The 144,179-nt window shown below is 38.1% G+C and overlaps 1 protein-coding gene across 5 annotated transcripts; it reads right to left on the bottom strand.

Annotated features, from left to right (window-relative positions):
• Window positions 1–47,292: 47,292 nt before the first annotated feature.
• HEPH (hephaestin) lies at window positions 47,293–126,948 on the bottom strand. 5 transcript variants are annotated; one of them, XM_035008877.1, is made up of 20 exons: window positions 126,773–126,948; window positions 124,682–124,926; window positions 122,909–123,121; window positions 121,833–122,015; window positions 120,457–120,711; window positions 118,298–118,466; window positions 116,417–116,553; window positions 105,121–105,246; window positions 99,067–99,278; window positions 97,949–98,099; window positions 95,342–95,554; window positions 89,947–90,160; window positions 87,850–87,989; window positions 86,829–86,960; window positions 57,884–57,990; window positions 56,689–56,914; window positions 53,954–54,093; window positions 52,919–53,081; window positions 49,918–49,962; window positions 47,293–47,525 (listed from the first exon to the last, which is right to left on the bottom strand). In XM_035008877.1, the coding sequence occupies exons 1-20, from the start codon at window positions 126,946–126,948 to the stop codon at window positions 47,293–47,295; spliced, it is 3,480 nt and encodes a 1,159-aa protein (XP_034864768.1). The 5 variants fall into 5 exon arrangements, with proteins under 5 accessions (XP_034864768.1, XP_034864843.1, XP_034864930.1 ...); XM_035008952.1 differs by lacking the exon at window positions 95,342–95,554 and having other exon boundaries at window positions 105,121–105,252; XM_035009039.1 differs by lacking the exons at window positions 56,689–56,914; window positions 57,884–57,990 and having other exon boundaries at window positions 105,121–105,252.
• Between the last annotated feature and the right edge of the window lie 17,231 nt (window positions 126,949–144,179).

Below are 144,179 nucleotides of genomic sequence, written 5' to 3'. Positions count from 1 at the left end.
CTGTGTTCTTCTTATGTGGGATAGGACTGCTGGGCTGGTTCACAAGCTGTCTTGCCCTTGTAAAGATGCCCCTCTCAGGCACAGGGGGACAGGGTTTAGTGTAGAGGACTCCAGCCTCCACTGGAGGTGCTGTGTTTCTCTCTGAAGTCAGACTGTGCTAATAGTTGGGTGAGGGAGGGGTGGTGGAGGAGGAAGAATATGGCATACCCCCTCCCTCTTGTTCCCAGTGAAGGGAACTCTTGGCCACTGCTGTTCAGGAGGTCCTCACAGAAAAGCAAACAATCTCCTATATCCTGGGTTTTAGTTCCCTTCCCTTAACCTGTATGTTCCTGGGCTGTTGGTGCACCCAGCACCACAGATCTTCTATATTTTATCTCTGGCCCATGGCTGGGATTCAAAACTCCAAGTTTTAAAGGGCCTGTCAAGTTGTGGACCCATTCCCCTGCCCCCAGAAGAGAGGCTCACAGTGCACCCAGCACCATCTTGTCCTAGAAAAGAAGTCACAGTTTGCACACAGAGGCTAGAGTTTATTGTAATGCTCAGTGAAAAGCAGGAATCAGCAACTCAGTCCCCTACTCCATTCTGTCCAGAAAAGCAGTTGCACAGAGGTTTGAATCTATTGTGGCAAACAGTGACAAGCAGTGGCCAGGTTATCTGCAGTCTTCTTACATTTCTGCTCTCTGCTCAGTTCTGTCCCAGAAAAGCAGCCACTTGGTGGGTACACAGGGGTTTAAGCCTATTGTGGCTCACACTGAAAAGCTGTTAAGAGGTTATCTGACCTCTGTACACAGTTCTGTCCCTGCTGTTGAGTGCTGCTCAATGGCTCCCAGCTGGCCTTTTGTCCTTGGAGAGGCAAAATAATGCTATTCCAAATGTGCTCTGAGAAGGGTAGCAATCTCCCCCAGTGAGACCCAGGGGATCTCCTCACCATGGCTTATTGTGAAATCCTTACCTGCTGTGCTCTCTCTTCTGCTCTCTCCCTCTTCCTGGCTTTGCTCTGCAAAAAGGGTTTCCTCCCCTTGGCAGCCCTGTGGCTTTTCTCTCCCCCAATTCATGGCTCTGAACCCTGCATCTGCCATGTTCTCTCCCTCCAACTCTGCAGGTTGTTTTCTTAATTCTCAGCTTATATTCCTAGTTGTTCAAAATAGTTGGTTGTTGCTTTAGCTGTGTTTGAGGGACAAGGCAAGCTCAGGGTCCCGCTACTACTCCACCATCTTCTGTAGAAAGCTCATATGTATAATTTAAGAAACAAAACACATGAGCAAAGGGAAAAAAAGAGAGATTGGCAAACCAAGAAACAGACTCTTAACTATAGAGAACAAACTGGTGGTTAACAGAATGGAGGTGAAGGGGGTGGGAGGGATGGGGTGGCTGGGTGGTGGACATTGGGGAGGGTGTGTGCTATGGTGAGTGCTATGAATTGTGTAAGACTGGTGAATCACAGACCTGTACCCCTGAAACAAATAATACATTATATGTTAATAAAAACAATTAAAAAATAAAATCCTCATTAAAAAAAAAGAATGGATGTGGGGGGGATGGGTTAAATAGGTCATGGTCATTAAGGAGTACACTTTTTGTGATGAGCACTAGGTGTTGTATGGAAGTGTTGAATCACTACATTGTGCACCTGAAACTATTACACTGTATGTTAACTTACTGGAATTTAAATTTTAAAAAACTTTAAAAAAAACCCGTAAAAATGTAAAACTTTTGTGCTTCAAAGGACATCAATAGCATGTAAAGACATCCTACAGAATGGTAAATAATTTTTGCAAGTCATGTCTCTGATATGGGACTTGTGGCATGAATACACAAAGATTTCTTACAACTAAACAATTCAAGTATAAATAGCCCAATATAAATATGGACAAAAGACTTACATAGAGATTTCTGTAAAGATATACAAATACTCAGTAAGAACAAAAAGATACTCAAAATCATTAGTCATTAGGAAAATGTAAATCAAAATCATACTGTAATACCACTTAATGATCTCTAAAATAAGTAATAATAAGAGAACAGACATTAACAAATGTTGGTGAGGATATAGATAAATCACAACCCTTATACATTGCTCATAATATTTTATAATGGGATTTATACTTTACAAAAGAGTCTGGAAGTTTCACAAAAGATTGAACACAGAGTTACCATATGACTTAGCAAGTCCATTGCTAGGCATGTATCCAAGTGAATTAATGACATATGTCCACACAAAAATCCCACACTAATGTTAATAACAGTATTATTCATAATAACCAAAAAGTGTAAGTCACTCAGATAACCATCAGTCAGTGAGTGGATAAATAAAATGTAGTTTATTCATGCAATGAAATATTATTTGACAATATAGCAAATGAAGTCCTAATAAATGCTACAACATGGCTGAACCTTGAAAATGTTATATTAGTAAAAAAGAAATTAATCATGAACGACTACATATTGTCTAATTCCATTTATATGAGATGCTAAAATAGATAAATCCATAGAAAAAAGAAGGAAAAAATATTGTTGGTTGCCTATGGCTGAAAGAATGAGGAGAAAATAGAGAGTAACTGCTAATGAATGCAGTGGTATCTTTCAAGATGATAAAACTGTTTCAAAATTGATTGTGATGGGGGCTCCTGGGTGGCTCAGTCAGTTAAACACTGGACTCTTGATTTCAGATCAGGCATGATCTCAGGGTTGTGAGATTGAGCTCTGTGTGGGGCTCTGTGCTCAGTGAAGAGTCTGCTTGAGATTCTCTCTCTCCCTCTCCCTCTGCCCCTCCCCTGCTTGCTCTTTCTCACTCTCTAAAATAAAATAAAATAAAATAAAATAAAATAAATTGATCATGATGATTGCAAAACTGTGAATATATTAAAATCTATTTGATCATGGACTTTAAATGGGTGAATTACATAAATTTTAATCCTATAAATCTGTTATTAAATATAGGATAAAAAGAATAAAAAGCATAATAATAGAATCAAAAAAAGCACAAAACTTGTACACTGAAAACTGTAAAACATTTTTTTAAAGAAAGAAAAGAAAAAAACTAAATAAAAGGAAATACAGCATATGTTCATGGATTGGAAAATGATCTCATTAAAAAGGCAATACTTCCCCAAATTGATCTGCATATTCATTGAAATTTTTATCAAAATTCCAGCTTGATTCTTTTTTTTGCAGAAATTTATAAGATCTAAGTTCATATGAGAATGCAAGGGAGTCAAAATAATCTTGAAAAAGTAGAGACATGTTGGAATATTCATTTTTTCCAATCTCAAGATTAAGTATAAAACTATAATAGTTAAGACAATGTGATAATGACAAAAGGATAGACATATAAATCAATAGAATGGAATTTAGAATCAAGAAACTTACCCTCACAGTTATGGTCAATTGGTTTTCAACACTGGTGCCAAGACAACTCAAAGGAGAAAGAATAGTCTTTTCAACAAATGATTCTGGAACAACTGGTAATCCACTTGTGCAACAATGAGGTCTGACCCCAAGCTCACACCATACAGAAAAATTAACTAAAAATGAATCATAGACCTAAATGTAAGAGCCAAAACCATAAAACTCTTAAAAGAAACCAGCAATAAATTTTTATGACTTTTGTTAGACAAATACTTCTTAATTATGACACCAAAAGCACAAATTACAAAAGAAATACGGATAAATTGGATTTCTTCAAAATTAAAATACTGTGTGCTTCAAATAACACCTTCTCTACATGAAGGATGGAACCAGGGATCGGTGTTAGTCAGTTTGGGCTGCTATAACAAAATGCACATACAGGGTGTCCTTAACAATAGCTATTTATTTCTTCTAGTTCTGAGGCTAGGAAGTCCAAGATCAAGGTGCTAGCAGATTTAGATCTTGTTGAGGGACATTTTCCTGGTTTGTAGACAGCCCCCTTGTTGCTATATGCTTGCATGACTTTTCCTCAGTGCATATGCATGGAAAGAAAAAAAGAGAGCTCTTCTGTCTGTTTCTCTTATAAAGGTACTATTTCCATCATGACGGTACCACCCCAATGACCTCATCTAAATTTACTTTTCAAATGCTCAACTTCTAAATACCATCAAAAAGAGGGTTAAGGCTTCAACATGTGGAGTTTGAGGGGGAGAAAAACATGTAGTCCATAACATTATCCTCAGAATGTTAGAGGAGGATGGGCTTTTACAGACCCTATAGTCAAATATCTGCACTGAACAAATGAGGGTACTGAGGCCTATAGAGGGAAAAAGACTCATCCAAGGTTACAAAATAGAGACTAGATTCCAGGTGTTTTGATACTCATTCCATATTCATTAAACACACCCCTTTTGGAAGTGTGTTGATCCCAGTGTATATCTTTGCTTTTAATATGCAATTACTCATTAAATTAAAAAAAATCATTTGTACTAGTTCACACAAATTATTATTTTATTGGTATCTCATCCATAGCAGTTTCAACTTCTAGATAAAGCTTCTCAGAAATGTCACAGGCAGTTGGAATGGTGGTCTTTCTTTTGAGAGTATGTGATATCCCAAGTTCCCCTTTGAACATTCCCTTCTCTTTAAAACCAAAAACCAAAAGACACTAAATCCCACCCTCCTAGTTACTCATGGACATTTATCCAGCAATTATCCCTCTCTTTCATTGCCCACATTCCCTTCTCTGCTGCATCATTTTCATCAGTATATCATTGACATATACATGTATGTGTATATACATAAATATGTACATAAAATTAATATATGTATATATGTATTTAAATTCATGTTTATGTATATGTAAATATATACACACATATATACAAAATATGTATAGTAAAAGATATTACATATACATACCGTGCACTATACTCCCACATTTTATCTCCAGCCAGAACCCTTCCTACGAACTATGTAGCAATATCCAACTGTATACTCTAAATCTCCTTTTGGATGTCTAGTAGACATCTCATACTTATCATATCAAAGAATAATATCTTCATATACCCTAATATTCCCTCCAGTTTCCTCACCTTATTTAATGCCAATCTTAGCCTTTTAGTTGTTTAGGTCAAAAAGCTTAGTGTCATCTCTGACTTGTGTCTTTCTCACTTCTTACAGTCAATACATCAAAAATCAATAAATTCTGTCTTCTCTGCCTTCAAAATATCTCCCAAATCCCATGACTTCCCACCACCTTTATCACTATCACTCTGGTCTAAGATATCATCAGTTTTCTCTGGACTATTACAGTACCCACTTTATTGATCTCTTTGCTTTGATACCTAAATATTCCTCCTCCTCATTCACAGTGCTATTCTCTCATTTTCTTCCTTATATGCTTAATGTTGCCTTATAAGAAAGGACTTCCATAAAAGCCCAATATCAAATGATATCTTTCAGCCACTCACTATCTATTCACATTACTCTGTGTTGCTCTATAGAACTTAAAATCACCTGACATAGTATATTTAGCAGAATATAAGCTCCATGAGGGCAGGAACTTTGTTTCATTCACATCCGGAATCCCAAGAGTCTAGAACAGTGCCTAACTCAGAGTGTTACCTACTTAGCTAGGTGCTTCATCTCCAGTTGTGGGCAGGAGATGGAGGAATTGCATTTTTCATAGCAACCTAGGAGAGAGGGATTCTTTAACTTAATGTGTCTGACTGGCATATTGCTATGTTGTTTTCATTTTCCTTATTTATACATTAGAGCCTTTTCAATTCCCACCCTCACTTGCATTGAAGTAAGTCAAATGACTAGTTCCCATGTCTAGGTGGAATCTAGGTGGAAGCAATATAAGGTGTTTCTAGACCAATACCCAATGAGATCCTTCTCATCTTTCTCTCTTCCAACTGTGCAACTAGAATCAAAGGACTCTGAGATAATAAAGCTACACAATGAAAGGAACTTTGATTTCTTGGTTGCCATATGGAAAAGAGCATCTCAAGAGAACCATTGAATGGAGTCTAGTGTGAATGAAAATAAACTTTTTTATTTTTCTAAACCATTGAGATGTGGACTCATTTGTTATGGTAGCTAGCGTTAGCCAATTTTTTTCAAGTAATTATTGAAGTCCTCTCCTTTCCTGGTGTCAGTGCAAATAAACTAAAACAGCTGGAATTGAATTCTCCAAGAGCTCTGTCCAATTGTTTATATAGCATTCTGAACACACACAAATTCAACCTGAGATGTAAGATTTATTTGGATCTCCACAAGCAGAAAAATTACTACTTTTTGCAAGGTAGAAGGTGCAGAACCTTGAATCTTTGGGGGAAATATCAGAAGATAAATGGAGGGGGGAGGGAGCCTCCATAAGCCGGCCAACTAGAAAGTGATATAACACCAGAGCAAAAAATTGGGACCCGTGGAAATCTGCTCTAGTGAGAGGCACCCCCTTCTGAAAAGGGCACATGAGATGAATAGGGCAGAATTCTAGGTGGATCATTGTGGTCTCAGGATGCCAGGAACTGATATAGTGCCCAAGCAGTGGAGCAGGGAGACTGGTTATGGTCAGCGAGCCCAGAAGGGACTCTCAGCTCTGGTCACCTTAAACCATGAGCCAAGCCAGTAGAGAGACCACCCACTGCTGGACACCCTGAAAAAGACTAGAAGGTGCAGGCTTTTTAACATCCTAGGGGAGATATAAAATGGCTTGCATGCATGACAAGGCAACAGCTCTCAGGGTGGTGTGGCCCACAAAAAGACCCTGGGGCAGCTCCCAGTGTGACAAGGGAGCTGCAGAAGAGGGTTCATATGTAAGCCCACAGCCACTAGCAGTTGCAGAGTCACAAAGTGCAGAGACACTCGAGGGTAACTCAACCAGGAGAAGTGCAGCCAGTGCAAGCTGTGGGATTCAGCAGTTTGGCACACAAAGAGGCCACACCCATGACTGTACAACAGCTTTCAGGGTGGTGTAACCCCTGAAGGGACACTGGGGCAGCACCCAGCATGACCTGGGAGCTGCAGGAGAGGGTGCATGTGCAAGCCCACAGCTGCTAGCAATTGCAGTCACAAAGCACAGAGATGCTCAGTGGGTCCTGGTGACTCCCCTGGGAGAGATGCAGTGGGCATGAATTGCATATCTCTGGAGTTTGGTATGCACAGAGGTGGAGAAGTTTTGACCTGGAGGATTTGTTGAGGGGAGGGACTATGACATTGTGGTGCTGGACTGGAGATTCCTACACGGCCATATTTGCTCTGACCCTCCAAAGAGAAGCTGAAAGATGCCAGGGAATAAAAACCACACAGACAATCAGCTCACATAAAGCCCATCCCCCTGACAAGGGGTAGGGCAACTCCACCTAGGCAAAGATGCCTGAGAAGCCCAGCAGCAGGCCCCTCCTCCAGAAGACAGACTGGAAGAACATGTGAATGATGAGCTTATTTCCCACAGAACTATAAAACTCCAGCACCAGGGGAAAATAATATAGGGAGCTCCAGGTGTTCCCTCACAGCTCATATATACTTCCAGCTAAAATTTTACATTTCTTTTTTAGTTTATTTTCTTATTGTTTTTTTTTTCTACCCTATTCCCATTTCAAATAGATTATTTCCTAACCTATGATTTTAACTTTTATTTTTTTCACATATATGTTTTATAGATTTATGCCCCATACTATCCCATTTTTCACTCTATTCAATTTTATCTATCTATCTATCTATCTATCTATCTATCTATCTATCATCTATCTATCTATCTATCTATCTATCTATCTATCTATCTATCTATCTATATGTTATGATTTCTGTGCAATTTTGGGATATTGTGTCTTCTAACACACAGACCAAAAATCTATCAGGAACAGGGAGATCACCCTGCTTTGTCCGGCCTGAGAGATTATAATCTCTCTCCCCACCACCCCTTTTTTTTATTTCTTTTTTACTGTTTTGGATCATCTTGGCTTTGGTTGCGAATCTGTGGTACCTTTTGACCACTTCGGATTTTTTCCTAGATGCATTTTCTTGGGTTGTTGTTGGTATTTCAGACTCTGTTCATTTGCTCAACCATCCCTCGACAGAATGACTAGGAGGAGGAACTCCCAACAAAGAAAAGAACCAGACACAATGTTCTCATCCACAGATCTAATGGATATGGATATAAACAAGATGTCAGAGATAGACTTCAATATAGCAATCATGAAGTTAATAGCTAGGCTTGAAAAAAAACATCAGAGCCAATATAGAATCTCTAAGGGCAGAAATGAGATCTAATCAGGCCAAACTTAAAAATGCTATGAATGAGATGCAGTCTAAACTGGATACTCTAACAGCCAGGGTAAATGAGGCAGAAGAACAAATTAGTGATTTAGAAGATAAGCTGATAGAAAGGAAGGAAGTCAAAGAAGATAGGGGTAAGCAGCTAGAAGCTCATGAGAATGGACTTAGAGAGATCATGAAGACATGAAACATTCCAGTGTCAGAATTGTCAGGATCCCTGAGGGGTTGGAGAGAGAACCAGAAGGCATATTTGAGTAAATCACAGCTAAGAACTTCCTTAATCTGAAGAAGGAAACAAGAATTTGTGTCCAGGGCGCCTGGGTGGCTCAGTTGGTTAAGCGACTGCCTTTGGCTCAGGTCATGATCCTGGAGTCCTGGGATCGAGTCCCACATCGGGCTTCCTGCTCAGCAGGGAGTCTTCTTCTCCCTCTGACCCTCCTCCCTCTCATGCTCTCTGTCTCTCATTGTCTCTCTCGCAAATAAATAAAACCTTAAAAAAAATTAAAAAAAAAAAAAAAGAATTTGTGTCCAAGAGGCAGAGAGAAATCCTCCCAAAATTAATAAAAATAGATCAACTCCCTGACATGTAATAGTGAAGCGTGCAAATCTTAGAGTCAAGGAAGCTATCCTGAGAGCAGCTAGAGGGAAGATTATTCATGTATGGAAGGAGGAACGTTAGAATAACATCAGACCTATCAACAGAGACTTGGCAAGACAGAAAGGGATGGCAAGACATATTCAGGGTACTAAATGAGAAGAACATACACCCAAAAATACTTTATCCAGCAAAGCTGTCATTCAGAATGGGTGGAAAGATAAAGAGCTTCCAGGACTGGCAGAAAGTGAAAGAATATGTGACCACCAAGCCAGCCCTGCAAGAAATATTAAGGGGGATTCTATAGAAGAAGAAAGACCTCAAGAGTAATATAGACCAGATATTTACAGAGACAATCTACAGAAATAGACTTTATAGGTAATATGATGACACTAAATTCATATATTTCAATATTTACTCTCAAAGTGAAGGGGCTGAATGCTCCCATCAAAAGGCACAGGGCTTTAGACTGGAAAAAAAAAAAAAGCAGGAACATCCATATGCTGTCTACAAGAGACTCATTTTGAACCTAAAGACACCTCCAGATTGAAAGTGAGAGGATAGAGAATGATTTATCATGCCAACAGATCTCAAAAGAAAGCTGTGGTAGCAATTTTCATACCAGACAAATTAGATTTTAAATCAAGACTGTAGTAAGAGATGTAGAGGTACACTATATCATACTTAAAGTGTCTATCCAACAAGAAAAATACAATTGTAAATATCTATGCCCCCAACATGGGAGGAGCCAACTATATGAACCAACTAATAACCAAAATAAAGAATCATATTGATAATAATACATTAATAGTAGGAGACTTCAACACTTCACTCACAGCAATATACAGATCATCTAAGCAGAAGATCAACAAAGAAACAAGGGCTTTGAAGGAATCATTGGACCAGATGGACTTTATAGATATATAAAGAACATTCCATCTTAAAACAACAGAATAGTCATTCTTCTCTAATGCACATGGAACTTTCTCCAGAAATAGATCACATACTGGGTCAAAAATCAGGTCTCAGCCAATACCAAAAGATTGAGATTATTCACTGCATATTTTCAGAACACAATGCATTGAAACTGGAACTCCACCACAAGGAAAAATTTGGAAGGAATGCAAACACTTGGAGGTTAAAAAACATCCTGCAAAAAGGATGACTGGGTCAACCAGGACTTAAAGAGGAACTTAACCAGTTCATACAAACCAATGAAAATGAAAATACATTGGGTCAGAACCCATGGGATACTGCAAAGATGGTCCTTAGAGGGAAGTACATAGCCATCCAAGCCTCTCTCAAAAGATTAGAAAAATCCCAAATGAACAAGCTAAACTTATAGCTAATGGACCTGGAGAAAGCATAAACCAAGCAGGAGAAAAGAAATAATAATGATTAGAGCAGAAATCAGTCAAATAGAAACTAGAACAGTAGAACAGATCAATGAAACTAGAAGCTGGTTCTTTGAAAGAATTAATAAGATGGATAAACCTCTGGCCAGACTTATCCAAAAGAAAAGAGAAAGGACCCAAATTAGTAAAATCATGAATGGAAGGGGAGAAATCATGAGCAATACCAAGGAAATAGAGGCAATTATTAGAACTTATCAGCAGCTATATGCCAACAAACTAGGCAATCTAGAAGAAATGGATGCATTCTTGGACTCTTATAAACTACGAAGGCTGAAACAGGAAGAAATAGACAATCTGAACAGACCAATAGCCAGCAAGGAAATTGAAACAGTAATCAAAAGCCACCCAAAAAAGAAGAGTCCAGGGCCAGCTGGCTTCCCAGGGGAACTCTACCAAACATCTAAAGAAGAAATCAGACCTATTCTACTGAAGCTGTTCCAAAAAAAGGGAAATAGAAGGAAGACTTCCAAACTCGTTCTATGAGGCCAGCATTACCCTGATCCCAAAACCAGACAGAGAATCCATCAAAAAGAGAATTACAGACCACTATCCATGATGAACATGGATGCCAATATACTCAACAAGATCCTTGCCAATAAGATCCAACAGTACATTGAAAGGATTATTCACTATGACCAGGTGGGGTTTATTCCTGGGATGCAATGGTGGATCAACATTTGCAAATTAATCAATGTGATAGACCACATTGACAAAAGAAGAGACAGGAACCATATGATCCTCTCAATTGATGCAGAAAAGTCATTTGACAAAATACAGCATCCTGTCCTGATTAAAACTCTTCAAATGTAGGGGTAGAGGCAACATACCTCAAATATCATAAAAGTCATCTGTGAAAAGCCCACAGTGAATATTCTCAATGGGGAAAAACTGAGAGCTTTTCCCTTAAGGTCAGGAACACAGTAGGGATTCCCACTCTCACCACTTTTGTTCAACATAGTACTGGAAGTCCTAGCCTCAGGCAACAGACAACAAAAAGAAATAAAAGGCATTCAAATTGACATAGAAGAAGTCAAACTCTCTCTCTTTACAGATGGTATGGTACTTTATGTGGAAAACCCAAAAGACTCCACCCCCAAATTATTAGAACTTCTACAGCAATTCAGCAACATTTCAGGATACAAAATCAATGCACAGAAATCAGTTACATTTCTATACACTAACAGTGTGACTGAAGAAAGAGAAATTAAGGAAAGGATTTCATTTACAGTAGCACCAAACACCATAAGATACCTAGGAATAAACTTAACCCAAAAGGTAAAGGATCTATACTCTAGAAATGACAGAACACTTATGAAAGAAATTGAAGAAGACACAAAGATATGGAACAACATTCTATGATCATGGGTTGGAGGAATAAATATTGTTAAATCGTCTATGCTGTCCAGAGTAATCTACACTTTCAATGCAATCCCTGTCAAAACACTGTTGACATTTTTCACAGAACTGGAACAAACAATTCTAAAATTTGTATGGAACCAGAAAAATCCCAGAATCACCAGGGAATTGTTTAAAAAGAAAACCAAAGCTGGGGGCATCACAATGTTTGACTTCAACCTCTATTACAAAGCTGTGATCATCAAGACAGCATGGTATTGGCGGAAAAACAAACATATAGATCAATGGAACAGAACAGAGAACACAGAAATGGACCCTCAACTCTATGGTCAAAGAGAATCTCTTAAATAAATGGTGCTGTGAAAATTAGACTGCCACATGTAAAATAATTAAGCTGGATCATTCTCTTACACCATACACAAAGATATACTCAAAATGGATGAAAGGCCTCAATGTGAGACAGGAATCCATTAAATCCTAGGGAAGAACATAGGCAGTAACCTCTTCAACATTGGCCACAGCGACTTCCTTCAAGACATGTCTCTAAAGGAAAGGGAAACAAAAGCAAAAATGAACTTTTGGGACTTCATCAAGATAAAATCTTCTGCACAGCAAAAGAATCAGTCAACAAAACTAAGGCACAACCCATGGAATCAGAGAAGATATTTGCAAATGACACTACAGACAAAGGGCTGGTATCCAAGATCTATAAAGAACTTCTCAAACTCAACACCCAAAAAACAAATAATCAAGTCAAAAAATGGTCAGAAGACATGAAAAGACACTTCTCTGAAGAAGACATACAAATGGCTAACAGACACATGAAAATATGTTCATCATCATTAGCCATCAGGGAAATTCAAATCAAAACCACACTGAGATACCACCTTACACCAGCTAGAATGGCAAAAATTAAGAAAACAGGAAACAACAAATGTTGGCGAAGATGTGGAGAAAGGGGAAACTTCTTACACTATTGGTGGGAAAGCAAGCTGGTATAGCCACTCCGGAAAACAGTATGGAGGTTCCTCAAGATGTTAAAAATAGAGCTACCATATGACCCAGCAATTGCACTACTAAGTGTTTACCCCAAAGATACAGATGTAGTGAAAAGAAGGGCACATGCACCCCAATGTTCATAGCAGCAATGTCCACAGTAGCCAAACTATGGAAGGAGCTGAGGTGCCCTTCATCCAATGAATGGATAAAGAAGATGTGGTCCATATATACAACGGAATGTTACTCAGTCATCAGAAAGAATGAATACTTACCATTTGCATCTACACGGATGGAACTGGAGGGGATTATGCTAAGTGAAGTAAGTGAAGCAGAGAAAGATAATTATCATATGCTTTCACTCGTATGTGGAATATAAGGAATAGGGCAGAGGACCACAGGGGAAGGGTGGGAAAACTGAATGGGAAGAAATCAGAGAGGGAGACAAACCATGAGAGACTCTGGAGTCCAGGAAACTGAGAGTTAGAGAAGGGAGGGCAATGGGGGATGGGGTAACAGGGTGATGGGTATTAAGGAGGGCATGTGTGGTGATTTGCACTGGGTGTTATATGCAATGAATAAATCGTTGAACACTACATCAAAAACTAATGATGTATTATATGTTGGCTAATTGAGCATAAGAAAAAAAATCATATGACTGATATCTCATGGTATTTGTCTTTTTCTAACTGATTTTTTTTTGCTTAGTATTGTATTCTCTTGCTCTATCCACGTTTTCCACATGGCATGATCCATTCTTTTTTATGGTTGAATAATATTCCATGCTATTTATATAGCACATCTTCTTTACACATTCATCTATTGATGGACACTTGGGCTGCTACCATCATTTGGCTATGGTAAATAATGCTGCTATAAACATAAAGGGTGAACTTACCTTTTTGAACTACTGTTTCTGCATATTTGGGGTAGATACCCAGTAGTGCAATTACTGGATCATAGCGTCATTCTATTTTTAACTTTTTGAGGAACCTCCATACTATTTTCCACAGTGGCTGTGCCAGTTTGCTTCTGACCAACAGTGCACAAGTGTTCCTTTTTCTTCATATCCTGGCCAACACCTGTTGTTTCTTGTGTTTTTGATTTTAGTCATTCTGACAGTTTTAAGGTGATATCTCATTGTAGTTTTCATTTGCATTTCCCTGATGATAAGTGATAATGAGCATTTTTTCCTGTGTCTGTTAGCCATCTGTATGTCTTCCTTGAAGAAATGTCTGTTCATTTCTTCTGCCCATTTTTAATTTGGATTATTTGATTTTTGAATGTTGAGTTGTGTCTGTTCTTTATATATTTTGGATACTGTCCCTTCATCAGATATGTCATTTGCAAAATCCTCTACCATTCCACAGGTTAACTTTTAGTTGTGTTGATTGTTTCCTTTGCTGTGCTTTTTATTTTGGTGTGGTCCCAGTAGTTTATTTTTGCTTTTATCTCCCTTACCTCAGGAGACATATCTAGAAAAAAATGTTACTACAGTCGATGTCAGAGTCATAACTGCCTATGCTCTCCTCAAGGATTTTTATTGCTTTAGGTCTCACATTTAGGTCTTCATTGCATTTTCTCTTAATTTTTGTGTATGGTGTAAGAAAGTGGTCCATTTTCATTCTGTTGTGTTTAGCTGACTGGTTTTCCCAACACCATTTGTTGAGGAGACTTGTCTTTTTCCTATTGCATATTCTTTTGTGCTTTGTCAAAGCACAAATTAAATGGCCATATAATTTTGGGTTCATTTCTGGGTTTTTTAGTCTGTTCTATTGGTCTATGTGTCTATTTTTACGGCAGTATCATACTGTTTTGATTACTATAGCTTTGTAATATAAAGTCTAGTATTTTGATACCTACAGCCTTTCTTTTCTTTTTCAAAACTGCTTTGGCTATTCAGGTCCTTTGTAGTTTCATATTAATTTTAGGATTTTTTGGTTCCAGTTCTGTGAAAAATGCTGTTGGTATTTTGACAGGGATTGCATTAAATATATCAATTGCTTTGGATAGTGTGGACATTTTAACAATTTTTGTTTTTCCAATCCATAAGTATGGATTATCTTTTGGTTTCTTTGTGTCATCTTTAATTTCTTTCATCAGTGTTTTATAGTTTTCTGAGTACAGGTCTTTCACATACTTGGTGCAATTGTAAATGGGATTGATTTCTTAATTTCTCTTCTACTGCTTCATTATTAGTGTATAGAAGTGCAACAGATTTCTACACATTGATTTTGTATCCTGTGAATTTACTGAATTCATTTATCAGTTTTATAGTTTTTTGGTGGAGTCATTGGGTTTTCTTTTTTAAAATATTTTATTTATTTAGCAGAAAGAGAGACAGCACAAGTAGGCAGAGCAGCAGACAGAGGGAGAGGGAGAAGCAGGCTCCCCACTGAGCAGATCGCCCAATATGGGGCCAGATATGGGGATATAGGTCTTGATCCCAGGACCCTGGGATCATGACCTGAACCAAAGGCAGATAAGCATCCAACTGAGCCACCCAGGTAGCCCAAGTCTTTGGGTTTTTAAAGTATAATATTATGTCATCTGGAAATAGTGAAAGTTCACTTTTTCCTTACCAGTTTAGGTGCCTTTGTTGTTGTTGTAGTTTTTGTTGTTGTTGTTGTTGTTGTTGTTGTATGATTGCTGTAGCTAGGATTCCAGTACTATGTTGAATAAAAGTGATGAGAGTGGACATCTGTGAATTGTTCTTGACTTTAGGGGGAAAGCTCTCAGTTTTTCCTGTGTTATGTTCCCTTTTGTTAGACATTAGATATTCATATATGGCCTTTATTATGTTGAGGTATGTTCAGCCTAAACCTACTTTGTTGAGGGTTTTAACATGAATGGATATAGCGTGTCAAATGCTTTTCTGCATCTACTGGAATGATTTTATGATTTTTATCCTTTCTCCATTGATGTGATATATCATGTTGGTTGATTTGTGAATATTGATCTATCCTTGTATCCAGTGAATAAATCCTACTTGATAGTGCTGAATGATTATTTTTTTTTAAAGATTTTATTTATTTATTTGAGAGAGAATGAGAGAGAGCACATGAGAGGGGGGAGGGTCAAAGGGAGAAGCAGACTCCCTGCCGAGCAGGGAGCCCGATCCGGGACTCGATCCAGGGACTCCAGGATCATGACCTGAGCCGAAGGCAGTCGCTCAACCAACTGAGCCACCCAGGCGCCCTGAATGATTATTTTAATTTATTGTTGGATTAGGTTTGCTAGTATTTGGTTGAGGATTTTTGCATCTATGTTCATCAGAGATATTGTCTTGTAGTTCGCTTTTTTTGTGGCGTCTTTACCTGGTTTGGTATCAGGGTGATCCTGTCCTCATAGAATGAATTTGGAAGTTTTTCATCTTCTACTTTTTGGAATAATTTGAGAAGAATATGTATTAATTCTATAAGTTGGTGTCTCATCCTGGACTTTTGTTTGTTGGGAGTTTTTTTTATTACTGCTTCAATTTCATTGTATATAATTGGTGTGTCAAAGTTTCTATTTCTTCCTTCTCCAGTTTTGTTAGGTTATACCTTTCTAGGTGTTTAACCATTTATTCTAAGTTGTCCAATTTGTGGGCATAAAGATTTTCATAATATTCTATCTCAGTTGTTTTTATTTCTGTGGTGTTGGTTGTTATTTCTCCTCTTTCATTTGTGACTTTGTTTATTTGAGTTCTTTCCATTTTTTGTTTTGTTTAGTTTTGATAGCTATAGCTTTATCAATTTTGTTGAACTTTATAAAGTACTAGCTACTGGTTTCATTGATCTGGTTTTGTTGTTGTTGTTGTTTAGTTTGTAAATCATTTACTTTTGCTCTAATCCTTATTATTTCCTTCCTTCTGATGGTTTCGGGTTTTGTTTATTCTTATTTTTCTAGCTCCTTAGGTGCAAGTTTAAGGTTTTTGTATGAGAATTTTCTTGCTTCTTGAAGTAGACCAGTATTACTATAAACTTTCCTTATAGAATCATTTTTACTGCATCCCAAATGTTTGTAACCAGAGTGTTTTCACTTTCATTTTTCTGCAAATGTTTTTTTTTTTTTTTTTCATTTCTTCTTTTATTTTTTTGTTGTCCTATTCATTGTTTAGTAGCATGTTATTAAACCTCCATGTATTTTTGGTCTTTCCAAATGTGTGTGTGTGTGTGTGTGTAGTTGATTTCTAGTTTCATAACTTTGTTCTCAGAAAAAATGCATAGAATAACATCAGTCTTCTTGAATTTGTTGAGGTTGTTTTGTGGCCCTATATGTGATATACCTGGAGAATGTTCCCTGCAAACTTTAAAAGATTGTGTACTGTGCTGTTTTTTGGATGTAAGGTCCTGAATTTGTTAAATCCATCTGTTTCTATGTGTCATTCAAAGCTACTGTTTCCTTGTTGGTTTTTTCTTTGACTGATATATCTAATGATATAAGCAGGTTGTTAAAGTCCCCTACTATATTGTATTGCTAGCAATTAGTTCTTTTATGTTTATTATTAACAGTTTTATGTATTGAGTTGCTCTCATTTGGTTGCATAAATATTTGCAATTGTTATATCTTCTTGTTGGATTGTCCCCTTTATTATTATGTACTGTCCTCCCTTCCCTATTGTTACAGTCTTTGTTGTAGAGTCTATTTTGTCCAATGTAAGTATTGCTACTCCAGCTATATTATGACATCCATTTGTGTGATAAATATTTCTCCATCCCCTCATGTTCAATCTGCAGATATCTTTCAATCTGAAATGAGTCTCTTATAGGCAGCATATAGATGTGTCTTGCATTTAATCTCTGTCAACCTATGTCTTTTGATTGGAGGGCTTAGTCCATTTAGATTCAAAGTAATTATTGATAGATACGTTTTTATTGTCATTTTTACTTGTTTTGTGGTAGTTTTTATAGTTTTTCTCTGATCCCTTCTTCTCTTTCTCTCTTTCATGGTTTGCTGGTTTTATTTTGGACTCTTTTCTCTTTATCCTTTGTGGTTTTTGATTTATGATTACCATTAGGTGTGTATATAGCATCTTCTGCATATAGCAGTCTATATTATTGATGGTCATTTAAGTTCAAACTCATTCTTTATCCCTCTACCCCTCACATTTTAGGTATATGGTACCATATTTTACATCCTTTTATTTTGTGAATTCCCTTGACTGTTTTTTTACAGAAATATTATTTTCACTGCTTTTGTGCTTCCTGCTTTTCATATTCTCACATATGATCTTTCCTTTCAACTCAAATTGTTCCCTTTAATATATCTTGTAGGGCTGGTTTTGAGATCATTAACTCCTTTAGTTTTTGTTTGTCTGAGAAACTCTTTATCTCTCCTTTTCTGAATGATAGCTTTGCTGGATAGAGTGAGTATTCTTGGCTGCAGATTTTTCTCTTTCAGGGCTTTGAATATATCATGCCTCTCACTTCTAGCTTGTAAAGATTCTGCTGAAACACCCACTGAATGCCTTATGTGGTTTCCTTTCTATGTAACTGTCTTCTTTTGTCTTGCTGCTTTAATTTTTTTTTCTTTATCACTACTTTTTGCCATTTTGATTACCATGTGTCTTAGTGTGGACCTCTATTTGTTGATTTTGATGGGTGATCTCTGTGCCTCCTGGATTTGGGCATCTGTTTCCTTCTCCATATTAAGGATGTTTTCACTTATTATTTCTTCAAATAAATTTTCTGCCCCACTTTCTCCTGCTAGGATCACTAAAATGTGAATATCATTACACTTGATTCGAGTCACTGAATTCCCTAAGTCTATTCTCATTTTCCACAATTCTTTTCTCTCTCTTTTGTTCAGATTGATTACTTTCAATTACTCAGTCTTCTAGTTCATTAATTCATAACTCTGCTATTTATTCCATCAAGTATATATATATATATATATATATATATATATATATATATATATATATATATATATATTTAAATTCAATTAGCCTACTTATAGTACATCATTAGTTGCTGATGTAGTGTTCAATAATTTATCAGTTTCATATAACACCCAGTGCTCATCACATCATGCGCCCTCCTTAATGCCCATTGCCCAATTACCCCATCCCCACCACCACCTCTCCTCCAGAAACCCTCAGTTTGTTTCCTATAGTTAAGAGTCTCTCATGTTTTTTCTCCCTCTCTAATGACTTCCCATTCTGTTTTACCTCCCTTCCCCTACAGTCCTCTGTCCTGTTTCTTATGTTCCACATATGAGTGAAACCATGTAATTTTCTTTCTCTGATTGACTTATTTTGCTCAGCATAATATCCTCCAGTTCCATCCACATTGATGAAAATAGCAAGTATTCATCTTTTCTGATGGCTGAATAATATCCCAGTGTGTGTGTGTGTGTGTGTGTGTGTGTGTGTGTGTGACATCTTCTTTATCCATTCATCTATCAATGAACATCTTGGCTCTTTGCACAGTTTGGTTGTTGAGAACATTGCTGTTCTGAACATTGGGGTGCAGGTGCCCCTTCAGATCACTACATTTGTATCTTTGAGGTAAATACCTAATAGTGCAATTGCTGTGTTGTAGGGTCGCTCTATTTTTAACTTCTTGAGGAACCTCCATACTGTTTTCCAGAGTGGCTCAAGTGTATTTTCAATTTAATTTATTTTGTTCTTCATCTCCAATTGTTTTTTTATGTTTTTTTTCTTTTTCATTTTTTTTCTTTTTTTTAAATTATATTATGTTAATCACCATACATTACATCTTTAGTTTTTGATGTAGTGTTCCATGATTCATTGTTTGCGTAGAACACCCAGTGCTCTATGAAGTACATGCCCTCTTTAGTACCCATCACCAGGCTAACCCATCCCCCCCACCTCTAGAACCCTCAGTTTGTTTCTCTGAGTCCATAGTCTCTCATGGTTTTTTTATGTTTTTATCTCTTTAAGGGTCTCACTCATGTCCTGCTCTTTTTTTCTCAAGCCCAGTGAGTATCTTTATGATAATTACTTTAAATCAAGTAATGTTATCAAGCCTGTAACTTATATCCATTTCACTTGGGTCTCTTGCTGTGGTTTTGTTCCATTCTTTTGTTTGTGACATATTCTGTCTCCTCATTTTGCCTAATTCTTTGTGTCTTTTCATGTGTATTAGGAAAGTCAATTATGTCTCTTGCTCTTGAAAGTAGTGGGAAGGACATGCACTTTTAACTAGGCAGTGCTTATCCTCAACAGTAGACACATAGCCATCATGTACATCTGAGCCAGTTGGGGTTGCTCCACAAAGCATAAAAATGTGGGTGGGGGCTTGCTGCTGCAAGCTGTGGGCACCTGTCCTCCTCCACAGGGGACATGCAGCTGCTGGAGAGAGTGGGACCAGCCAGGGCTGTTCCATAAAGCTCATGCATGCAAGGGGTGCAGTTTTAACAAGGTGCACATATCCTCCAGTGGAGGTTGTGAGATGCAGTGTTGGCAAGGTTTGTGTGGGTCTTCTAAGGGAGGGGATCCATGGCACCAGGACTGATGCAGACCTGGCTGATGGGAGCAAGACATGGTGTAACCAAATTAGATAGTGAGTGCAGGCACTGTGCTGGTTCCTGCAGGTGGCTCTGCGTTTATGATGAGGGGTGGTGGAGGAAAATGACACCTGCCAGCTCTTTTGTTTCTGGAGAAGTCCCTCTGAATTCTGAGATTAGTAACTAACCATACCTATATTCTGAGATTAGTAACTAACGCTACTTTCCAGAAGCCCCAGGCACCTTTCAAACTGCTGCTTTCAAGTTGTAACTTGACAGGCTGTTTTCTGTGCTGTCTCTTTAAGGGCAGGGGTTCAGTTTCTTATCACCCTCTGGACTTTCTCAGAGCTGAGCCCACTAATTTTTAAAGTCCCAAGTTTATGTCCTGCTGGTGGCAAGCACTCACTGTTGTGCTAGTCAGTTTCTTGTCCTTCTCTGCACCTGGAGCTACCATAGAATTTAGGTTCCCCCTGAGTCCTTGCCCTTCCTAACCTCTTTGACATGGTCTCTTCTCTACAGTTAGTTGTAGAGTTTGTTCCACCAGACTTTCATTCCTTTTCTGGGTTGTTTACTCTGATGCAAGTGCTATCTAGTTGTACCCATGGGATGAGCAGAGTTTAGGGTCTTCCTACTCTGTCATCTTCCCCAGAAGTGTAACAGTTTTTCATTTAGTCTATTTTATCTCATATTAGTACACACATATCTGCTCTCTTTTGGTTATTGCTTGCATAGAATAAATTTTTCAATCTTTACACTTTCATTCTATGTGTATCCTTAGATCTACAATAAGTTTCTTGTACATGGCATATAATTGGGTTGTGCTTTTGTACACTCAGCCAATCGGTCTTTAAGTTGGGGAGTTTAATTATTTACATTTGATGTAATTACAAATTAGGAAAACCATTGGCATTTTATTATTTGTTTTCTACTTACAGCATTCCTGTCCCTCATTTATTCCTTTACTGCCTTCCTTTGGTTTTATTTATGTATTCTTGTAGTGATGATGTTATAAGCTAAATTGTGTCCTCCCCAAAATTCATATGTTGGTGCCCTAACTCTTAGTACCTAGATGTGACTGTATTTTGAGACTGTCTTTAAAAAGACAGTTAATTAAAATGAGGTCATTAGGGTGGGTGCTAATTCAATATGATTGGTGTCCTTATAGAAAAGGAGATTAAGACACATGCAGAGAGGAAAAAAGATGTGAAGACATAGGGAAAAGACAAAGAAACAGGCATCAGAGTAAACCAACCCTGCTCAAATTTTGATCATGGACTTCTACTTCCAGAAAGATGAGAAAGTAAATTCCTTTTGTTTAAGCCACCCATTCCGTGATACTTTGTTATGGGAACCATGCCAAACTAATATGAATTAAGTTTGATTCCCTTCTCCATTCCATTTGTGTATATTATATAATTTATTTGTGGTTGCCATAGGAATTACATAAAATGTCCTAAAATTATAACATTCTACTTTAAACTTATGTCAACTTAACTTCAATTACACACAAAAATTCTACTCCTTTACATCTCTGTCCCACTCCTATTTTATATTTCTGATGTCACAATTAATTTTTTATGTATTGTGTACAAATTAAAATAGATTTATAACTATTTTATGCTTTTGTTTTTTAAATCATTTAAAAAATAAAAGGTGGAGATGTGAACCAAAATTATAATACTGATTTTTATATTTGTCCATGCATTTACTTTTACTGGAGTACTTTATATATTTGTATGACTTCAAGTTACTGTCTCACATCTTTCATTTCAATTTGAAAGACACCTTTAGCATTTATTCTAGGGCAAATCTAGTGGTAATTAACTCCCTCAGCTTTTCTTTATCTGAGAATATCTTAATTTCTCTTGCATTTTTGTAGGACTGTTTTACTGGACATAAAACTATCAGTTGAGGGGTCCCTGTGCGGTCAGTCAGTTAAGCATCTGACTCTTGGTTTCAGCTCAGGTCATGATAATTATAGGTCATGGAATCGAGTCCCACATTGGCCTCTGTGATCAGCAGGGAGTCTGCTTGAAGATTCTCTCCCTCTGCACCTCCCCCCGTGCACACACATTCTCTCTCTGAAATAAATAAATAAATAAATAAATAAATAAATAAATAAATATTTTTTAAATTTATCAGTTTTTTTTTTTTTTTTTTTCTGTCAGTACATTAAATGTGCCATCCCAATGTCTTTTGGCCTGCAAAGTTTCTCCTGAGAAAACCACTGATAATATGACTGGGGATTTCTGGTACGTTATGAATCACCTTTTTCTTTTTAAAGATTTTATTTGGCTTTGGCTTTTAAGAGTTTGATTATAATATTTCTTAGCATGGATCCCTTCAGGCTTTTCTTACCAGGAGTTTATTGTATATATCCATATCTTTTCTCAAATTTCAGAAATTTTTAGTCATTATTTCAGTTACACTCTCTGCACATTTATCTTTCTTTCCTACTTGTGAGATTCTCATAATGCATATATGGCCCACTTGTTGGTGTCCTATAAGTACCTCAAGCTATGTTTACATTTTTTCATTCTTTTTTTTTTTTTTTTGGTTCTTAGACCCATTAATTTCAAATGACTTGACCTCAGATTTGCTGATTTTTCTTCTGCCTGTTTGTATCTGCTATTAATCTCCAGTGAACTTTTGAATTCTGAATTTTGAGCTTTGAATTTGAATTTTGAACTTTTGAATTTTGAATTATTGTATTTTTCAGCTCCAAAATTTGTTTGGTTGTTTTATAAAAAATAACTTGTTAATCTTTTAAAAAATAGTCTCATTTTCTTCATATGGAATTTTCCTGATTTCCTTTAGTTTTTGCCTGGGTTTTCCTTGAGCTCCTTGAGTATATTTAAGACATAGTTCTAAAATCTTTGTCTAGTAAGTCAAAAGACTGTGTTTCCTTAGTATTGCTTACTAAAGTTTTTTTTTTTTTTTTCCATTGAATGAGCCATGTTTCATTGTTTCTTTGTATGCCTTGTGATCTTTTGTTGAAAATTTAATATTTGAAAAAAGGAACCTTTCTCATTCTTTGCAGACTGGGTCCATGCATAGGAAGACCTTAACAAAATCAGACTGGTGTGAAGAATTAAGGTGTTCTTGGACTTTTTCTGGCTATGCTTTTTCTCTGAGCCCACCCATGCACTTTTTTTTTTTTTTTGAGAAAGAGAAAGAGAGAGAAAGAATGTGAGTGTTGGGGAGATGGGTAGAGGGAGAGAGATGATCTTAAGCAGACTCCACGCTCAGCATGGAACTTGACATGGGGTTTGATCTCACAACACTGAGATCATGAGATCATGACCTGAGCTGAAATCAAGAGTCAGATTTTTAACCAAATGAACAACCCAGGCACCCGACCCATCCCATGTACATTTTATCTCTGATTCCCCATACGCACAACTGCCTATAATTGTCTTAATTTTCTTAAGACTTCCAGTTGTGCATCTTCTTGGGGACCTCAGATATCCTATTGCATTATGTGACTTATAGTCATTTGTTGGCTGTTGTCTGCAGGTCTGAATTTCCTGCAGATTTCGCAGACTTGGTGACCATCACTGCTTTCAATACTCTTCATCCTTATATGTAAACTATGCCATATATTTTTTTAAGTTTTTATTTTAATTACAGTTAGTTAACATACAGGGTTATATTAGTTTTAAGTGAACAATATAGTAATTCAACACTTCCATACATCACCCTGTGCTCATCGCACTCCTTAGTTCCCATCACCTATTTAAACCATCCCTCCACCTTCCCCTCTGATAACCATCAGTCTGTTCTTTATAAGTAAACGTGTTTCTTGATTTATCTCACTCTCTTTTATGTTTTCCCTTTGATTGTGTATTTTGTTTCTTAAATTCCACACATGAAAGAAGTAAGATGGTATTTCTCTTTCTCTGACTGACTTATTTCAAGTAGCATCATACACTCTACCTCCAAACATGTCCTTGTAAATAACAAGATTTCATTATGTTATGCCTCAACAATATTACATTGTATGCATATAACACATTTTCTTTATCTATTAATCAATAGATGGACACTTGGGTTGCTTCCATATCTTGGTTACTGTAAATAATGCTGTGATAAATATAGGAGTGGTTGTAACGCTTTGAATTAGTGTTCTTATATTCTTTGGATAAATACTCAGTAGTCAAAGACTGGATCATATGGTAGTTCTATTTTTAACATTTCTAGGGAACTCCATACTGTTTTCCACAGTGGCTGCACCAGTTTGAATTCCCAAAAAGAGTGCACAATTTTCCTTTTTCTCCATGTCCTCACCAAAGCCTGTTGTGTTCTTGATTTCAGCCATTCTGACAGGTGTGAGGTGATATTTCATTGTAGTTTTGATCTGCATTTCCCTGATGATAAGTGATGATGAGCATCTTCTCATGTGTCTGTTGGCCATCTGTATGTCTTCTTTGGAGAAATATCTTTTCATGTCTTCTGCCCATTTCTAATTGGATTATTTGTGTTTTGGGTGTTAAGTTTTTTAAGTTCTTTATTTATTTTGAATATTAACCTTTTATCAAATATGTCATTTCCAAATATCTTCTCCCATTCAATAGGTTGCCTTTTAGTTCTGTGTATGGTTTCTCTCATTGTGCAGAAACTTTATTTTTATGTAGTTCCAGTATTTTATTTTTGCTTTTGATTGCCTCTGGAGACATATCTAGAAAGAAGTTGCTTCAGCTGCCAAAGAGGTTACTGCCTGTATTCTTCTCTAGGATTGTAATCGTCTCCTGTCTTACATTTAGGTCTTTAATCCATTTTGAATATATTTTTGTGTTTGGTGTAAGAAAGTGGTCATGTTTCTTTTTCTTTTTTTTCTTTCTTTTTTTTTTTTTTTTGCATGTTGCCATCCAGTTTGCCCAACACCATTTGTTGAAGAGACTGTCTTTTCCATCGGATATTATTTTCTACTTTGTCAAAGATTAATTGACCATATAATTATGGATTCATTTCCGGGTTTTCTATTCTGTTCTGTTGATCTATGTGTCTATTTTTCTGCCAGTATGATACTGTGCTGAATTGACTACCATTTTCTTCCCTTTATTTTCCTTCCCTTTCTTCCCTTTATTTATTTATCTGAGAGAGAGAAAGAGCACAGGCAGGTGGAGGAGCAGAGGGAGAAGGAGAAGCAGACTCCCCGCTGAGCAGGGAGCCTGACGTGGGGCTTGATCCCAGGACCCTGAGATCATGACCTGGGCTGAAGGCAGACACTTAACCAACTGAGCCACCTAGGCAGCCTGATGACTAACACTTTCAAATATAATTTAATGTCTGTAATTCTGAAGCGTCCAGCTTTGCTTTTCCCTTTCATGTTTGCTTTGGCTATTCAGGGTCTTTTGTGTTTCCATACAAATATTAGGACTCACTGTGATAGCTCCTTGAAGAATACTGTTGGTGTTTTGATAGGGTTGCATTAAATGTGTGGAATGCTTTGGTTACTGTAGATATTTTAACAATATTTGTTCTTCAAATTCATGAACATGGAATGTTTTTCCACTCCTTGTGTCATCTTCAGTTCTTTCATCAGTGTTTTATAGTTTTCAGAGTACAGACCTTTTACCTTTTCAGTTAGGTTTATTCCTAGGTGTCTTATTTTTGGTGCAGTTGTAAATGGAATCAATTCCTTGATTTCTCTTTCTGCTGCTTCATTATTGGTGTATAGAAATGCAACAGATTTCTGTATGTAGATTTTATATCCTGCAACCTTCTTGAATTCATGTATTAGTTCTAGCAGTTTTGGGTGGGGTCTTTTGGGTTTTCTACATAGAGTATCATGTCATCTACAAATAGTAAACATTTGACTTCTTCCTTGCCAATTCTGATGCCTTTTATTTCTTTTTATTGTCTGATTGCTGAGGATAGGACTTCCAGTAATATGTTAAATGGCAATGGTGAGGGTGGACATCACTGTCTTTTTCCTGACTGTAGAGAAAAAGCTCTCAGTTTTACCTATGGATGCTTCAGTTTTAGTGGAAGTAGCAACAGGTCTCATTTAACAAGCACAGCAGAGCACACCTAGTTAAAACTTGTCACACTCTGGCCAAGGTCCAAACACTGCCCACTGCAGGTAAGTAAAACCTCTGCAGACAACTGACCTGAGGGACAGAGCACCCAAAACACAGTAGGAGAAGGCATGCAATATGCACCAGAGACACTTCCTGAAGTGTCAGTCCCTAGACAGTGTATGACCTCTTCTTCATAAAGCCATTACTTTCAGGAGGAGGAAACAACAGGATTTGCTAAAGCAGAGAAGACAGTGACCAAGCAATACATCAAGATGGAGGAATTCATACCAAATGAAACAACAAGAAAAGGTCATGGTAGGAGATCTGATCGAAACAGTAATATGCCTAAATTGTCCTAAATTGATATGCATCAAAAACAATAAGATATCTAGAAATAAACCTAACCAAAGGGGAAAAGATTTGTACTCTGAAAACTATAACACTGATGAAAGAAATTGAAGACTACAAAAAGAAATGGAGACATTCCATGCTCATGAATTGGAAGAAGAAATATTGTTAAAATGTATATATTACCCAAAGCAATCTACATGGTTAATGCAATCCCTATCAAAATACTATTTGTATGGATCCACAGCAATCCCCAAAGAGTCAAAGCAATCTTGAAAAAGAAAAGCAAAGCTGGAAGCATCACAATTCTGGACTTCATGTTATATTACAAAGCTGGAGTGATCAAGAGAGTATGGTTCTAGCACAAAAATAGACACATAGATCAATGAAACAGAATAGAAAACCCAGAAATGGACCCAAAACTATAAGGTCAACTAATTTTTGACAAAGCAAGAAAGAATATTCAATAGATAAAAGACAGTTTCTTCAACTAATGGTGTTTGAAAACTGGTCAGCAAGATGCAAAACAATGAAACTGGACCATTTTCTTAAACCATACCCCAAAATAAATTCAAAATGGATGAAAGACCTAAATGTGTGAGGAAACTGTCAAAATCCTAGATGAGAACACGGACAGTAACTTCTATGACAATAGTTATAGAAACTTCTTATTAGATGTGTCTCCTGAAGCAAGAGAAAAAAAAAAAACAAAAATAAACTATCAGGACTTCAAGATAAACAGCTTTTGTGCAGCAAAGGAAACAATCAACAGAAATAAAAGGCAACCTATGGAATGAGAGAAGATATTTGCAAATGACATAACAGATAAAGGGTTAGTATCCAAAATCTATAAAGAACTTATCAAACACAAATCTCAAAAAATAAAAAAAAAATCCAGTCAAAAAATAAGCAGAAGACATGAATAGACGTTTCTCCAAAGAAGACGTACATATGGCTAACAGACACATGAAAAAATACTCAATATCACTCAGCACCAGGGAAATACAAATCAAAACCACAATGAGATACCACCTCACATCCGTCAGAATCACTAAAATTAACAACTCAGGAAACAACAGATGTTGGCAAGGATGCAGAGATAGGGGAACCCTCTTACACTGTTGGTGAGAATGGAAACCAGTGCAACCACTCTGGAAAACAGTATGGAGGTTCCTCAGAAAGTTAAAAATATAACTACCCTACACCTCAGCAATTGCATTTCTAGGCATTTGTCCAAAGGATACAAAAGTAGTGATTTGATGGGGCACATGTACCCCAATATTTATAGCAGCAATGTCTACAGTTGCCAAAATATGGAAAGAGCCCAGATGTCCATTGACAGATCAATGGATAAAGAGGAGGTGGTATGTGTATATATATACATATATATGCTATATGCATATACTAGAATATTACTCAGCCATCAAAATAATGAAATATTGCCATTTACAATGAAATGGATGGAACTAGAGTGTATTATGCTAAGCTAAATAAGTCGGTCAGTGAAAGACAAATACCATATGATTTCACTCATACATGGAATTTAAGAAACAAAGCAAAATAATATAAGGGAAAGGAAGGAAACATAAGATAAAAACAGAGTGGGAGGCAAACTGTAAGAGACTCTTAACTATAAGGAACAAACTGAGGGTTGCTGGAAGGGGTCTGGGTGGGGGATGGGGTAATTGGGTGATGGGCATTAAGGAGGACACTTGATGTAATGAGCACAGGGTGTTATATGCAACTGATGAATCACTAAATTCCACCCCTGATACTAAAAAATAAAACAAAACAAACAAAAAACAACATGGAAAAATACAATACTGTTTCTTCTTTTTTCTTCCTGCCTTAAATATAGTTATGGTGGCTGGAATAATAGTAACCATTTTTTTTTTTATTGTGAGAAAAAACTCAAGAGTATCTCAGTGACTTCGCCCTAATGTCACTTGGTTACTAAACCACTAGCAACCACTTTATGGTTTTTGTTAATGTGGAAAAAAAATTTGTTTAAGCCACTATAAATGGATTTTCTCTTACAGTCTAAGGCAACTGTAATTGAAACTGCTAGTTAGTGTGGGGTAAGAATTCATTACAGGTCTGACTGAATATAAAGTTTATTTTCTTGATCAGTATTTATACCACATACCATAATTAGACACAATTTATAAGTAGCATAAAATACTGTAGATTAAGTGCTAAGTGACATGGTACAGATTCTTTGTGGTATGCAACAGAAACGTAAATTCTGGTATAGTCAGGAAAGGCCTCTTCCAAGGATGGAGTAGTGTTGATAGACAGAATGATGACAAGAGAGCATTTCATGTCATAGTGCATTAAAAAAACAAAAACAAAAACAAAAACAACTGGTCATTACTTTTGCTCTAGCAATGATTTGCTCCCATCCTCAGGTTCCTTCATGGGTCCCACTCACTTCCCAAAGGAGCCCTTATCCCTTGGTTCCATGAAATCAGGCATCTGAATTACCTCACGACTTAATAACAGCCTATAGTAAGCCTTGTATGTTCCATAGAGCAGAGGGCAATGGAGGTTGTGTTAACCTCATCTGCTTTGTTGAAATTCTCCTGGGTAGGGATCAAAATGTTGTATAAAGGAAAAGTCCATAAAGAGCTCAGGGATTTCTGTGGAATGGGTGTGTAGGGTCTCTCCAAAAACCTTCCAAATTGTCCTGGGACCAGCATTCCTCAAAACCCCTACCTGGCCTGTACTCCAATTAAGTCATTAGGCCTGGCCTTGCTTCTTTATGATTATCAGCCTCAGTTCCACAGTATCAACCCCAAAACTTCATGTCACTGTAGCTCAATAGCAGCTCTTAGATTCATACTAAGATACTAGCCCCCTACTCCAGGATTTAGCAGGGATGTGTGTATGGGGGTAAGGGTAAAAAAGTAGGAAATTACCAAATTTTCTGTGCACTTGCCTGTCATTTTAAATGTTTCGTTCTTTATGTGATATCATCATTACACCAAGCCTTTCAAAGCCTTACACCTTTCAAAATGGAAAGTATTTCTTTTTTTCAGCTTTATGAAGGAATAATTAACACATACATTTGTATACATTTAAAGTGCACAATGTGATGATTTGATATACATGCATACTGTGAAATGATTACTGTGACGAATTTCATTAACACATCCATTGTCTCACATAGTTAATTATTTTTCCTCTTTTTGTGGTGAGAATGCTTATAATTTACTCTCAACAAAGTTTAAGTATACAATACTGTATAATTAACTAATTAATCATGATAGACATTAGATACTCAGAGCTTATTCATCATATAACTAAAAGTTTATACCCTTTAACTTACATCTCCCTGTTTCCCACATCTTCCAGCCTCTGACAATCACCACCATTCTACTCTATGTTCCCATGAGATAGTTTTTTTTTTTTTTTTTTTTTTTGTTTGTTTGTTTTCAGATTCCATATACAAGTGATACTACACAGTATTTTTCTTTCTCTGCCTGGCTTATTCCACTTAGCATAATGCCCTCCAGGTTTACCCATGTTGTTGCAAATGGGAGGATTTCCTTATTTTTCATGGATTAATTATATATGTGTGTGTTTGTGTGTGTATAGCATTTTCTTTATCTATTCATCCATCAATGGGCAGTTTCTTTCTACATCTTGGCTATTGTGAATAATGCTGAAATGAACATGGAGGTGTAGATATTTTCTTGAGATACTAACTTCATTTTCATTGGCTATACACCAAGAATGGGATTGCTGGATCTTATGGTATCTCTATTTTTCATTTTTTAGGAATCACATTACTGTTTTCCATAATTGTTGTACCTATTTATATATTCCCACCATCAATACACAAGGGATGCTTTTTCTCCACATCCTTACCAGCACTTGTTATTTCTTGTCTTTTTGAGAATAGCCATCCAGGTGTGAGGTGATATCTCATTGTGAATTTTATTTGCAGTTCCCTGATGATTACTGCTGTTGAACACCTTTAAATGTACCTGTTGGTCATTTGTGTGTTTTCTTTGAAGAAATGTATATTCCGGTCTTTTGTTCATTTTTTGATTGGGCATTTGCTTGCTTGTTTGTTTACTGTATCCTTTCCCCATTGTGTGTTCTTGAAAATTTTGTCAAATATTAACTGACCATATATACCTGGGTTTATTTCTGAGCTCCTTATTCTGTTTCATTGGTTCATGTGCCTATTTTTGTGCCAACACCATACTATTTTGACCACTATAGCTTTGTAATATAGTTTAAAAAAAAAAAAAGTATGATGCCTCCAGCTGTATTTTTTGTCAAAATTGCTTTGGCCTTTTAAGGTCTTTAGTGATTCCATACAAATTTTGGTGTTTTTTTTTTTCCTATTATTGTGAAAAAATGTCATTGGAATTTTGAGTCAGATCATGCTTTTGGTTTACAGTCATTAGTTCTAAACTGTGAATTAGTGATTTGACAGCAGAGATTAGTGGCCTAAAGGAATACAAATTTTAGTGATACACTTTCAAAGGTCTTTGCCCTTTTATGCTTCTTCAAATTGGGTGCAATATGTTTTGAGAAGCATAACTTAAAGATTAGAAGGCAGAACCATATGCAGCATTATTGTGGACACAAATCACCTCTGCAATATTTACAGATGTAGACAGATGGTAGATATCAAGCTTTTTGCTTTCTTCACATTTGTCAATTTCTGATGAAGAAGAATTTAAAATTCCCAATAAATTAAGCTTTCTAATGATTGTATTTTATTATGTGAAATGAAGTATAATATAATAATGAAATAATTTTTGATAACTTTTGTTTGCAATTAGCACATTGTTTTAATAACAAATCCCACTTCTTTTGTGGACTGATGTGTATCATACACTGTTGATACCCAAACAATATTTATTTGGTTTGTATAAGTGGTTTCCAGATCATCCACATCTTATTAATTTAAGAAAACAGAATTCTAAAGAAAAAAGGGAATAATATGTTTGAAACATGTGACAACATTTTAGGAGAGCACTTTGTAAAAACAAACAAACAAACAAACAAACAAAAAGCATGAGCATATTGAAAGATAAGGGCTGGTATCCAAGATCTATAAAGAACTTCTCAAACTCAACACCCAAAAAACAAATAATCAAGTCAAAAAGTGGGCAGAAGATATGAAAAGACACTTCTCTGAAGAAGACATACAAATGGCTAACAGACACATGAAAAAATGTTCATCATCATTAGCCATCAGGGAAATTCAAATCAAAACCACATTGAGATACCACCTTACACCAGTTAGAATGGCAAAAAATGGACAGGGAAAGAAACAACGAAAGTTGGAGAGGTTGTGGAGAAAGGGGAACCCTCTTACACTGTTGGCAGGAATGCAAGTTGGTACAGCCACTTTGGAAAACAGTGTGGAGGTTCCTCAAAAATTTAAAAATAGGGCTACCCTATGACCCAGCAATTGCACTACTGGGTATTTACCCCAAAGACACAGATGCAGTGAAAAGGAGGGCCATATGCACCCCAATGTTCATAGCAGCAATGTCTGCCATAGCCAAACTGTGGAAAGAGCTGAGATGCCCTTCAACAGATGAATGGATAAAGAAGACGTGGTCCATATATACAATGGAATATTACTCAGCCATCAGAAAGATGAATACCCAACTTTTAAATCAACATGGATGGGACTGGAGGAGATTATGCTAAGTGAAATAAGTCAAGCAGAGATAGTCAATTACCATACGGTTTCACTTATTTGTGGAACATAAGGAATAGCATGGAGGACATTAGGAGAAGGAAGGGAAAAATGAAGGGGGGGGATGTCGGAGGGAGAGATGAACCATGAGAGACTATGGACTCTGAGAAACAAACAGGGTTTTAGAGGGGGGGGGGTTGGTTAGCCTGGTGATGGGTATTAAGGAGGGCACGTACTGCATGGAGCACTGGGTGTTATACGAAAACAATGGATCATGGATCACCACATCAAAAACTAATGATGTATTGTATGGTGACTAACATAACATTATAAAATTAAAAAAAAGAAAGATAGTAGGGAAAACAGGACGTATATATGGATATTTGTTTTTATTTTACTTATCTTTTTAGCTGCTCAGCCTCAAATCTCCCTTCCCATGTTTAAGGAATCTGTCATTGTGTGAGTGTTAGTAGAAGGTAGGAAGACTCGGCCAATTGGATTTTCCTACATAGGACTATAGAAATGGAATGGTGGCAAAGAAGCAGGGACTAATTCAGAAATCATTCCACAATTAGTGGCAAAAATAACATCCAGGTTTAGGGTGTCCTAAAGCGAAAAATTTCATCAATTCTTTGAGCCACCTAATATTCTTTCAATAGATTGTCTTTCTTATTATGTTAACTGCAGAACCCTGAAAAAAAGAAAAAAAAAGATGAAAGCTGATGAATAATGGTATTTGCAAAAATGTCATGAGGCAGGAGATGATAAAACCAAGACTGAAGATAGATAAGCTCACTTGGGTGGAACAGGCACACTGGTATAATTCCACTTCTTTTTTATTTTCTTTGCTTTTGGTGTCAAAATCCAGAAAGTCATTGCCAAGGCGAGTGTCTAGGAACTTATACTTTTTTATAGGAATTTTATGGATTCAGGTCTTACATTCAACTCTATACTTCACTTTTAGGGGTTTCATTTTTGTATATGATAGGATACTGGTAAATGTTTTTGCAAGTGGCTATCCAGTTATTGCAACATCATTTATTGAAGGGACTGTCCTTACCTTATTGAATATTCTTGGTTCCTTTGTCATAAATTAATTGACCATATTTGCATGGGTTTATTTCTGGATTTTCTATTTTATTCTATTGATCTATGTGTCTATTTTGTGCCAGTATCATACTGTCTTGATTACTACAGCTTTGTAATATAATTTGAAGTCCAGAATTGTAAAGCTTCCAGTTTTATTTTTCTTTTTTCAAAATTGCTTTGGCTATTTGGGGTATTTTGTGGTTCCATACAAATGATAAGATTGCTTGTTCTAGTCGTGTGAAAAATGCTGGTGGTGTTTTGATAGGGATTCCATTAAATGTGCAGGTTGCTTTGGGTAGTATAGATATTATAACAATATTTGTTCTTCCAACCCATGAGCATGGAAGTATCTTTTCATTTCTTAGTGTCATCTTCAATTTCATTCATCAGTGTTTTACAGGTCTTTCATCTCTCTGGTTAGGTTTATTTCTAGGTATCTTATTATTTTTGGTGCAATTTTAAATGGGGTTGTTTTCTTAATTTCTCTCTGCTGCTTCCATTATTGGTGTATAGAAATGTGACAGATTTCTGTACATTGATTTTGTATCCTGTGACTTTACTGAATTCGTTTATCAGTTCTAAAACGTTTCTTGTAGAGTCATTCAGGTTTTCTACATATAGTATCATGTCATCTGCAAATAGTGAAAGTTTTACTTCCTCCTTATTGATTTGGATATCTTTTATTTCTTTTTGTTGTCTAATTGCTGTGGTTAGGACTTCTCATGTTGAATAAAAGTGGTGACAGGACCACTGAGGTGGCTCTGTTGGTTAAGCTTCTGACTCTTGATTTTGGCTCAGGTTATGATCTCAGGGTCATGAATTGAGCCCCATGTTGGGCTCCATGCTCATTGCTGAGTCAACTTGAGATTCTCTCCCTCTCCCTTTGCTCATCCTCCTGCTCATGCTCAATCTCTCTCTTTCTCTCTAAAATAAATAAAATAAATATTTAAAAAATAAACAAAAAAGTGGTGACAGTGGACATCCTTGTCTTCTTCCTGAACTCAGGGGGAAAACTCTCATTTTTCCCTATTAAGGATGATGTTGGCTGTGGATTTTTCATATACAGCCTTTATTAAGTTGAGGTATGTTGAGAGTTTTTTTCTGCATCTATTGAAATGATCATGTGGTTCTTTTTTATTTATTTTTATTTTTTTTTAAATTTATTTGAGACAGAGAGAATGAGAGAGAGAGCACATGAGAGGGGGGAGGGTCAGAGGGAGAAGCAGACTCCCCGCTGAGCAGGGAGCCCGATGCGGGACTCGATCCCGGGACTCCAGGATCATGACCTGAGCCGAAGGCAGTCGCTTAACCAACTGAGCCACCCAGGCGCCCTGATCATGTGGTTCTTATCCTTTCTCTTATTGAGTGATATATCATATTGATTTGTGAATATTGAACAACACTTGCAACCCAGGAATAAATCCCACTTGATTGTGGTGAATGATCTTTTTTAATGTATAATTGGATTCAGTTTGCTAATATTTTGTTGAGGATTTTCACATCTATATTCATAAGAGATATTGGCCTGTAGTTCTCTTTTTGTGGTGTCTTTATCTGATTTTGGTATCAGTACTCTTGTTTGTTGGGAGACTTTTGAATTCTGATTCAATTTCTTTGCTGGTTATGGGTCTGTTCAGATTTTTTATTTCTTCCTGTTTCAGTTTGGGTAGTTAATATGTTTCTAGGAAATTACCCATTTCTTCCATATTGCCTAATTTGTTGGCATATAATTGACCATAGTATTCTCTTATAATTGTATTTCTTTGGTGTTGGTTGTGATCTCTCCTCTTTCATTTATGATTTATTTATTTGGGTCCTTTCCCTTTTCTTTTGTATATGACTGGTTAGGGGTTTATCATCTTGTTAATTCTTTCAAAGAACCAGTTCCTAGTTTTGTTGATCTATTCTACTGTCTTTTTTTAAATTTCTATATCATTGATTTCTGCTCTAATCTTTATTCTTTCTCTTCTCCTGCTAGATTTAGGCTTTATTTGCTGTTTTTTTTTTTTTTTTTTTCCAGCTCCTTTAGGTGTAGGGTTAGGTTGTGTATTTGAGACTTGTCTTGCTTCTTGAGGAAGGCCCATATTGCTATATACTTCCCTCTTTGGGCTGCCTTTGCTGCATCCCAAAGGTTCTGAACTGTTGTGTTTTCATTTTCATTTCCTTCCATGTATTTTTTTAATTCTTCTTTAATTTCCTGCTGAATCATAATTCTTTAGTAGGGTGTTCTTTAACCTCCATGTATTTGTGGTCCTTCCAAATTTCTTCTTGTAGTTGACTTCAGGTTTCATAGTATTGTGGTCTGAAAATGTGCATGATATGATCTATATCTTTTTGTGCCATTTGAGGCCCGATTTGTGACTCAGTATATGATCTATTCTGGAGAGTGTTCTATGTGCACTTGAAAAGAATGTGTATTCTGCTGCTTTAGGATGAAATGCTCTGAATATATCTGTTAAGTCCATCTAGTCCAGTTGATCATTCAAATCCTTTGTGTCCTTGTTGATCTTCTGCTTAGATAATATGTCTATTGCTGTGAGTTGAATGTGAAAGTCCCTTACTATTATTGTATTATTATCAATGAGTTTCTTTAAGTTTGTTATTAATTGATTTATTATATATTTGGCTGCTCCCAAATTAGGGGCATAAACATTTACAATTGTTAGATTTTTTTTTGTTGGATAGACCCTTTTATTACGATATAGTGTCCTTCATTTCTTATTACAGACTTTGGTTTAAAATCTAGCATGTCTGATAAAAGTATTGTTACTCCAGTTTACTTTTTATGTCCATTTGTATGATAAATTGCTCCCCACCCCCTCACCCTCAAACTGGAGGTGTCTTGGGATCTAAAATGAGTCTCTTGTAAGCAGCATATCAATCAGTCTCCCCCCCCCCCATTCTGACGTTCTATGTCTTTTGATTGGAGCATTCAGGCCACCTTCATTCAGAGTAATTATTGAAAGATATGAATTTAATGCTATTGTATTACTGTAAGGTCACTGTTCCTGTAGATTGTCTCTGTTCCTTTATGGTCTTTGTTACTTTTGGTCTCTCTTTCTGCTCAAAGAGTCCCATTTAATATTTCTCTCAAGCTGGTTTAGTGTTCACTAATTCCTCTAATTTTTGTCTCAGAAACTCTTTATCTCTCCTATTCTGAATGACAGCTTTGCTGGATAAAGTATTCTTGCTGCATATTTTTTCCAATTTAGCACATTGATTATATCATGCCACTTTTTTCTGGCTTGCTAGGTTTCTGTGGACAGGTCTGCTGCCAGCCTTATTTGTTTACCCTTGTAGTTTAATGACTTCTCCCAACCTGCTTTCAGAATTCTCTCTTTATCTTTGTATTTTGCAAGTTTCACTGTGATACATTGTGGAGTTGGACTGTTCTTGATGATTTTGAGGGGAGTTTTCTGTGCCTTTTGGACTTGAATGCCTATTTCCTTCCCCAGATTAGGGAAGTTCTCAGGTATAATTTGTTCAAATAAAACTTCTGACCTTTTTTTCCTGTTCTTCTTCTGGGACTCCTATGATACTGATATTATTTCACTGTATGGAATTGCTGAGTTGCCTAAGTCTACCTTTGTGATCTAATTGTTTTTTGTCCCTCTTTTCAGCTTTCTTATTTTCCATAATTTTATCTTCTGTATCACTGATTTGCTCTTCTGATTTTCTGTCCTCATTTTTACAGCCTCCACTTGGGACTGCATCTTAGTTATAGCATTTTTAATTTCGGCCTGACTATATTTTAGTTCTTTTATCTCTACAGTAAGAGATTCTCTAGTGTCTTATATGCTTTTTTCAAGCCCAGGTAGTGTTTTATAATCATTATTTTAAATTCTACTTCAAACATCTTACTTATATCTGTATTGATTTAAATCCCTGATTGTGAGTACTACCTCCCGTTCTTTCTTTTGGGGTGAATTTCTCCATCTTGTCATTTTGTCCAGAAAGGAAAATAAGAAAAAAAAAAACAATAATGACAACAACAACAAAAAGAAAAAAAAAAACTAGATCTTGTCTGTGTTTTGGTCTGCTTATTAAAAGAAACTGGATCTGAAGATGAAAGAAAGAAAGAAAGAGAAAGAAAGAAAGAAAGAGAAAGAAAGAGAAAGAAAGAAAGAAAGAAAGAAAGAAAGAAAGAAAGAAAGAAAGAAAGAAGACATATATAAAATAGAATGAAATACAATGAACGGAAAAATATATAAAGTGTATATAAAAATAAAAATTAAAAAAGAATTTAAAAATAAGAAACAATAATAATAAAAAATGAATAAAAGTAAAAGAGCTGAAGCTTTGCAGCCCTCTATGATCAGTAAACATGATGGGAACAAGTTGTTTATGCTGGTCTTCTGGGTGAGGGGTTTGTTGCACTGATTGTTAGGTGGACTTGCCCTGGTGGAAATGTGCCTTCAATGCCCAGTGAGGCAGGGCTCGGTGTAAGCGGCTCTGGCCTACACTAGGTGGCGCTGTTGTGCTCCCTGAAGGCGTTCAGCACTGATGGGTTGGGTGAAAATGGCGGAGCTCCGCTATCTAGCCCCTTGCTCTTCAGTGAGCCCTTACAAAAGAGTAATCAACAGCTCTTGTCTCCCTGGTTTCTGTAAGAACCATGTGTTCATCCTGCCTGTGTGAGGATTTTTTGTTTGCTTGTTTTTTAATCTCAGGCACATGACTGAGTTTCAAAACTCCAAATTTTAGGGACTCCTGTGGCACGGACCCACACTGTTCCTCCCGGGGTCTCGTCAGGCTTCTGCATTTTGCCTGACTCATCCCAGGAAAGTGACTGCACAACCACACAGTGGTTTGCAGTTTATGGCAATACAGAGCAGAAAGCTAGTACCTAGATTTGCCGTTCTCAGCCGGCTTCCACACTCCTATGCCTGGGAACAGTGCAGCACTTAGGTCCCACCTGCTCTTCTTGTGACCCAGGGGAGCCTCAGACCACTGTGTCACACCTGGGATTCCACCTACTTTTCCACCTGAGCACCTTAAGCTAGACACGTCTCCCACTGTGGCAGACTTCTAAAAGTTCCAATTTTGCACTCCACTCCTTATAATACTTTGTGGTAGCCTCCTTAAGCAGGCTCCCGCCCTTCTGCTATATCCACAGCTATATCACACTGGATTCAAGTCTCCACGCTGCCCACCTTCCAAAAGATGGTTGTTTTTCTACTTGTAGCCTTGCATTATTTGTTCTCGCCAATTTCCAATTGATTTCTCAGGTGTTCAGAATGATTGATAACTATCTAGCTGTATTCGAGGGATGAGACAAACTTACGGTTCCCCTAAACCTCCATCATTTTAACTCTTCCTCTCATTTGTTATGGAACAAATTGACCCCTATATTTTCTTGATTAATTGACCCCTATATCATTATATAAACATATGCATTATATATCTTTTTGTCATTTGTGACCATTTTTCACTTAAAGTCCTTTTTGTCTGATATGAGTAAAGCAATCCCTGATTTTTATTTTGGTAATCATTACCTCAAAATATCTTTTTTTCATCCCTTTATTTTCAACCTTTGTGTGTCCTTAAATGTAAAGTGAGTCTCTTTTAGGCAGCAAATCATTGGATCTTTTTTTTTTTTTTTTATCAATTCAGTCATTCTATGTCTTTGGACTGGAGAATTTAATCCATTTGCATTTAAAGTAACTGTTAATGTTAGATAAAGGCTAGTACCATATTGTTAATTATATTTCTCAACAGCTGTAGATCTTTTGTTCCTTGATTCCTCTCATGCTGTCTTCCATTTTAACTTGATGACTTTTTTTTGTGGTGGTATACTTTAACTCCTTAACATAATCTTTTGTTACATACTACAGGCTTTTTTTGTGATTATCATAAGGCTTACATGAAATATTAGCCTATTTTAAGCTTACAAATTAACTTCAATAGCTTATAGAAAGTTTATATTTTTACTTCTTTCCTTTTACATTTAAGTTTTTTGATGTTACAATATGCATTTCTAATAATATGTATCCAATAAAAATTATTGTAGTTATAGTTACTTTAAAAATGCTTTTTTTCAAACCTTTAAACTGAGGTTGTAAGTAATTTACACACCACTATTACAATATTAGAGATTCTGGCCTTGACTATATATTTACTTTTACCAGTGAATTTTACACATTAATATATTTTTACATGTGAATTACCATCATTTTATTTCAACTTGAAGAACACCCTTTAGCATTTCTTATAAGGAAAGTCTACTGGTGTTGTACTCCCTCAGTTTGTTTGTTGGGAAAAGTCTATCTCTCCTTCATGGAGAGCTTTGCCATGTATAATATTCTTAGTTGATTTTTTTTTTTCTTTTAACATTTTGAATATATCATCACACTCTCCTGGCCTACAAAGTTTCTGCCAAGAAATTCACTAATAGTCTTTTTTTTTTTTAAGATTTTATTTATTTGAGAGAGAGAATGAGATAGAGAGAGCATATGGGGGGGGGGTCAGAGGGAGAAGCAGACTCCCTGCTGAGCAGGGAGCCGGATGCGGGACTCTATCCCGGGACTCCAGGATCATGACCTGAGCTGAAGGCAGTCACTCAACCAACTGAGCCACCCAGGCGCCCCAAGAAATTCACTAATATTCTTATGGGGCTCCCTTTTATGTGATAATTGACAAGTCACTTTTCTCTTGCTTTCAAATCCTCTTTATTTTTGACATATGACAATTTCATTACAATATGTCTCAGTGTAACCCTTTCCTAGTTCTTTTTTTTTTCTCAAGATTTTATTTATTTATTTGACAGAGAGAGAGAGAGTGAGAGAAGGAACACAAGCTGGGGGAGTGGGAGAGGGAGAAGCAGTCTTCCCGCTGAGCAGGGAGCCCTACACGGGGCTCGATCCCAGGACCCTGGGATCATGACCTGAGCCGAAGGCAGACACTTAACGACTGAGCCACCCAGGCGCCTCCCCCCCTTTCCTAGTTCTTATTTGCAGTTTTTTAGGCCTCATGAATTTAGATGTCCATTTGTCTCTTCATGTTTGGGAATTTTTCAGCCACTTATTGCTTTAAATTAGCACTATGTCCTTTCATTTTTTTCTCTCCTTGGAATGCCATGATGTGTATTTTGTTTTTCTTGATAATATCCCACAAGCCCCACAGGCTTTCTTCACTCATTGTTTTTTCATCTTTTTTTTTTCTTTGTGCTCCTCTTACTAAAAAATTTCAAATGACCTATCTTCAAGTTAATTGATTCTGACTTCTGCTTGGTTGAGTCTGTTCTTATGCTCTCTATTGAATTCTTCAGTGTAGTCACTTTATTTTTCAGGTCTATGAATTCTTCATATTTGTTTTTTGCTTATATTTCTTTAACTTATTACTTTGTTCATGTATTTTTTTTCGAGATTTGTTTAGTTGTTCACTTTTGCAGTTTGTTGGACTCTTTAAGAGGATTATTCTGAGCTGTCAGATAGTTTTTAGATCTCCATTTTTTGAGGCTCAGTTATAGAAGCTTTATTAATTTCTTTTAGTGGTTCAATTTTTACTTGATTCTTCATAATCCCTGTATCCTTGCATTGTTATTTTCTCATTTGGATAAGCAGTCTCCTCTTCCAGAACTTACAGGTTAACTTCAGCAAGGAAAGGCCTTCACAAGTAAGCTTTGCTTAAGGTACTGAATGAGTCAGTTGGTAGCATCCATGGGCAGTCAGTGCTTATTATCAGTGTTTGTAGTTGGGTGAGGCCAACTTTGGAGGCAGGGCTGGGCTCTACAGTTGGGTGGGTCTGCTGGCTGAGCTCAACATTGAAACATGGGCACTGGGTGGGTTTCTTGGTTTCAGGCTTGTTTGGTTTTGTAGTCAAGTGGGACACTAGCTGGGCTCTGCAGTTACCTCTGTGTGAGTGATGTTGAAGGCCGTGTTCAGTAATCAGGCATTGCTGTTGGTTGGGCTACATGGCTTGGCAAGGCTAATAACAGTGTTCACAGAGTCACTATGTAGGCTCCCTAACTACACAGGTTTAGAGACTATGCTCAACAATTGGGCAGAATAATCCAACAATACATTAAAAAAATCATTCACCATGATCAAGTGGGATTTATTGCTGGTATGCAAGGGTGGTTCAATATTTGCAAATCACTCAATGAGATACATCATATCAATAAGAGAATTAATGAAAATCAAATGATCATTTCAATAGATGCAGACAAAGCATTTTACAAAGTACAACATACATGCATTTTAAAAGTTCTCAACCAAGTAGGTTTAGAGGAAACATACCTCAACATAATAAAGGCCATATATGAAAAAATCCATAGCCAACATCATACTCAGTGGGAAAAATTGAGAGCTTTTCCCCTAAGGTCAGGAACAAGACAAGGATATCTATTTTTACCACTTTTATTTAACATAGTACGGGAAGTCCTAACCACAGCAATTAGATTTTTTTAAAAAGGCAACCAAATCAGTAAGGAGGAAGTAAAATTTTCACTATTTGCAGATGACATGATGCCTTATATAGAAAACCCTAAAAATCCCCCCCCCCACAAATCCTACTAGAACTGATAAATGAATTCAGTAAAGTTGTAGGGTATAAAATCAACGTGCAGAAATCTGTTGTAGAGGAGCCTGCATGGCTCAGTTGGTTAAGTGTCTGCCCTCAGCTCAGGTCATGATCTCAGCATCCTAGGATAGAGCCCCATGTCCAGCTTTCTGCTCAGTGGGGAATCTGCTTCTCCCTCTCCCTCTCCCTCTGTGCTCTCTCTCTCTTTCTCTCCCTCAAATAAATAAATAAAATCTTTAAAAAAGAAATCTATTGTATTTCTATATGCTAATGATGAAACAGCAGAAAGAAAAAATAAGAAAACAATCCCATTTACAATTGCACCAAAAATAATAAGATACCTAGAAATAAACCTAACCAAAGAGGTAAAAGATCTGTATTCTGAAAACTATAAAACACTGATGAAAGAAATTGAAGACTACACAAAGACATGGAAAGACATTCCATGCTCATGGATTGGAAGAACAAATATTGTTATAATGTTTATACTACCAAAGCAATCGACACATTTAATGCAATCCTTATCAACATGCCACCAGCATTTTTCACAGAGTTAGAACAAACAATCCTATAATTTGTATGGAACCTCAAAAGACCCTAAATAGCTAAAGCAGTGTTGAAAAAGAAAAAAAGCTGGAGGCATCACAATTCCAGACTTCAAGTTATATTACAAAGCTGTAGTAATCAAAACAGTGTGGTACTGGCACAAAAATAGACACATAGATCAATGGAACAGAACAGAAAACCCAGAAATAAGTCCACCATTGTATGGCCATATAATCTTTGGCAAAGCAGGAAAGAATATCCAATGAGAGATAACACACTCTCTACAACAAATGGTGTTGAGAAAACTTGCCAGCTACATGCAAAAGAAAGAAACTGGACCAATTTCTTACACTATACACAAAAATAAATTCAAAATGTATTAAAGATCCAAATGTGAGACTGAAATCATAAAAATCTTAGAAGAGAGCATATGCAGGAATGTCTCTGACACCAGCTGTGGCAACTTCTTTCTAGATATGTCTCTTGAGGCAAGGGAAACAAAAACAAAAATAAACTATTGAGCCTACTTCAAGATACAAATTTTCTGCACAATGAAGGAAACAATAAAAAAAAAACCCAAAAGGCAACCTATTGAATGGAAGAAGACATTCGCAAATGATCTATCTGATAAAAGGTTAATATCCAAAATATATAAAGAACTTATTCAAATCAACATCCAAATACAAATAATCCAATTTAAAAAGGGGCAGAAGACGTGATCGGACATTTCTCCAAGGAAAACACCTAGATGGCCAACAGACACATGAAACAATGCTCAACATCACTCATCATTAGGGAAATGCAAATCAAAACTACAATTTGATATCACCTTGCACCTATAAAAATGACTAAAATCAACAACACAATAAACAGGTGTTGGTAAGGATGTGGAGAAAAATGGACCCTCATGCACTCATGGTGGGAATGCAAACTGGTGCAGTCACTGTGCAGAAGAGTATGGAGGTTCCTCAAAAAGCTAAAAATAGAACTATCCTATGATGCAGTAATCGTATTGGTTATTTACCCCCAAAATTACAAAAACACTAATTCAAAGATTTACATGAACCACTATGGTTATAGCAGCATTATTTACAATGGCCAAATTATGGAAGCAGGCCATGTGTCCATGGATAGATGAATGGATAGATTTGGTATATATATATGAATATTATTCAGCCCTAAAAAAGAATAAAATCTTGTCATTTGCAACAACATGGATGGAATTTGAAAGTATAATGCTAATTGAAATATGTCAGTGAGAGAAAGACAAATATCATATGATTTCACTCATTTATGGAATTTAAGAAACAAAACAAAGGAGCAAAGGGGGAAAAAAGGGAAGGGAGACAAATGCAGAAACAGACTCTTCCCTACTGAGAACAAACTGATGGTTACCAGAGGTGAGGTGGGTGGGATAGGTGAAATAAGTGATGGGGATTAAGGAGTGTGTTTGTCATGATGAGCACTGGGTGATGTATTGAATTGTTGAATCATTATTGTACACTTGAAACTAATATAACACTATGTTAACTGTACTTGAATTAAAATTAAAATTAAAAAAATAAAAATAATAAAATAAAATAAAAACCAAATGTGCAGGGCTGCTGTCTTGTTTCCCTGCCTGAATGGGGTGTTAGAATTGACTCCTCAACTTCCCAGGTCCTCTGGCATGAACTGGGGGCTATGCTCAGCAGTTGGGTAGGGCTGTAAGTTTGCTTTCCTGCTCAGGTGGGGCATTAGAATAGGTTCCATAGTCAGTATGCTAGACACCCAATTCAGGCTGAACTGCCAACTAAGCTCATTGGACAGACAGGGCCATGCCTTGGCTCTGCAGATGAGTAGAGCTATTGGATAGAGTCTCTACTTGAGTACTGCTGCAAGTAGGAATATGGTCCACTGAAGCCTAAGTACTGGTTACTACAAATCCAACACCAATTCTATGTCTGTATCTGATCCCCAGTATTTCAGCCCTGAATATCTCCCAGTGATCTTCATGAGGTGGGACCTGAGTGGGTCCCCCAAGAAACATCACAACTCTGGGATAACTAGATGTTCACTTTGGACTCTCTTCTTCCACTGAAAAAAACATAGGCCCAGAGAGGTACTCTCCATGGGACACTGTGCCAGACTGGCCTAGTTGTGATATGGGCAAAATGAAACTCTCTTTTTATCATTCTTTTTTTTAAGTAGGCTCTAGGCCAATGTGGGGTCCTGGCATAATTTTGTGTTCCAATAACAATGTAATTTTCAGAGACTTTGTTGTGGTATTTTGTTTGGTATGGTTTCTCTGGTGCTTCTGTTGATCCCTGACAGAGCCACTTATTTTCTCTAGGTAGTGAAAGGGATTCCCCAGCTTGCAGCAAAAGAGTGCTTCCTGGGCTGGGCAGCTTGTTATGTTGAGATTCCCCTTGCAGGTCCTTCCCAATGTCTAATTAAGAAAGGGGAGTCTCTGGCCAAAAGAGATGATGACGAGCTTTCCTGGCTACTCAATGTCAGCAGGGATCCACCTCAATCTCTCTTTGTGCCTCTAGGTCCATCTGGGGTTTTCATTAGGATTCCTCTTTGATCTTGGGCTGTGTTCTGCTAGGCTGGGTGTTGGGAAGATGCCCAGTTGCTTTGTTGCTCTGTTCTTTTCCAGATTGCCTTCTTCTTTTCATCTTTTTTATTCCTTCTATTGTCTCTTTTATTATTTACAGTGTTTATCTCTAAAGAGAGATAAGTTTGTGGCATCTCATCTGAACTGTAAGCCTAACTTATATTTTTAAACATCATTTTTCTGCATAAAGAACAAAATGTAAGGGGCTAGATTAGATGCGAGGAGCGTGATCAGGAGTTTACCACTCTAGTCCAGGTAAAAGATGGTTGTTTTTTTTATACTGGGTGGTAGTAGTAAAGATAGAACAAATTAATCAGTTATAGCAATTTAGGAGACAAAACAGACAAGACTCACCAATATGTTGACTTTGGGGTTTTCTGGCTTGATCAACTGAATGAATGGAAGTGTCACTTAATTGTCAAAAACATCTCCTACATCCCCACTGGGAGCAAACCCACCATAAAAATACATCCGTTTTTGAAATACATGGGCTTAGGTTTACATTTCCTGATCTGAAGCAGGGTTACACACTCAGAAGAAATGTAACCCCATTTCACCTACTTCTTCCTTGTCTCATATTCATGACCATAACCAAGCTAACAACGTCCCAGATGCATGCAAATCATAGCTATTAACTATAGAGTCTCCAATGTGCACTGGGTTTTCAATATCCTGCACATTAACAATAGGACAAAAAGTTTTGCTGTTAAGTGTACTGATTATGCAATGGCTTAAATACTCTATCATTTGATTTTGTAACTAGCAATTTAAACTTTCCAACATTTTCTTCCTCTGTTATGTGTCTGTGATTTCCAGTAAAGGTGTCCAGAAATCCACTGACCGCTGTAAGCCAAGATGAATAATAGGCTCTGGACTGTGTTTTCTCCTTCAACCTTCAACATTATATGGCAACTGAATACCAGCCCGGGGGGTTTCTACATTTGATCTGTACAGGGTACCCAAGTAGGCAGACAGGTTGTCTAAGAAGACAGGAAAATTGCAGTCAATGGAAGTTTCCATGATATACCAGAATGAAAACAGGTATTTGGAGTCAAACAGATTAAGACATGAATCCTTGCTCAACCTCTAGCTGAACAGCCTTGGGTAAAATTACTCTATCTGATCCTTTGTTTATTCAAATATAAAACAAAGTATCACCCTGATAGAACTAAAACAAGTCAAATGCAATCAGGTATTAGATGCTTTTTAAAGTATAAAGCACTACATATTTCAGTTATTATCTTCATTCTGCCTCTATGTCTTCTGTTCTCCGCTTGCCATGTAAAATAGTATTATGGATATTATAGTGAGGGTGGGTCATCTTATTTCATCTCTGCTTTTTTATCTTGCCTGTGGTCTCTGACCAAGGTTTCTGAGAGGTATGAACTTACAGGTGACAAGGAATATTGCTTTAGGGTACCCGAGAGAAGGATCCTGTCCTATTAAAAAGCTCCCCAAATTGCAAAAATACCTCTTATACCCCCAAATGCCAAGGACTCCATGAGATCTGTGCCCACCTCTCCTTGCCCAGTGGACAGGTTTAAGCCTTGTCTCAGCCCTCTATTTCCATCTGGAAAATTTTCTCAGAATTCAAAATATTTTGGCACCTATGGGCTAAAAGATGATAGCCACCACTCTAAGACACCTTTTCCATTTCTAAAACACAAACACGCAGGCTCCACAAATAGGATAAACAGACCCATATTACACTCCCCCCAGTGAGTGCTCTTTGTTTCAATAATGGTCACAAACTCCCAGAGGCCACAGGGATCATTAAAAACACCATGTTCACTCTTATAGTCTTCTACCAAGTACTTGAATGTATAGGATTTGTTGCCTAAAATATGGAAAGGACACCCAACATTCCCTTTAGTGAAACTGTGCCAGAAACATGGAGGATTAACTTCCTGAGGAGCTTCTGGCTCCAGGGGTTGCAGGTATTCATAGCAACAATATTCCATCTACCCACTTCTCCAAAATAGTTTGTTCCTAAGGAGAATCAAAATAGAATTTTGATCTTCAAATCCCACCCCACCCATTCTCCATCATGCCCATTTTCTTAGTCCTTAGTTTAGATGTGGATTATTTTCACAGCTCACTTAACCTTGGATCAGAGTGAACTTGCCTAGGTCCTGAAAAGTAACAGAAACCTAATCAATGAGTTTTACCCTTGGTATCTACTTTGTAAGAAGAATCAGTTATTAGAAATTTCCAGATCTTCCAAGTGTCAGTGGTTGATATAATCCAGCTGCTGAAATTTGTAATATAGGATATGAGGGGACTTTCTTGCTCCAGCTGCCCAAGTGGAGAAAAAAAAAAATAAAGAGAAAGAAAGTACATAATTTCCATGTAAATAAATAAGTGAAGAAATGCTCAGATGAGTCTGATTCCTCCTCTGCCTCTCTACCATCCATGTGCCTTTGACAGTGGGGTCAGTTACTGGAGCATGGCCTTCTGGGACTGCATTCAAGACGTGCAGTTGCAGGATTCAGCTGTTACTGCTTGAGGGACAGAAGCTTGAAGCTGTCATCCAGGATGGACCTCCTGTTGCGTCGTAGCTTTCTCTGCCGATGCTGGTACCAGACCATACCACTAAGAGCCAGAGCAATGAGCAGGAGAATGATACTCATAGCAATTAAAACAGAAGCCAGCATCTCAATATTCTTCACAGGGATCTGTAAGCCCAGCATCCTCACATTTCCTTCTCCAATGTCTCTGAGGATTGTTGCTGAAATGGAATAAGAGAAAAATGGGAACCCTGAGGTGGAGAGTACTCTAATGGGGCACCATTTGCAGTCAACTCCTGGGAAAGAAGAAATAACCCCATCAAAACTGGACAGAGGAACTGCTATCCCTAAAAAGACCAGCTGATGAAGACAGATTTATAGGTTACAAAGAATTTGTGTAACAAGATGTCACAGCTGAGAAAGCCCGTAGGAATCACCGAGGGCCCAATTCCCCCATGGAAAGAGCTAAAACTCAGAGTAGAAAGGGCCTTGATACATTTCTTCAAATATATAAAGCTTGTGATGTAAAAATAATAATAATAAAAATAATTGGATTTGGTTTGCATGTTTCCAGATGATAGAATTGGGAGCAATGAGTAGAATCTTCAGGGAGGCAGTATGACTAAATCATCTAGCTTATCAATGCTCAATTTGACTATTGGACCATGATAACTGCCTGCCACTGTGCTGTGTGGTCTGTCACCTTTTTGGGTCATGATAATACTGATGTCACATTGATCTTTCCAGGTGAAATAATCTGTCTTAGTTCTTGGCATATAGACTTTTGCTGATCTCCAATTAACTCACAAAGTAAAACTCAGAATCAAGCCAGGCATTCCAACTCTCACAATCAGGCTCTAACCTACGTTTTTTAGTTTTATGTTCTGCTCTTTAGTTACAATAACTCATCCTTTGTTTCCCAGAGTAAGTGACCTTTCAGGCTCCCAAGACTTTCTGAACACCCTTTCTCCCTCTTCACCGTTCTATACCCATCTTAAATGTTACAAAGCCTTCTTCTATAGCCATCTTAAATGTTACAAAACCTTCTTCAATTTAGCTGGGCAGTTAATGGTCCTTTCTTGTGTTCCCAAAGTATCCTTACAGTCTCCTGTTTTATAAAATGGTGATAAGAACCAAACTTAGCTCAGAGGTTTCTTGTGAGATTTAAGTGAGTTAATATTTATGATATTTAGCATAGCACCTGGAAGATAATAAATGTACAATAACTGATAGCTGTTATTTCCCCCCCCCTTTTTTACAATATATACCAGCAGTGCCATTATTGTTTTTGTGTCTCATTCCATATCTAGACACAAACCTCCTGGAGAGTAGTATGTTTCTTAGTTGTTTAGTGTCCCTGGAACTTAGCACATGTTTGATAAATATATAAATGGATGAATGAACATTCTTAAAAGAACAGAGAGAAGATGAAATATAATGAGTTCAAATGGAAGCTGGAAAACATCCTAGTTCTGAGTTTACATCCTACCACTTAACTCCTTTTGTAACCTTGGACAAATTACCTTCCATCTCTGTTTCTCATGTACAAAACTATTGGGTTTTATTAGACCACAGTTTTTGAGTTTTTTCCCCATTGTGGAACCTTTCTTACAAGTAAGAGCTTATGAGTATGTATGTACACAGAAATATGTATTATGTATATCCAAATACACACACAAAATATGTATATACACACCAATATATATATGTGGATATATATAAATTCCAACTCTCACAATCAGGCTCTAACCTGCCTTTTTTGGTTTTATCTTCTACTCTTTAGTCACAATAACTCATTCTTTGTTTCCCAGAGTAAGTGACCTTCTTTCTATATATACAAATACACACACATATATATATATGTATGCCATTCCACTCTCTCAGCCTCACTTTACTTTACCCCGATCCCTCCAGGACATACCCTAGTCCCCTGAATGACAGTTTATAAGTTTCTTAGGGAGATCATTAGGACTTTTGCAAACATAACTGAAAAAAATCACCAGACTCAACTGATGATCTCTAACATCCCTTCTAGCTCTCATAACTTTCTGAGTCTTTCTCAGTCCAGGCACAAATGGTGTGGGGGAGAGTGAAAGCACTATTTGGACCTAGTTTAGGTAGGACAAGAATTTCTACTTTTTTGAAGGGCAGAAATGGCTGGTTCCAAAGAGTCAATTATTTGGTATTCCATAGATACAAGAATAAAAATAGCTGATGCAGACTGTATGTATGGTATTTGTACTAGTTTCATACTGTCTCTGTGAGTAGTTTATGTCTGTGTTACAGCTCCTTTATGTCCAACCCAGTGAAACTCTGAATTTTCTTCCCCCTCATACATTAGGTGGGAAGCTAAGAATGTAACCTTCAACTGGGGATTAAGCTGTTTTCCTCAACTTAGGAGGTTGGGAGTGGGGGGCAGAGAATAAACCTGCTTAGAGAAGTTGAACCTTGGGTTCCTGGCTTTTGAAGTCTTACAAAAATCTCAGAATGCTTCCTGCTAGTATTATAGTCCACCTTTTGGTCAGTGAATTTCATCTTCTAGAGGCACTACACCTCCCCCCCCCAAAGTACATACTACACACAACTACCCAGTTTGTGCGTTATTCTCCTTACCCTTTCCAATCTCTTTGGTGATGGTGGTGATAGTGCTTACGTGTTCTGGAAAAAAAAAAAAGAAGTTAGTTAGCTTTGTTATTATTCCTACCAATCCACAGGTTTGTTGTGGGTATTGGCATTGGTTAGAGGAATTTCTCTGTGGTATCCTAAGTAAAATGAAGGTGCCTGGAATCAACTACCTTATTGTCAAAGTCAATATTGGTATATGGATTTGATTTTGAGTACTGATAAAAATATAAGCAAAAACATAGGCTTGGGAGTCCAAAAGGTAAGTCAACCCTCTGCCATTATGTACATATTTATTGGTACTTCCTATCCACATTCTTGTTTTCTTTGTCACCCTTTCCTACCTTCCCTTCAGGAAATTTTTGTTCCTTTTCAAAATGATATCCCTACATATTCAAACTCTCCTCAAACACTTCTTCTGGCTTTAATGAGGCTGAGCTCTTCTCTGAGCACTATGTTTCCTTTATATCCTCTCAATACTGGTTTGAGATCATTGTTCCTCCCCCCCCTTTTTTTTTGTGGCATATCTCTATCTCATTTGAGGCTTGTATTATTTGGCTAGAAAACCCACAACCATTTTTTGTCACTGTTACCTGGTAGTTATTTTCATTCATGGAATGAATTTGGTACCCGGCACAGTCTTCTTCTTCCTCAATTCCCACCATTCACCCCTCAAGCTTCACAGTTTCTGGAACTTTTAACTCCAACAACTTTTACATCTACTCTTATTCTATCAACACCTCCCATGGTCACATTGGACTTATTATTCAGAACTGCTCCATCTCAGAAATATAAAATCTAACAACATCCTCCTATTCCTTCAATGTTTTAATGCTATTTATTCCATTTAACCTGTTATCCTCACTTCATAAAGATCTCCAGTTTCTGGATCCTTCCATTTTTCCCAAACTATTAGCTTCATCCTCTCTTCCCCCTCCCCTTTCCTGGTCTGGCTAGACTCTATTGTCTATCACTTCAACTACTAACTTACCAGAAGTGCTATAATCATCCACCAAAAACCATAGTAACTATGTTTTCCCCGTGTTTTGTCTGATTTGCTGAATATTGGTGGAGAAAAATCATGTAATTGTAAATATCAGTATTCTTTGTGTCCAACTTTAGGCCCTCAGTGTTGCCTGCCAATAATTAATTTATTTTCCATCACTCAGAGTAAATTTTGTTTTCCCATCTCCTGGAGTGGTTATTTCAAACCTTAGCCCACTCTCTTCAATTCCTTATCCTACTAACTATCTTTCACTCTCAGTAGATGACTCTGTCTCCTCTCTCACAAATGAAGCAGAGACCATAAAATAGAAATATGCTTTCTGACAAGCCCCTCACCCAAACTTACACATTGATCATTTTCTTTTCTGTCTTTTCTCCCCTTTTAGTAAATAAACAAACAAAAACTTACTCCAGTCTAATTTTTCATTTTAGCTCCAGTTTTTATTCCCTGTTTCCTCATCAGGAACCTTGTTTCAACAATTAGTCCTTTCTTCCCTATCTGTCTTCAACTATTTCCTCTGGTTTGCCAGTTAGCACATATGTAGTTGGAGCAATATTGAATTAGAGTATCATGAGGTATAAACAAACTAAAAAGCAAATAGGTGAGCTTTATGGGCTGGCTCCTTGTCAGAGATATAGGCTATCCTTATTCATGGAGGTTCTCTGATCATATGTATTGTGGTAATCTGTTGTTTATTAAATGGTCCAGATTTTGGATGACTCATTATAGACAGATAAAACCGTTGTCTTCCATCTATAGCACCTTTTTTTTAAAGCTTTTATTTATTCATTTGAGAGAGAGAAAGAATGAGTGGGGGGGGCAGGCAGAGGGAGAGGGAGAAGCAGATTCCCCAATGAGCAAGGGGCCCGACATGGAGCCCGATCCCAGGTTCTTGAGATCATGACCTGAGCCGAAGGAGACGCTTAACCAACTGAGCCACCCAGGTACCTGAATCTATAGCATCTTGATGGCACATCAATTCATCACTTGACTTTGGTTCTAAAGACTGAGAAAATACAACAAAGAATTCTGCGGACCTATCTGGGTAGTAAGGAATAGTACTAGAGTAGTAGTAGAAGTAGTAGTACTAGAGTTGAAGCCACATTTTAGCACTATGGGTTACTAGAGAACAAAGCTTTTCAAAGATACAGGATATCATAATGGACAATTTCTCTTTCCCTGGGGGTAAATAGCAGAGTTGTGTTCTCTACCCTGGTTTACTAAGCTTTTTGAATACCCAAAGACATTTTCAAACTTTCTATTTCTGCTGATAGAGTGTCAATGACTGGAAATTCTAGACTCAGGTCAAGAGGCTCTTAAACAATTAATGACCCAAAGACACAAAGTTCATGGCAGCCTAAACTTCTATGTTCTTGGTCATGAACAACAACTGAGTGGTAAAGAAATTACCCCAGCAATTCACTCTCCATATAAAAATATAAGACAAACCCTTTTTTTTCACCCTTCACATATTTCTGGGATAAGCTATAATTGAAGGCCAATATCTCCATCTAGCTTTAGACCAACTTGTTCCAAGACAGAAAGAACTTATTCACAAATCAATTAAGAGGTGACTATTAGAATTATATTTCTTCTTTTTTTAAAAGAAAGGACTTATTTGCAAAATTTCTTGAAATAACACCTCTAATGAATCATAAAATAAAAAATTTATATTCAAATGAAATATATTTCAAAGGAAGCATATCTATGGTAAGCATCAATGCATAGAGCTTAACGAGTTTCAGGCTGGGTCAACTAATGTGAAATCAATAGATGTCAAAGTAATTAGGAGGGGGCAGGAACAAGGGGGCAATGGAGAATGAGAAATATTGGTTGGGAGAACACCTGGGTGGGTCCTGTTCTGCCTTAAATCCTGGTTCTTCTGGGATCAGAAAGACAGATACAAGGGATTTCTAGGGATTAACTGGTTCCTGTAGGCTACATAAAGTGTTTAAAGATTTCCAGTCTTGAGAAGTTAGACCTTACCTCTTTGGGATAAAACAGTAAAGAGGGTCTCCATACCAGCATGGACATGATCAGAAACATGGCAGTGCATCAACCATGTCCCAGGGTTGCTGGCTACCATCTCCACAACCTCAAAGGTTCCTGGGAACAGATCCACCACATCTGCCCGGTAGCTCTCTCCATTCTGTAATAAATATTGGGAGTAGGGGATAGGAAATAAAGGGTAAAGAGATAATCTCAGAGCTTATAGGAGCTAAAAAGCTTGGATGTCCCAATCAGGGACATGGGACTCCAAGATTCATAGATCCTGCCTTATCCATCTTCCTTATAAACCCACCCACACAAACTGAATCAACAGAGGAGACCATTTCTTCCTACTTTTTCTTAAAGTGTCCCAAAGTAAAAGACATTCCATCTTCCTCTGGGGGATAAAACTAATATCACCATACTTTTCAGCAGGCTGACATCTGGGGATTTTGGCTTAAGCCTTGACTCCTAGGAAGGAACCACATATTTCCTTTAGAAATTGAACTCAATTTAGTTTCCTCTCCATGCTATCACTTTTACCACATTTCTATAACTTTAATTCTATATTAATGCCTTCAACCCTGCTCCCTTTCCCTAAGACTAAATCTTCTTTTTCAAAATCTGCATGTTGTTCCATGTAGCTCCTGAATTGAAGTTCTTTTTATAACTGATTAAGAACTTTCATAGATTCTGAGATATCACTCTGAAATTTCTTGCTCTTAGGATCACTGTTCACTATCTCTCCAGTCCTTGTCTGGTATCCAATTACATTGATTTCTTCAACCTACTTACACCATAAATGAGCTACTCATTTCTTCTATACTAGAAGGAAAAGCTAAGGACTAGAGGGAAGTGACTGACCCTGGAATACACAGCCAAACTAGAATTCCCAGCTCAATTCTCCATGTACAAGACCTCTCCCCTTTTAACTAACATCTTCTTCCTTAAGAAGTTGTTCTCTTCTTCCTTAATAACTGTCAAAGCATTCCTCTAATCATTCTTGAGGTACTCAGCCCTTTTCTTACTCACCCGATATAGGAAGCTCTCTGCATGGAAGTGGACGGTGTGGAGGTCAATATCTTGACCCATGCCCAGCATGTACCAGGCCACTCGTTCTCCTTGGTACATGGTAAGACCCCCGAGGTTGCTGTAGAGCTTTCCATTAATGGCTGTAAAAAAGAAAAAGTCTCATTTTTCTCATTTTGACTTACCATTGCACTGCCTTAAAGATAATTCCTATCATGTCTGATGATAGCAATAGCTTCTTTTTTTTATGTTATGTTAGTCACCATACAGTACATCATTAGTTTTTTTTTGTAGTGTTTCATGATTCATTATTTTCATATAACACCCAGTGCAATAGCTTCTTAACTTCTTTAATCTCTATTCCATTTGCCTCCCTTCAGTCTATCTTACACATTGGTGTTATCAGAGTGGTCTTTCTAAATAACTAATCTGACCATGTCATTCTACTGTTAAAAATACTGTAATAGCTCTCTCCTGCCTAAAAAATCAAGACCATGGCTCCTTAGTTCAGCCAACAAGGTCCTTCAAAATAAAACCACCCAAACCATCTTCCCATGCTCATCTCTCATTATCTAAAATATTTATTCCAATTAGGGTGTTTTATTCACCATCCCCCATATGTCCCCATATGCATATTCTTTGTGTCCTTGCTTATGCTTCTGATCTTTACCCCTATAAATCCTGCCTTCTTTTATCCATCTTTTCAAAGCCCAGTCAGAACTTCACCTTATCCAAGAACACTTCCTTGATCTAGCTCCTCTTAGTACCTCTCATTCCCTTCACCTCCTTCTACCTCTGAACCCCTCCAATATTGTTTGTACCACTATTTGGAACTCACTAGAAACTCCCTTCTACACTTACTTATCTTTTAATTTGTGGAAGCTTATATCCCCAACTAGACTATAGGTTCCTAGTAAGCAGGAAATGAATGTATGTACTATACTAACATAGTTTCCTTGTATTCTTCAGAGCACCCAGCAGACACCTGAGCTTACAATATATGCTAAATAAAAAGTATTTGTCATGTTCTTGGGCTTAATAATGATATTAATGCATGGGCTTCATTATCTGTTTCTTCCCAGGCCACATCCTATGCTCTAAAGACAACAAATTACCCATAGCCATGTTAATTCACATCATCAGGATTATGTCCAGGATTCATTCCTGTACCCCACATGTTCTCATGGAGGGGAAGTAATTTTTACTCTACACTCCAAGAGGGGAAATAATGGAAGGAAAATTTATAGCCTCTCTCTGTATTTACCCCATCTAATTGTGAATTTGAAAAAACAAAAATAGAACTAAAAATGCTCAACTCCACCCCCTCTGAATCTTCTGTCTCTTGAATCAGTCTGACCACAGAAAAGAATGCAAATGGATTTACTATGCCTTTATAGAGAAGATTCTACCCCTGCAAAAGAGAGGGTTATTGTTGTTTATTTATGTCAATGTCAGGGTAGAAAATATCCACTGCAGGGGTAATATTAGCGAGTCCATTTAGTTTCAGAAATAAATTCAGTTTTCCAATTAGCTTTCTTAATAAGCTCACACTTGATCTTAAGAATCTCTATCTTTTTTAAAATTTTAATTGGTTCGGGAATCTGGAAGAGAAGGGAAAAATATTTATTTTCCCTCAGACCCCAACATTACCTATCTACAGTAACATCATTCAGAAAGAACTCAACAAATACCTGATAAATAAGTAGATGGACTGATACCTGAAGAGTTTAGATGAATGAACACATAAACAGAGAGAAATGGGCATTAACCAAACAACTGAGCACTAACAAGGTCTAACTGTGCCCCAATTCCCCTTTTCTCCTGGGCAAATTATTTCTCTGATTTGACGGGAACTAAAATGTTCACATTGTTCATTTTGTGAATCTTCTATTCCAATGTGAATCACTTATATCTCCATCAAGGGGAAATAGCTAAAATCTATGTGACAATGAGATACTAATTTTGAGTTCCATTGGAGTCATTATCAAAGCTACACCTTATCCTCAGGTCAGGTCAAAGAAATATTGCACTAGAAAGGATGGTGAGAAATCACTTCATACATTTCAGTATATTTAAGTTCTCATTCAGATTTTCTCATTTGTGAAATGATACACAGATCTCTGAAACAAAGGACAGCTTGGATGTACAATTTCCTTCCAAAATTCATCCAAGCATCAAAAAGCTCTTCATTGTATGTAATATAAATCCAGCATTCTATATTCTGAGGCTCTCTCCTCCAATGCTTCTATCTGTAAATTGAAACTTTGTTTTGAAAATACACTAAAAGACAGCTGTCTTTCATCCATCTATACTGGAATCTATTGAGAAAGTAGATCCCAGATCCATAGTGGTAAAGAAATAAGATGACATTGAGAGACTAAACTTAGGATTTTAACGCAGAAGGGCCATAAGCAGCCAACCCACCAGGTACATTGAGGGTCATAAATCTCCATCTTCCTTTTCTAGTGTGTTAAAATATGTTGGTGTCACTACAACTTTACAGAGTCAGCCTCTTGCTTTATGGGCACCTGATCTAATGTGGACTACTTATCTGCTTTGTGTATATAAATGCACAATAGTAAGAGACAATTCTTCTAATTTATTCACTTACCACCTTCCTACCTTCCTTCCCATTCTTTCAAGAATTATGCTCCCTTAGGTAGTGATGGGCCTATCATATACCCCCATGCAACTAGTGGGGAGTTCTTTGGAAGAGGGATAGGTTCTTTTCTACAGACCATGCATTTTATTGCTCTCCAGAAAAGTCTCATCCTGTAGGTTAACATGGCCTGGCTCCTGGGGCCCATGGGCTGCTACATTCTCCTCCAGATACCAAGACTGGTTCTCATCAAAGATCAAGAATAACAAGGCAAATTCTCTGTCCATGTCATTACGTCCTCCATAGGGCTCCAGGGTGCCCTTTCGGCAGATGGTCAAGGGTCCAATCAGGCCACTATACATGTCCTGAGAATGGGAAAAAGGAGAATACAATAAAAAAAAATGGAGTCGTTCCTGGGTAGCAGTGTTCTACAGGGTGAAAGGCTGACATCCAAGTCTACTGTGTTCAGCACTTTATCATAATGTCTTACATTTATAAGGTACATATTTACCTCCACTATGTTATCTGAATTCATTCTCATAACCATCTTGGGACACAGGTTAGATGTACTATCCAATCTATTACTTTAGCTAGGCTGGCCTATCCATTGATCACCAAACCCAAAGGCACTTTCACTACCCAGTACTTTTCCTTATGCTTTTTTTTTCTTCCTGTAATGCCTTCTCCTCTGCCATATACCTTATCTTATGGCATAGTGCTATTTAGATTTCAGGGTTTAAAGTACATGCACCTTCCATTGTGGTGCCTTCTCCAGGTTCCCTTTAATCATCTCCTCCAAGCAGAAGTAATCACTCTCTCATGGACCCCACCCCCCCATAGCACTTTCTATCATATGGTTTTCAAGGAGCTTTATATATATATATATCTTTACATTTTTATCATCCAAAGCACCAAGTAAAATGCCTAAAATGTAGTAGTCTTTCAATAAATGATTGCTGACAGCTGACTGAATGGTTGCCTAGATAGATAAACTCATTTTCCAGATGAGGAAACAGGAAGATAATGACTCATCTAAAGTCACTCCAAAGACAAGAGTGAACCAAATTTGGGTCTAAAACTCGAATTTCTTGACAACCAATCCTGGGCTTTTTAAATGAGAGCATATTGACTTATAGGATCCAAGACAAAGAAACAAAGAAGAAAACCCTTAGGGATAAATATGTGGTGCTACCTATTCCCTTCATTCCTCCTTCTGTCTATTAAAATAAACCCCATATTTGAGGAATTTCCCCCAAACTCTGGGCTCCAGTATTTCAGGGCTGGGCTCTGTCCATTTATGGGACTCACCTCCAGGAAACCAATATTGTCTTTACCTTGATGGGATCCACTGCAGAATAATAGATCCAGGAAACACAAGCAGAATCATTGGGCCCTGGGCCAGATCTTTCTGGGATGTTCCATTGGTAAGTGAGAACCTCACCTAGGAAGGATAATAGGGATTACCAGTTGGGCCATGTCAATTTTTTCCCAACTCTCAGGTGCCCCAAAATGCTGTGACGGGTGAGTCTCAAGACCTTTAAGATCTTTTTCCATTATTTCCATACCAGTCTCCATTTTATTTTTGTGACTTTGCTTTTCTCCCTCCTGAGACACCTCCAGCCTCTCTTCTACTATCCCTATCTTTAAAAGCCCAGGTCCAATCCTCTGGTAAAGCAGTTCTGATACTGTTCTCTCTGCTTATAATGTCCTCCCTCCTTCCTGTTTGGCTCTGCTTTGTTCTCCTTTTCTTGCTGCTGCTTCCTATATTCAGCTGTTTCCCCAAGGCTCTGTCTCTAGTCCCCTTCTTCCTCTCTCCATACTCTCTCTATGGAAGATCAATTATGATCTATGTATTGGTGACTCATAAATACTAACCAGACCTCCCTTGCCATTAAGCTCCAATCTGATTTTTTTTAATTAGATACTGGGCATCTTTTGAAGATTGTCCTGACAACACATCAAAAACTAAAATTGTTCTGAATTCACCTCCCTCCTTTGAAAACATAACCTGTTAATTTAATCTGTGTTCCCAGTATCTAGTAATGACATCAAAACCCTTTTCCTTACCCAGACTCAAAACCTTAGTTTTCTTCGTCTTCCCACCTTTACACACTCCATATGCAACCAAATAGTAAGTTCTATTGATAATATCTCTACAATACATTGTATTGCTATGCTATCCTCCTTCCAATTCCCAATACTACTGCCATAGTATAGACCCTTATTTTCTCAAATGGACTATTACAAACCCCCCTAACATGTTTCTCTGCCTCCAAGTTTTGTCCTCTCCAATCCGTCTTCTAACTGATGCCATATTAATTTTTATAACAGTTTTTTTTAAAGATTTTACTTATTTATTTGACAGAGACAGAGACAGCGAGAGCAGGAACACAAGCAGCGGGAGTGGGAGAGGGAGAGCAGGCTTCCCGCCGAGGAGGGAACCCGATGTGGGACTCGATCCCAGGACCCTGGGATCATGACCTGAGCCGAAGGCAGACGCTTAACGACTGAGCCACCCAGGCGCCTTTTTTATAACATTTTTATTGAGATATAATTTGCATATCATACAACTCACCCATTTAAAGGTTTTTAGTATATTCACAGGATTTTGTAACATCACCACAATCAATTTTTAAAAGATCATTACCACTAAAAAAAAAAAAAAATCTTCACTCTTTAGCCATCATTCTCTAATCACCCACTCACCCAAGCCCTGGACAACTACTAACCCACTTTATGTCTCTATAGATTTGCCCATTTTGAGTATTTTATACAAATTCAATTATACAGGATGGATGTCAGCAAATTGATAGACTAAGGAGGTCTTAATGCTAATTTCTTCCCACAATAACAACAAAAATAAGGAAAATAAAGAATAAACAACTATATACCCACAAAAATAGCTCTAAGAAAGCTTCAGAATATAATGAAGAAATTGTAACAACCCAGCAGGGCAAAAACCTGAACATGGCCATTTTAAAAAAGTGTAGGAAGTATCTTACCTACATCATCCCTGTCTGGTGTAGCTGGTACCAAGGGAGAGCACTCATGGGAGAAATGAAAAGAAGGTGGACCCCAGCAGCCCTCACCACCACAGCCAGGGAGTATTTCTTGGCACTGGCCCCAGCTGACTGAGCTGCCTGGAGTCCATGACCCACTGCCACTTTTTCAAGCAAGAATCGTGACCACTCTGCCCCAACCCAAGAAGTTATAGCTTATATGTCTCCTCAAAGCCTATCTTGTGCCCCAAGGGGGAGCCCCTAAGGAGCCACTGCCCATCTTCCCTCCCCCAGTGAGTCACAGGTTATTTGCTTCCAGCTCCACAAGGAGTCATTGCTGCTGTATTTCCTCAGAGAAGAAGTTGCTACTGCTATACTCCCTTAGAAAGAGATACCACCATGGCATCTTCCCAAGAAGACGCTGCTACCACTCCATGCTCCACACCCAGAAAAAACTGCTGCCCTTCTGCTTATTCCCTCTGAGGAAAGAACCTTCAATGTTGCATTTTCCAGAAGGAGCCATTGTTTCTCCGCGCTACCCCAGGAGGACCTGTTAGTGCTCCACATACCCACCAAGAAGAAGCTGCTTTAACTCCCCACCCAAAGAGCCACAGACATTCTGTCCCCCCATAAGGAGACACCAACAACCTCAAACCCCCCAAGAAGGAGCCACTTATGTTCCATCCCCCCACAAGGAGCCACCACTTCACTGTTCTCCCAAAGTAGAAGCCACTACTGCACTTATCCTCAACACAAGGAACTGCTGTTGCTGAGCCCTCAAAAGTAGCCAGCTCTTCTATAGCTCCCTTACTCAGAAGGAACCATTGCTGCTCCACTCCACCCAGAAGTAGCTACCACTTTTCACTTTCTTGATGGTATACTGTGAAGCACAAAAACTTTTGAGGAAGTCCAGTTTATTTATTTATTGTTTAGTCACGTGTGCTTTTAGTGTTGTATCTAAGAATCATTTTCTAGCTCAAGGTCACAAATTTTTATGTTTTCTTTTAAAAGTTTTGTAGCTTTAGCTCTTACATTTAGGTGTTTGATCCATTTTGAGTTAGTTTTTCTATATGGTGAGAGGTAGGGAGTCCAATTCCATTGTTTTGCATGTTGATATCTACTATGTCTCAGCACCATTTGTTGAAAAAACTATTATTTCTCCATTAAATAGTCTTGGAACCCTTGTTAAAAATTAATTGACCATAAATATAAGGGATTATTTCTGTACTCTCAGTCCTATTCCATTAATCTATATATCTTTATGCCATTACCAAAAGTCTTGATTATTGTGCTTTATAGTAAATTTTGAAATTGGTAAGTGTAACTTCTCCAACTTTGTTACTCTTTTTGAAGATTGTTTTTGCTATGTGATATCAATTTTTTCCAAACCTCTCTTTTTCAAATCACTCTTCTCTTCAAAATTTTAATGGCTCCCTTATACCCAAAGAATGAAGTCCAAACACTTCATCCAAACATCTAAGCCCTTTCTAACTCAGCCCTGGCTTATCTTTTAGTCTATTTTTTACTCTTCCTACTTCTGTAAAAAGGACACTGGCCAAACTTATTATTCACCTCTGAGCATATCCCATACTTTCACAGCTTTGTGCTTTGATGATGTTATTCTCTTTACCTAAACCATCCTCCAACCTCTCCACTGAGTTTTAAACTCCTTTATTCAACTGTCTACTTGACACTTAAAGTTGTTTAATTTTTATCTCAAACTCAACATATTAAAAATACATCTTTGACTTCTCTCTCAAATCTACTCCTCCTATCTCAGTAGTGAAACCAATTGTTCAGGAAAAAAAATCAGGAGTTATTTTTTATTCTTTCCCCCATATCTCATATCCATCAGCATGTTCTGAGGGATCTACCTAAGAAATATATCCCCATCCATCCACTTCTATTTGTCTCCACAGCTACTACTCTAGTCTATACCATCATCTTCTGTCACCTGTACAACCATAATAGATACCTAAATGGTCCCTCCTGTAACACATGTCCCACATAAACACAAATGAAATCTTTTAAAACATAAAGTAGACAATGCTACACCCCTGGAACAGCTTTCCATTACAATTACAATGAAATAAAAACTCCTTACTATGAATTGCAAGACATGACATAATATCTCTGATTTTTGTTCATCTCTCCAAATTCATTTCCTACTCTTATCCATAATGTTCAGTATGCTATACCTATGCAGCCTCCTTCTTACTTCTCAAACACACTGAGATTATTCCTGTTTCAAGCTATTTACATTTGTGGTTCAATCTGTTCTGAAATTTCCTTAATATGGCTCATTCCTATTTATCATTCAAGTATCAGTCCAAACATCACTTCCTCAGAGGGGCCTGTTCTGACCATAGTAGCCAAGCTTTCACCTCTGTATCCAGAATACACAAAGAATTCTCGATTCAATAATATGAAAACAAAAACTCCATTCAAAATGGGAACATTTTTGAAAAGATATTTCACTATTTTGAACCCTAAGGAGCAGGAAGATGGTGGCAGAGTAGGAGAATCTTAGGCTCGCTTTGTCCTATGAATACAGTAACTATCAAATCAACCTAAATACCCCAGACATTGACCTAAAGTCTGACAGAACAGAATTCACAACTAAAGGGAGAGAAGAGGCCACATCAAAGAAGGTGGGAAGTGTGGAAACATGGTTAAGGGGAAATTGGACCACAGCTGCTGCGGAAGGGAGGAAGAAGAGTGAGAGAGAGAGGAGCATGTAGAGAATTCACAAGAATATTTCCCTAAAACCATTGACTTGGAAAATGAGAGGGGCTGAATTTTGTGAGTTCTAACACTCACCGGAGCTTAAAGCTTGGAGCTTTAAAGGTCAGTGGGTTTGGCTGGGATAGAGTCTGGAGGGTACTCCATTGTTCCTGGAGAGAAAACAGGCAAACAATTCTGGGGCAGACAGCATGGAAACAGCTATCTGAAAAAAGCCTGGGGCACCGAGTGGGGAGATAATTTGGTCTTCTCAGAGTGTGTCCCTGAGAGTCAATGTTCAGGGAGACACCTCTCCAGGAACAAAGGAGCTGGCCAGCACCATCTTCTTCCCCTACCCCTCAGTATAAACACAGAGCCACCTGTGGGAAGCAACATAGCATCAATACTAGCTGTCTAACTTGCTTACACCAAGGCCCACCACCTGTATTCTTCCCAAGAAGACCAGCACAAACACCAGCCCACACCATGTCTCCTGACCAGAGAGTTTGCAGGGCCTCACTTCCTGCCAAGGTGGTGACAGGACTCATTTCACAAGCAGATCAGAGAACACCTAATTAAAACTCACCACATTCAGGCCAGAACCAAACACTACTCATGGCAGGCAAGGAAAACCTCTACAGACTGGCCTGAAGGAAAGAACAGCAAAAGCACAACAGCAGAGTGCATGCAGCACACACCAGAGACACTCCCTGTAGCACCAGACAGTACATACCATCTTCTTCACAGGAACATTACTTTCAGAGGCAGGAGACATAACAAGCTTTTCGAAAACATAGAAGAAGGCAGACAGACAAAACATGAAGAAAGAGGAATTTATCCCATATGAAAGAGAAAGATAGGCCACAGCCAGAGATCTAAGCAAAACAGATATAAGTAACATACCTGATGAGAATTTAAAGCAATGTTTATAAGGGTACTCACTGGACTTGAGAGAAAAGAATAGAAGACATCAGTGAGACCCTTACCACAGAGATAAGAGTTAAAAAAATCAATCAGAGATGAAGAGTGCAATAAACAAGATCAGAAACACGTTTGATGCAATAAACAGCAGGGTAGAAGCAGAGGAATGAATTTGTGACCTAGGAGAGAAAATAATGGAAAGTAATGAAGCTGAACAAAAGAGAGAAAGGATTATGCAACAGGAGAATAAACTTAGGGAACTCAATGACTCCATCTAATGTGATAATATTCATATTACAGAAGTCCCACAAGGAGAAGAGAGAAAAGGGGGCAAAAAAATTATTTGAAGAAATAATAGCTGAAAACTTCGCTTATCTGGGGGAAAGAAATGACATCTAAATCCAAGAGGCACAGAGAACGCCCATCAAAATCAACTAAAGCAGGACAACACCAAGACATACTGTAATTAACTTGGTAAAATACAGTGATAAATAAAAATTTTAAAAGCAGCAAGACAAAAGAAGTCCCTAACTTACAAGGGAAAACTCATAAGGAAAGCCAGAGATTTTTCAAAAGAATCCTGGCAAGCCAGAAGAAGTGGCATGATATATTCCAAGTGATGAATGGGGAAAATCTGCAGCCAGGAATATTTTATCCAGCAAGGCTATCATTCAGAAGAGAAGGAGATTTGTATGTCTTCCTTGGAGAAATGTCTGTTCATGAAATGCTCAACATCACTCAGCACCAGGGAAATACAAAGCAAAACCACAATGAGATACCACCTCACACCAGTCAAAATGTCTAAAATGAACAACTCAGGAAACAACAGATGTTGGCAAGGATGCAGAGAAAGGGGAACCCTCTTACGCTGTTGGTGGGAATGCAAACTGGTGCAGCCACTCTGGAAAACAGTATGGGAGTTCCTCAAAAAGTTAAAAGTAGAAATGCCCTATGATCCAGCAATCACACTAGGTATTTACCCAAAGGATGCAAAAATACTAATTCTAAGGGAAACATGCACCCTGATGTTTGTAGCAGAATTATCTGTAACAGCCAAATTATGGAAAGAGCCCAGATGTATATTGACAGATGAATGGATAAAGAAGATGTGATATATATATACAATGGAATATTACTCAGCCATCAAAAAGAATGAAATCTTGCCATTTGCAATGATGTGGATGGAACTAGAGTGTATTATGCTAAGTGAAATAAGTCAGTCAGTGAAAGAAAAATACCATATGATTTCACTCATATGTGGAATTTAAGAAACAAAACAGATGAACATAGGGGAAAGGAAGGAAAATAAAATAGATGAAAGCAGAGAGGGAGGCAAACCATGAGAAACTCAACTATAGGAAACAAACTGAGGGTTGCTGGAGGGGAGGTGGCTGGGGGATGGGGTAATTGGGTGATGGACATTAAGGAGGGTACTTGAAGTAATGAGCACTGGGTGTTATATGCAACTGATAAATCACTAAACTCTACCCCTGAAACTAATAATACAGTATATGTTAATTAAATTAGACTTAAATTAAAAAATTTGAAAAATAAAATTAATTTAAATGCAAAAAAAAAAATGAAGGAGAGATAAAGAGTTTCACAGACAAACAAAAACTAAAGAAGTTTATGATCACTAAATCACCCCTGCAAGAAATATTAAAGGGGACACCTTGAATGCAAAGGAGAAACCAAAAGTGACAGCATAAAGGCAGGAAACACAAAAGCAGTAAAAATGAATATTTCTGTAAAAAAATCAGTGAAGGAACTGACACATGCAAAAAGGATATAAAATATGATAGCATACACCTGAAATGTATGGAGGAGAGGAGTAAAGAATGGGTTCAAACTTGAATGACCATCAACTTAATATAGACTGCTATTTCCAGAAGAGGTTATATACAACATAATGGTAACCATATATCAAAAATGACTAATAAACATGCCAAAAATAAAGAGAAAAAAATCCAAAAATATCACTAAATAAAAACAGCAAAACACAAAAAAGATAAAGACAAAAAAGGGTCAGAGAACATCCCAGAAACAACAAAAGAAGTAATAAAATGACAATAAATATATATCTATCAATAATTACTTTGAATGTAAATGCCCTAAAGATGCCAATCTAAGCATATTGGGTGTCAGAATGGATAAAAAAAAAAAAAAAAACAAACAAACCACCCATCTATATGCTGTCTACAAGAAATTCATTTTAGTTATAAAGACACCTAGAGATTGAAAGGGAGGGGGTGGAGAAACACTTATCATACAAATGAATAGTAAAAGAAATCAGGGGTATCAATACTTCTATTGGACAAACTAAACTTGAAAGCAAAGATTGTAACAAGAGATGAAGAAGGGCAGTATATCATAAAAAAGGGGATAATCCAACAAGAATATATAACAACTGTAAATATTTTGGCACCAAACATGGGAGCATCCAAATGTATAAAACAATAACAAAAATAAAGGAACTAATTGATAATAATACAGTAATAGTAGGGGATTTTAACACCTCACTTACACCAGTGGAGAGATCATCTAAACAGAAAATGAACAAGGAAACAATGGATCTGAAGGACACTCTGGATCAGATGGACGTAATAGATATACTCGAAACATTCCATCCTAAAACAGCAAAATACACATTATTTTCAAGTACACATGGAACATTCTCCAGGAAAGATCACATATTAGATCACAAATAAGGCCCCAACAAATACAAAAAGATTGAAGTCATACAATGCAACTTTTCTGACCATAATGCTATGAAACTAGAGGTCAACCACAAGAAAAAATCTGGAAAGACCAGAACTACATGGAGGCTAAACAACATGTTACTAAACAATGAATGGGTAAACCAGGAAATCAAAGAATAAATTAAAAAGAGATACATGGTCACAAATGAAAATGAAAACATGACAGTCTAAAAACTTTGGGATGCAGCAGAAGTGGTCTTAAGAGGGACCTAAGAGGTCCTAAGAGGGCCTGTAACAATACAAGCCTACCTCAAAAAGCAAGAAAAATCTCAAATAAACAACCTAACTTTGCACCTAAAAGAACTAGAAAAAGAATAACAAACAAAGCCTAAAGCCAGTAGAAGGGAGGATATAATAAAGATTAGAGCAGAAATAAATGATATAGAAGCTAAAAAAAAACAAACAATAAAACAGATGAATGAAACCAGGAGGTGGTTCTTTGAAAAAATTAAAAAAAAAATTATAAACCTCTATCCAGACTTATCAAAAATAAAAGACAAAAGAACCAAATATTTAAAATCACAAAGTAGAGAAAAAATAAAAACCAACACCACAGAAATACAAATAAGTATAGGAAAATATTATGAAAAATTATACACCAACAAATTGGACAACCTGGAAGAATTAGATAAATTCCTAGAAACATATAAATTACAAATACTGAAACAGGAAGAAATAGAAAACTTGAACAGACTGATAACCAACAAATAAATTGAATCCGTAATCAAAAAACACCTAACAGGGGGCTCCTGGCTGGCTCAGTTGGTAGAGCATGCAACTGTCGATCTCAGGTTGTACATTAGAGCACCACATTGAGTGTACAGATTACTTAAAAATAAAATCTTAAAAAGAAAACAACTCCCAACAAACAAAAGTCAAGGACCAGATGGCTTCAAAGGCGAATTCTACTGAACATGTAAAGAAGAGTTAATATATACTCTTCTGAAACTATTCCAAAAACTAGGAATGGAAGGAAAACTTCCAAATTCATTCTAAGATGCCAGCATTACCCTGATACCAAACCAGATAAAGACACTACTAAAAAAGAGAACTACAGGCCAATATCCCTGATGACCACAGATGCAAAAATCCTCGATAAAATACTAGCAAACCAAATCCAATAATACATTAAAAAAATCATTCAACACAATCAACTGAAATTTACTTCTGGGTTACAAGGGTGGTTCAGTATTTACAAATCAATCAATGTGATTCATCACATTAATAAAAGAAATGATAAGAGCCATATGATCATTTCACTAAATGAAGAAAAGGCATTTGACAAAGTACAGTATCCATTCATGATAAAAAACCTTCAGCAAAGTAGGGTTAGAGGGAACATACCTCAACATAATAAAGGTCATATATGAAAAACCCACAGCTAATATCATCCTCATTGTGGAAAAACAGAATTTTTCCTCTACTGTTAGGAACAAGACAGAGATGTCCACTCTCACCACAGTTATTTAACATAGTACTAGAAATCATAGCCTCAGCAATCAGACAACAAAGAGTAATAAAAGACACCCAAATCAGTAATGAAGAAATAAAACTTCCACTAGTTGCAGATTGCATGATAACTATATATAGAAAACCCGAGACTCCACGAAAAAATATCTAGAACTGATAAATTTGGTAAACTCACAGGATTCAAAATCAAGGTACAGAAATCTGTTGCACAATGAAACAGCAGAAAGAGAAATTAAGGAATTAATTCCATTTCCAACTGCACCAAACCCCTTAAGATACCTAGGAATAAATCTAACCAAAGAGGTGAAAGTCCATTACTCTGAAAACTATAGAACACTGATGAGAGAAATTGAAGATGACACAAAGGAATGGAAAGACATTATATGCTCATGTATTGGAAGAATAAATATTGTTAAAATATCACTACCCAAAACAATCTACACATTATATGCAATCTCTATCAAAATATCACCAGTGTTAGCAGCAATGTCCACAATAGCCAAACTGTGGAAAGAGCCAAGATGTCCATCGACAGATGAATGGATAAAGAAGATGTGGTATATATATACAATGGAATATTATGCAGCCATCAAAAGGAATGAGATCTTGCCATTTGCAACGACGTGGATGGAACTGGAGGGTATTATGTTGAGTGAAATAAGTCAAACAGAGAAAGACATGTATCATATGATCTCACTGATATGAGGAATTCTTAATCGCAGGAAACAAACTGAGTGTTGTTGGAGTGGGGGGGTGGGGTGGGAGGGATGGGGGGACTGGGTGATAGACACTGGGGAGTGTATGTGCTCTGGTAAGCGCTGTGAATTGTGCAAGACTGTTGAATCTCAGATCTGTACCTCTGAAACAAATAATGCAATATATGTTAAGAAAAAAAAAAAAGAAGAAGAAGAAGAAGGTAGCGGGAGGGGAAGAATGAAGCGGGGGAAATCGGAGGGGTAGACGAACCATGAGAGACGATGGACTCTGAAAAACAAACTGAGGGTTGTAGAGGGGAGGGGGGTGGGAGGATGGGTTAGCCTGGTGGTGGGTATTGAGGAGGGCACATTCTGCATGGAGCACTGGGTGTTGTGCACAAACAATGAATCATGGAACACTTCATCTAAAACTAATGTTGTAATGTAAGGGGATTAACATAAGAATAAAAAAAATAAAAAAAAAATATCACCAGTGTTTTTTACAGAGCTAAAACAACCAATCCTAAAATTTGTATGGAACCACCACAGACCCCAAATAGCCAAAGCAACCTTGAAAAAGAAAAGCAAGGCTGGAGGCGTCACAATGCCAGAATTCAAGTTATATTACAAAGCTGCAGTAATTCAAACAGTATGGTACTGGTACAAAATTAGGCACATTGTTCATTAGAACAAACTAGAAAACCCAGAAATGAAGCCATAACTGTATGGGCAATTAACCTTTGACAAAGTAGGAAAGAATATACAGTGGCATAAAGAATGCCTCTTCCACAAATGGGAAAACTGGACAGTAATGTAAAAGAATGAAACTGGACCACTTACACCATACACAAAAATAAATTCAAAATGGATTAAAGACCTTAATGTGAGAGCTAAAACCATAAAAATCCTAGAATAGAGCAGAGCAAGTAACTTCTTCAACATTGGCTGTAGCAATTTCTTTCTAGATATATCTCTTCAGACAAGGAAAGCAAAAGGAAAAATAAACTTGTAGGACTTCATCAAAATAAAAAACTTCTGCACAGCAAAGAAAATAATCAACAAAACTAAAAGGCAACTTACTGAATGGGATAAGATACTGGCAAATGACAACTGATAAAGGGCTAGTTTCTAAAATATATAGAGAACTTATAAAACTCAATACCCAAAAACCAAATAATCCAATTAAAAATGGGTAGGAGAGTCCTGGCAAGATGGCAGAGGAGTGGGGGACTCCATTTCAACCAGTCCCCTGAATTTAGCTAGATATCTACCAAGCCACTCTGAACACCCATGAAATCAGCCCGAGATACAGGATTATAGGTCTGGATCTCTACAGGGGCAGAAGATCATCAGTTGAGAGGTAGAAAAGACGGAGTTGGGATTGCTTGGACAGATGTCAGAGGATAAACAGAAGGGAGAGGGGACCGCCAGAAGCTAGCCTTTGCAAAGTAATACCCCAGTGCAAAAGCGGCCTGTGGCCTGGGGACCAGCGATAGCTTGGAGAGCTGTGGCCAAGGGACAGGAAGGAACTGATAACAGCTCTCAAACAGGACACAGGGGCTTAAGGGGCGAATGCTGGGACGGGCAGTCACAGCGTGGCCAGCCACTGCCGGAGCCCAAACCCATGCTGGAGAGGACCCGGGGCTGACTGGAGTGGCCACCGCCACCACAAGTGTCTGGGAGGACCCGACAAGGACCTGAGCCCGCGGAAACGGGGCTGGAAGCAGCCGCTGCCAGTGCCGCTACTACCGCCATCGCTGCCCATGCTCAAGAGGACCTGGTTTGGAACTGTGCCCACAGACCCAGGGGTCAGCCACAGCTCCCGCTGTGGCCTGGGCCCGCCCAGTCCGGGATCGCTTGCGATGTTGGTGGCACAGGGGGCAGAGACAAGCGGGGCCGCGGTCCACAGCTGAGGTGATCACTGGGGGTGCACACTGCCTGTCGGAGTCTGTGGTTTTCAGCGGCACTTACAGAGCAGGAGACTGTGTTCTGGAAGATTCAGAGAGGAGCAGACTGTAGCTTCTCTCCTCTGGGGCAGAGGTATGGGTGCAGACATTTTCCTTTGCTCTGACCCTTTGAAAAGGTGCAAAAAGCTGCCAGAGAACAAAAGCCCAAAAAACAGGTTTCCACAGAGCCCAGCCCCTTGATAGCGGGCAGGGCAACTCCGCCCAAGCAGGATTGACTGAAAAATGTGGCACCCCTCCCCCAGAAGACAAGCTGGAAGAACAAGAAGACAACAGCCCCAGGGTCCCCATAAAATTGTAAAACCCCAACACCAGGGGAAAATTAGTATATTAAGCTCCTGATGTTGCCTCACGGCCTGTGTATTTTTTAGATACAACTATTCTCTTTTTTTAATCCTTTCTTATGCTTCTTCTGTTTTCTTTTTTTTCCTGCTTATCATTTCAACCAGATGTTTAATACAACATATTCCATAGTAACTTTCTAACTTGAACTTTTCCACACATATACTTTTTTCTTTATAAATATATAGATAGATGATAGATAGATAGATAGATGATAGATAGATAGATAGATGATAGATAGATGATATAGATGTAGTCCTTTTTTCCCTACTCAATACTACCTGTATAATATATACCAGTTTTAATTTCCCTGTATCTCTGGGAAGTACTGTTCTCTAACAAAGAGGACAAAAATACACCCAGGAAGAGCTGAAACACTCTACCTTGCCTGCATAGAGGAATTATAGCCACCTTCCCTGCAGCCCCCTTTTTCTTTTCTTTTTTTTTTGTTGGCTTTGTTTGTGGGTTTTGTTTGTTTCTTTCTTTCTTTTTATTTTTGTACTTTATAAATCTTATTCTTGGAATTCATTTTGGTTGGGTTTTTTTGGTGGTGGCTTCCGATTGCTCCAAATATTCCCAGGGTGCACCTTGCCTGGATTGTGTTTAATATTTTCAACTGTACATCCCCTCAAACACAACTGAACAAAATGACTAGGAGGAGGAACTCCCAACAAACAAAAGACCCAGAGACTATAGCCTCTCCCTCAGACCTAATAGATATCTATATAAGCAAGATGTCAGATAGACTTCAAGTTAATAGTTATGAACATGATAGTTAGAATGGAGAAATAGATTAATGGCAACACAGAGTTTCCAAGGGCAGAAATTAAACTGAACTGGCAAAACTTAATCATTGAGATCCAATCTAATCTAGATACTCTAACAGTGAGGGTAAACGAGGCAGAAGAACGAATTAGTGATCTAGAACACAAACTGATAGAAAAGAAGGAAAACGAGGAGGCCTGGGAGAAACAGTTTAAAATCCATGAAAATAGAATGAGAGAAATAGTGACACCATGAAATGCTCCAATGTCAGAATTATTGGAATCCTTGAGGGGGTGGAGAGAGAGAGAGGACTAAAAGATATATTTGAGCAAACTGTAGCTGAGAACTTCCCTAATCTGGGGAATGAAACAAACATTCGTGTCCTAGAGGCAGAGAGGACCCCTCCCAAGATCAGGGAAAACAGGCCAACACCCAGCATGTAATAGTAAAACTCACAAATCTTAGAACCAAGGGCAGTTAGGGGGAAGAGATTCCTTATGTAAAGAGGGAGGAACATCAGAATAATATGAGACCTATCCACAGAGAACTGGCAAGCCAGAAAGGCCTGGCAAGACATATTCAGGGTACTAAATGAGAAGAACATGCAGCCAAGAATACTTTATCTGGCAAGGCTGTCATTTAGGATAGATGGAGAGGTACAGAGCTTCCAGGACTGGCAGAAGCTGAAATAATATGTGACCACTAAGGTGGCCCTGCAAGAAATATTAAGGGGGTTCTGTAAAAGGAGAAAGACCCCAAGAGTGATATAGAAAGGGAATTTACAATCTATAGACGCAAGTACTTCACAGGCAACATGATGAGAATAAATTCATATCTTTCAGTAATCACTTTCAACATGAATGGCCTAATGCTCCCATAAAATGGCACAGGGTTGCAGATTGGATAAAAAGACAGGACCCATCCATATACTGTCTATAAGATACACATTTTGAACTTAAAGATACATCCAGGATGAAAGTGAAGGGATGGAGATCCATCGTCCATGCTAATGGATCTCAAAAGAAAGCTGGGGTAGCAATTCTCATATCAGACAAATTAGATTGTAAGCCAAAGACTGTAGTTAGAGACACAGAAGGACATTACATCATTCTTAAAGTGTCTATCCAACAAGAAGACCTAAAAACTGTAAATATGCCCCCAACATGGGAGCAGAAAACTACATAAGCCAACTGTTAATGAAAATAAAGAGTCATATTGATAATAATATGTTAATTGTAGGAGACTTCAATACTCCACACTCAGCAATAGACAGGTCATCTAAGCAGAAAATCAACAAAGAAACAAGAGCTTTGAATGACACACTGGACCAGATAGACCTCATAGATATATACAGAATATTCCACCCTAAAACAACAGAATACTCATTTTTCTTGAGCTCACATGGAACTTTCTCCAGAATAGACCACATACTGGGTCACAACACAGGTCTCAATTGATACCAAAAGATTGAGTTTATTCCCTGCATTTTCTCAGACCATAACACTTTAAAACTGGAACCCAATCACAAGAAAAAATTTGGAAGAAATTCAAACACTTGGAAGCTAAAGGCCATTCTGCTTAAGAATGCTTGGGTCAACCAAGAAAACAAAGAAGAACTTAAACAATTCATGGAAACCAATGAGAATGAAAACACATTGGTCCAAAACCTATGGGATACTGCAAAGGCGGTCCTAAGGGGGAAATACCTAACCATCCAAGCCTCACTCCAAAAAATAGAAAAATCCCGAATTCACCAACTATCTCTACACCTTAAAGAACTAGAGAAAAAGCAACAAATGATGCCTAAGCCACACATTAGAAGATAAATAATTAATAATAGAGCATAGATCAATGAATTAGAAACCAGAAAAACAGTAGAGCAGATCATGGAAACCAGAAGCTGGTTCTTTGAAAGAATTAATAAGATCAATAAACCACTGGCCAGACTTATCCAAAAGAAAAGAGAAAGGACCCAAATTACTGAAATGATGAACCAAAGGGGAGAGATCACGACTAACACCAATGAAATAGAAACAATTATTAGAAATTATTATCAACAACTATATGCCAATAAACTGAACAACCTGGAAAAAATGGGTGCCTTCCAGGAAACCTATAATCTACCAAGACTGAAACAGGAAGAAATTGACAACCTGAATAGACCAATAACCAGTTACAAGATTGAAGCAGTGAGCAAAACCTTCCAAAAAACAAGAGTCCAGGGCCTGACGCATTCCCTGGGGAATTCTACCAAACATTCAAAGAAGAAATAATGCCTATTCTACTGAAGCTGTTTCAAAAAATAGAAACAGAAGGAAAGCTTCTAGACTCTTCTGTGAGGCCAGCATTACTTTGATCCCAAACCAGGCAAAGACCCCATCAAAAAGGAGAATTTCAGACTGATATCCCTGATGAAAATGGATTCCAAAATCCTCAACAAAATCCTACCTAATAGGATCCAGCAGTATATTAAAAGGATCATCCACCACGACCAAGTGGGATTTTTCCCTGGGATGCAAGGGTGGTTCAACATTCACAAATCAATCAATGTGATAGAACACACTGATTATAGGAGAGAGAAGAATGATATGGGCCTCTTAATTGATGCAGAAAAAGCATCTGACAAAATACAGCATCCTTTCCTGATTAAAACTCTTCAGAATATAGGGATAGAGGGAACATTCCTCAATTTCATAAAATCCATCTATAGAAAACCCACAGCAAAAATAATTCTCAATGGGGAAAAGCTGAGAGCCTTTCCCTTAAGATCAGGAGCACAACAAGGATGCCCACTCTCGCCACTATTCTTCAACAGAGTAGTTAGAAGTCCTAGCAACAGCAATCAGACAACAAAAAGAAATAAAAAGTATTCAAATTGGCAAAGAGGAAGTCAAACTTTCTTTGCAGGTGACATACTTTATGTGGAAAACTCAAAAGACTCCACCCCCAAACCACTAGGACTCATACAGCAATTCAGTAATGTGGCAGGATACAAAATCAATGCACAGAAATCAGTTGCTTTCTTATACACTGACAATGTAACTGTAGAAAGAGAAATTAGAGAATCGATTCCATTTACAATAGCACTAAAAACCATAAGATACCTTGGAATAAAACTAACCAAAGAGGTAAAGGATCTATACCCCTATACTCTGGGAACTACAGAACACTCATGAAAGAAATTGAAGAAGACACAAAAAGATGGAAAAACAATCTATGCTCATGGATCAGAAGTATAAACATTGTTAAAATGTCTATGCTGCCCAGAGCAATCTATACTTTCAACGCCATCCCGATCAAAATTCCAATGACAATTTTGACATTTTTCAAAGTGCTGGAACAAACAATCCTAAAATTTGTATGGAATCAGAAAAGACCCCAAATCGCCAAGGAAATGTTGAAAAAGAAAAACAAAGCTGGGGGTATCACGTTGCCTGAATTCAAGCTATATTACAAAGCCGTGATCACCAAGATGGCATGGTACTGGCACAAAAACAGACATATAGGCCAATGGAACAAAATAGAGAGCCCAGATATGGACCTTCACCTCTATGGTCAAATAATCTTCAACAAAGCAGGAGAAAATATTCAATGGAAATAAGACTCTCTTCAATAAACGGTGCTGGGAAAATTGGACAGCTATATACAGAAGAATGAAACTCGACCATTCTTTTACTCCATACACAAAGAAAACTCAAAATGGATGAAAGACCTCAATGTGAGACAGGAATCTATCAAAATCCTAGAGGAGAACATAGGCAGTAACCTCTTTGACATGGACCACAGCAACTTCTTTCAAGATACATCTCCAAAGGCAAGGGAAACAAAAGCGAAAATGAACTTTTGGGACTTAAGATAAAAACCTTCTGCACAACAAAGGAAACAGTCAACAAAACAAAGAGGCAACACACAGAATGGGAGAAGATTTTTGCAAATGACACTACAGACAAAGGGCTGATATCTAAGATCTATAGAGAACTTCTCAAACTCAACACCCAAAAAACAAGTAATCAAGTCAAAAAAGGGGCAGAAGACATGAACAGACACTTTTCAAAAGAAGACATACAGATGGCTAACAGACACATTGAAACATGTTCATCATCATTAGCCATCAGGGAAATTCAAATCAAAACCATATTGAGATACCACCTTACACCAGTTAGAAGGGCAAAAATTGACATGGCAAGAAACAACAAATGTTGGAGAGGTTGTGGAGAAAGGGGAACCCTCTTACACTGGTGGTGGGAATGCAAGTTAGTACATCCACTTTGAAAAACAGTGTGGAGGTGCCTCAAAAAACTAAAAATAGAGCTACCCTATGACCCAGGAATTGCACTACTGGGTATTTACCCCAAAGACACAGGTGCAATAAAAAGAAAGGTCATATGCACCCCAATGTTCATAGCAGCAATGTCCGCAATTGCCAAACTGTGGAAAGAGCCGAGATGCCCTTCAACAGATGAATGGATGATAAACAAGATGTGGTCCATATATACAATGGAATATCCGCCATCAGAAAGGATGAATACCCAACTTTTACATCAACATGGATGGGACTGGAGGAGATTATGCTAAGTGACTTAAGTCAAGCAGAGAAAGTCAATTATCATATGGTTTCACTTATTTGTGAAACATAAGGAATAGTATGGAGGACATTAGGAGAAGGAAGGGAAAAATGAAGGGGGGGGGAATCAGAGGGGGAGACGAACCATGAGAGGCTATGGACTCTGAGAAACAAACTGAGGGTTTTAGAGGGAAGGGGGGTCGGGGGATGAGTTAGCCGGGTGATGGGTATTAAGGAGGGCACGTATTGCATGGAGCCATGATCACCAAGGGTGTTGGTCCATCACTGGGTGTTATTCAAAAATAAGAAATCATGGAACACTCCGTCAAAGTCTAATGATGTACTGTATGGTAACTAATGTAACATAATAAAATTAAATAAAAAAATAAAAATAAAAATGGGCAGAAGTCATGAATAGGCATTTTTCCAAAGAAGACATCTAGATAGCCAACAGACACAAGAAGAGATCCTCATTATCATTTATTAGGGAAATACAAATCAAGTCTAAAATGAGATAGCACTTCACACCAGTCAGATTGGCTAAATTCAACAACAGAGGAAATAGCAGGTGTTAGCAAGGATGTGAAGAATGTGGAATCCTCATACACTGTTGGTGGGAATCCAAACTGGTGCAGTCAGTCTGGAAAACTGGAAAACAGTATGGAGGTTCCTCAAAAAGTTAAAATAGGGGGCACATGTGTGGCTCAGTTGGATAAGCATCCAACTCTTGATTTTCACCCTGGTCATGATCTCAGGGTTGTGAGATCCAGCCCCATGTTGGGCTCTGGGTTGGGCATGGAGCCTGCTTAAGATTCTCTATCTCTCCTTCTGTCCCTCCCTCCCTCCCTCTTTAAAACAAAACAAAATTTAAAAAGTTAAAAATCGATCTACCCTATGATCCTGCAATTGCTCTATTATGTATTTACCCAAAGAATACAAAAACACTAATTCAAAGGGATACATGCACTCTGATGTTTATAGCAGTATTATCTACAATAGCCAGATTATGGAAATAGCCCAAATGTGTATCGCCTGATGAATGGATAAAGAAGATGCACACACACACACACACACGGAATATGACTCAGCCATAAAAAAGAGTGAAATCTTGTCATTTGCAAGGTCATGAATGGAGCTAGAGAGCATTATGGTACATTAAATAAATCATCCAGAGAAAGACAAATAGTATATTGTTTCACTCATGTGGAATTTAGAAACAAATGGGCAAAGGGACAAAAAGAGAGAGGCAAACCATGAAACAGACTCTTACCTGTGGAAAACAAACTGATGGCTCCCAGACGGGAGGTGTGTGGGGGGATGGGTTAAAAAGGTGATGGGGTTTATGAGTTTACTTGTCATGATGAGCACGGGGTGATGTATGGAAGTGTTGAATCACTGTAACGTACACCTGAAACTAACATTACACTGCATGTTAACTAACTGGAATTTATTTTTTTTAAGATTTTATTTATTTATTTATTTATTTATTTATTTATTTATTTATTTATTTATTTGTCAGAGAGAGAGAGCACAAGCAGGGAGAGCAGCAGGCAGAGAGAGAAGCAGGCTCCCCATGGAGCAAGGAGCCCAATGCGGGACTCTGTCCCAGGACCCTGGGATCATGACCTGAGCCAAAGGGAGCCACTTAAGAGACTGAGCCACCCAGGCATCCCAATTAACTGGAATTTAAATAAAAACTTAAAAAAGTAAATCCGGCGCACCTGGGTTGCTCAGTTAGTGAAGCGTCTGCCTTTGGCTCAGGTCAAGATCCCATGGTTCTGGGATCAAGTCCCACATCAGATTCTCTGCTCAGTGGTTTGTCTGCTTCTCCCTCTGCCTCTGCCTGCTGCTCCCCTGCTTGTGCTCTCTCAGTCTAATAAAATAAAAATCTTTAAAAAAGAAATCTGGCATGTATAGATTATATTATGTGCATTTATAATATCTTTTATATTTTGTGGTGTCAACACTTTAAAATTACATATTTTACACTGATACGTAAGTGTCTCTTCCAAATTGCAAGCCCATACTCAAATTAAGTATAACCTCATATTCTTATAAGCACTCTAATTTCCACCTGGATGCCTTACAGATATCTCACATTCAAGATGTTATAAAACAACCTTATTATCTTCCCCCACTAAACAAATAAACAACAATACCCCTTGTTTTCTGTATTTACTTTCTTTGTGCGTGGTACCACTATCCAGGTACTTAATCCTAGAATCTGCTTGTTAACCTTAACCCAACCAACTCCCTCATCCCCTCGACTATCAATCACCATATCTTATTGATTCTTCCTAATGACTCTCAAACCCAAGTAATTCTCTCAGTCATCATTTTCTACCACCTTTAAGTCATTATCATCACTTGTATGGATTATTACAACAATTCTAACTGGATTTCCTGCTTCCAATGCATTCTTACTTTTCTTTTATTCATTTATTGACGATTTTATTGTTGGATCTTCCTTTTTACCCCAATCTCCACCATTCTTCTGAGTGACTTTAAAGTCTATGTCGATAACTCATCCAACACTCTAGTTTATCAGTTCCTTGATATGCTCAATTCCAGTGTCTTTCATCTCCATTTTATTTTACCCCTTAGCCAAACCCCAAACCTTTTCATCACCTGAAATTGCTCTACCTGTCAAAATTAAACCGCACTCGCTGTTTCCACTCCCACATCTTCCAATTACATTTTAGTCCATTCTAATCTGGCTTCTTTTCCACCAATTTATTAAAACAACCAGCCTCTCCTCTATTGCTATATCCAGTGGAAAATTTTCCATTCCTATTTAACCTCTCAGAAGCAGCTGAAACTGTTGATCTTTTCATCCTTAAAATGATCTTCTTCTTAACACCTTTGATATCACCTTCTCCTGGTTTTCCTTCTAATGTCTTGCTCACTTTTTCTCAGGCTTATTTTTCAATCACTACCTCCCTTAAACATTGGCCTTCCTTGGGGTCTTATCCCAGGATTCTTATGATCTCATTTAATGAACTCTTCTGTGGCAACTGTGTTCATTACTTTGCCTTCAATTACTACTTAAATATTGATGCCTTTCAAATCTATGCTATGAGATCAAAGCAAGTGCCCCCTTACTACCCATCACCTATTTAACCCATCTTTCTGCCCACCTCCCCTCTGGTAACCATCAGTTTGTTCTCTATAACTGAGAGCCTGTTTCTTGGTTTGCCTCTCTTTTTTTCCCCCTATGTTAATTTGTTTTATTTCTTCAGTTCCACATGTGAGTGAAATCATATGGTGTTTGTCTTTCTCTGACTGACTCATTTTGCTTAGTATAATACCCTCTACCTCCATCCACATCATTGTAAATGACAAGACACAATTTTTTATGGCTGAGTAATATTCATTGTATATATACCACATCTTTATCCACTCATCAGTTGATGGACATTTGGGCTCTTTCCATAATTTTCTTATTGTTGACAATGCTACTATAAACATCCAGGTGTGTATATCCTTTTGAATTTGTATTTTTGTAACCATTGGGTAAATAGCTAGTAGTGCAATTGCTGGATTATAGGGTAGTTCCATTTTTAACTTTTTGAGGAACCACCATCCTGTTTTCCAGAGTAGCTGCATCACTTTGCATTCCCACCAACAGTCTAAGACTGCTCCCCTTTCTCTGCATCCTTGCCAACACCTGTTGTTTCTTCTGTTGTTAATTTTAGCCATTCTGACTGGTGTGAGGTGATATCTCAATGGAGTTGTGATTTATATTTCCCTGATGATGAGAGATGTTGATCATCTTTCCATGCGTCTGTTAGCCATCTGTATGTCTTCTTTGAAAAAGGGTCTATTCATGTCCTTTGCCCATTTATTAACTGGATTGTTTTAGGGTGTTGAGATAAGTTCTTCATATATTTTGCACACAAACCATTTATCAAATATGTCATTTGTAAATATCTTCTCCCATTCTGTAGGTTGACTTTTAGTTTGTGGATTGTTTCCTTCATTGTGCAGATTTTTATCTTGATGAAGTCCCAATAGTTTATTTTTGGTTTTGTTTCCCTTGCCTCAGGAGACATATCTAGTAAGAAGTTGCTAAGGGTGATGTCAAAGTTTTGAATGTTGCTGTCCGATTTTCCCATCACCATTTATGGACGAGACTGTCTTTTTTTCCATTGGATATTCTTTCCTGCCTTGTCAAAGATTAATTTACCATACAGTTAGGGATTCATTTCTGGCTTTTCTATTCTGTTCCATTGTTCTATGTGTCTGTTTTGTGCCAGTACCATAGCAACTTGTTCACATGTTCTTCCAATCAGTGAGCATGGGATGTTTTTCCATTTCTTTGTGTCATCTTCAATTTATTTCATCAGTGCTTTATAGTTTTCAGAGTACAGATCTTTTGCCTCTTTGGTTAGGTTTATTCCTAGGTATCTTATTTTTAGTGCAATAGTACATGGATTAATTCCTTGATTCCTCTTTCTACTGCTTCATTTTTGGTGTATAGAAATGCAACAGATTTCTGTGCATTGATTTTGTTTTCTGTGACTTTGATGAATTTGTGTATCAGTTCTAGCAAATTTTTGGTGGAGTATTTTGGGTTTTCTATAGAGTATCATGTGATCTGCAAATAGTGAAATTTTGACTTCTTCCTTGCTGATTTGGATGTCTTTTATTTTTTGTTGTTGTTGTCGTTGTTTGATTACTGAGGGTAAGACTTCCAGTACTATGTTAAGTAACAGTGATGAGAATGGACATCCCTGTCTTGTTCCTGACTATAGAGGAAAAGTTCTAAGTTTTTCCCCATTGAGCATATTAGCTGTGGGTTTTTTTGTACATGTCCTTTATTATGTTGAAGTATGTTCCCTGTAAACCTACTTTTTGAGGGTTTTTATCATGAATGGATGTATTACTTTGTCAAATACATTTTCTGTATCTATTGAGAGAATCATTTGTATCTTATCCTTTCTTTTATTAATGTGGAGTATCATGTTAATTGATTTGCAAATATTGAACCATACTTGCAGCCCAGGAATAAATCCCACTTGATCATGGCGAATGATTTATTTAATGTACTGTTGGATTTGTTCTGCTAGTATTTTATTGAGGATTTTTGCCAATATCAGGGATATTGGCCTATACTTTACTTTTTTGTGGATTCTTTTTCTAGTTTTGGTATTAGGTTAGTGCTGGCCTCATAGAAAGAATTTGGAAGTTTTCCCTCCATTTCTATTTTTGGAACAGTTTGAGAAGAATAGGTATTAACTTTTCTTTTTTTTTTTTTAAGATTTTATTTATTTGACAGAGCACAAGCAGAGGGACAGGGAGAAGCAGGCTCCCACTGAGCAGGGAGATGCGGGACTCGATCCCAGGACCCTGAGATCATGACCTGAGCTGAAGGCAGCCGCTTAACTGACTGAGCCACCCAGGCATCCCGGTATTAACTTTTCTTTAAATGTTTGGTAGAATTCACCTGTGAAGCCATCTGGCCCTGGACTTTTGTTTGTTGGGAGATTTTTTTAAAAAGAATTTATTTATTCATGAGAGGGAGAGAGAATTTGAGCAGGGAGAGATGGGGGGGAGAGGGAGAAAGAGTTTGAAGCAGACTTCTCACTGAGTGCAGAGCCTCACATGGGGCTCAATCTCACAGCTGAGAGATTATGACCTGAGCTGAAGTCAAGAGTTGGATGGTGAACCAACTGTGCTACCCAGGAGCTGTTTGTTGGGAGATTTTTGATTACTGATTCAATTTCATTGCTGGTTATTCTATTGTTGAATTTTCTATTTCTTCCTGTTTCAGTTTAGTAGTTTATATGTTTCTAGGAATTTACCTGTTTCTTCCAGGTTGTTCAATTTGTTCACGTATAGTTTTTTTTTTTTATCATATTCTCTTATAATTGTTTGTATTTCTGTGGTGTTGGTTCTTATTTCTCCCCTATTTTTTTGTGATTTTATTTATTTGGCTCCTTTCTCTTTTCTTTTTGGTAAGTCTGGATAGAATTTTATCAATTTTATTAATTTTTTTCAATGAACCAGTTCCTGGTTTCATTGATCTGTCTTATTGTTTTTGTTTTTGTTTTGTTTGTCTCTGTATCATTTATTTCTGCTCTAATATTTATTATTTTCATTCTGCTGACTTTAGGCTTCATTTCTTATTCTTTCTGTAACTCCTCTAGATGTAACATTAGGTTGTTTATTTGAGATTTTTCTTGCTTTTTGAGACAGGCCTCTACTGCTATATATTTCCCCTTTAGGGCCAGTTTTGCTGCACCACAAAGTTTTTGGAGAATTGTGGTTTCATTTCCATTTGTTCCCATGTATTTTTTAAAATTTCTTCTTTGATATCATGGTGACCCATTCATTCTTTAGTAGCATGTTGTTTAACCTCCATGTATTTGTGACCTTTTCAATTTTTTTCTTGTGGTTGACTTCAAGTATCATAGAACTGTGATCCACAAATATGTATGGTATTGTCTCAATCTTTTTCTACAGTTTGAGGCCTGATTTGTGATCTAGTGCATGGTCTATTCTGGAGAATGTCCCATGTGCACTTGAAAAGAATGTGTATTTTGCTGTTTTAGGATGAAATGTTCTGAATATAAGTCCATCTGGTCCAGTATGTCATTCAAAGCCATTGTTTCCCTGTTGATTTTCTGCTTAGATGATCTGTCCATTGCTATAAGTTAAAGTCCCCTACTATTATTGTATTATTATCAATGCATTCCTTCATGTTTGTTATTGTTTAATATATTTGGGTGCACCCAAATTGGAGGCATAAATATTTACAATTGCTAGATCTTCTTGTTGGATAGTCCCCTTCTTCATCTCTTGTTACAGTCTTTGTTTTAAAGTCTAATTCTTTATGTATTGCTCCTCCAGATTTTTTTTTCTTAATCCATTCGCATGGTAAATGTTTCTCCATTCCCTCCCTTTCAATTTGCAGGTGTATTTAGGTCTAAAATGAGTGTAGGCAGCATATATATGGGTCTTGGTTTTTTATCCATTCTGACACCTTATGTCTTTTGACTGGACTGTTTAGTCCATTCACATTCAGAGTTATTACTGATAGAGATGTTTTTATGGCCATTTTATTACATCTTTTGTCAATTTTTTTCTGGATATTTTCTCTGATCATTTATTTTCTTGTCACCTTTGTTCTTTTCTTCCCACCCAAAAGGTCCCCTTTAATATTTCTTGCAGGGCTGGCTTAGTGGTTACAGTCTTCTTTAGTTATTATTTGTCTGAAAACTCTTTATCTCTCCTTCTATTCTGAATGATAATATTGCTGTATAGAGTATTCTTGGCTGCAGATTTTTTTTTTCCATTCAGCACTTTGAATATATCATGTCCTTCTGGCTTGCCAACTTTCTGTGGAGAGATCTGTAGCTTAGATAGCTCTTCCCTTTTAAATTTTATTTTATTTTATTTATTTTATTTTTTTAAGATTTTATTTATTTATTTAAGAGAGAGAGAGTGAGAGAGAGCATGAGAGGGGAGAGGGTCAGAGGAAGAAGCAGACTCCCCACCGAGTGGGGAGCCTGATGTGGGACTCGATCCTGGGACTCCAGGATCATGACCTGAGCCGAAGGCAGTCGCTTAACCAACTGAGCCACCCAGGCGCCCCATATAGCTCTTCCCTTTTAAGTTAGGGACTTCCTTTGTCTTTCTGCTGTTAGGACTTTTTTCTGTATCACTATATTTTTCAAATTTAATTACAATGTGTTTTGGTATTGGCCTACTTTTGTTTATTTTAATGGAAGTTCTCTGTGCTTCTTGGATTTGGCTGTCTCCTTCCCCAGATTAGGGAAGTTTTCAGCTATAATTTCCTCAAATAAATTTTCTGCCCTCTTTCCTCTCTCTTCTTCTTCTTCTTCTTCTGGGGTTCCTATGTTATAAATGTTATTATGTTTGATGGCATCACTGACTGTAAGTCTATTCTCTCTCTTTTTTTAAAAGATTTTATTTATTTATTCATGAGAGACAGAGAGAGAGAGGCAGAGGGAGAAGCAGGTTCCCAAGGAGCAGGGAGCCCAATGCAGGACTCGATCCCAGGACCCTGGGATCATGACCTGAGCCAAAGGCAGACGCTTAACCATCTGAGCCACCCAGGCGCCCCTGTAAGTCTATTCTCATGTTCCATAATTCTTCTTTCTCTCTTTTGTTTAGCTTCATTATTCTCCATTATTTTATCTTCAATATCACTCATTTGTTCCTTTGCTGCTTCTATCCTTATGTTCATTACATACAGTCTGTTTTTCATTTCATTCATTTCATTATTTTGTGTTTTTCATTTCTGACTGATTCTTTGTTAACTCTTTTATCTCTGCATTAAGGGTCCCCTAAAGTCTTCCATTCTTTTCTCAAATCCAGTGAGTATCCTTGCCATTGTTGCTTTAAATTTTCCAGCAGGCATGTCACTTACATCGGTTTTGATTATATCTCTGGCCATGACCCTATCTTGTTTCATTTGGGATGAATTCCCCCATCTTGGCATTTTGTCTAAGTCACTATCTTCCGTGTGTTAGAAAATCCTGTTATGTTCCTTATTCCTGAGACAAATGGCTTTATAAAGAAGAGGTCATGGGCGCCTGGGTGGCTCAGTTGGTTAAGCGACTGCCTTCGGCTCAGGTCATGATCCTGGAGTCCCGGGATCGAGTCCCGCATCGGGCTCCCTGCTCGGCAGTGAGTCTGCTTCTCCCTCTGACCCTCCTCCTTCTCATGCTCTCTATCTCATTCTCTCTCTCAAATAAATAAATAAAATCTTTTAAAAAAAAAAAAAAAAGAAGAGGTCATATAGTGTCCAGGGCCTGACACTTCAGGGAGTGTCTCTGATGTGTGTTGTGCGCACTCTGCTGTTGTGTTTTGGCTGCTCTATTCTTCAGGCCAGTCCTCTACAGAGGCTCTCCTTGCCTGCATATGACAGCATTTGGACCTTGGCCAGAATGTGGTGAGTTTTATCTAGATGTACACTAGTCCACTTGTTAAATGAGACCTGATGCTTCTTCCACCAGAACTGAAGCTTTGCAAAAATCTCTGTTTGGGATACGTGGTGTGGGTGGGGATTTCTGCTGGTCTGGGGAAGGGGCCCACTCCACTGGGAGTTAGTCAAGTTTGACCAAGAAGGGCAGTACTGGTAGAGTGCATATTTGTGGGACTTGATGTAAGCAGGTTAGGCAGCCAGTGTCAGTGCTGTGCAATGTGCAGATACTAGTGCAGGTGGTTCTGTGCTTATGTTGAGGGGTGGGGTAAGGCAATGGCAACAGTCAGTTCCTTTGTCCCAGCAGGGGGGTTTTCTTGCTTGCTGCTTTCAGGAAATCACTTCCAGAAGAGCAAATAATCTCCCCCTGTGCATCCCAGGTGTTTTTCAGATCACCGTTTTCATGCTGTCTCTGGGTTGTTGTCCTGCCTTCTCTCTAGGAGCAGCTCAGTGCCTTCCAGGCTCTATTCCTGCCAAGCCTGCTGACTTTTAAAACTCCAAACTTTAGGAACATGGCGTGTGGGTGGGGGCCTTCACTGGTCTTCTTGGGAGGGTCTTGCTGTGCTGGGACTGATGCAGGTTTATCCAAGACAGGTAGTTGCACCAAAGCACAGGGGCATGGGACTTGGAGCAAGCAGGCTAAGCAGTGTATGTTGGACCAAAGTGCCCTTGGCAGGTGGCTCTGTGCCTATATGAAGGGACAAGGGAGTGATATGGCACCCAGTGGCTCTTTTGTCCCCAAAGAGGCATCTTTGTGAAGACCACCTCTCACAGATGTGCTCCAAGAAGAGCAAATAATCTTTCCCCTGCATGCCTGAGGTGCCTGCTGACCTTTAAAACTCCAGTCTCCAAGTCCTGTTTGTTGCAAAAACACATGAAAATCAGCCCCTCTCTTTTTTCCAGCCAATGGCTTTGGGGGATGTGTTCTCCTTTTGCATTACCCTGTGTGCTCCACTCTCATGTGCCTTTCTCTGTGACCAGGGCTCCTTCCCCTCTGCAGAATACATGATCCATATCTCCCCCAAACTGTATCTCTGTACTTCTTGTCTTCTTCAATGAGGCCTCTTCTCCCCCTCTATTTGTGGAATTTGTCCTGTCTATCCTCAGAATGATCCAACAATTATCTGGTTTTGGTCAAGGGACAAGAAGAGACTTGGGTCCTCCTACTATGCTACCATCCTAGCTGTCCTCTTAGGTACCCTTTGCTATACATTTCTGGCATATTTTAAGAACTCCTATTAACACATAAGACACTGCATTACAATTACAAGTTTACTTGTCTCTCTATCATAATCACTTCTTTTTAAAAGTAGGAACATGTATTATTTTCCACTACATCCATAACTTCTAAAATTGTCTCTGGGACACCTGGGTGGCTCAGTCGGTTGAGTGTCTGCCTTTGGCTCAGGTCATGATCCCAGGGTTCTGGGATTGAGCCCCACACCAGGCTCCCTGCTCAGCGGGGAGTCTGCTTCTCCCTCTGCCCCTCTTCCTGCTCCTTCTCTCTCTCTCTAACTCTCTCTCTCTCAAATAAATAAATAAAATCTTAAAAAAAAATAAAATGAAATTGTGTCTTCACCAACTAGGCTGCCAGTAAGCATTTATTCAATGAATAAATGAATGGAAGACAATGTGGTCAAGATTATGTCCACCCTACATTTTAGTATTAAAAATTTAGTATATGACCAGGGTTAAAATTTAGTCTATAATAAGAAGGCAATGACCTTATCAATGACTGAGCTTAAGGATCAGTTTGTGGTGTGGGACAGGTCACTCTCTAGCCATGATTAGAAACTCAGACTATAGCCAAGATTAATTTCAGATCTAGAGAGAGTTAGAAGCTTAATCTGTATTCAGGGTAAAGTCCAGTACAAGGCTCCATGTGTGGCCAGTATTAAGGATGTCTGGTCAAACTAAAGACCTAAGATATGTACCCTGTTCTGAGATTGAAAATGAGTATTTCATAGAGACCTATTCAGGCTGTGACTTTGTCCTGGTTAATATTCTTATTTAAGTTCTCGAAGAGCAATTAAAAAAAAAAAAAAAGAAAGAAAGAAAGGAGCAAGCCACGGAGCTGAAGCCAAAGTGCTATACAACCTTCATCCCTTCAACTATGTGGTCCCACTTACCAGGTGCAGCAGCCAGTGGCCAACCAGTGCTTGATTCTAGCACTCCATGGGCATGCACAGAGTAGGGGCGGCTGGCATTATTCTTGAACACCACAGTTAGGATATCACCAACCTCTCCTCTGAGAAGTGGACCTAATATATGCAAAAGAAGGGGAAGTCTCATTAGTGGAGTAGTGGAACAAGGATACTAAAGGCATTGAAGAAAAGGACATACACACGAGCTCCCTAGAATTAGGGGTTTCAGTCATTAAAATTAAAATCATGACTAGTTCCATTTTTTTTTTTAATTCAGAAGCCCATAAACTGATACTGGCACCTACAGGATGAGGATACTTCAACAAGAAGATTGTACCTCCAATTATCCCTATTTTCCCACACCAAATCCTTATCATATATCTATTTATCTATCTATCATCTGTCTATCTATCTATCTATCTATCTATCTATCTATCTATCTATCATCTATCTATATCTAGTATCACACGGATCTAGATAATTAAGGCTCTGTGGAATCACTGTCAGTAAGGACTGAGAGTTTGGCACGGAGTTAAAAAAACCAACAAAAAAACAAAACAAAAAACAAAAAAAAACTGATGGGCCCCTGGAAGGGCCAATGGGTTTCTTCTGTGTGAGGACAAGAATGAGGAAACTCACTGGCCCCTACAAAAGTGAAGAAACTGCATCAATAATTAAACTGGGGTGCAAGGGTAATACTTATTCCCTGTACAGTGTTCTTATTCTTTGATGTTCTTAAGTTCCCTGCCTTTAGTATTTTTAAAAAATCTCTCACTGTCAGAGATCCCTAGAGAGATTTCTGGAAAAATATGGCTCATGTTGCAGCAGAATTCATAAGTCCCCCCACTTTGATTGCTTATTTTTATGGCCAAATTTTAATTTATGACTATAATTCCATTATATCATAAGGAAACACTAATAGAAAGAAATGAAGAAGACTTCCTGATATGACATAACCTTCCTAGGAGCAGCATAAACGTCTAGACCTTAGGAGGAACTCACTTACCTAATATTCCCAAGTGTTCCTCTGGTCCAGTCCTTGGCCGAGGGATCTTGAATGTACCATCAATGTATTCTCTGAATACAGCTTTCTTGTATCTGGAACCCAGGAGCCCATTCTGGTTGCTCAGGAAGATGTGACCATAACTAGAGGAATCCAAAGAGTGGTATCAGCACCTGGCCTTGACCCCTCATTTTCAGGTATGACAAAGCTAAGTCAGACCCAACATCATATCACAGATAGAAGAAAGAGAAGACATGTTCCTTCTAATGTCAGATTTTCCACGTTGGCTGTATAACTGCAATAAAGATGCCAGATTTAAATATCTATTTATGTCCTTGTTTATCATAATCCAGATTGTAATTTGTAAAATAATTACAATGACAAGAACACTGGAAGAAGAATCAGAAACTCTGGGCTTTAGCTCTATTCTTAGTGTTGTCTCAGATGGAATTATTTTGACAAAAGGACAAGGTACAGGGTGGAAGGAGAGCACTAACTGCTGCTGCTGATGGAGAGCAAGTAATAGGAAGAGGTAAGGAGGAAATGGAATTTTACAGATTCCCCCTTATGGGATGCTTTCCTGTTTACAAAGAACCGTATTATTTGTTTTATCATTTGACATTTCCAATAGGCTAATGAGATAGGTAGAAGGAGAATCAGTGGTCCAGAAGTGACAGAACTTATCTTCATCGATACTGTCAGCCAGAAAGGGAGCTAGCACTTGGATACAACTCTGCTGCTTCTTCCTTATTTCCTTCTAGTCAAGTTCTTTCAACTATACCACATCACTTTATTTATTTTTTATTTAAATTCAATTAGCCAACATATAGTACATCCTTAGTTTCAGATGTAGAGTTCAATAATTCATCATATACCACATCACTTTAATGATGAACAAACTAAGTCCCAGGGAAGAGAATTCACTTTCTCTAGGTTTCAGAAGAAGTTAGCAAGAAGACTTCAACATTCAACAATCAACATAAAAGACAGGAATTGCTAAAGAGTTGTGAGAGTACCAAAAATAAATTGTAGTGGAAATTGCTAAACTGTACTTCAGTTTCCATTCTCCTCCCCTTCCTTTTTAGTAATAGAATCACCTATATTTTAGCTGAGTACATGACCACATAACCATGTAATATAGATTATATTTTCCAGGCTTTATTTTTTAGTATGGTTGACATACAATGCTACATTAGCTTCATATGTACAACACAATGATTTGATAAATGTATACATTTGTGCTATGTTCACCACAAATGTAGCTACCATCTGCCCCAATACATCTTTATTACAAAATCATTGACTACATTCCTTATGCTGTGCCTTATTTCCATGACTTATTTATTGCATAACTGGAAGCTTGTATATCCCATTCTACTTCATTCATTTTGCCCCACCCACTAACCTCTCCAAGTCCTAGACTTTCTTGCAGCTAGGTACGGCCACATTAATAAGTTTAGGATGATGGGTTATGAAAGAAAGTGATGTATGTAACTTTTAGGTCATTACCTTACAGATACTGCTGCTTGCCCTGGACTGCTCTCCCCTTTCGTGATTGCTGGGAATGACTACAACCAGCATAGGCATCTTAGTTTCCAAGATGAAAGAAAGTATTATGGATGATTAGTTTACCTACAGGCCCTGGGCAGCTCATATTTATACTATTATTTGAGCAAGAAATAAAATTCTAACTCACTCAAACTATTCTATGTTGGATTTTTTCTGCTATACAGCTTAGCCTGTACCTTAGTGACATTTTGTCAAGTGACAGGTAAGCTTGGGGTGTTCAGTCTTTTGAGTAAGACCTCTATAAAATCTAAATTTTGCTGTAGATGCTACCAGCAACCAGAGGAAAAGAGGCAAAGATTAAGAGCATGAAGTTATGGATAAGGTCTTTTACTTCAGACCCACAGTATAGTAATATAGAAGAAACACTGAGTTCCAGCTTATCTGCATCCTAGCACCTGTTCCAGATTTGCTGGTATCTTATCAGGTTACTTTAGATAAGTGTCTCCTTTTCTCAGTATTTCAGTATCTTCCTCATCCGCAAAATGGTCCAGAGTCTCTGAAAGTGTGATCTCTTATTTTCTGAAACCTTACCTGTCCTTCTCAGACTGGTTGTGCCATTCCAGTTCCCAGCTCCTGTCAGGGCAATAGTCCCACTCCACCTCTTCTGCCATGATGTAGTAGATTCTTGCAGCCTGGTATCGTTGGTGATCATTAGCTTGATGGCCAGGACACTGGGAGACATTATAGACTGCTTTCATCCCTGATTCTCTATGGCTGCCTGCCTGGCAGTAAATTTCAAATATCCCTAAGGAAGGAACAAAGAGCAAAACCTGAATCTGAATATCCCTGTGTAGCACCTGGGGGATTTCCTGCCTCTTTCTAGGCATACTGTAGAGAGTGGGTAGTTTCAGATAAGGTTCTATGCTTTGGATAAAAGATTATTACAAGTTTATTGAGAGCAGTGAGCACAGAGGTTAATAGTTCTGGCTCCAAAGCTACATTGTTTAGGTTTAAAACTAAACTCTGCCATTAGGAAGGCCAACTCCTCCCTGTTAACCCAAGGCTTTCCCAGTTTTATCACTGGAAGTCCCATATCCCTGTGGAAACTGCTCAGTTCTGAGCAAACTGGGATAGTTGGTCACCCTACCTGACAACTTGTTAGCTATATGAACTTGAAGTAATTTTTAAGCCTCTGTATGTTTCAGTTCCCTCATGGTACAATGGGGATCATTTTACTTATTTCACTGGGTTGTTTTAGAATTAAGCACAATAATATGTACACATTGCTTAGCATATTGCATAGAAAATTTTAATAAATAAAGTTATAAATAAGTAAATGGATCTGTAATAATTATTATTCCAAAAAATGCATTGGCCAGTTTTCTCTCTTTTTTACAAAGTACCAAAGAAATAAAGGTGTGGTTAAATAGATTAAAAAAAAAAAAAACAACTTCTTGACTATCAGGATGCTTATATCAGAGGGCTTTGGAGTGGCTTTCCTTCAGTTTTTACAATAAAATGTTTGGATATCAGTCTTAAATATCAGGGTTGTGGAGCTGCCTAGAAATGCCTAGAGCCTCGGGTTTCTATGTCAAGGACATTAAGGCTCATAGAATGTTGATCAGGAGAAGTTGACTTTCTTAGAACATTTATTTTCATCATTCCTTCACTTGCTGCCCACTGCCTATACCATCACTACAAACTCTTTTTTCCTGGCTTTAAAGGCCTCTGTGAACTAGCTTCAAACTATGACTCAGTTCCAAATGCAACCGGTGATCCAACTAAATTTGTCCCAGACATCCCTTATCACATATTTCATTTATATATTGGAATTTTCACTCATGTTGTTGCTCCTGTCCTGGAATGTACCTGTCCAACCCTCCCACAAATATCTACAGAGCTCACTCATTCTCCAAGATCAAATTCCAGAAATCTCTCCATGACTATTCTGGCTCACACTGACCTCTACATTCTTGGCCTCCCTACTCTTAACACACTTTACACCTAAACCACATGATTAGAGACTAAGTACTCCTCTCTTTACAAAACAGTCTTTTCCACTAGTTTATAGACTTCTTGAAAGAATCTACTCTTTTCTTTCCACAACTACTTCCCAACTCTTCTATATCTCCTACCCTTCCACATCTATTTCATCAGTAAATCCTATTGGCTTTTCCTTCCAAATTATCCTCGCATTTTCACTCTCCCTCCGCCAGTCAAAACCACCGTCGTCTCTCACATGGAAAACTTCAACAGTCTCCTAACTGTCTTCTCTGCTTCTTCCCCTTCCCTTTTCAACCATTTCCCACACAGGATTCAAGGCCCTCTTTACATTGTTCCTTTGTTTCAAATGCTTCATTCATACTCAGAATGCAAACCAAGCTCCTAACTATGGTCTATAAGACCCCACATATGAATCTTGCCAACCTCATTTTATGTCGATCTTTTTCTTAGCTTACTACAATCCAACACTACTGATCTTTCACTCTGACCCTTGAAAAGCCATGCTTGTTCCCACCTTTGGACATTTGTGCTTGTTGGTCCCTCTGTTTGAAATGTTCTCAGAAATCTTTACATTGCTCCTTCCTCCTCATTATTTAGGTCTCAGTGTAAATATCACATTCCCTGAACATCCTCTCTAAAGTAATGTCCCTATCATTTTATCACAACACTACATTTTATTTCCTTCATGATCTATATCACAATCTAAAATTATCTTACTGTTTTATGTATGTGTTTTGATGTTTTTAATGTGGATCTTCCCAGAGAGTAAGAATCATTCTATTTTTTTCACCTTTCTTCCCCAGTTTTAGCACATTGAAGGTGTGCAATAAATATGTTTTGAGTGAATGAATGTGTGTGCAAATGAGTGGTTGTAAAAGCTGCCCAAAACTCATAGCTCAGGGATTGATGTGGAGAAGAAAATCTGATGATCACTGAATGGGATGAGAACAAAAAAGAAGGCATTCTGGGAAGTCATGTGCCTTTGGACTAGTTAGTACATCATCTAAATTTTCTCATATGGATATTATTATCTAAGCTACTCTTTCGGTACTCTTCTGTTCTTGAAATCTGAGTTTCCTCCCAGCTCTTTGACAAATTCTTTTCTGGTTCCTTATTTTGGCTTCTCTTCTCCCTTGTACCTTTTAATGTTGATTTCTGCTTTAAGTTTTCTTTCCTATCACTTTACAACTTATGAACTTGAACTATGAGAACACTCAAACTCACTAACCTGGACTTCTTCTCCAACCTTTATATTTCTACCTATAACTACCTACTGTAAAATCCACATCACCTGGATTTCACCAGGAACTTAAAACTTGACATGCCCTAAAATGAATATTTTCTACCCAAACCTTACTATCCTGCCCTTGTTTCTGTACTTACTCATTTAGTTAATGGTTGTCACCATATATATAGTGCACAAGCCGGAAACTTCAGGCATCTTTTCTTCTTGCTCAGCCCCTCAGCAAAGTTCCATAATTTCTTCCTCAAATATCCCTTAACTCTACCCCTTCTGCCCATCCTTATTGCTTCCACCCATTGGCAGGCTCTTATCACCTCTTGCAGTAGCCTCCGACTTTGCCTCCTCTTAAGGCTTATTTCTCATTATTCCTTCACAGGGCTGCTATTAGCATTTTGTGTGGGATTATTCTTCACTGTTTAAGACTGCCCTACATATTGATGAAAGTTTTATCATTTCTGACTCCCACTATCTAAATAATATCATCCCCTCCATATCCCCAGTCATTGTGACAACTAAAATGACCTCCACACATTTCAAACACCTTTTAGTATACCACCTTAAGTTGAGGGTCACTGAATAAAATCAGTTTGTGTAACTTCTTCAGGCAGATGCTGCTTCCAAGTCACTGTCCATAAGTTTCCTACTGCTTATAACAACACCCTCTTCACCAACCATCCCTTTTCTGTGCGTGGTGACAGTTTACTCTTCCTCAGATGATCAGTTTAAATGCCTGCTTCTCTAGGGAAGCTTTACTACACAAGTCAGGCAGAATTTGTTATAGTTTCCTGTGTGTTACTATAGCTCTTGGCAAGATTGTATCATCATCTCCCTTTCACACTAACTGTGAGATGCCTAATTCATCCTCACATCCCTAGTATCTAGACCAGTAAGTGGAAGACAACAGATATTTACTATGTTTTGTGAAAATGTTATTGTAAAATAAAGGGAAAATAAAAAGAAGTAAGGAATAAAAAATAAGGAAAAAAAGAGGAAGACAGAGGAGGAAAGAAAACATACAGATTGAAGAAAAAGGGAAAAAAAGAAAACAGGAGATAAGGAAAAGGAAAATAAATTTAAAAAGAGAGAAAGGGAGACAAAGAAAGAGAAATAAAGAAAGGAGGGAAATGGAGAGAAGGGAAGCCAAAAAAGAGGGAAAAATCAAAGGAAGAAAAAAAGGGAAAAAGGAGAAAAGAGAGGGGAGGGAAGGAAAAAGAGAAAAAAAGGGAGAGAAGAATGAATGGAAGAAGAAAATGAAAAGAAGAAAAGACAAAAAGATCGAGAAAAAATAGATGGAAGTAAAGGAAGGAAACAATGAATGAGAAGAGGAATAAGAAATGAGAGATAAAAAGAGATAAGAAAAAGAAAAAGATGATGAAAGAGGAAGAGGAAAAATGAGAGAGGGCAGGAAAAAGGAACAGTGGAAAGAAAAGATTAAAAAGGGGGTGGGGAAGAGGGGAATAATGAATAAAGAAAGTTCCAATGGTGAAAGAAAGGAGACACCCTGAAGGACTAGGGCAATTATAAATAATAAATTCTTCTCTTTGCTGTTGAGAACTCTAACATGAATTTGGTGGAAAATAACACATTACAAGCCCTAGCTTTTTATCTGCCAATTTTCCTATCTATTAAAGTTCTAGTATCATTAGTCTTATTGGAAGAGCTGAGGTATGTAAGATAATATTTTTAAATACAATTGTTAATTTCTATTAAATGTAATATAAACTTATTAAAATTTAAAGCAAAGCAAAAAGAGGATAAAAAATCACTAATAAACCCACAGGAATCAAACATTCTTAACACTTTGTTGCATTTTTTCTGGGTATTTGTTTTTCTAGTTTGCTAAACATAACTGTAAGCATCCAGTATACAAAATGTTGAATATTCATCATGGTGTTTTTAAGTCATCTGCAAAGCTGCTTAATTACATATGTGTATTTACCAAAGTAACTGTTACATGATAAAATGTCACACATAGATGGAATCTAAAGAAACGTTCTACTCAATTTTGGTTTTTCATGAAAGAAAGATAGGGAAATGAGGGGAAGGGAGAGAGAAAGAGGAGGAATGGGAGAGGGAGAGAGGGTGGGGGAGAGAGGCAGGGAGAGAAATGAAAGAAAGCAGGGAGGAAAGGGGAAAGTAGGAAAGGAAGGTGAGGGAGGGAGGTAGGGGAGTGGGACAGAGAAAGAAAAGAAGGAGGAAATGCAGCCACAGAGTGGGGGTTGGTTAGAACAAAATTAAATAGCAAATTAATGAAAGTGCTTGGACTAAAAGTTTTTATGCTCTGATTCCAGGGCTGAAACTGTCACAGCACACTGCACCCCACTCCCACCAGAAGTTGGTAGAAATTCTCACAGAATATCAGAGTTTAAAGCACTTATAGGTATATCTCCTGGACCTCCCTCCCAGTGCAAGGACTGTATCTATAAAATTTCTACATAGCCATGGGACTACACAGGCAAGTCCACCCTCTACCTATATGAGAATTGCCCTGATGCTGGGCAACATCACTACTTCCCCATTGTTCCAGAAAAGAGCTTTCTCAGCTCTTTACTTTCTGTCTGCAGCTAAGAGAAAAATCCAAATAACCAGAATACAGAGTGCACATTGAGGAGAGAGAAAACAAGAGTGTTTTGAAAACTTCCCATATATCCTCAACATGTCTTCTTTTCTTTTCACCAGCCCCTCTCATCCATGCCCAACAGAGCCTCTCAGCCTATGGCCAGCTGTTAAGGCACTTACCAGCATTGTCAGGCTGCATGATGGCCATGACAAAGGTATGAGGAAACAGCATGGCTGCACTCTTCCTCATGCCCCGAAGCTTCACAGTGTTGCCCTGGAACATGACCCCATGCACATCAGTCTCTGTGCCCAGGCCAAGCAGGTGCCAGGCCACTGTGTCTCCCTTGCACATGTCCAGGCTGGGCAGGTTAGAGAACAGAAACCCATTAATGGCTGGAGAAAAATAAAATAAAATAAAACAGAACAAGAAGATGAGACCAGAATATTCAGGCACTGGCCAGCAGCATAGCATCAGCTCTGTACTAGGGTTTCCCACAACTTGAAATTTCTGAGTCATTAACTCTTCTGCCTTCTTCCCTAAGCCACTTTAGTTGTACTTATGAAGATCTGCCTCTTTGAGATGAGGGTCCAACTCGCCTTTCTGACCTCACCTCCTGTCCCTCCTCTACCACACTTCAAATTCTTGCAAAACTGAACTTTTTTCCACTACCAGAACTCCCTACACACATGCATACACAAGGATACCAGCCTCTACTATTTCCACTCTCTTGGAATTCTCCTCCCTTGGCTTCTATAGCACCACACATTCCTTCCTGGTTCTCTTACCTCCTTTCTGATTGTTCCTCCTTCATCTTGTTCTTGTTCTCCATCCCTCCATAAAGTACTGGGGTTCCCCCAAGCTTCCATATTCATCTTTCAATCTCTCTCTCTCTCTCTTTTTTTTTTTTTTCCCACTTCGCAGTTACTGCCTAGGTTTAGCCCTCATCACTTCTGGCTTGAACTTCTGCAAAAGTCCTCTCCCTGGCACCCCTGCCTGCAGTCTATCCTCCCAATCCCCTCATACACAGGTAGACACCATTGCTGTGAGTTCTATTTGTCTCTGCATCCCCAAGGCCTTAAACATGTTAGGTGTGTACAAAACACATATTGAATTTTCACATGTTGTTTCCTCTGCCTGGAATAAATTTTCCCTCTGGTCCCTCTACAGAAAACTATTACTCATACATCATGCCCCAGTTCAAATATCACCTCCCATGTGAAGTTCAAATGTCACCTCCTCTCTCTTTCTCTCTCTCTCTCTCATTTCCAAGAAACTCCCCCCCGCAAAAAAAAAAAAAATCTTTCATATCACTTACTACAGAGCACACAGTCCAATGATTTACTTACAAATCTATCCCCCACACTAGATTGACCTAGCAGGAATCACATTTTTTCTGTATAAGTGTGACTGCCCAGTCGCCTTGCATGTTGCCTGGTACTACCCAGGTGCTTCATAAGTTCATATTGAAATGAACTTTGTTCACAGGATTGGTTTACTTTTTCCAGCTGATAATAACTGACTAGTGATGAGAACCAAGAGATGGAGTCATAACACAACACACTCATTCATGACTCCCTCCCATCTTCCATACTCCTCTTGAAAATACAGGGAGGCCTGCTTAAAGCTGACCCCTTTTCAATGTCCCCACATCCACTTGAACCACCTTTAATAAGTAACCCTACTTAGTAATTCCCCTAGATGCTGATGATAACATTGCTAATCTCCTGATTCTGCTTCCTTTTCCTGTAATGTCTAATTGCAAACCTATTTAGCCTTTGAACCCCAGCTCAAGCACTCCTTTTTTCCAGGAATCCTTTAATTGGTTTGTCCTTCATTAATATTCTCCTGTGAACTCCATGTCACTTGAAACCTGTTCTACACAATTTAGCATTTATTTATAGTTGATCTTGGATTGTTCTATAATTATTTCATGTGTGTTAGTATCATTTCATTGCAAATGCTGGGAGCTCTTTGCAAACTGGGACCATGTCTTCCCATTCACTCACTCACCCACCTACATACCTACTCATTAATTTGGTAGTTCACTTGTTCAATAAACATTTACTATGTATTAGAAAGCATAGATAATACAGAGATAAGCAACAAACAATACTCACATTTAAGGAGACTACACCCTAGCAGGTGAAAAGCCGTGTAACAGATAACTATATAGAACATGATATTAAAATATTCTGATAAAATGCAATAGTGGTTCAGAAAAGGATGTCATCATCCTGGGGTTGGGTGATAAAAAAATGGTTACATGGATGAAGTAGCTTTTGAGTAGGACCTTAGAGAATGGAAAGAATTTCCACAGGCTAAGGGCAAAAATGTAAAGAGAGGCATTTCAACTGGAGAGCAAAGCATTGTAAAGGCATGAAGTCAGAAAAGCACAAGGTATGTCTATATAGAGAAAAAATAGCCCCTTTTGGCTGGAGTATGGAGTTGAGGAGCATGGGTAGTGGTCAGTAAAGGAGAATAAGATAAGACTGCAAAGGCATCATTCTAGCTTTCTCTCCTCACTCTCTAGTGGATTTCTTGTTTTCAATCCTCATTTCGCAACACATTTTTCCAGTGTCCCCCATACTGTGTAACACAGGACACAGCACAACCAAGTGCTAAATATAAGATCTGTCGCCTTAGGTTTAATTCTTCAATCTAGCTCATGTCTTGGGTAGAGCTGACCAATGGGTCAGTGCTTTCAAGGATGGGACATGATTAAGTTTACGTTAGATTTTTACTTGTAACCTCTCAATTGTAGCTCAGGGCAAAAGCATTCCCCATACCATGCATCCGATTGGAGTCTTGGAAACCCTTGACATCCTCTGAGAGCAGTCGGGAATCCAACATAGCAGCTGCTTGATTGGTATTGCTGTACCAGCTCTTGTTTTCATCCAACACAGTAAAAAGGAGAAAAAACTCCTTATCCACCTCTTTCTGTAGGTCCATGGAAGAGAATATAAGAAAGAATGACAATGGTTTCAGCAGTTGTAGGTTGTGCAGCTTGAGGTCCAATGAGCCCTGATTCTTCCCCATTTTTTTCCCCCAGACACAGAGACAAACCCATACTTCCTGCCTAGAGCTATACTTGTTGCTAAGCAGTTTTTCCTCAGGTAATTTCAAATTGAAGGTGGGTGAAACAGGTTAGAACAAGATGACAAGACTGGAGGGGACGAATGTATGAAAGGGGACAGGGAAGTAGCACAAGATGGGGATTATGGACAAGTACAGACAGTGATAAAAGAGAGCTTGGAGTGGGGTAAGGGAGTGGGGAAAGGTGGTTAGCATATCAGGAAAGGAATCTAGTCAGAGGGGATTAGAAAATAAGAGAAAAGGATATAAAATTGCTATTAATATACTGTTATTTTTATTATCATTTATTATTATCACTATTATTATTATTACTTCTAACATTTACTGAGTGTTTGCTATGTAATCCAGACACTGTGATAAGCACTTCATATGGATTATTTTCATTAGTCCTCATAGAAACCCAAGATATATTATTTCATTGTTAACCCTTTACTACAGATGAAGAAACTGAGGCAAAGAGAGGTTAAGTAATATACAGCTAGAATGGTGAGCTGGGCATGAGAGAACACAAGCAAATATTAAAAGAGATTTAAGAATTGGTATCAAGGGTTAGGGAACACTGAGGTTTAAAAAAATGAAAAGATGATGAGAGGATACAAAATAGAAAGGAATAGAGACTAAGAGATATGTGTGAGTGAAAGAATAGCATGCAAAATAGCATGAGGTCACCAACTATTAATTTCTGATTAAATAGCTTATTTTTTTTTCTATTTCCACATCTCTAGAACCCAGTTCCACTTTCAACTCCTATTTAGCAACACAGCATTATCTTCCTCCCAGCAGGCTTTCCAGCCAAAAACCTTGGTAATACCTGTTTGCCATCTGCACCCAAGGCACCAGTCTTGCACACCAACAGGGGGCCCACCAGACCAGAATTTGTATCTCTTATGGGATCTGCAGCAGAGAAGTACATCCAGGTGAGACAGGCAGGATCCTGAGCAGTAGGGCCAGCATGGGAGGGGACTGTCCAACGGTATGTTACTTTCTCAAAGGGCTTGGCCACCAAGCCAGGGTAGGATGAGCCTGCAGGGGGAAAAAATTAGGACTCATTATCACATTAGCTAGAGTGAGAATCATCAGCTCCAAACAGTGGGATAAATATTATAAACTACAAGGCATTTTGGAGCAACAGCAATATGCAATATAGAATATTAAAAAGGATCCTGGATAGCAGTGACGAGACTATAGTTAGTTTCTGGTTCTGACAATAGTTGTTATATAAACTGGGGAAATTTAAACTTCCCAGGTTTCAGTTTTCTAAGCTCAAAGGACCTAAGGATTAAAAGGGTCTTTAAAACTTATTTGGAATACTTCTCACTTGAAAACATATATTCATCTGTTCTTGTATTCTTACCATTGTTTAAAAATCTCCAGAGAAAGGCGATTCACTACCTACCTTCATAGTTTGTTTCATCTTTGAATGGTTCTGATTAACGAACACATTCTCCTTTCTATATGTATGTATATATGAGTGGATGCAAATACGTATATGTGTATATATATGAAAAACACAAGCACTAAGGCTGTAATTCCTTAAATGGACACAAGTCATGGTCAAATGATGCATAGAAATTTTATTTAAAAATTTTAAGCCTAGTAGTGCAATTGCTGGGTCATAGGGTCTTTCTATTTTTCATTTTTTGAGGAAATTCCATACTGTTTTCCATAGTGGCTGCACCATTTTGCATTCTCATCAATAGTGCAAGGTTCCTCTTTCTCCACATTGTCACCAACACCTGTTGTTTCTTGTGTTGTTGATTTTTAGCTATTCTGACAGGCATAAGGTGCTATCTCATTATAGTTTTGATTTGTATTTCCCTGATGATCAGTGATGTTGAGCATCTCTTCACATGTCTACTGGCCATCTGAATGGGTTCTTTGGAAAATTGTCTATTCATGAATACTAATTCAAAGGGATACATCTACACTGATGTTTATAGCAGTATTATTTATAATAGCCAAATTATGGAAATGGCCTGTGTCCATTGACTGATGAATGGATAAGGAAGATGTGGTGCATATACATATATATACACAATGGAATATTACTCAGCCATGAAAAGAATGAAATCTTGCCATTTGCAATGATGTGGAGTTAGAGAGTATTATGTTAAGTGAAATCTGTCATCCAGAGAAAGACATACCACATGATTTCACTCATATGTGTAATTTAAGAAACAAAATAATTTAAGAAATAAAATAAATGAGCAAAGGGGGAAGAAAGAGAGAGAGGCAAACCAAGAAACAAACTCTTAACTGTAGAGAACAAACTGATAGTTACAAGAGGAAGTGGGGGATGGGATGGGTGAAATAAGTGATGAGGATTAAGGAGTGCACCTGTCGTGATGAGCACCGGGTGTTGTATGGAATTGTTGAACCACTATACTGCACACCTGAAACTAGTATTACACAGTATGTTAACCAACTGGAATTTAAATAAAAACTTAAAAAATAAAATAACATTTTAAACCTATTTGTAATCAAAGAAGTACAAATGAAAATAGCTACATACTGAACATAATAAAAAATAAAAAAATGAAAACACAAAAGTACAAACTGTGGTGAATTTGAGATGAAATAAATGTACAAGAGCACTCTCTGAAAAAAAATAGCTACATAACTATTTTGCCTGTCAGTTTAGCAAAATTTTACATATTATAATAATCCATGCTGTTGAGAAGTGGCTTAAATGGCACCTACACCTCTCACTCAACTATAGAAAGGGTAAGTGTAAATGAGAATAGACCTTTAGGAAAAAATGTTGACAAAATGTATCAAAAGCCTGAAGAAGGTTCAGGCCCACAAAAAAGTAAGATATACAATAAATACTGAAAAGAATGTCCAACCTAATACAAATTGAAACAATGGTGATTTTGGTTATTGTGTTGTTTGCTTACAAGATTGACATATGACAAAGATGAAAATGACTGCCCTGTGCTGTTACTGTTGATGCAAGTCGGAGTTTATGAGACTGCAAATTTTTCCAGATAGCAACTTGGATGTAGGTATCAAAAATTTTAATGTGTATACCCTCGGACACAGCAATTCCACATGTTAAAAATATATTCTGAGGAAATATTCATTAAAGGGTGAAAAGAAGCATACACAAGGATATTTGTAGTAAGAACTTATGACAGGTGGTATAATTTAGGATGGTTTTAACATCCTTTCTTATTCATTTATTATTCCCAACTTTGAAATTTTTCAAACGTACAGTAAACTTTAAAGGATAATCATCCTACAATAATCATCCTACAATAATCATCCTACCAACTGGAGTTGTTTGTTAACATTTTTCCATCTTTAATTTATCTACATCTATGTCTATGTATATCTACACACACACACACACACGAGTTTTTGATTGTTTGCTTTTGCTAAATCATTTGGAAGCATGATGGTATCTTACTTCTAAATACAGCAGTAACTTTGTCCTATATTGCCACAATAACATTACTACATCTAAGAAAATATCCTAATATCATCTAACATGTAGCCTATATCAGAAATTTTCCAATCATCTCCAGAATGTCTCTTTTTTAAGAAGATTTTACATACTAATTTTGAGAGAGAGAGAGGAGGGGCAGAGAGTGAGAGAGAGGGACAAGCAGACTTAGCCACTCAGAGGCCCAAAAATGTCTCTTAAGGCTATTTTTTTAAATAACCTGGATCAGACAAGGTTTGCTTTTTGTGTTGTCCCTATTTTTTTCCCTATAGCATTGACTTTTTGAAGAGACTAGACCTTGTAGAATGTTCTTTTGTTCTAGATTTGTCTGTAACGTTGCCCTTAATGCTTTCAGTATTTTTTTTTTATATTTTTGACTTGGGATTAGCATGTATTAATATTCTCAGAGAAAACAAGAAATTAATACCCAGTAATCGAACTTCTAGGATTGTCTCCTGAGATGGTAATCCAAATAAAATATAAGCATTTATTCATTGCAACACGATTTATAACATTTAAAAATAATGAAAACAAACTAAATGTTCAAACAATAGAAGATAAGATAAATAAATTATGCCAAATCCATGTAATAGAGTATTTTATAATCAGTAGCAAGTTTATAACATTACAATGGCATGGGAAAATTGATATAATGGTAAATAAAAACAGTATGATACAAACCTGCAAAAACCACATGATCACAAAAATATCAATAGATATGTTTTTATAAGCACAGGAAAATATTAGAAGGTATATCAAAAAAGTAATGGCGACTTATCTATGAATGGCATTTATTTTATAATTTTCCATGTTTTTTCAAAATTCCATAGAACATATATGTTACTTTTATAATCAGATATCTTTATTTTTTTTAAATTTTGTTTTAATTCCAGTATAGTTAACATACAGTGTCATATTAAATTCAGGTGTCCAATATAGTAATTTGACAATTTCATATATCACCTGGTGCTCATCATGACAAGTGGACTCCTTAATTTCCATCACTTATTTCACCCATCCCCCCACCCTCCTCCTCTCTGGTAACCACCATTCTATTCTCAATAGTTAAGAATCCGTTTCATAGTTTCTCTCTCTCTTTTTTCCCTTTACTTCATTTCCTAAATTATACATGAGTGAAATCATGTGGTATTTGTCTTTCTTTGACTTATTTCACTTAGCATTACACTCTCTAGCTCCGTCCATGTTGGTAGCAAACCACAAGACTTCATTATTTCTCATGGCTGAATAATATTCCATCACAAACACACACACACACACACACACACACACCACGTCTTCTTTATCCATTCATCTATCGATGGGCACTTGGGCTTCTTCCATAATTTGGCTATTGTAAATAATGTTGCTATAAACATAGGGTGTATGTATCCTTTTGAATTAGTGCTTTTGGAATTTTTAGAAGCCTTTATTTATTTAGTTAGTTAGTTAGTTAGTTTTAAATTTTTATTGTTTCTATTATAATAATAATAAAAGCTTATATTTAAATTCCAGTTAGTTAACATACAATACAATATTAGTTTTAGTTGTACAATTTAAAGATTCAACACTTACATACCATACCCAGGGCTCATCACAACAATTGCACCCCTTAGTCCCCATCACTTATTTCCCCCATCCTGCCACCCACCTTCCCTCTGGCAACTGTCAATTTGGTCTTTTTCTCTGTGGTCAGGAACAAGACAGGGATGTTCACTCTTACCACTGTTATTTAGCATAGTACTGGAAATCCTAACCACAGCAATCAGACAGCAAAAAGAAATAAAAAGCATGCAAATCAGCAGTGAAGAAGAAAAACCATCACTATATGCAGATGGCATGATACTCTAAATAGTATTTTTGTATTTGGGGGGTACATACCCATTAATGCAATTACTAGATCATAGGGGTAGTTCTACTTCTAACTTTCTTTTTTTAAGATTTTATTTATTTGACAGAAAGAGACACAGTGAGAGAGGGAACACAAGTAGAGGGAGTGGGAGAGGGAGAAGCAGGCTTATCGCTGAGCAGGGAGCCCAATGTGGGGCTCGATCCCAGGACCCGAGCCGAAGGCAGACACTTAACGACTGAGCCATCCAGGTGCCCCTACTTCTAACTTTTTGAGGAACCTCCATACTGTTTTCCATAGTGCCTGCACCAGTTTGCATTCCCACCAGAGGGATAGAGGTTCCACTTTCTCCACATCTTTGTCAACACTTGTTTCTTCTATTGTTAATTTTAGCCATTCTGACAGATATGAGGTGATATCTCATTGTAGTTTGATTTGCACTCCCTGATGAAGAGTGGTGTTGAGCATCTTTTCATGTGTCTGTTGGCCATCCAGATGTCTTATTCGGAGAAATGTCTGTTCATGTCTTCTGCCCATTTTTTAATTGGATTATTTATTTTTTGGGTGTTGAGTTGTGTAAATTCTTTATATATTTGGGATACTAATCCTAAAGGCCCTATATGAAAAAACCCATAGTGAACATCATACTCTGGGGAAAAACTGAAAGCTTTACACCTAAGGTCAGAAAGAAGACAAGCATGCCCATTCTCAGTACTTTTATTCAACATAGTACTTAAAGTCCTAGCCACAACAATTAGACTACAAAAAAGAAATAAAAGGCATGCAAATTCGTAAGGAAGAAGTAAAACTTTCACTATTTGCAGGTGACATGATACTATATAAAGAAAACTCTAAAGACTCCACCAAAAAGCTACTAGAACTGATAAATGAATTCAGTAAAGTCATAGAAATCAATGTAGAAATCTGGTGCATTTCTATACACTAATAATGAAGCAGTAGAAACAGAAATTAAGAAAATAATCCCATTTACAATTGCACCAAAAATAATAAGAACTTAGAAATAAACCTAACCCAAGAGGTGAAAGAACTGTACTCTGAAAACTATAAAACACAAATGAAAGAAATTGAAGATGACACAAAGAAATAGAAAGACATTCCATGCTCATGGATTGGAAGAACAAATATCATTAAAATGTCAATCAGGGGTGCTTGGGTGGCTCAGTTGGTGAAGCGTCTGACTTTGGCTCAGGTCATGATCTCAGGGTCCTGGGATTGAGCCCCACATAAAGCTCCATGCTCAGTGGGGAGTCTGCTTGTCCCTCTGCCACTCCCCACTCATGCTCTCTCTCTCTCCCCTCTCTCAAATAAATAAAATCTTTTAAAAGATTTTAAAAAATAAAATGTCAATCAGAATATATTTAAATATATTTAAAAGAACATGTCTCTTATTGAACTCAGTTCTGCTTCACTATAATATCATGTATTCATTTAACAACATCCATGCAGGACAATCATTTCTGTCTCCTCCCTCATTCCCTCTCCTACTTATTTTTCCTCTAGACCTATCTGCTATTACCTGAATCTCATATTAGTTGGAAACCCTGCTTGCTCACCATCATTGTACACAGTTCCCTCGTAGTCTTTCTCATAGAAGACTCCATGAGGCTGTATACTGAATGGCTGGGAAGCACGGTTGTAAAAGACCACCTGGATGGTGTCACCCACCTCAGCCCGGATCACTGGCCCTGGAAGATGGGAAGGAGAGACAATGGGAATAAAAACAGAGATGACCAGGGGGGATGGAAACAAAATAAGAAGGAGGGAGAGAAAGGGGAAGTGAAAAAGATTTAAAAAATCCTCTATTTGCAATAATAAGAATAATCCCTTCCAAGTTTATTACAACTTACTGTTATAAAAAGCATTTTAAAATCCATTATCTCATTTTGATCTTCAAACATCATATACAGGACAGGGGATATTTTCATTTTACAGATAAGGAAACTACAGCTCAGAGAGGTGGAATTGATCTTCCCAAATTCAAATAACTGATTAGGAACAGAATCAGGACTTAAAGACAGGGCTTTATCCCACCCCACTGTCAGATTCAATCCCATTTCCCCTACGTTTATTGTTCCTCTTCTCATAGCTGCATTTCCTGGTAGGGTCCATTTCAATATCTGATCTTGCCTTAATCCTAAACCATTTCTGAGCAATAAAATTATCATATCTATGTACAGGTCCTGAACTAAGTAGCTGAGCCATGATTCCTGGAGTTTTCTTTGTTCCATGACCCACCACCTCTGCCCTAGCTTGGGTCACCTTTGATATTAACCAGAAATACCAAGACAATACCCTGAGCATTTATGCTGGCTCAAACCCTAGTTCAGTGTTTCTGGCTTGTTTTCTACTCAATTTCTACACATAATGCCACACCTGTGATCCAAGAAGCAAATGAAAATGTGAAAACAAAGCATAGCAAAACATGAGATGCCATGGAAAATGGGCTAAGGGAGAAATTTATAGCTATGAATATTCACATTAAAAAAGATCTCAAATTAACAACCTAACTTTAGGACTTAAGGAATTAGGAAAAGAAATACAAACTAAATCCAAAAATAGAAGAAGGAAGGAAATAATAAAGACTAGAGCAGAGATAAATAAAACATAGAATAGAAAAACAATAAAGAAAATCAATGAAAACAAAAGTTTGTTCTCTGAAAAGATCAACAAAATTGATGAACTTTCAGTGAGATGGACTAAGAAAAAAGAGAGAAGAGTGAAATTACTAAAATCAGAAATAAAAAAATATATATCTAAGGTAGTATTATGAAAAACTGTACACCAACAAATTGGATAACCTAGATGAAATAGACAGAGTCCTAGAACAGAAAACCTACCAAGACTAAAGCATAAAGAAATAGAAAATCTGAATCTATTTTTTTAAGAAAATCTGAATCTTATTGTAACTAGCAAAGAGATTTTTTCTTTATTATTATTTTTACTTTATTACAGTGTAGTTAACATACAGTGTTATATTAGTTTCAGGTGTACAATATAGTGATTCAACACTTCCATACAACATCTGAAGCTCATCACAAGGAGTGCCCTCCTTAATCCCCATCACTTATTTCACCCACCCCCCACCAACCCCCCGTCTGGTAACTGTCAGTTTGTTTTCTATAGTTAAGAGTCTGTCTTGTGGTTTGCCTCTCTCTCTCTACTGTTTACTTCTCCTTTGCTCATTTATTTCTTAAATTCCACATATGAGTGAAACCATATGGTATTTCTCTTTCTTTGACTGACATTTTTCATTTAGCATTATTCACTCTAGCTCTAACCATGTAGCTGCAATGGCAAGATTTCATTCTTTTTTTCTGGCTGAATAGTATTCCATTGTATATATTTACCCCACCTCTTCAATTGATGGACACTTGGGCTGCTTCTATATATTTTGCTGCTATAAATTTACGGGTATGTGTATCCTTTTGAATTACTGTTGTATTTTTTTGGTAGATACCCAGTAGTGGGATTACTGGATTGTTGGATAGTTCTATTTATAACTTTTTGAGGAAAATCAAAACTGTCTTTCACAGTGGCTGCACCACTTTGCATTCCCGCCAACAGTGTGAAAAGGGGTCCCTTCTTTCCAAATCCTCACCAACACTTGTTGCTTCTTGTGTTGTTGATTTCAGCCATTCTGACAGGTGTGAGGTGTTACCTCATTGTAGTTTTAATTTCATTTGCCTAATGATGAGTGATATTGAGCATTTTTTCATGTGTCTGTTGGTTATCTGGATTTCTTCTTTGGAGAAATGTCTGTTCATTTCTTCTACCCATTTTTAATTGAATTATTTGTTTTTTGAGTGTTGATTTGTGTAAGTTCTTTATATATTTTGGATACTAACTCTTTATTAGATAAGTTATTTGCAAATATCTTCTCCCATTCTGTAGGTTGCCTTTTAGTTTTGTTGACTGTTTGCTTCACTGTGCAGAAGCTTTTTATTTTGATATAGTCCCAATAGTTTATTTTGTTTTTATCTCTCTTGCCTGAGGAGACATAGCTAGAAAGAAGTTGCTACTGGCAATGTCAAAGAGGTTACTTCCTGTGCTCTCCTCTAGGATTTTTATGATTTTAGGTCTCACATTTAAGTCTTTAATCCAGTTTGAGTTTACTTTTGTGTATGGTGTAAGAGAGTGGTCTGGTTCCATTCTTTTGCATGTAGCTGACCAGTTTTGCTAACACCATTTGTTGAAGAGACTATGTTTTTCAATGGGGACAGTCTTTTGAGCAAATGTTGCTGTGAAAACTGGATTCCCACATGCAAAAGAATTAATCAAGACTCCTATTTAATACCATACACAAAAATTAACTCAAAATACATTAAAGACCTGGAGAGAGGAGGAGTTAAGATGGCAGAGGAGTAGGAGACCTTAAGTTTGTCTGGTCCCTGGAATTCAGCTAGATAGTTATCAAATCATTCTGAACACCTGCAAAATCAATCAGAGATCTGAGAAAAGAAATGCTGCAATTCTACTAATAGAAAAGCAACCACTTTTGGGAAAGTAAGAAGTGTGGAGACGTGAATCTGGAGCAGTATATTGAAGGAGATGGCGGCAGGGACGGAACCAGCTTAAAGAGGCTAAATTAAAGTATTATAAGCAGCAGAGGACAAAATCGGAACTTTAAAAGTCTACTATAGTGGGGGACAACTCTGGATTAAAGGTGCTCAAGTGGCAAAGTGGGGTGGAATCCTAGGTGGGACAGTGTGGTCTCTGGATCCCCAGGGTCACAAGAAGAATGGGGGTGCTTGAGTGCAGCAGAATTCCCAGGCATCAGAGTGAGGAAGCTGGCTGAAAACAACAAGTGTTGGCACCGGCTTTTTGCTCAGTGTTGCCATAAACTGTGAACTGCCACATGGGGCCACAACTCCTCTCCTGGCAGGGGCCCAGGAAAAGGCAGAAGTGAGGTGAGACTCCCTCCCTCCCCTGGGAGGAACAGCGTGGATCTGCACAGCAAGAGTCCATAAAATTTGGATACTTGAAACTTAGTTGCATGCCTCAGATGAAAACAGTCACAGGCTGGGTGAACACAGAGTTCAGATGGAAACCAGGGAGACAAGATGACTGCATCTTTGTGAGTGCTCACTGAAGAGTGGAAGGGTACAGACTTTCAGCTCTGGGGCTAAAGAGTGGGGTGCCAGCCCTGGGTGGCTCAGTTGGTTAAGCGACTGCCTTCAGCTCGGGTCATGATCCCAGGGTCCTGGGATCGAGTCCCACATCGGGCTCCCTGCTCTGCGGGAAGCCTGCTTCTCCCTCTGCCACTCCCCCTGCTTGTGTTCCCTCTCTCTCTGTGTCTCTCTCTGTCAAATAAATAAATAAAATCTTAAAAAAAAAAGAGTGGGGTGCCAGCATTTTCATCCTGCCCATCTGTACTGAAATCCTTCAGGGAGCAAAACAGCACCACATAGTGGAATCCAGTGCCTCTTACACTGAGCCCAGCCCCCTGGCAAAGGAAGCACATTTCCACAACTACAAGGGCACCTGAGAATCAGCTCAACAGGCACTTCTCCCCAGAAGACCAGCAGGAACAACTGGCTAGAACCAAGTTTACAGATCATAGAGAATTAAGAACTTCAGCTCTCAGGGAAAACAGCATAAAACATTCATGTTTTTTAAAAAAATTCTTTAGTCTTAATCTCAGGAAACAAACTGAGGGTTGTTGGAGTGGTGGGGGGTGGGAGGGATGGGGTGGCTGGGTGATAGACATTGGGGAGGGTATGTGCTATGGTGAGCACTGTGAATTGTGTAAGACTGATGAATCACAGACCTGTACCTCTGAAACAAATAATACACTATATGTTAAAAAAAAAAAGAAGATAGTAGGAAGGGAGAAATGAAGGGAGAAAATTGGTGAGGGAGACAAACCATGAGAGACTATGGACTCTGAGAAACAAACAGGGTTCTGGAGGGGAGGGGGATGGGAGGATGTGTTGGCTTGGTGATGGGTGTCAAGGAGGGCACATACTGAATGGAGCACTGGGTGTTATGCGTAGGCAATAAATCATGGAACACTGCATCAAAAACTGATGATGTAATGTATGGTGATTAACATAATATAATAAAGAAAAAAAATTCTTTAGTCTTTCAGTTTTATTTTTGAACTATTATCTTATTTTTTCAATTCTTTTTTCTTATTTTTTACTATATATACATATATATGTATATATGTATATATATGTATGTATATATATATACATATATATGATTTTGGGTTTTTGTTCATTGTATTTTATTTTATTTTATTTTATTTTTGTATATATATGTTTTTCTTTCTTTCCTATTTTGGGATCTAGTTTCTTTTATCAAGCAGATCAAAATACACCCAAGATCTAGTTTTTTGTTTTGTTCTATTTTGTTTCTTGTTTTATTTTATCTTACTTTGGTTTGTTTTTGTTTTCTCCTTTTTTTTTTTTTTTAAATCTCAGTTGTTGTTGCTACTGCTGTCTTTTCTCTCTCTCTTCTATTCTTTTCTGGACTTAATGATGAGATGAAGAAATTCACCCCAAAAGGAAGAACAAGAGGTAGCACTCACTAAAGGGACTTAATCAATACAGATATAAGTAATATGTCTGAACTAGAATTTAAAACAATGATTATAGGGGTGCCTTGGTGGTTCAGTTGGTTAAGCATCTGCCTTTGGCTCAGGCCATGATCTCAGGGTCCTGGGATTGAGCCCCATGTCGGGCTAACTGCTCAGCGGAGAGTCTGCTTCTCCCTCTCCCTCTGTCCCTTCCAACTCTACTCGTGCTCTCTCTCTCTCAAATAAATAAATAAAATCTACTAAAAACAAATGATTAAAAATACACTAGCTGGGCTTTAAAAAAAGCATAGAAGACACTTGAGAATTCCTTATTGCAGAAATAAAAGAAATCTAATCAGGCTGATTAAAATGCTATAAAATTAAAAATGCTATTACTGAGATGCAATCACAAATGGAGGCGCTAACAGAAAGGAAGAACAAGGCAGATGATATAGACAGTGATATAGAAGATAAAATGATGGAAAATTTAAAAATGCTGAAAAGAAGAGAAAAAGACAACTGCTGGATCACAAAGGGAGCCTGCAAGAACTCAGTGATTCCATAAAGTGAAATAATATCCAGTTAATAGGGATCCCAGAAGATGAAGAGAAAGAGGGGGCAGGAGGTTTACTTGGACAAATTATAGCTGAGAACTTCCCTAATCTGTGGAAAGAAACTGGCATTCAAGCCCAGGATGCAAAGAGAACCCCCCCTCAAAATCAATAAAAATAAGTCAACACCTCGATATATAATAGTAAAGCTTGCCAACATCAGAGATAAAGAGAAAATCCGGAAAGAAGCTCAGGACAAGAGATACTTAATCTACAAAGGTAGACACATAAGGCTGGCAGCAAACGAGTCTAGAGAGACCTGCCAGGCCAGAAAGACCAGCATGATATATTCAACATACTAAATGGGAAAAAAAATGCAGCCAATAACACTTTATCCAGAAAGGCTGTCATTCAGAACAGAAGGAGAGATAGAGTTTCCAGGGGGGTGGGAACTGAAGAAATCTGTGAACACTAAACCAGCCCTGGAAGAAATATTAAATGGGATCTTTTGAGCAAAGAGAGAGCACAAAAGTAACAAAGACCAGAAAGGAACAGAGACAATCTACAGAAACATCAACTTTATAGGTAATACAAGAACACTACATTCATAGTTTTCAATAATTACTCTGAATATAAATGGACTTCAGAATTTTAGAATGCTCTAATCAAATACATAGAGTGGGGCACCTGGGTGGCTCAATTGGTGAAGCATCTGCCTTCAGCTCAGGTCATGATCTCAGGGTCTTGGGATTGAGCACCATGTCAGACTCCCTGCTCAATGGGGAGTCTGCTTCTCCCTCTCCCTCTCCCTCTGCCCCTACCCCTGCTCATGCACATTTTCTCTCTCTTTCTCTTTCTCAAATAAATAAATAAATAAATAATCTTTAAAAAAAGACATGGGGTATCAGACTGGATTAAAAAAAAGAAGAACTATAGATATACTGGCTACAAGAGACTCATTTTAGACCCAAAGACATCTCCAGATTGAAAGTGAGGGGGTGGAGAAACACTTATCATGCTAATAGACATCAAAAGAAATCTGGAGTAGCAATCCCTATATCAGACAAACTAGATTTTAAACCAAAGACTATAATAAGAGATGAAGGAAGACACTATATCATAATAAAAGGGTCTACTCAACAAGAAGATCTAACAATTATAAATATTGATACCCCCAAATTGGGAACACCCAAATACATAAAACAATAAGAAACATAAAGGAACTCATTGATTATAATACAATAATAGTAGGGGACTTGAATACCCCACTTACATCAATGGATAGATCATCTAAGCAGAAAATCAACAAGGAAACAAGGGCTTTGAATGACACACTGGACCAGATGGACTTAACAAATATATTCAGAGCATTTCATCCTAAAGCAGCAGAATACACATTCTTCTCGAGTGCACATGGAAAATTCTCCAGAAAACATATACTGGGTCAGAAATCAGGTCTCAATCAGTACAAAAAGATTGAGATTCTACTGTACATACTTTCAGACCACAATGTTTTAAAACTTGAAGTTAGCCACAAGAAAAAATTTGGAAGGAACCCAAATACATGGAGGTTAAAGAGCACCCTACTAAAGAATGAATGGGTCAACAAGAAAATTAAAGAAGAATTTAAAAAACACATGGAAGCAAATGAAAATGAAAACGCGATAGTTCAGAACCGCTGGGATGCAGCAAAGGCATGGTAATGGCACAAAAACAGACACATGGATCAAGGGAACAGAATGGAGAACCCAGAAAAGGACCTTCAACTCTATGGTCAACTAATATTTGACAAAGTAGGAAAGAATATGCAATGGAAAAAAACAGTCTCCTCAACACATGGCGTTGGGAAAATTGGACAGCCATATGCAGAAGAATGAAACTGGGCCACTTTCTTTTTTTTTTTTTTAAAGATTTATTTATTTATTTATTTGACAGAGAAAGAGAGAGCACAAATAGGCAGAGTGGCAGCCAGAGGGAGAGGGAGAGGCAGGCTCTCTGCTGAGCAGGGAGCCAGACGTGGGGCTGGATCCCAGGATCCCAGGATCATGACCTGAGCGGAAGGCAGCTGCTTAACCAACTGAGCCACCCAGGTGCCCCTGGGCCACTTTCTTACACCATACACAAAAAACTCAAAATGGATGAAAAATCAAAATGTGAGCTAAGAATCCATCAAAATTCTAGAGGCGAACACAGGCAGCACCCTCTTTGACTTCAATCACAGCAACTTCTTTCAAAACAGGTTTCCAAAGACAAGAGAAACAAAACCAAAAATGAACTATTGTACTTCATCAAGATAAAACCTTCCTCATGGCAAAGGAAACAGTCAACAAAACTAAAAGGCAACTTACAGAATGGGAGAAGATATTTGCAAATGACATAACAGGTAAAAGGCTTGTATCCAAGATATATAAAGAGCTTCTCAAACTCAACCCCCCAAAAACAAAAAATCCAGTCACAAAATGGGCAGAAGACATGAACAGACACTTCTCCAAAGAAGACATACAAATGGCCAACAGACACAGGAAAAAATGCTCATCACTTGTCATCAGGGAAATACAAATCAAATCCATAATGAGATACCACCTTACACCAGTTAAAATGGCAAAAATTAACAAAACAGGAAACAATAAATGTTGGTGAGGATGTGGAGAAAGGGGAACCCTCTTACACTGTTGGTGGGAACGCAAGCTGGTATAGCCACTCTGGAAAACAGTATGGAGTTTCCTCAAGAAGTTAAAAATAGAGCTACCCTAGGTATTTATCCAAAAGATACAGACATAGTGATTCGAAGGAGTGCATGAACCCTAATGTTTAGAGCAGCAATGTCCACAATAGCCAAAATATGTAAAGAGCCCAGGTGTTCATCAACAGATGAATGGAGAAAGAAGAAGCAGTATATATGTAATGAAATATTCATCAGCTATCAGAAAGAATGAGATCTTGCCATTTGCAACGATGTGGGTGGGACTAGAGGGTATTATGCTAAGCGAAATAATTCAGTTAGAGAAAGACAAATACCATATGGTTTCAGTTATATGTGGAATTTAAGAAACAAAACAGATGTACATAGTGGAAAGGAAGGAACTTAAAGTAAGACAAGAATAGAGAGGGAGGCAAACCATAAGAAACTCAACTTTAGGAAAGAAACAGGTTTGCTGGAGGGGAAGTAGGTGGAGGATTGGGATGATTGGGTGATGGGCATTAGGGCAGGCACTTGAAGTAATGAACACTTGATGTTGTATGCAATTGATGGATCACTAAATTCTACCTCTGAAACTAATAATATGGCATATATGTTAATTAAACTGAATTTAAATAAAAATTTTAAAAAATAGATTAAAGACCTAAATTTAAGACCTAAAGCTATACAACTCTGATAAGAACACATATGGCATAATCTTCCCAATATTTTCTTTGGCAGTGATTTCTTGGATATGACACCAGATACACAGGTAATAAGAGAAAAATACAGACATAATGGACTTCATTATTTTCTAATTGTGCACCAAAATACACCATAAAGTTAAAAGGTCACCCACAGAATGGGAGAAAATATTTGCAGTTCATAAGTCTGATAAGGGATTAATATCCTAAATATATAGAGAACTCCTAAAACTTAACAACAAAAATTATACAACTCAATTAAAGATGGGCAAATGACTTAAATAAACATTTCTCCAAAGAATACACAAATGACCAATTGGTACATGGAAGAATGTCCAACATCAGTAATTATTAAAGAAATGAAAATCAAAAATACAATGAGATACCTTTTCACACCTACTAGGATGGCTACTATTAAACAAAACAAAACAGAAAACAAGCATTGGCAAGGATGTGGAGAAATTGTCACCCTTCTGTACTGTTGGTGGAAATATAAAATGGTATAGGCCCATGAAAAACAGTATGGTGGTTCCTCAAAAATTTAAAATAGAATTACCACATGACCCAGAATTTCCACTTCTGTGCATATACTGAAAAGTAACCAAAGCATGTGTCAAAGACATATTGTACACCCATGTTCATAGTAGCATTATTCCCCATAGCTAAAATGTGGAAGCAACCCAAGTGTCCACTAGTGGATGAGTGGATAAGCAAAATATTATACACATACAATGGAATATTATTCATCCATGAAAAAGAATGAAATCTTGTGATTTGTACCAACATGGATGGAGCTAGAGAGTATAATGCAAAATAAAATAAGTCAATAAGAGAAAGACAAATACCATATGATTTCCCTCATATGTGGAATTTAAGAAACAAAACAAAGGAACAAAGGAAAGAGAGAGAGAGAGATAAACTAAGAAACAGACTCTTAACAATAGAGGAAAAGCTGATGGTTACCAGAGGGGAGGGGATGGGTGGTTGGGGTAAATAAGTGATAGGGATTGAGGAGGGCACTTGTCTTGATGAGCACCAGGTGATGTATGGAATTGTTGAATCACTATTGTACACCTGAAACTAATATAACACTGTATGTTATCTATATTGGAATTAAAATTTAAAAGTTTAATAAAAGATAAAGAAGGGCATGGGAATGATAGATGTCAAGGAAAAAAAAAGGAAATTCTTGTATACACTGCAATATGGATGAAACTTGAAGACATTACGCTAAGTGAAATCAGCTGGTCACAGAAAGACAAATATTGTATGATTCCTCTTATATAAGGTACTTAGAGTAGTCAAGATCATAGAGACAGAAAGTTGAATGGTTGTTGCCAGGGGTGAGGGGGAGGGAAGAATGAGAAGTTATTGTTTAATGGGTATAGAGTTTCAGTTTTGTAAGATGGAAAGAGTTATGAAGATGGATGGTGGTGATAGTTACACAACATTATGAATGTATTTAATACCACTGGAGTGTACACTTAAAATGGTTAAGATGGTAAATTTTATGTTATGTGTATTTTACCCCAATATTTTAATATATTGAAGAATAAAAAAGACTGAAACTCTACTGAACACCAGCTAATGATAGCTTTAATACTCACTGTCCACTGTCTTTCCCAAAGTGATTTTCTGCTCTTTATATCTTCCTGTCTAGCAGATGTAAGGTCTATTGTCCATGTTCAGATCGCCTAGAATCAACTGTGACACACTTATCCCCAGAACATGGTCAATTATATTACTTTCATTACCAAAATTTTCTTCCATCTAATCTATTTTACTTCCTGGCTCTACCAAGTGGCTAAACCACACCAAACTTTGCTATGTCATTTCAATACTGTGCTTTACCCAAATCTGTGCTGCTGGATACCTTATCCAAAACCAGGCTTTAAGCCTTGTACTGCATCCCTCACCATAGCAAGCATGTCTGCCTGTAATGTCAACCTGTTCCTGGCCTCATATTGCCAAGAACCTGGACAGTCTTACTGCATTAAATAGCTCTTCAGAAATACACTTAGAGAAACACTTCTAAAAGTGTGATCTGTATAACAGTGCTACCAAAAGATGTTTACTAATAAAAGGTTCAGTAATTAAGTATGATAAATTTTACATACTCTATTCCCATCTTGGATATTTTTGATGAACAAAAATAAATAAAAGGCTCTGAGAAGCCCTGCAACAAAGAATACTATTTGACCATGTTTAACCTAGTGTTTGGCAAACACATTCAGACTCATAGCATTTTTTTCACCAAACATTTATCCCTTGGAACTCAGTTTGAGAGATGTTTGTTTCGAGTGTACCTCTGAGGTACCCCCAGGCTCCAGTTTCTAAGTCCTCCCCAGTTCTCAAGTTCCAGTCAATGAATTTCATAAGTTAAGTATTTCTCACCCAGAATTCCAAGATGCTTATTTTCCTCCAGCTGCACCTTTTCCTGGAACGTCTCATCTTGGAAAGCTTCATATCGGACTTTCCAATAAGTGCCCCCAATCCGACTGGAACTCTTCTGGAAGAATTTATCTGAGCCACTGGCATATAAAAAAGGCAAATGTCACCTGACTTATGTATCAAATAGATCCCCATCTCACCCTTGGTCTCATCAAGTTATGGATACTTATGTTTAGGAAGAGCCTCAGAGATCATCCAAGTTAAGTTCCACCCAATGAATGTATCTCCTTTGATGACACCACTAATAAGTAATATATGACTTCTGCCCGCCTGAGTCTTTCAAAAGTCAAGGGACTTATTTTCAGAGATAGCAATCCCTCTTACTGTTGGATAGTTTTAATGGTTGGAATTTTTTTTATAGTAGGCTAAAATCTTCTCTTGTAAGTTTCAGACAATGGGACCAGTTCTGCCCTCTGAAGTTAAATAGCCTTACATCTGTCCTAATTATCCTCAGATACTCAATAAATAGCCTTACATCTGCCCTAATCATCCTCAGATACTCAACTCAGATAATAAAAAATATTCTTCATTTTGGGGCACCTGGGTGGCTCAGTCAGTTAAGCAACTGACTTCAGCTCAGGTCATGATCTCAGGGTCCTGGGATTGAGTCCCATGTCAGGCTCTGCACTCAGCAGGGAGTCTGCTTCTCCCTCTCCCTCTGTCCCTCCTCCTGCTTGTGCTCTCTTTCTCTCTCTCAAATACATAAATAAAATCTTTATATTTTTAGAATTGTTTTATTTTTATTTTTTTTATTTTTTTTATTATGTTATGTTAGTCACCATACAGTACATTGTTAGTTTTTGATGGAGTGTTCCATGATTCATTGTTTGCATATAACACCTCCATGCAATACTTGCCCTCCTTAATACCATGCAATACTTGCCCTCCTTAATACCCATCACTGTGCTAACCATCCCCCCACCCCCCTCATGGAGGACATTAGGAGAAGGAAAGGAAAAATGAAGGGGGGAGGAATCAAGAGGGGGAGATGAACCATGAGAGACTATGGACTACGGGAAATAAAATCTTTTAAAAAGTATTCTTCATTCCAAAATGAAAGTCCACTAATTTAGCAAGCACAGTTGGGAGATTCTAGAAGCTATGCTGAGACCCAAGTTCCTATTTTCTTATGGTTTCTTTAGATTTATTCCATTATTTCTTACTGGAAGAATAAATATGATGGGTGCCCTAGATTATTCCTCCCAAACTCTCCTAGTCATTTACTAAGTACCTCTTCTGTAAAAGACCTGGAATCACTGATAGCCCAGTGAGTCAATATAACTTAAGGCCTAGCATCTGAATAGGGAACTAACCTTCTGCCCCATTTTGCCTACATCTGAGTAGTGGATGAGGCAGGAGAATTTGGATAAATCCATCCAAAAGGATGAGAATGGAATGGCTACAAGGTAGGTTGTTCCTGCTCTTCCTATATTTCTCCAAGTGCCTCCTTCAGATTATAGAAAAGAGAGGAAGGGACAATGAGGTAAACAAGAGAAAAATAAAGGAGAGTTGGATAAGTGCCATTTCAACTGTTCTGGGTTTTTTGGGGGTCTTATTTTCTTAATGCAGCCTGGGATCATAACAGAAGCAATCTCAAACTCTGCTTGAACCCTTTGCTGAGGATGTGACATAACCCTACAAAAAGTTTTATAGCTTCCCAAGAGCACGTTCTCCAGGGGACCACAAGAATTTGGCTAACCATTGTCATGTAATTCCAGCCAGACAATGATTGTAACCCCCAAGTGAAGTGAGAGATTTCTGAGAGGGAGTAATAGGAGTTGGGCTGGGCCCAGAAGCTGGGGGAGGAAACTCATTGCCTCTTACCTGCCTGGTTCCCTCAAATTCTTTCCAGTACTCCCATCATGCCCCATCGGGCCGTAGTCCCATCGAATCTCATGCGCCTCAATGAAGTACTGCCGAACTTTGCCTGTGAGTTGGTTCATAGGAGGGGTCATGGAGCAAGACTTGACCTTGTAGAGTGCTTGCATGCCATCTGGAGGAAGAACATCATGGCTGGCTCCATTCCACCCAACAGGTCTTGTAGCCAGATGACCCACCTTTCTCCTTCTAATGTTTTTCCCTCCCACCTTTCATTAGACCACTTTCTCTCACTCCTCAGGAACCTGGCTGGGAGAAAGGGAGCCTATGTGGGAATTCAAGTACCTTCACCTGCTAACTACAACTGACTCATTTACCAGATCCTCATTCCTCCTTCTGCAAAAGGCTTACATTGTAGCAACATCACAGAATTTGAAGTCAGAATACTTGAGTTCCATTCTAATTCTTATCAATCTCTGTAGGACTTTTGGCCAGTCACTTCCTAGATTTGAACTTTAACCCCTGTTTTGTAAATGAGGAGAATAGGGATGTCTATCACACTGGGCTGGTGGAAGCATCACATTTTAAAAAGAGGGAGTAAGAAAAAAAGGGAGTAAGTTACATGTAAAGTAGGAAGCTCCCAAAATAATGGAACATCTTCTATACATGGAGATGAAGCTTTAGACTTGGGAATACCAGGAAAATTTGAATTCTAAATATTATCTCCAAATGTGGAAAAATTTACATTGAGGCATAGTGATAATGGATGATACTGCCTTATATTTGCTTGGCACCTTACAGAGGTCATTCAAGTATACTATCACATTTGAGTCTCACGTCATCCCGAGAAATTTGAAATTTGTAAATTTGAAATTGGAGGTAAGAAAAAGGAGAAAATAATATTAATTTTTGTTGAATATGTATTACATGCCAAGCCTTGTGCCAGGTGCTTTACATGTGTTACATCCTTCAGTCCTCATAACCATCATGTGAAACAGACTTTTAATGTCTCTTTTTGCAGATGAAGAAAACTAAGGATCAGAGAGGTTAAGTAACTTGCCCAAGATTAAATGGCTAGTCAGTCGTGAAGCTGAGACTTAATCTCCTATCTTTTAACTGAAAATTTAAATGCTCATTCTCTTCTTTCAGAGAAGTTATATGAATTACCAAAGTTAATTAAACAATTGGTAGAACCAAGATTTGAATTCAGGCTTAGCTGGCTTCACTATTGTGCTGCATCCCTAACCTCCATTCATATTTATTCATACTCTCTTACCCAGGTACCTTTGGGACCAAGGGCGGGCTCTGGATGATGGAGCATGGGTAAGTGGCCTCTGTTCATCAAACCTACCACCACAGACTCATTATCCTACCAGTCTATAACTCCTCACCTACTCAAATCTACTTTCACATACTCATATTACTCTCCTAACACCTACCTAATTTATCATTTATCAAATAATTCTAGAAAGTAAGAGATAACAAGGATCTTAGAGACTATTTAGACCAAACCCCTCATTTTATAGATGTGGCAAATGAGGCCTATACATGGGAAGGGACTTTTCCAAAATCATACGGTGAGTTTCTCACAGAGCTGAGACAATAACTCAAACCTTCTAATCACTTGTCTAGTGCTCTTTTCACTGTCTCATATATTCCTCTTCTCCTCTGATGCTCCTGGATGCACTATGCCATTACTTCAACAATTTACTCTCTAAAAACCAAACCTTCTACTCCTGTTACTGTTGGGTCCCAACTAGTGTGTCATTACTTGCCCACAATACTCTATGATCTCCCAAAGAAGCCTTTGTTTTCTTTAATCTCTCCTTCACTCCCTGTTCAATAAGCTGCAAATACCTCCAGGTATTAATTCCTTAGAATTCTGAGCAAAGAAGAACAGCTTGAATATCTGCTTATCCATCTCTATACTATCTTATGTTAGAGATGGGGAAGATAAAACCCAGAGAAACGTCCCTGAGGTCACCCTGCTAGTTAATGGCTGATCCAGGGAAAAATCTGGCTAGGTCCCAAAATTCCAATCTAGTATTTCATCCTTTATACCTAGCTGTCTCATCTGAAAGACCTATCTTATGGCTCCAGGCTCCAAATGATCATTAATGCCATCTCCCTTCCATACCTCAAGGGTCAAAGATGTCAGATCTCACCTCGCAAGTGACTATTCACTTGACAGCTAATCAACCAGGTGCCAGATTCCTGAGGTACCATCTCAGCAGTCACAAAGGTGGCTGGAAAGATGTGAGCCACATCAGTGCGGTGGCCCCGGATGGTCAGTATCTGTCCATGGAAGAAAGCTGTGTGGACATCTACTTCATTGCCCATGCCAAATAAGTGCCAGGCCACACGCTTCTGTGCACACATGCTTAGATCTGGTAAGTTCCCAAAGACAAAGCCATTGATTGCTGCAAAGGAAAATCCAAAGAAAATATCAGAAAATATCTTAGGAAAGAAGCCTGATGAAAGATTTGCCATCTGACAATAATAATAGATGACATTTAGATGAATCTTTAAAAAGCACACTGTGCTAACCATATACTTTTTTAAATTTAAAATCTCATAAACAGCCTGGGAAAATAAACAGATATCACTGATCTCAAGCAAACAATGAGATAACCAAGACCCAGAGAAGTGAAGTTACTTCCCTCCCAAGGCCACAGAGCTGTTAAGTAGTAGAACCAAGATTCCAACCCAGCAATCTGAGGAAGCTTTCTAATGAATGGGGTTTATTTTGCAAGCTATTCTTCCCTTCCAGGCCAATTTCCTTCTGAAATTTCCACAGGAGAATTTTCAAGTTAGCTAATTACCATGGTTATCAAAGGTAATTTGTGTAAAACCCAAGAGAAATTTGAGCTGCCCAAGCCATCCCTTAAATCTTCCCCCTGAGTTTTCACCTTCCCTTGGGACTATCAGGCTTTGAGACCATCTCTGGCACCAAAGGGACATAAATCTTCTTCTTAAATAAACAAAAATAAAATCAACTTGTTTTTGTTACTAAAATCAGTTATTTACCCATGCCTCAGGGCTCTTGTGTCTTTAGTTTGTTTTAAATTTAATTAAGGTGATCAACTTCCTTACAGCCAACCATTTTTCCTCACAAAGTGGGTAATTCTCCCAACCTTTTTAGGATAAAGAAATGTTGACTAATTATATCAGTGGACAACCCTCACCTTGAGAGACTTAGAATAAAGTACATGACTTTGGAATCAATAACCTCGGCTATTACACATTAGGAGGCAAGGTACCTAATGGCAAAAGCACAGCCTGTGCAATTATACAGATCAGTGTTGGAATTTTAGCTGTGCAGTTTTTCTATTGTGTAATCCTGGAGCCTCAATTTCCTCATAGGTAAAACAGGGAAAAGGTACCTACTACTCTTAGTTCCTGTGAGGAGTAAAAACAGGGAAAATATACCTATTACTTTTAGTTCTTGTGAGATATATGGAAGTACCCACCAAATGCTGGCCCAATGTAAACTCTCCATCAGTCTTTACTGTCATGGTGTGGCCACCCTCTCCCAGCTCACCATGCATCCTATTGCTTTCCTGAAAGGCCTCATCTTCTTTGTCTACTGAGGTAGGATCTGAGCAGTAAGTGACAATGTTCTCATCGATATGCCAGCTAAGGTTCTCATCTACCACACTGAAGAGCAGGAAGAAATCATTATCCACATCCTTCCGCTGAGGAGGGGAATTCCCATCCAGGGTACCTAGAGTAAGTAAGAAATGTGCCCTTGAGAACCTTCTCTCCTTAGCAACAGTAACCTGCAAGGGGTACTCATAAAAATAAATAGGAAGAGAGGGTGCCTTAAAAGTCTTTTGGCAACAGAAAAGGAGATAAGGCCTTCTGCTCTTAATTTCTATTTCCAAATTTCTATTTTCCCAGTTAAAGTCAATTCATACAGGACCTAGAATAATTCCCTCCCACCATCCCTGCCTGTATCTTCAACCCAGGGCCTTAATCTGACCATTCTCCTGCAACACCCAGGTCTTCCAGGTCTGACAATATTTAAACATACCATATTTCCAACAAAGTTCCCCAATTCTCCCCAAATACCGATGGCTATACTTTTGATCCTAACCACACTTAAACTCTTATCACATGCCTTACTTTTATGTGGTTTGACTCCCATCATTACTAAATCAAGGTTTTAAAATGAAATAAGAGGGGCGCCTGGGTGGCTCAGTCATTGAGCGTCTGCCTTCGGCTCAGGTCATGATCCCAGGGTCCTGGGATCGAGCCCTGCATCGGGCTCCCTGCTCGGCGGGAAGCCTGCTTCTCCCTCTCCCACTCCCCCTGCCTGCCCCTCCTATCCCACACTGCATCTCTCGCTGTGTCTCTCTCTGTCAAATAAATAAATAAAATCTTTAAAAAAATAAAAATAAATAAAATGAAATAAGAAAATATTAAAGTTTTTAAAGGTAATGAAATAGGGAAAAATAGTGGAAAAAAAGTTTAGCAGGGTTTATTCCTGCTAATAAACAAGGGTGCTGAATTAACATCCCTTCAGGTTGCTGTTCAATATGTAGGTGATTCAGTTACATCACTGCTTCCTGTAGATATCCCACACTGCATCTCAGTAGCTCCCTATGGGGCCTGTACCTCTTTTACACGTGATAAGGGGTCCAATGAGGCCAGTTGCAATGTCTCGTGGAGCATCTACATGAGAATGGTAGATCCAGGTGAGGCATGCTGGGTCAGCATCAGTGGGTGCATGGCCTTCTGGAATGGTCCAGTTGTAAATGTGGCTGCCTCCCGGAGGAACAGAATCATCAGCTTTTAGCTGACCAGAGGAGCCATCTGGATATAAGGAGCCTAGAAAATGAAATTGCACATGCCCAGTCTCAGGGTGAGAGGGAGCCTGGCAGATATAGAAGCCAAGAGAGAGCTGACATATGAGACAGTGTTCCTCACAACCTGAGTATACATATTCAGGTAATATCCAGCCAAAGAATCCCAGACCTCACATCAGCTATGGGTGGAGAGGTGACAGCCATTGGAAAAGGAGCTATGGCCATGGAAAGTGCTTCACAGCCTGATCTAATAGTATCCCAGTACAAAACCAGTGGCATAGAAGTGAGAAAGAAGATAGAATTCCCCCCTTCAAGCACTCACTTTGGAAAAGAGAAAGCAGACAGTTACAGAATTTCAATCTAAAGCCAACTTAAATTCCTCTGAACATTAAAAATAGAACTATGCTATGATCCAATAATCACACCACTGGGTATCTACCCCCCAAAATACAAAAATACTAATTCTAAATGGTACATACACCCCTATGTTTATAGCAACATTATTTACAATAGCCAAATTATGGAAGCAACCCAAGTGTCCATCCATTAATGGATAAGGATATGAGATATATATATATATATATATATATATATATATATATATATATATATATAACGGAATATTATTCAGCCATAAAAAAGAATGAGATCTTGCCATTTTCAATGACATGAGTGGAGCTAGAGAGCATTATGCTAAGCAAAATAGGTCAGTCAGAGAAAGACAAATATATAATTTCACTTATATGTAGAATTTAAAAAATAAAACAAATGAGCAAAGGGGAAAAAAAGAGACAAACTGAGAAATAGACTCTTAGCTATAGAGAACAAATTGATGGTTACCAGAGGGGAGGTGGGTGGGGAGATGGGTGAAATAGGTGATGAAGATTAAGGAGGGCACTTGTCATGAGCACTGGTTGTGGTATGGAATTGTTGAATCACTATATTGTACATCTAAAACTAATATAACTCTGTATGTTAACTATATTAGAATTAAAATTTTATAAATGAAGCCAACTTAATGATCAGTTGGTCCACTTACCCTTTTTATGGAGGAGAAAACAGGAAAAATAACTGTCCGAGGCTATACAGGAGTTAGTGGCCCAGTCAAAACCTGGATTCCCTTTCTACTCCCATCACTCACTGTTGTGTCATTATGGGCCATTGGATGGGGGATACAGATTAGTAAACTGAACTTCCTCTTTAAAAAAAATGGACCTTTCAGAAGACCATGACACTAGAATAGCCTTCCCTTACATTCACAGCACACTTTTCTCTTTCCAAAGCACAGCCAAATACTTTATGGAAATGTCCTTCAAGTAATTCTTTGTGATAAAAGGCAGATTGAATCTCCATATACATAATGAAGAATATGAGGCCCAGAGAGGGGAAATGCCTTGCCCAAAGTCATAGCGTATGAATAGCAGAAGTGATAACATTAGTTACCAGTTTTTCTGGGAGTGCCCCTCCTACCTCAGATCAATAAGGAGAAAAAAGTCTACTCTCATTCCTAGCTCCTCTTTCTCAAATATTAGTAAAAGAAAATTTATTGTGGACAGGAGAAAGAAAGGTTGGTCTGATTTACCTTCTGAGTCCTTTTCATAGAAAACGCCATGGGGGTGTATGGTGTAGGGACGAGTGGCAAAATTCTTCAGGTGGATAAGGATGACATCTCCCACTTCAGCCTGCAACACTGGCCCCAAGAAGCCCAACCAAGCAGGCTGGACCATTTCATCCATGTATGAGCCATCTCTGTATTCCTTATAAATGGTTTTCTTGTAACTCCTCCCTATCCGGTTCTTGTCAGATTTTAGGAAGCTGGAAGCTACTCTGGGAAGGAAGAAGAGAAAGACTCAGAATTTTGCCACAGTCTTCAAAACTCTGGAGAGTTCTTTTCCAGATGAAGCTGACCAAAAATGTCTATTTTTGTTTAGGGCAAAACAAGGGGAAATGAGATTGTACTGATCAAAACACAGGTTAGAGTCTAACTTTTAGACAATGGGAAGCATTAAATTAAAGCATATAAAATTGGGGCACCTGAGTGGCTCAGTCAGTTAAGTGCCTGCCTTCGGTTTGGGTTGTGATCCCAGGGTCCTGGGATCGAGCCCTGCTTTGTGGGGGGGGGGTCCCTGCTCAGCAGGGAGTCTGCTCCTCCCTCTCCCTCTGTCCCTCCCCCTGCTCATGCTCTCTCTCTATCTCAAATAAATAAACAAAAAAAAATCTTTTAAAAAATAAAGCATATAAAATTGCTAATATTTGACCACTTTTAACCTCCAAAAAAGGCAATTTCACATAGTTCCACCTAATATATAGTAATGGGGAGACAATCAAATATGGACTGACTCTTTTTAAGTGATCAACTCCCAATCCATATGGCCTGACCTTGCGTCATCTTGCTATATATGAGAGATCTTATAGCATAGTTGTTAAGATCACAAGTTCTGGAGCCGGGATGACTTGATTAAATGCCCATATTACCATTTCCAACTCTGTGGGACTTTGAGCCAGTTACTTAACTACTTTATGCACAGTTTTCCCATCTGTAAAATGGACATAATCATGGTACCAAGTTCAGACAGTCAATACTGGTGACTAAAAAAATTAAAATACATAAAGAGCTTAGGACAGTGCCTGGAAAATAGTAAAAGCTTAATAAATGCTAACTATTATTTCAAAGTATTGGGGATGGAAGATAATGAAGTTATCCCTCAAGGACACCTCCGATAAAAAGATTCTGTTACTCCAAAACTAAATGGACCAGAAGGTGGTTTGTAAAAAAAAAAAAAAAAAAAAAAAAAAAAAAAAAAAAGCTGCTTTTCTTACTTTAATACGTCCTAGAGAGCTCTGAGATATTACAGTCAACTTTGGAAAATTCTGAGGCTTTGGGGAGGCAAAGTGATTCAAGATCACAAAAGATTCTTTAATATATTCTTTTTAACAGATATTTGTGGAACATCAGCAAGGCTCTAAGATTAAGAAAGGTTAATCTTATGGAATCTGTGAAAGGCAGAATGGTGAGAAGAGTACTAGCTTTGCATCCACATTACCCAGGCGTGAATTCCAGCTCTTCCATTTACTAGCTGTAGGACTTGGGATTGAATCTCAGTTTTCTCATCTGTAAGATGAGGATATTCATACTCACCTCCTAAAGCTTTTGTGAGAATTAGGTGAGAGAAAGTATGTAAATTCCTAGTATGGTGACTGTCATAGAGAGACTGTTACATAAGTGATAGCTATTACTATTATTTCCTTGATTCTGAGGCTTACCATATTTTTTCACATTTTCACATATCCAAAATCAATGTAGTTCCACTCAACTATAGGAGCATAGTTCCATCACACATATCTTATAAATACTGTATATATTTCATGTTTTTTTTTTCTTTTTTGAAAGTGTTATAAATATCATTTTAAAATCAAGAGAATATGGAATTACTTTTAGGACCCTAAAAATGCTGAGGCACCTCAGTGTGGAAAAGCATACTCCATATAGGTTGCTGTCTCCTGAGTCAACTAACATTCTTACCAGCAAATGTGCCACTGGGTATATGGCCATGGAGATCAGGAGCTGGCTGCTGACACACCCTAAGAAAATATCTTCAAAAGGCTACTTCCTGACCTCAAGGGTGCCCCCCCCACCAACTCCAGCTATAATTCCACAAATGATTAAACATACGTGTCATTGTCCAGAGTCTGGTTCATGATGACGTTCCTTCCCTTGGGAGCATAGTTCCACTGCACGTCCTGGATGCCCAAGTAGTAGACTCGAGTGGCCCCTTCAGTCAGATGGGGCCACAAAGGTTGCACCAACAACAGAGCCCAGATGAGATGGCCTGCTTCCATGGCCCACATTACTCTGGGAAACTGGCAAATGAATAGCTGCTGGAATGAAAGAAAGAAAACAGAAGGGCTTTGCATGTGTCTGAAAAACTAAAGAGGCAAGAGCCAAACCAAGTGCCTGAGAAAGCAAAAACCAATTAGCTCCGAATCTCTCCCTTACCTCATACGTTTCAGTTCAAGAAACATTCAATGATCTGTGGACATTGGACTTCGGAAAGCAAAGTTGAAAAGTCACTTATAGTGATAATTATGCATCACTTCTTTCAGATTAGAAGCCTGGATACAGTTCCTTCAGAAGTGTAAAAGGAAGAATGTACTCTGGCCCAAGAATCAGGAAACAGGCACCAGAAACCTGATTGGGCCACTGACTCACTTGGTGCCTAAATCAAGTCACCAATTCTCCCTATGCCTCTTTTTCCTTTGTTGACACTTTCCATCCTCCATGAATTGTTTCAAAACAAATGATAATTTACCAAAAAACATTTACTAGAATGTTCATAGACCTAAAAATGGAAATAGCCAAAATGTCCATGAACACTAGAATGAATGACTAAATTGTATTTTATTCATACAATGGAATTCTATATAACAATGATGATGAACAAACTACAACTACAAATAAAAATATAGATGTCTTTCACAAATGTAATGTTGCAGAAAGAAAAAAGACACCAGAAACCAGATAAAAGAATACATACTGTATGATTTCATTTATGTAAAGTACAAAATCAGGCAAAACTAATCTATGCTGTTAGAAGCCAGAATAGTGTTTGCCCTTTAGGAAGGGATAAGTGACTGAGGAAAGAAGAGGATAAAGGCTTCTAGGTAATGTTATGTTTCTTGATCTACATACTGGTTACATGGGTGTATTCAGTTTGTGAAAATATATTAAGCTATGAATTTAACATTTGTGCACTTTTCTGCATGTGTGTTATGCCTCAAAAAGAGTGAATAATGAAAGAAAACAAGTGAAAATATGTGAGGCAAATATTAACGTCTCAGAAGAAATATTCTCTGCTGGTCCTCTGCTATGCACAAACCCATTTAGACTAATCCCGAGTCAGAGTCAGAACTGAGTCTCTAGCCTCTCATTCCAGTACATCAGCCAAAAGGCTAGACTACTTGGGGATGGGATGAAGCATTCAGTCAAATTATACACAGCTACAGTCAAACCCAGAAACACAGACAATAATATAAATACACATATACATAAGTACATGCAGTCTTATCTAAAAGCAGACATAAGTGCATGTAGTCTTAATTAAAACCAGAAATGCACACATTTGCATCCACATATAAAACCACACTGTCACACAGAGCCTTATTACTTTCATAATAATAATAATAATAATAATAATAATAGTAATAACAACAACAACAGGGGTGGCTCAGTCGTTTAACGTCTGCCTCAGCTCAGGTCATGATCCCAGGGTCTTGGGATCGAGCCCCACATCAGGCTCCCTGCTGAGTGGGGAGCCTGCTTCTCCATCTCATACTCCCCCTGCTTGTGTTCCCTCTCTCATTGTGTCTCTGTCAAATAAATAAATAAAATCTTAAAATAATAATAATAATAACAATAATAATAAATCAATATTATTGTGTGTGTATGGCAAGCCAAACACTATTCTATGTGTTTTATATAGATTAAATAATTTGATCATCAAAACCACACTATGAAGCATATGCCATTATTTTCCCTATATTACAGAAGAAGAAACTACAGAAGTACGAAGTAATTTGCCCAAGGTCACCTCATTAGCAATCAGTAGAATTGGTTTGTGAGCCCAGAAGTTATGACTTTAACGTCTATGTTCTTGATCACTATACTATACCACCTTCCACAAGGTAGACTTGCACACTCACATACATATATACACAGAGAATATGCATATGCTCATAGCCATAGCTATATCTGGGAAAGCTCCATACACTCTGAAATATGCAACCACATGTTGTTATAATCACTTCTAGAAACAGACATACATACTCATATAGGAAGAGTTACATCTAATTGATACCATTCATGATGAGGATAATAATTATGGAAGCTACCATTCACTGAGAGATTACTATATACTAAACACCATGTTCAGTGGTTTATATAAATTATTTCACTAAATTCTAGTCCTAAACACATGAGATAGGGGCTATTAATCAAAAATAGAAAATCAAAGGTATGCATAGACTCACATATGGACAGGAAATTCCTGGATATTTACCCTGGCTAGGCCTAGATATTTACCTTGTTTAATAAACAGAACAATAGACACCCCTACAAAATCTTAGGCCCTTCAACACACAACAGTGGCCCAAGTATTAATTCCCAGTTTCCATATGACATTTGTCAGAAAGCTCTTGATATAGAGGAGGACCAGTTCCTGGGTTTTTCTTTCCAAAACCTGGGTCTCCCACTGACCAGTTGTGTAGACTTGGGTAATACTTTACCACCCTAAACTTGTTTTTTTACTTATAAAATATTTATAATAATGTCAACCTTGGAGAAATAAATTAGAAAACTTACATGAAAAGGTCCCAGTACAATTCGTGTTTAGAACATAACAGAAAGTAACTGCTTGTTTACTTCTCCTTCTCCCACCTGGCTACAGTTTATTTATCTTTACTGTCTCCTGACACACCATATGTTCTATATTTTTACTCTAAGGGCTAACTTAAATCTTAACTTCCCCAGAAGGCCTCTTGTAGGCTCTCCATATCAGTGTCCTCTGAAAGACTACTTATTCTCTATAACACCCAACTGCTTTGTTACCTTTCTGTGAGCTGGTTCATGAACTGTCTTTATTTTCAAGATTGGACTATAAACTCTTTGAAGGTGGATGTCATGTCTTAGAAGTCTTTGTGTATCTATTGCCAAAAATGGTTATGGGGGCTCTGTAGGTATACCATAAACAGCTACCGCTAGAGTGCCATAAAAGTGACACAAACATACATTTTCCCACCAGTTGACTCTGGTTCAAGTTTGCCACTGATTTCAAAGAGTGACTTTCAGCAATTCACCTTAGTAAGCCTGAGTTCTCCTACCTATAATATAATGGAGCAGCCCTATATAGTTCTTACATTTTGGGGGTCATGAATGTTTGAGAATATAATGAAATGCAAAAATGCAGAACTACAAAAAATGTTTTACATAAAGAGTTCTCAAAGAATTATTTTAGGCTCTCACACTCTGCCAATACTCACATTCAGTGATAAAACATAAATGCATTTACATGTGTTTAAATATAGTCCCACATAAGGTAACCCTTGACAGGAAGGGGGTGTCCTTGGTTCAATAAAAGTCTAGATATAACATAGGCCTCATTTAAACTTCCATTTCATAAAGATGCCAGCAAAGCTATTGTGCCTTAAACTCACTTACCTAGAGATAAAACTACCCTGGGTAAGAGTTTCACAGGTTCTAGTTCTGGAATCCTAATGTATTAGTTGTATGACATCATGTATTAGTTGTATCACCTAATATCCTGAGCCATACATGGTGATGATCTCTTAAATGGGGATAATCTCTGCTTTGGGTTCCTCATTAGTTTGCTATGGAAATTTGATGAGATAAAGGATGTAAATCCTTATGTAAACTTTTCATTTGGGCAGGGCTGTTTTCTCTCAGCTGAGTCCATAGAAGGAAGTCTTAAAGAAAGGCCAGACTGAGGAGGAAAAATTAAGGGAAAGGTAAAAAAAAAAATGAAATGAAATAGGTAAGGTAAGCAAGAGCCCTGGGAGAAAGAAAAAAGAAAAAGGAAGAAAGAAAGGAAAGAAAGAAAGAAAGAAAGAAAGAAAGAAAGAAAGAAAGAAAGAAAGAAAAAGAAACAAAGAAAAGGAGAGGAGAGGAGAGGAAAGGAAAGGAAAGGAGAGGAAAGGGAAAGGAAAGGGAGAAAGAAGAAAAGAGAAGAAATAAAAGCAAAGAAAGGCAGAATGAAGAGGTGCCCAAAGGAGGAGAGGGGAAACAGAGAGAGGGAGAGATGGAGATGGAAAAAGAGAGAGAAAAGGTGAACTAATTGCTGGACTACTTGGAATTAGACATAGTTTAATTAATGTACACTTGAAAATAGCCTTAGGGAGAAACTCAGCAGCAAGTCAAGCCTCTCCTTCCTTTACCTCATCTTCCTGTCGTCAAAATGCCACATGGGCCTGGTCCCCATTACCCCTAACAATTTGCATTACTGTTTTCCCTAGGATTTGCAAGTTGTTCCTTTAATGCCACAATGCTCTTTTCTCTCCGTCCATCTCTCTGTATTGGGCTACACGGGGCTGGACAGGCTCATTCTAGACAAAAGATCACTCAACTGAACACAGGAATGCTGAGCTAATCTTGGGGGCCTGTCTCTAATCCTGGCAGCTTTTCTAATAGAACCCTCCATCAGGATTGACCTTTTGGTTCTCTGTTTTCTTAATGCTTTAATGTTCTTTCTTCACTCTGTGACTCAAACAAAACAAACAAGCAAAGGGGAAAGAAAGGGGGGAGCTAATCAAGAAATAGACTCTTAACTATAGAGAACAAACTAATGGTTACCCAAGGGGAGGTGGGTGGGGGATGGGTTAAATAGGTGATGGGGATTAAGGAGTGTACTTGTGATGAGCACCACGTGTTGTATGGAAGTGTTGAATCACTATATTGTACACCTGAAATTAATATTACACTGTATGTTAACTAACAGGATTTGAATAAAAACTTAAAAAAAAATAGATTCCAGGGGTGCCTGGGTGGCTCAGTCATTAAGCGTCTGCCTTCGGCTCAGGTCATGATCTCAGGGTCCTGGGATCGAGCCCCACATCAGGCTCCCTGCTCGGTGGGAAGCCTGCTTCTCCCTCTCCCACTCCCCCTGCTTGTGTTCCCTCTCTCTCTGTGTCTCTCTCTGTCAAATAAATAAATAAAATCTTTAAAAAAAAATTTAAAAAAATAGATTCCATATGGAGATTTTTCTCACCTTCAGTAGGTATAGGCCTTTCTCTTCAGGGAGGGAAAATGGAGAGAGTGTTAAAAGCCCCAAAGTGTTCCAGATAGTACAAGTACAATTTATATTATTATTTAATCATTATTACTGTATCCTGGCATGCCAGAGGTGGGAAAATTGAAGCCCAGAAAGGAAGGGACTCACCTGAAGTCCTGAGAGCCAGTACTAAACCCTAAGATTCCTAATTCCCCAGCCTGGCAATAATGTTCAGCTTATCATCACCATACCATTCCAGGGACAATATGATTCCACTATATATTGGCATTTGTGGTAATAAGACTGCTTTATTTTCAGGGGCGCCTGAGTGGCTCAGTCGGTTAAGCGACTGCCTTCGGCTCAGGTCATGATCCTGGAGTCCCTGGATCGAGTCCCGCATCAGGCTCCCTGCTCAGCGGGGAGTCTGCTTCTCCCTCTGACCCTCCCCCCTCTCATGTGCTCTCTCTCTCTCTCATTCTGTTTCAAATAAATAAATAAAATCTTTAAAAAAAAAAAAAAGACTGCTTTATTTTCATACCTCAGTTGTGGTATCATAGAAAGCAAACTGATTTTAAATTAGATGACCTGGATTCAAATCCTTCCTCTTGCCTGTAATAGCTATGTGACCTTTCAACAAATCACTTCTACCTGAGCCTCAGTTTTCTAATCGAAAAATGGGAATATTTATCTCACAGGATTGTTTTGAAGTTCAAACAAAATGATGGATTTGAGCACCTAGCAAAGAGCTTGGAATACAATAGATCAAATGTGTTATAGATTCATACATCCATAAAGACTTTTAGAAACCAACTTTTTTCAACCCCTTGGTGTGACATACAGAAAACTGAGGCCAGAGAGGTAAAGGTATTTGCTCAAAGTCAGGCAGCCAGTTGCTGGCAAAGCCAGAATATGAACCCATGTTTTCTAAAATATTTCTGCTATTTAGACACTAAGCATGAGAAATAATTTTGATTTTAAGCTGATAGTTTGGTTCAGCTATCATTTATTGGCTTATTCTATGCCAATTTGGATCTCAAAACATGAAACCAAGTGGTTGTTTTTAAGTGTTTGAGGTTCCCATTTATGTAGCCCTCAGATCCATCACCGCAATAAACTCAATTTGTGACCCAGAAAATGAGCACATTATTTCAACAAGAAAATTAACTACTATAGCTATACAACTCCATGACTATCCTTGAAGTGGTCAAGCCAGTGTGGTCCTGGTCATTTTGGCGAGAGGAATGAAAGAGGCCTATTGTTCACTTTAACTTCCCTGCCCACCCAGCCAATCTTCCTCCAACCTCTCTGACACTGACTTTCCCAGTGGCCTAGGACTCCTCTAAACTCAGCCAAATAAAGGTTTTTGCAAAGAAAGGAAGGTGAGGTAGGGTTTGGAAAGAGAGGAAACAAAGCTTACCTTTGCTAGGGTAAACCCTTCCATATTTATGTCAGCGGCCCAATGATGCTGAACTGCAGACCGCAGCGTGAGTTGGTCAGCCCTGTTCAGTTAGTAAGTATCCCGAGTTACAGAGCCCTTCTCATAAATAAGCCCAAGGTTCCAATTTGGCTGGTGTTACCGGAGTGGAGTGAATAGAAGAGAGGGCAATGCTGGGTGCCTTTTTTTCCCAAAACTAAACTTTTGGAATGTCTTGTTTGGCCTGGTTTGGTACAAAACCCGGGATGGTTCTTTGACCATATCCGGGTGTTTTTCAAATCCCGGTTAGGATTTCAGGAGGAATTACGGGGGGGGGGGGGGGGGGGGAGCTGCGTTTTTGTTATCAAAGCTTGATAGTTGGTCTTTGCTGAAAGGGGGAGGGGAATGCATTGTCAGAGTGGCCAGTCAAATCTCACAGACAGATTCCAGCAGCCCTATTTAAGAAATGGGGCCCTTTGCAAGAGTTATTAGATGTGGGAAGCCCCCCCCACCAACTTTTTTCCTTCTTGCTGTGAAGCACAGTTATCAGCCCTGCCTGTTATTCTAAGGCCATGGTTGCTTGGTAATAGAGAAAAAATGAAACTGGTAATAAAATGAAGAGCTTTCTACATGTCAGGCCCTATGCTAACCACTTTACATGCATTCTTTAAGTCTCACGATCATCTTGTGAAACAGCTACTCTAATTCTTCTTATTTTACAGCTGAAGAAAACCAGGCTCTGAGAGAGAAGGTAACTTGTTCAAGGACACACTGTTAGGAACTAAAAGGAAGGGGGAATTTTACTGGGTCCATCTAGACTTTTAGCCACCACATTACCATACTGTGCTGCTAAGGGGAGAAACAGAGAACCTTTTTGAGATGAGGAAAGTGACTTCAAAATTATGTGCCTGCTGTGCACCAGTCACTGATAGATTTTTTTTAATGTACATTAACTCTACCTCTGCCATTTCTAGCAACTCCTAGCGTGAAAATCCAGGACTGTATTACCAACATTTTCCATCAAGGAGACCAAATGTAGCTAAAAGATAGTCTGGATTAACATAGATCAATATCCTAAAACCTAAGAGACCCAGAAGAATTGGAAATATTAAATTAAAAAAATACACTGAAAGAAAGCAAATGGGCCCTAAAATTCTTGAGTAAAACTGGAGTCTGGATTTTTTTTTAAACCAAAGGTCATCCTTGTTCCTGCCAGAAAGAGAGGGTAGTGAAAAATGACTATCCTGAGTCAAATGACCTAGGTTCCAGCCCTGGTTTGCTCTGGCAGTAATCAACCATGTGGCCTTGGCCCAGACTCTTCTTTTCTCCTGGTCTCAGTTTCTCCATTTGTACATTGAGAACCTTGAACTAGATATGAACCCTCCCAGCTCTATAAATTTACATATCTGGGATTCCATGAAGACAGCATATTCTTTACATTAAGAGTAGAAGAGAAAGAGGTTTCAAAAAAGCAAAGTATAAGGAAAGAATGGGTACAGAGTAATTTGTGGAGAAAAGTTAGAGAATTCCATACCTCTTTGGAAAGGACTGCATCTACCCACCAGACCCAAGTATAGGAAGGAGACAGGTATGATGGCGGTTCCACCGCCTGATATCCTTACTTTGTGATGAGATCTTGGCTAGAAGCAAATGCTCTTCTCTAGGCAGGCTTGACACATTTTTCTCTCCTGGATTTAAAGTGTCTGGAGCAGGGTCCAGGGAGGAGAACTTTCAAAGACTGAGCTGGTGGGGCAAAGTCTGAGTCATAAACCAGTGGAGGTACTTAAGGGTGCCTAGACATTTAGGAGTTGCCCCCACAGACTGCACCCCAGGCTTAGGCAAGTAGAAGCAACCAGCAGGAAGAAGGGAGGAGTCATAAGCTACAGTTCCCTCAGAAATGCTTAGTGATCAAAGGAAGCTGGATCAGGCCATAGCAGCCCTTGGGGTTATCTGCCTCTTCCCCTACTTGGCACAGATGTAGACCTTGAAGTTACAGGGAGAAGGTGGGGATCAAACCCATTAAGCTGAGATCCAAGTCCAGGCTCTAAGGCATTTATGACAGGGAGTGGAGGGGATAAGGTCTCTGTTCTGACTCATAAAAGAAAACAAGACACAGGTTATATAGACACACTTAAGTCAACACAGTGAAGGCTGCAGGAGGCCAGCGAGACTAGCTTTCTGAGCTTGTATTATTCATTCAGCAATTCTCTGTGAGGGCACACAATGCGTACCTCTTCTACAAATCCTGGACACATTTCTGGCTCCTTTCCTCAGGGGTTACCTAGACGTTTAAGTCAATACCTATAGAACAGCAGTTGGTAAACTATTTCAGTAAAGGGCCAGTTAGTAAATATTTTATTTGAAGAACATATAGCCTCTCTCTGTCCTAACTACTAAAATAGGCCATTGCAGCACATTAGGTATATCTATGAACTAATAAAAGTTAATTTTAAAAACAAGAAGCAGGACAGATTTGCCCCACAAGCTATAGTTGAATACCCCTGGTATAGACTGTTTTTTAATATAAACACTTGCAACATGGCAACTTATTAAGAGCACAGAAACTAGAATCAGACATCCTGGATACAAATCCCAGCTCTACAACTTCCTGAGTCTGTGACCTTGGAAAAGTCATTAATCCTTCTACACCTCAGTTTTACCTCTGTAAAATTGAGAATAATTATAGTACTTGTTATTAGGGCTTTTATGAAAACCAAAATAAAATTTTACATATGAACTACTTAGCACAGTGTCTGGCAAAAAGTAAATTCCAGAAAATATGTTACATTTAAAATTTTTCAATAAATAAATTAATCTAAATTATCCTTTCTCATTCTTAGAAAACAAGTTGTACTAATTCATGGTAAAAAAAGAATATTTCAAGAATCTTGGTTTAAAGTTCTAGTTATATTACTAAATAAAACAGAGATAATCTTAGACAAGTCATTTTGCCTTTATGGGACTCAATTACTTCACCTGTAAAATGAAAAAGGTGATCTAAATTTATCATTTTTCAAAATTATTTTAGGGAGCAAAACTATTTCCCCAAACAGAATCTTTTTTTTTAAAGATTTTATTTATTTATTTGAGAGAGAGAGAGCACATGAGAGGGGGGAGGGTCAGAGGGAGAAGCAGACCCCCTGCTGAGCAAGGAGCCCGATATGGGACTCGATCCCGGGACTCCAGGATCATGACCCGAGCCAAAGGCAGTCGCCTAACCAACTGAGCCACCCAGGCGCCCTCCCCAAACAGAATCTTATAGTAAACCCTCACTATCTATGGAAGATGAAAGTGGAGATTTCCTGGTGGGGTTAGGAGAGAGAAAGAAAATGAGCAGGGCTAAGGGGACCCAGGGACCTGACCATTTGTATGGCTGCCCACTCAGACAATGTGGTTAGCCCTGAAGCACCAGCAAGGAATCTTGATGGCTCTAAAAGCACATTTGAGAAACATAAGACCAGAATGCACTTAAAAGTCCTTTAAGTCTCAAAACAAAAAGACAACCTGCTGAATGGGAGAAGATATTTACAAATGATATATCCAATAAGGAGTTAATATCCAAAACATGTAAAGAATTTATACAACTCACAGGGCACCTGGGTGGCTCAGTTAAGCATCTGACTCTTGATTTCTGCTCAGGTCATGATCTCAGGGTTCTGACATCAAGCCCTGTGTTGGGCTCTGTGTTCGGCAGGGAGTCTGCTAAAGATTCTCTCTCTTCCTCTCCCTCTGCCCCTCCCTCTGATCGTGCTCTCTCTCTCTTTTTCTCTCTCTCTGTAAAATAAATAAGTGAATCTTTAAAAAAATTACACAACTCAAAACTAAAGCCCAAAATCAAACAAATAATCTAATTTAAAAATGGTCAGAGCACCTGAATTGACATTTTTCCAAAGAAGACACATGGAAATATGCTCAACATCACTAATCATAAGGGAAATGCAAATCAAAACCATAATGAGATATTACCTCACACCTGTCAGAATAGCTAAAATAACACAAAAAATACCAAGTGTTGGAGGGGATGTGTAGAAAAAAGAAGCCTCATGTACTCTTGGTGGGAATGAAAATTGGTGCAGCCACTGTGGAAAACAGTATGGAGTTTCCTCAAAAAAATAAGAATAAAATTACTATATAATCCAGCAATTTCACTACTGGGTATTTACCCAAAGAAAATGAAAACACTAATTTGAAAAGATACATTCACCGCTATGTTTACTGCGGCATTATTTACGATAGCTAAGATATGAAAGCAACCTAAGTATCCATCAAGATAAATACCACATTTTTTCTTTCATATGCGGAATTTAAAAACCAAAACAAGGAAAAAAGATTAAAAATAGACTCTTAAATACAGAAAACAAACTTGTGGTTGCCAGAGGGGAGGTGGGTGAGGGAAGGGATGAAATAAATAAAGGGGATCAAGAGTACACTTACCATGAGGAGCACTGAGCAATGTATAGAATTGTTGAATCATTACAGTACATACCTGAAACTAATATAACACTGTATGTTAATTACACTTCAATAACAAAAAAAAGAATCCTTCTAGTTTCAAATTATGTCACTAACTCATATCGTTATATATTCACCTAATCAATATTTCCAGGTTATAACAGGACAATCATAAAGGCATGGCCCTGGGATGGCCAGATGAGAAGTTCACAGGGTCCCTCACTATCTAGTATGGGAAGCATAGTGTTTGAAGTCAGAAAGAACTAGGGTTTGTATCCTGTCTGGCTTCTTCCCAACTATTTATTTAACCTTTCTGAGCCTTGGTTCCTCATCTATAAAATAGGAACAATGAAACTTCCATGACTGAAACATTGTGAGAATTAAATAACCTCGCATTTGCATGAACCTTGAGCACAGTGCTCAATACGTTAGGGACCTTCAACAAATATTTTATTTTTCTGTCTCATCTTCCCTACAGTGAAATTTAGTGGCAACATAAGGTACTTAGTGAGAATAAAAAGCCATGTGCAATGCCCTGGTATAGCAAGTCCGCCTGCTTTACCTCAGGGTCATTTGATGAGCTTACCCTTAATAGTTCTTAAAAAAAAAAAAAAAAAAAAAAAGACCTATGGGAAAAAGTAGAAAGGTGCAAGGAGGAAGGGGTTGTCCCCTAGAGACCACACCTCTAAAACCACTGCCTATCCTTTACATCCCTATCACAGCTTCTGACCATCAGGCTCCATCATGCTTTGAAAGGATTGATCTACACTGCTGCAATGTGTAACTGTCCTGGGCTCTCTCAGGGAACACTACCTGGTTCTTTTGTTTGTTTGTTTTTCACTTTCTGGTTCTTGAATTCTTTTTTTTTTTTTTAAATTTTTTATTCTTATGGTAATCCCCATACATTACATCATTAGTTTTAGATATAGTGTTCCATGATTCATTGTTTGTGCATAACACCCAGTGCTCCATGCAGAATGTGCCCTCCTCAATACCCATCACCAGGCTAACCCATCCTCCCAACCCCCTCCCCTCTAGAACCCTCAGTTTGTTTCGCAGAGTCCATTGTCTCTCATGGTTCGTCTACCCCTCCGATTTCCCCCCCTTCATTCTTCCCCTGCCACTATCTTCTTCTTTTTTTTTTTCCTTAACATATATTGCATTATTTGTTTCAGAGGTACAGATCTGAGAATCAACAGTCTTGCACAATTCACAGCACTTACCAGAGCACATAACCTCCCCAGTGTCTATCACCCAGGCACCCCATCCCTCCCACCCCCCACCACTCCAGCAACCCTCAGTTTGTTTCCTGAGATTAAGAATTCCTCATATCAGTGAGGTCATATGATACATGTCTTTCTCTGTTTGACTTATTTCACTCAGCATAATACCCTCCAGTTCCATCCACGTCATTGTAAATGGCAAGATCTCATTCGTTTTGATGGCTGCATAATATTCCATTATATATATATATATATATATATATATATATACACACACCACACCTTCTTTATCCATTCATCTGTCGATGGACATCTTGGCTCTTTCCACAGTTTGGCTATTGTGGACATTGCTGCTATAAACATCGGGGTGCACGTACCCTTTCGGATCCCTACTTCTGTATCTTTGGGGTAAATACCCAGTAGTGGAATTGCTGGATCATATGGTAGCTCTATTTTCAACTTTTTGAGGAACCTCCATACTGTCTTCCAGAGTGGCTGCACCAGCTTGCATTCCCAACAACAGTGTAGGAGGGTTCCCCTTTCTCCACATCCCCACCAACATCTGTCATTTCCTGACTTGTTAATTTTAGCCATTCTGACTGGTGTGAGGTGGTATCTCATTGAGGTTTTGATTTCGATTTCCCTGATGCCAAGCGATATTGAGCACTTTTTCATGTGTCTGTTGGCCATTTGGATGTCTTCTTTGGAAAAATGTCTGTTCATGTCTTCTGCCCCTTTCTTGATTGGATTCTTTGTTCTTTGGGTGTTGAGTTTGATAAGTTCTTTATAGATTTTGGATACTAGCCCTTTATCTCATATTTCATTTGCAAATATCTTCTCCCATTCTGTCAGTTGTCTTTTGGTTTTGTTGACTGTTTCCTTTGCTTTGCAAAAGCTTTTTATCTTGATAAAGTCCCAATATAGTTCATTTTTGCCCTTGCTTCCCTTGCCTTTGGCGATGTTTCTAGGAAGAAGTTGCTGCGGCTGAGGTCGAAGAGGTTGCTGTCTGTGTTCTCCTTTAGGATGTTGATGGACTCCTGTCTCACATTGAGGTCTTTCAACCATTTGGAGTCTATTTTTGTCTGTGGTGTAAGGAAATCGTCCAGTTTCATTCTTCTGCATGTGGCTATCCAAATTTCCAAACACCATTTGTTGAAGAGACTGTCTTTTTTCCATTGGACATTCTTTCCTGCTTTGTCAAAGATTAGTTGACCATAGAGTTGAGGGTCCATTTCTGGGCTCTCTATTCTGTTCCATTGATCTAGGTGTCTGTTTTTCTGCCAGTACCATACTGTCTTGATGATGACAGCTTTGTAATAGAGCTGGAAGTCCGGAATTGTGATGCCACCAGCTTTGGTTTTCTTTTTCAACATTCCTCTGGCTATTCAGGGTCTTTTCTGGTTCCATACAAATTTTAGGATTATTTGTTCCATTTCTTTGAAAAAAGTGGATGGTATTTTGATGGGGATTGCATTGAATGTGTAGATTGCTCTAGGTAGCATTGACAGCTTCACAATATTTGTTCTTCCAATCCATGAGCATGGAACGTTTCTCCATTTCTTTGTGTCTTCCTCAATTTCTTTCATGAGTATTTTATAGTTTTCTGAGTACAGATCCTTTGCCTCTTTGGTTAGATTTATTCCTAGGTATCTTATGGTTTGTGGTGCAATTGTCAATGGGATTGACTCCTTAATTTCTCCTTCTTCGGTCTTGTTGTTGGTGTATAGGAATGCCACTGATTCCTGTGCATTGATTTTATATCCTGCCACTTTACTGAATTCGTGTATGAGTTCTAGCAGTTTTGGGGTGGACTCTTTTGGGTTTTCCACATAAAGTATCGTATCATCTGCAAAGAGTGAGAGTTTGACTTCTTCTTTGCCGATTTGGATGCCTTTTATTTCGTTTTGTTGTCTGATTGCTGTGGCTAGGACTTCTAATACTATGTTGAATAGCAGTGGTGATAGTGGACAACCCTGCCGCCTTCCTGACCTTAGGGGGAAAGTTCTCAGTTTTTCCCCATTGAGAATGATATTCACTGTAGGTTTTTCATAGATGGCTTTTATGATATTGAGGTATGTACCCTCGATCCCTATACTCTGAAGAGTTTTGATCAAGAAAGGACGCTGTACTTTGTCAAATGCTTTTTCTGCATTTATAGAGAGGATCATATGATTCTTGTTCTTTCTCTTTTTTTTTTTAGAGTTTATTTATTCATGAGAGACACACAGAGAGAGAGAGAGAGAGAGAGAGAGAGAATCAGAGGGAGAAGCAGGCTCCCAAGGAGCAGGGACCCTGGGATCATGACCTGAGCCGAAGGAAGATGCTCAACTGTCTGAGCCACCCAGGCGCCCATTGTTCTTTCTTTTGTTAATGTATTGTATCACACTGATTGATTTGCAGATGTTAAACCAACCTTGCAGCCCAGGGATAAATCCCACTTGGTCATGGTGAATAATCCTTTTAATGAACTGTTGGATCCTATTGGCTAGTATTTTGGTGAGAATTTTTGCATCCATGTTCATCAGGGATATTGGTCTGTAGTTCTCCTTTTTAATGGGGTCTTTGTCTGGTTTGGGATCAAGGTAATGGTGGCCTCATAAAATGAGTTTGTAAGTTTTCCTTCCATTTCTATTTTTTGGAGCAGTTTCAGAAGAAGAGGTATTAATTCTTCTTTATATGTTTGGTATAATTCCCCTGGGAAGCCATCTGGCCCTGTGCTTTTGTTTTTTGGGAGATTTTTGATGACTGCTTCAATTTCCTTAGTGGTTATGGGTCTGTTCAGGTTTTCTATTTCTTCCTGGTTCAGTTTTGGTAGTTGATACATCTCTAGGAATGCATCCATGTCTTCCAGGTTATCTCATTTGCTGGCATAGAGTTGCTCATAATACGTTCTTATAATTGTTTGTATTTCTTTGGTGTTGGTTGTGATCTCTCCTCTTTCATTCATGATTTTGTTGATTTGGGTCATTTCTCTTTTCTTTTTGATAAGTCTGGCCAGGGGTTTATCAATCTTGTTAATTCTTTCAAAGAACCAGCTCCTTGTTTCGTTGATCTGTGCTACTCTTCTTTTGGTTTCTATTTCATTGATTTCTGCTCTGATCTTTATTATTTCTCTTCTCCTGCTGGGTTTAGGCTTTATTTGCTGTTCTCTCTCCAGCTTCTTTATGTGTAGGATTAAGTTGTGTACTTGAGACCTTTTTTGTTTCTTGAGAAAGGCTTGTATTGCTATATACTTTCCTCTTAGGACTGCCTTTGCTGCATCCCAAAGATTTTGAATAGTTATGTTTTCATTTTCATTGGTTTCCATGAATTTTTAAAATTCTTCTTTAATTTCCTGGTTGACCCATTCATTCATCAGTAGGATGCTCTTTAGCCTCCATGTATTTGAGTTCTTTCCAACTTTCCTCTTATGATTGAGTTCTAGTTTCAAAGCACTGTGGTCTGAACATAGGCAGGGAATGATCCCAATCGTTTGGTACCAGTTGAGACCTGATTTATGACCTAGGATGTGATCGATTCTGGAGAATGGTCCATGGGCACTAGAGAAGAATGTGTATTCCGTTGCTTTGGGATGGGATGTTCTGAATATATCTGTGAAGTCCATTTGGTCCAGTGTGTCATTTAAAGTCTTTATTTCCTTGTCGATCTTTTGCTTATATGATCTGTCCATTTCAGTGAGGGGGGTGTTAAAGTCCCCCACTATTATTGTATTGTTGTCCATGTGTTTCTTTGCTTTTGTTATTAATTGCCATATATAATTGGCTCCTCCCATGTTAGGGGCATAGATATTTATAACTGTTAGATCTTCTTGTTGGATAGACCCTTTAAGTAGGATATAGTGTCCTTCCTCATCTCTTATTACAGTCTTTGGTTTAAAATCTAATTTGTCTGATATAAGGATTGCCACCCCAGCTTTCTTTTGGTGTCCATTAGCATGGTAAATGGTGTTCCACCCCTCCACTTTCAATCTGGGAGTGTCTTTGGGTCTAAAATGAGTCTCTTGCAGACAGCATATCAATGGGTCTTGTTTTTTAATCCAATCTGATAGCCTGTGTCTTTTGATTGGGGCCTTTAGCCCATTTACATTCAGGGTTACTATTGAAAGATATGAATTTAGTGCCATTGTATTGCCTGTAAGTTGACTGTTACTGTATATTGTCTGTGTTCCTTTCTGGTCTATGTTGCTTTTAGGCTCTCTCTTTGCTTAGAGGACCCCTTTCAAGATTTCTTGTAGGGCTGGTTTTGTGTTTGCAAATTCCTTTAGTTTTTGTTTGTCCTGGAAGCTTTTTATCTCTCCTTCTATTTTCAATGGCAGCCTAGCTGGATATAGTATTCTTGGCTCCATATTTTTCTCATTTAGTGTTCTGAATATATCCTGCCAGTCCTTTCTCACCTGCCAGGTCTCTGTGGGTAGGTCTTTTGCCAATCTAATGTTTCTACCTTTGTAGGTTACATATCTCTTCTCCCGAGCTGCTTTCAGGATTTTCTCTTTGTCTCTGAGATTCATAAGTTTTACTATTAGATGTCGGGGTGTTGACCTATTTTTATTGATTTTGAGAGGGGCTCTCTGTGCTTCCTGGATTTTGATGCTTGTTTCCCTCCCCAAATTAGGGAAGTTCTCTGCTATAATGTGCTCCATTATACCTTCTGCCCCTCTCTCTCTTTCTTTTTCTTTTGGGATCCCAATTATTCTAATGTTGTTTTGTCTTATGGTATCGCTTATCTCTCGAATTCTGCCCTCGTGATCCAGTAGTTGTTTATCTCTCTTTTTCTCAGCTTCTCTATTTTCCATCAATTGATCTTCTATATCACTGATTCTCTCTTCTGCCTCATTTATCCTAGCAGTTAGCGCCCCCATATTTGATTGCTCCTCATTAATAGCCTTTTTGATTTCTACTTGGTTAGATTTTAGTTCTTTTACTTCTCCAGAAAGGGTTTCTCTAATAACTTCCATATTTTTTTCAAGCCCAGCTAGTATCTTTAAAGTGATGATTCTGAACTCTAGATCTGACATCGTACTAATGTCCGTATTGAGTAGGTCCCTGGCAGTCGGTACTACCTCTTGTTCTTTTTGTTGAGGTGATTTTTTCCATCTTGTCATTTTGTCCAGAGGAGAATAGATTAATGAGAGAACAAAATGCTAACAGGGTAACAATGTTCCCAGAAAATATATTCTAAACAAATCAGAAAAGACCTGACGCAGTGGTAAAA

Source organism: Mirounga leonina, unplaced genomic scaffold (assembly GCF_011800145.1).
Source record: "Mirounga leonina isolate KUSES-001 unplaced genomic scaffold, KU_Mleo_1.0 Mir_101283, whole genome shotgun sequence".
NCBI lineage: Eukaryota > Metazoa > Chordata > Mammalia > Carnivora > Phocidae > Mirounga > Mirounga leonina.
This window is presented reverse-complemented; position numbering and strand designations above follow the sequence as displayed.

Coding starts and splice junctions, on each gene's coding strand:
- HEPH (XM_035008877.1), bottom strand. CDS start 126,948: ATGTGGGCCATGGAAGCAGGCCATCTCATCTGGGCTCTGTTGTTGGTG. Junction 86,961..87,849: donor GGAACACTTGGGAATATTAG/GTAAGTGAGTTC, acceptor TGCATATATTAG/GTCCACTTCTCAGAGGAGAG. Junction 53,082..53,953: donor CAGAGAGCTTCCTATATCGG/GTGAGTAAGAAA, acceptor TATTTATTACAG/AATGGAGAGAGCTACCGGGC.